The 144,179-nt window shown below is 42.4% G+C and overlaps 1 protein-coding gene across 1 annotated transcript; it reads right to left on the reverse strand.

The window, feature by feature from the left end:
• Positions 1 to 44,868: 44,868 nt before the first annotated feature.
• On the reverse strand, positions 44,869 to 115,788 carry cntn3b (contactin 3b). The gene is made up of 23 exons (XM_053867763.1): positions 115,454 to 115,788; positions 103,989 to 104,124; positions 96,319 to 96,454; positions 85,638 to 85,813; positions 78,191 to 78,289; positions 74,585 to 74,788; positions 72,426 to 72,528; positions 71,394 to 71,578; positions 70,828 to 70,964; positions 68,588 to 68,717; positions 66,699 to 66,849; positions 64,522 to 64,649; positions 62,237 to 62,412; positions 55,741 to 55,858; positions 54,842 to 55,000; positions 54,615 to 54,764; positions 53,356 to 53,426; positions 52,755 to 52,989; positions 51,952 to 52,061; positions 49,697 to 49,883; positions 49,017 to 49,129; positions 48,783 to 48,948; positions 44,869 to 48,370 (listed from the first exon to the last, which is right to left on the reverse strand). Exons 2-23 carry the CDS (start codon positions 104,041 to 104,043, stop codon positions 48,279 to 48,281), a joined length of 3,081 nt encoding a protein of 1,026 aa, XP_053723738.1. The 5' UTR covers positions 104,044 to 104,124; positions 115,454 to 115,788; the 3' UTR covers positions 44,869 to 48,278.
• Positions 115,789 to 144,179: the final 28,391 nt, after the last annotated feature.

The following is a 144,179-nucleotide window of genomic DNA, read 5'->3' on the forward strand; positions in this document are numbered from 1 at the left end:
CAAGCGGTTATTTCAGAGAACCCGGGCAAAAATCCACCACTCCAAATCAAGAGGTCTTTGTTATGAAGTATTCCAGGTTGGCACACGAGCAGAACAGGTGGATTTGATCTCTTGGAATGCCTTTTATTTCCAGCTATAACAGCAGTTGCGCAAAAAAAAATAAATAATCTCCAGGGTTAAGGGATTCTCACCACTTCAAAGTTGTGTTTTTTTTGTTTAGCAGGTTGTTTTATTAGAACATTTATATATACACATGTATTTTTTTAAGACTAACCTACCGTTCTTATTCTCTCGCAGCACAACCTCCATAGACCAAACCTCCATAGTCATAATTTTGTAGTCACTGGTTGCCAAGTATTGAAAGGATGGGTCTTTTCTTTTTGTGAGTGTAAAAGCAGAACTCTTGTTGATGCCCAGACTCATGATACTTTGTCACCAAACAGCTTGAAAAGTATCCTGAATCAACCACTGTGATCTATTTTCTACCTATTTTACACTTGCGATGCCCCAAATACCGACCCATGGTTAACCCTAACCAACCTCTGCCTTTCTTTAAGGTGTTGCCGTGCCCACGGCATCAGAACATGAAGCAGTCGATGGAACATGAGCTTCAATTGAAAGTGTAATGCATCAATATGCCACAAGGACGACTGACGTCTGTGTCACTCTGGGATGCAAAAGTCCTCCTGCAAATATTTGCTGTTTTTGTGAGTCAGAATGTGTTACTTTTCCTGTGCACCACACCACGCCCTAGTCATCACTTACTTGTAGTGAGCCAACATTTTAAGAGAACTTCTGTTTTAGTTTATATTGTATTTAGATTGATTAAGCATGTTTTTCTTCTTCTTCTTATTTTTTCCATTTCACGTTTTATTGACATCTTTCAAATAGTTGCCTGGTATTGTATTAATAAAATGTTCTTTTCTGGCTGCACTTGCATCTGACATTTATCCCTAATTCAGGCACACTTTTATAGGTTTGCTGCATCATGACCAAGGGTTTTATTCTTTATTATGGCTGCAATTGCACGACACTCATCCGGAGAAGCTTGTTGTGTCTCTCTGAGGAATGAACACAATTACGTCAGATATTGTTTGCGTCCTGTCCAACTTCATAATGCAGCAATCAGAAAACCATTTCAATGTTGATACCTCATCTTTTCAATTCTCCCTCTGTGGAATTTGGTTTTTATCATCGCTAACAAAAATCCTTTTAAATTGCGTGAATCTTTCACCCCGGCACTCGAAACGTCAAAGATGGAGTGGCATCACTCGCTCGATGATGAAGGTATTTATATGCCCTTTATATGAGCTGCATTACAGCGTTTCGCAGAAGTGCTTCGGCAGCTTTTCGCAGCTTCCTCTGCTCACCTGTTTGTCGCCTTTGAGAACGCGGCAGCCATGATAAACTACGGGTTGTCAGGAGGGGTCAGCTCTGGTGTAATGCTACGCTAATTAAAACGTGTCTACGTATTAGGCTGGACAGTGTTTGACAGTAATCCCTCGCAGACAATCAAATCCGCGAACAAGCACCATTTGTAGGTGACAGTCATGGATTAGCCGCAGCTTTTCAGTTTAACCTCTTTATGCCTGAGCACCATCATCCATCATTCGAACACGATTTGCGTCCGCTAAAGCACAACACTGTGAAATAGCCCCATGAATATTAGCATCATGCCACATTGACAGCTTTATATCACATTTGTTATATCAATCATCATATTATTCAACGTAAAAATCCACTCAATTGTTTAAAAAAGTACACAAAACCTTAGTTACGCTGTCGATTACCCATAGTGCACCAGTGGAGGATTTAACATTTCTCACTACCAAATATTTTTTTCAGGCAGGAGCAACAGCCTACATCAAACCACTTTAAAATCCTTATAACATTCATGCATAAAATGCAAAAAAACAGCACCGCACCGATTATATTGTGTAGTATCTTACCTCAGACAGCTACAATCATATTCCTTACTGCTGCTGTTAAGTTGTGCAGTGTTTGTAGCCGTACATTTCTTGTCTGTCCCCAGCTGTTACAGACCTCCTGTTTCTTGTTGCTCTTCACATGGCAGGATAGTCAGCTTGTCCGTCTATTTTTATTTTTTTATTTGTTGATTTTTTATTTTCTTTTTTATAATAAATGTTATTTATCTTGAATAACAATTTCATCCACACAAACTGGCCTCTTGCTACACATTTATTTATTAATATTTTTGTTACAAATGGTCAGTGACTATGTGTGGAAACTTTTCATGAGTCCATTTCATATTTGTTTGACATCAGTCATGCGGACACCGACTGAATTTATGTTTTCAGCGTGTGGTTTGTCCGTACAAAAGCACATGCAACATATACAAAATGATTTACAAAGTAAAAATGGTTCTCTCTGACTTGTTCCAAAAGTATGGGCAAAATATTTTCACTTATTTATTATTATTATTATTTGTCACCTGTGCTGCTGTAACTGTCATAAGTGGGACCTGTCATTATTATATGTCACCTCCGTTCTCATGTTGAATAAAACGTATTATGGTTCAGAAGAAACAGCCTGCACATAACCTTGCCTATTGCAGTTGAGTTTTTTTTTGCCTGAACTATCTCATTTACTCTCATTTACTTTTACTAAATAATACAGTTTTTGTGGCGCTCAAGCTTGTGATGTTCACTTCAAACCCGCCCTATAGCGACCCAGGAAACTCTCATTGCATTGTCCTCAACTCTTTGCTCCTGTTTTAAATTCTCTCTGCAATAGAAGTAAATCAAAGTCTTCCCTAAACCGTGCACACTGTTTAGTATGTGCCAACAAGTTTATTACTCTGGGTTGCGACGTTGACACTTTGATGAAGGAATGTCCCTGTTGAGGACACTCAGTCCTGAATATGTGGGGGTGATGATAATCTGCTAGACAGACGACACTATATCTGTCTGTGTGTGTTCCAGCTTGTGAGATCCCACCATGAATTTGAAGATTTCATGTACTTGAACCAGGACTGGCCATTTCTTGACAGTGATGAAATGAACGTGGCAGCCGTGATGGTCAAATGATCAACATGGCACCACAAATTCAGGCCAGATATTGTCTATACCAATGATATTTTATAATGCAAGGTCACACTTTGTATTCTCCTTGGTGATCTGACTGCACACTATGAAGGTAGGATGCTGTCTGGTATCTTCCAGTGGCGTCTGCTGTTCGACTGTAACACCATATAAACCCCACTCATCCTCACATTCAACTGTGACAGATGAACCTGCTGCTTGTTCTTTCCTTATTCAACCCGTTCTTTTTAAATAAGATATTTTTCTGAATTTTATTGAAAGCCAGCGTCGGCTCAACAGACACATGACAGTGTGACTTGGTCTAAACCTGCAGACCAGTTAAATAAAAATGCTGCTCAGTGCTGTGATTCAAAGAAATGGTGATGTGTTTAAATGATCGGAGGCTCAACTGAAAAACTGACAGGACAGTGAGAAGTGTGAAAACAAGCAGAGTGACGGAGGCCAGATGGAGCAGAAAAGGATTTTGTTCCGTCAAGCAGACTGGAGAAAATAAACTCTTTGAAGCACATATAGACATATGAGTTCTTGAAATTGGATTTTTGGTGTGAATGATAGGCTCTTGTGATCAACTGTTGAACATTATGTGGCCTAGTTTTCCCACCTTCAGACATTTTTCTACCTAAGATGGGTCACTGATAGTAGATCGGATTGTAATTTTGGGAATGGGAAGTCAATGCCTTTGACTTCTTTATGCACTTCTGGCACTGTTCCTATTCTATTTGGGCTTTGAGTGAGTGAAGATGTTTCATTAAGAGGGTGTAAAGGCCCATTTCCGACAAACGTTTCGTACGGATCCAGATACGGATGACGCTTTCTGTCCCTGCTTTGCAATATTTCTGCACATTCCCACAAAGCAGTACCACCGGAAACCGCGTTGGCAGCGTTGCTGTTTCCTACCTGATATGTAGCTCCAGTGCGGCACAAAGAAAACATAACAATGTCAGAAATTCTCCATTGTCCAGTCGCAATTTTTTAACAGCCTCGCCGTTTTCCTCTCTTGTGCAAGTGGTACATTATCATTACTTGGAGTTTGTTGTTGACTTTGAGCTGATCCCACGGTGGATATATTGGTGAACACCAATACCAATGCAAAGACCGCATGGAAGCATGTCCTTGGTGACGGTAACATAACTTGAAACGAACAGGTGCAATGTCATACGTCTACAGGAGATGTGAAAATAAAATCCACATGAAACAGAAGACCCAAGGTTTTGTCATTGTACTAGAGAATTGAGTACCACCAAATACCTTCTTTCACTTTACCTTCCTCCCATCATGTGTCCTTATATACTGCACATCACACTTGCACTAACAATGCATAACCTCCAACAGATCAACTGCAAACAGTCAACAGCCACTTCCGCTACACCTGCCATGAGTTCCAGACTCCATTGAGCTCAGTGCTCTACGTCCATGCCCTCCCAAAAGAAACACCAATAGCAAAGCAGCGGCTGCAATCATGGCTGTTCGCTCTGTATCTTCTCATCTCACTATACTACGCAACAGTGCTGGCAATTGCGTACAGTTGTGACGTTTCGGCCGCCCACTTTCGTCCACTTTTTCTCTTCCTACCTGCATCTTGGCTGACATCTTGTCATGTCATATTGACTTCAGTGTTCCACTAAATACAGCATCATTTACAGTATACAGGATTCAAGGCCGAGTCAATATTTTTCATGCGTCTGAGCAAATATATATATATATATATGCGCTGCAACGATTCTCTCTCTCTCGTTTCTCTCTCCTGTGCGTAACTCGGCTGCCCAATTGGCTCAGTGCATGCGCACATTTTGACCAATCACGAGCGTCTTTAAGAGGAAGCAGCTCTTAAACAACATCCAGCTGCAATAGTTCACTTCAAATAGCAGCTCTTCTAGTCGCTGTTCGCCCCATTGTCTATGTAGCGATGTTAGAAGCCTTGTAGTCTGGAAAGTGCGGTGATGTATTTACAATTCAGGATGAATTTTTGTTTGCTCAGCGTATATATTTTTGTGCGCTGAGATCATATCAGCTGTGCGCAATTGCGCACGCTCGCAGCTTAGAGGGAACATTGCTCCAGAGTAGCTTCCCTCCTTACACTTTCCCCTAAACACACGCAAATTCATTACACAAAAATAGATTATCAGACTCATTGCCTCATATTCGGTATGAATTCCGTCATTAGCCAATTCCGTGATTCCGTCCGCGATAGGGACCTGTTGTTGGGCGTGACTTGTGTGCAGTCAATGCTATGTAATTACCCGTGTCACTCCTGATGTACATAGACAGGCGTGTTTTTTGCAATTTTACGCTGTTTATTGGCGTCGACGTTGGGATGCGAGGACCTTTATAGCCAACTTCTTTATTTTCAGTGGTTTTCTGTCGCTTCTTATGTTGACATATCATTCAGTAGACAAGCTAAGGGAGCAACTCTCATTGCATTGTCCTCAACTCTTTGCTCCTGTTTTAAATTCCCTCTGCAATAGAAGTAAATCAAAGTCTTCCCTAAACCGTGCACACTGTTTAGTATGTGCCAACAAGTTCCCTCGTAAACGTGCACTGTTTATTACTCTCAATTGTGAGAGTTTTGTAGTAGTTTGTAGTTTGTAGAGAGTTTTTGAGTTTTCAGTTTTGCAATTTTACGCTGTTTATTGGCGTCGACGTTGGGATTCCAGGACCTTTATATATAACTCCTTTATTTTCAGTGGTTTTCTGTCGCTACTTCTGTTGACATATCAAGTTAAGTCAAGTTAAGGTGGCAACTCCAGCCATAATCTGAGAGGAGATGCGCCTGGCTGCTAAATATACCATCAATTGAGATCTGTGTGGCGTCTGAGGCAGTTGGATGATCAGCAACTTATTCAAGTCAAGATGAGGCTGTGTGGACTGAGAAGCCAAATTTAACTCCAAACAGTTGCAAAGATTTTGTGAGCTAACGCTGCAAAACATTATGTAGGACAAAAAAAAGAGGAGAATAATGCGGTAGCACACTAAGGAACTTCACATTTGCCTTGTAATTACAGTCAGAGGAACATGGCGTTCATCTTATCGACGCCAGTGTCAACTAATTAAACTGCTGCTTTTTTTCCCTTCAACTACAGCGAATCAAACTGGGACCTGAATGTGAATGATATCTAACAAGGGGAATAGATTCCCTCAATTACGGAGCCCTCCGGTCTTAAGGTGAGGTTAAAATATGTTGCGGACTCGCTCATAAATCCCAGTATTGATTTGAAGACAAAGGTCGGGGGATTCGATAACTATACCTCACTCTCCGTGCGCGGCAACATCAATTCTTTCACGGCCAATGATTAAAAGCCATTCAGCGTGTTGACCCACTGAGCTCAAAATATTGTTTCTGATGACAGCAGGTCTCCCAGCCACGTATGCAAATGTTCCCAGTTATTGAGTTGCCTCCACCGTGCCGTTGGAATTTAGACATCGGCTGTAAAAATCGACTGCGTAGGAACCTAAATATATAGCTGCACTGCAGAGAGTCTGTCACATGATTGACTGAAAAAAAGCGCAAACTTCGGAGGCATCATGGAAAAGTTTTCACATACTTCGACACTTATAAACCACAAACTTAATGTTTTAAGGATGATATACCAGCGTGGAAACAAAACTCCTCTACACCTTCAGTTCCATGTCGGCTGTGTTCAAAAAGCAAAGCAGAATAATGGAATCAGCTGTCAGTCGTCTTTCGCATGTGCGTCTGAAAGGAGAGATCAACTCGGATGGAATACACACTTCACACTGTTTCTCTGTGCATTACATTTTTATTTATTTATTTTTTGTTCCACAATATAAATCGGGGATTTATAAATCACAACCGTAAGTACAGAACACGACTGGCAGTAATTTGTAGCAAAAATTAAAGAGCGATATCACGGATAAATAATCCATAACGTGGCAGTTTGTTTCAGTCATGGCAGTTTGGCACGGTGCCATCATGTTTTATGGAGTCCAATATGCAATAAAAATGAACAAAGAACGCGAGAACAGGGGACAATATACCTCGGGATATCAAGCTGGCGTTGACTGGGCAGGTGACATTTGCCACTCTCGAATTGTAGATGACGTACCATGAAACAACCCTTTCGAAATGATGTGAAGATTCATTGCGGTTTCATTTAGTTGTTCCAGTCCATTTTACTACAGACAGTGCCATCTGGTGGCCTCTGAAAATCAGGGCACTGTTTCATGAGGCTTCATCAGTCTTTCAATACTGTGCCATGAAGCCTCATCTAGCATCACTAGTAAACATCAACCTTGTCACATCCTCGGGTCTGTACCTCTGCAGAGCTTACTGACAAACTGAATGTGTGATACTGGGGAGCGATGTGCAGTGCACTTGGGATCCAACTTACAGGAGGCAAGGTGCAGAGCAAGGTACAATATTGAATAATTCACAACAATAAAACCAGAACAGAAAGGGTCACCAAACCGGGAGAAGTCCTTAAACAAGAATAAGAGTCCGACAGAAAGAGCCACCGAATCGGGAGAATCAAACTAACTGAAATCTGTAAACAGAGAGAGAAAAATGAACAATGAACAGAAATAATAAATCACGGAACAAACCAGGAAACATGCAGAAAATGAGGAAGGAACAAAACACAAACTCAGGCACCAGGGTTTCCAGAAAGAGAAATGAGAACAAGTGAGGAGAGCCAATTTACCACGAGGAACAAATGAAGTCGATCTGGCATCTGTTGCTGGAGTCCAGGTGCTTAAGAGGTCTTGGCGCTGATGAGATGCCATAAACCAAGGGAAGAGGAAGAAATACAAGACAGAAGTGACTAAATAAAAGTGAATCATGACTGAAGAATCCATGACTTGGAAATTCTGTTTTGACTGGTCCGGTACAGAATTCCATCTGAATGAAATAGTGAACACTGAATAAACCCTTCTATTATCGGAGGAAAGCAAAGAGGTGGGACAGATCAGCACAGCTAACAGGCTTTATGGTTAGACAGAATGACACATCATTCCTGCTGGTAAATGGATAAAAATACAAATGTTTTGAAAATGCAGACAATAAATGCTCGTCGTGTCATATTAGCAAGAGTATAGCCTTTTCAAGTGTCAAGTGCAGCAAAGATTTATCATAAAGCCTTTTACTTTGTAAGTGATGTTTACTCTGGAGGTCTGCTGGAGGAACCAGGCAATAACTGCAAATGCAGTTTTAGATTCCGAGTACATAAACAGAAAGCCTGAGAGGTTCAAATTGGATTGGGTTAATACTTGAGCTTTGAGCTATTTGAAAGGTCTAACCTTGTTTCCGTCTGCCAACCAAAATACAGTGTACGCAACTTTTATGCATTTATTCTCAATAAAAGCTCAGAAGTTTTTTTTGGTTTCAGAAATGCTATTGGGAAACAGGGGAAGGTTCGCCTGATGCACACATGGGCTGTAAGTGTATTTTATCCCCTATATCCGCAAAGGAAACATCACTTCTGCGTCGCCTGTCTTGCGGCAGAATCCGACATTTTCAGTCTACAGGGATATAACGTCAAATGTGTGTACTTGTCAGGTGGTCAGAATAATCCAAAGCAGTTTTTTGTTCCTGATCTTCTCTTTCTGTTTGTGTGTTTAGCGACACGCTCTTTTCATCTTATGTGTTGTTTGTGTCGTGTCTGACAAGGGGTAGCGCTGTGACCTCTGAAGTCCATCTGGTTCAACTGTAAATATTTTAACTGTCAATAGGACTGCCACGCTGACATCTGTAAATTGGTATCGTCATGACTCTCAACACAACTGATACTACATATATCCACCACGTATATAATGTCATGAGATCATCTTCACTCTTCCGGAGGAGTTGACACTGCTGTGTTCACATCTGTGGTGCAGCAGAAGTTCACTCAATCGCTCGAAATCCACAAAATCAGAGCAATATTTTGGACATTTTTTAAAAGAATCATGTCCGACTTCAAGAGCTGACTGACATTCAAAGTCTATAAATGACGGCTTAGTTTGATAATTTACCGTACCAGATGCACTTTACTGTAGAGTGATCTCCTTCCAAGAACAACATCAACTCTTGACCAGTACAGTAACAGCAAGCCACAAAGAATAGAAGCGTATCCTATTGAAGCAACACTACAGCACCACAGATTTGGTGTGAAAGCACAGATTGACTGACGTTGATTCTATTTTTCACGTGACAAAACCACATCAGGTGCGAGACCTGGGTTCAGCAATAATCTGGTTGTACGGTCAAGGACATTGATTTGAAAAGTACAGTGGTACCTCGGAGTTCGAACAAAAATTTTGAGATTTTTTTGCTTTGGATTTAAAATGAAAATCCAGAACTTGAATGCCCCCGAAAAAAGCTGGAAAAACCATAACGTGCACGGCCCGATCAGCTGACCCACGAGGCGCTTTGTTATTGTGTATAACGCAGCCTCTGTATGCAGACGTGTCCCGTTAGCTACATTTACTGACTGTTTTTTCTTCATATTGAGGTGTAAAACCTTTCCTGTCTCCGCACTGGACCGTGGTAGAGTGTCACAGGGGAGGTGCTCGCTCTCCACACCTCCACTCCAGGGTTTGATGTCCTGTTGTGGGCTGGAGCTGGGACAGGGATGAGGCGAGTCTGGGACAGAGCGTGACTTGGTTTATGACTTTGTCACAGCCAAACTGCACAGAAGCGCACATTCAGAGCTGGACACGCACCGGGCACCTCTTCACTTCTGGAGAGACGTCACTCACTCGGCAACCCCTCCCACATGCAGCGGCCACACACATAGAGGAACAGTGCACCTGCAGCAGACACTCTACATTCACTCCTACAAAAGACTATTTTAAGACGCATTACTTCTTTTTCCATTCATTTGTGGAGTGGATCAGTTGTGTTGACCCTGAAGGCAGTCACATTAGGTTTTCCGTGCACTTTTAATTTGTTCTGAATTTGATTTCAGCTTGGTGAAGCTAGTTATTAAAATGTCTTTGTGGGTCAGATTTGGCCCTCAGGCCTTAGGTTTGCAACTTATCCATCTTCACCTCAAGAATATATTTTTACAACACTGTTTTTACAAGTTTTAAGCAATGTGTGTTTGTACTGTTTGAAGAGGTAATACATATGAACAAGATATGTTCACACGCGGTGGAAACAGTGTTTTTCTTGAAGTTCTGCCAAGCCTTCTACCTCCTCTACACTGAGATCTTTATTCATTCAAAATGAGGGTTAAACATTCAGCGGTGATTGGGAATTACATTTGCATTGCTTAGTGTCAGCGGAGGTCAGGCCACTGGTTAAGAATGTATATTAAAGCAAACATTCACTGTCACTCGGGCACAAAACACATTCATACCAATGATGGAACATCAACAAAGCCCAAGTTAAACCGAGGAGAAATGAGCGTGGTGATAATGAACTCAATGATTCCATTACGTACAAATGTATTTTAGCCTCTGGCACTCCTGCTCCCGAATGGCAGTGTTTGCTGAACACTGCTCACGCAGTCTGAGGAAGACATCATGCACGCGGTTCACGACGGCGGAATCCAAATCACTGCGGCCATCCCTTGAATTTTAAGCAATTAGATGTTTCAATTTTTTATACTTATTTTACTTTAGGGTGAGGGTTTTGGTCATCTGGGAGGAGCTCGGGGTGAAGCCGCTGCTCCTCCACATCCAGAGGAACCAGTTGAGGTGGCTCGGGCATCTGATCCGGATGCCCCCTGGACGCCTCCCTGGGGAGGTGTTCCGGGCATGTCCTACCCGGAGGAGACCCCGGGGAAGACCCAGGACTCGCTGGAGAGATGATGTCTCCGGTCTGGCCTGGGAACGCCTTGGGATCCCGAGCTGGAGGAGGTTTGTGTGGATCAGGAAGTTTGGGCTTCCCTGCTCCGAATGCTGCCTCCGCGACCCGACCCCGGATAAGCAGCAGAAGAAGGTGAAGTCACATGTTTTTTAAAACTCGATGTAGGTGTATTACATCTTTTCAGTTTGTGACGTTTTATGACCTCAACATGTTCACGAATAAAACAATTATCCACGGAAAAAGATGGAATTCACACCCAAATCTCAAGTCTCCGTGAGGCCAGAATATAAGCCTAGTGCAATAACTTTGAAGCGCGTCTCAAGGCTGACTCTCATGTAGAGATTAATGTTCACTCATTAAATGGTCTGTGCTCATAAAATGAATTATTTAATGAGCTGTGTTCATAAAACGTATTAGATGTCATTAAATCAGATGTCTGCCAAAGCCAAAGTGAATTCCTCTTTTTGATCAGTTGTCTCGGATGGTAATGGGGTTTGAACAACGCATCAAAATCACATCGTCATTTTCGCGTCTCTGTCTTGAGATAAATGGAAACTGAAAATAATTGGGGACTTTGGCCACAGTTTTACTCCTTGTGTTCACTGGTGTCAGACTTTAGGACTTCATGATGTCCAGTGAACAAGCCCTTGAAGCAGTGTCCCTCACCCTGACTGGGGTTCAGAGCTTCCTACTATGCCTTGGTTTGGAACCAAACGTGCGTCTTCATGTTGCCTGATGTCCCTGCTATCCAACCTTGAATACGCTGAGGAAGATGGCTTATTGGCCCACTGACTAGTGACTCTGGTTTTTGAAAATGTGTGAAATTTCTATTAGATATAAACTGAAAAAGTATTTTGTTTCAAAGTATTTTCTGTACAAAACAGGTGCTCCCACTTGATGTCAGATAACAATAGGTATAGGCACTGAACAGTCAAAGCCTTTTTCAAATGCATTTTTAACTGATAAACCAGACAGTTCTTGACTTGCTGGAAAAGTCGTGTGAGAGTTGTGTTTATGTTTGAGCGCCAACAACGTCCCGCATTCTAGAACCAGGCTGGTGGAGGTTCTGAAAGTCAAGGCTGTTGTCCCCACTCTCCTCTGTGGGGCCGGGGAAGAACCGCCGTGTTTGCATTGACACCCTGGTTCCAGCCAGTCAGATCCAGTGCAATGGAAAAGCAACATAGAAAGTGAGAGAAAGCAAAGCTCGGAGTAACAGCTGTGTTGTCAAAGTGACAACAGTCATTCAGTTATCTGGAAAGAAACATTACACCAAACTTTTTTTTTATTTACCAGTAAACTGATCACTTATATTTCTTCATAAACAAAATCACGAGAAGTAGAAAAGACAAATCCCACTTCACACGTGATCTGCAGCTTAGTTACAGGAGCACTAGCTCCTTCCTGACTGGGAGAGTTTTATCTTCCATTATTCATGATTCATTTACGTACTGAGCTTTTTGGAAGAAACTATCAAAATGGATGTAATTTCAGATTAATCCAGTTCATTTTCTCTTCTGCCGGGCCAAATCTATTTCGCACAAGTGTGATTGGATTAAGATCTTAGATATTCATGAAGGCGTTCGGTCTTGTTGGCGACAGTTAAGCTTCCTGTAGAGCCTCGAAATTATTGGGGAAACATGCCCTCTATTATCGCTTGATCACTTTTGCGAGCAATAAATGTTGCTGTAAGCTGCTCACTTTTGCGATCCAAACTCTTATGCGTGAAAGGTTAAACACTCTTTTGTCTTTCATTTCATCACTGACTGTTGTCAGGTGGCATCGCAGAGGAACACAATGCGGCCTTCCCTCCTGGTGCGCCATGCCTTTGCTGTCTAATGCATAATTTGGTGCCTAATTCGACAGTCTTCGCTTCAGCCTGTGGTTTCTCAGTCAGCGGAGCGAGCTCAGCCTGGATTGCATTCTATTTTTATCTGAGTGCACATCTCTTGTTGATAGGTAATTGTTGAAACCCTTCTCCGCATCACGTCCTGGCGCGGCACGTTTCACATCACTTTGTTTCATCTCCTGTGACGCACTCGACGGAAAAAAAGAATGCAAAAAAAAAACAAAACAATTGTATCATTTAAAATATGAATTATGCATATACATAGTGGAACGGCGTCTTAAAATATGCTGCTTTGTTTAAAAATAGAAATGTAGCCTGCAGCTTAGAAAGCAGCAAGAATGATGTGTAATTGTCGTATTCGTGCGTGAGCCCAGGGTCAAGCGTTCACTCATATTTGTGCTCGGGATTTGTGAGAGAGAAATGAGCTACACGCCACGACATTTCAGTGGTTTATTGGAGGCAGATTTCTTGCTCCCATCTTGAGCATGGCAGACCAGCTGCCTCGGACTATCTCACCAATAGATCCCAGTACATGAGGACGAGGGGACTGTGTGTTAGACACACTCCTCTGCTGCAAGGGGGCGCGGCAAGGCCTGGCTCCTTTCCTCTTCACCTGTAGAAGTTCTCTGACATCTTAGACAGAATGTTTTCACTCCCATGGCGTCATATATTAACGTTGGCAAGTGAGTCCTATACTGACGCCGAAGGCAGCTGCATGTTGAGAAGCTTTTAACTGAAGCCCATGTTCCTGCTTCTGCAGCATGACTCCGTGCACAGTGCGTCACGTAAAAGAAAGACTGAGGTTGGGGTTCAGTTAGCCAAGGGATGGTGTGGCTTCCTTTCTGAGTCTAACTGGGTGTCAATTGCTTTTTAAAGCCTCTTTAATAGTTGAGCGTTTCAGTCACATGGACCTCAAAACGGCACAGCTGTTAAGGAGAACAGCCACTTTTGTTTAGCAAGTGACATCTTCTGAAGGTCTCCCTCACTGGGACAACAGAGAGTGCAGAGACTTTGCAGGACTTCGTGGACTGGTGGAGGAAAAAACACCTCCACATCAATGCAAATAAAAGCATGGAGCCTTGTGTTGAACCTCTGCAGGCGCCAACACTGGTGGTGAGGTTTCATGAAACAGTGTCCTGATTTTCAGAGGCCACCAGATGGCACTGTCTGCTGTGAAATGTTTGGACTTCAACAACTAATTCAATGAAACCTCACATTATTTCTAGAGCGCCATCAAGTGGCCTCTGGAAATTGAGACACTGTTTCATCAAACCTGAAAAACTGTTTCATGATACACCAATGACAGTACTGTACAATCTGCATCTGTGAACATCCTGGGTGCAGGCATCAAGAGGATGTCATCATACAAGTACCTGGGAGTTACCGTGAACCGTAAACTGGACCGGACCAAAAAAATCTGTTTTTCGTCTGAATAGTCTTCTGAGCTGGGCTCATCACAGCGAGTGGCTGTACAGACTGGTAAGGAGGACCAGCTCTGTCCTGGACCACGCTCCCAACGCAGTTTTATACTTCCATTGTTTTTCCAGTATTTTTTATTTCCCCATTCTGGGACAAATAAAGGGCTATCTAATCTTGTCTTTATTTTAGACCAGACCAGACCTCTTCACATCCACATGCACCGCATCCGCCGTCTTCTCTTTTCTCTTTTAACCTCGACCAACTCTGTCTCTCCTCGACATCTGTCCGACCCACTTGTCCCTCTACAAAGACTCACTTCAGATTTAGTCCTTTTTGGTCGCTCAGCATCCTCTTCACCTCCTCCTGACCTTCTCCGTACGTCTGGTATTCATCAGGTATGTCAACAAAAAATGCTGATGAAGGATATTTGGCCGAATAAAAAAGGTTTGTCACTAAGCTTCAGACATTTTTCCCTGCCAGAAGCCTAATTAGCAGCAGCCGAGGAAAGTGTGTTAATTGAGTCATGAAATTAATTTCTTGTTTGAGATCAAGCCATCAGTCTACTCTATTTACGTAAAGAAAGGTAGTGCAGACCTCAGCTGGTCCACCTCCAGGGACAAGGGCAGACTGCAGCGCATCGTACGCTCTGCTGAGAAGGTGAAGGGTTGCACCCTGCCTCCTCTTCAGGACCTTCAGGATTAAGAATTTCTTTTTTTTTTTACTGACAGAATTGCTGTTGATGTTCCTGTAGTTTATGTTTTGTATGTACTGGGAATGGACACGAGCAAAAGGCTGCATAACCGTACCATTCCATCGCTATCCATGTAAACTCATATAGTGTTGACCGCCTCCTGATGTCAAAGGCTTCGTGGTTGCCATGTTGAGCTTCAGTCACCAAACCCATGTCTTCGCTCTGGCATTATTCCAAGGTAGTCTGTGCCATGAGGTGACAATCTGTACCATCTCAACGTCATGTTCCATGAGGTGATTCTTTTGGCCTTGCACTGTCGACCAATTTCCTTGCTGATAATATATGACAGCCGAAGTCTGTGGTGGGACTCGAGCCAAGAGCCCGTGCGTTCTGTATGTCTCAGGTACTACACACTCTTTCCAGAGCATCAGTATTGAGATACAAGTGGCGCTTAAGCACTCAACTCGTCTGAGAAGACTGGTCGTATTGGGGTCTCTTTTGCTATGACTCCTAAATTGATCCCTGGCTATTAACCTTTCCATTTTTTTTTTCTTTTTTAACATTCGCGTTTGGAGTTCATTTCATTTTGTTTTCTTATATGCTTCCATCTGTTTCCTGTCTCAACCAAGGCTGCCACGGCTTCCATCTCTTCAATTCGCTGCCGTTGTGCACAACTACTGTTGACTTTTTATCGGATGGCTTCTTCTTCCATCAAATGACTTTGGGATGATTTATGAGTATATGAGGCAGTACAGATGACACATGACTGGAGGGCTGATGAAACAGTGTCCTAATTTTAAAGGCCACTAGACGGCGCTCTTGGTCTAGAAATGATGTGAGGTTTTACTGAATGAGTTGTTCACGTCCAATCACTTTACAACAGACAGCACCATCTGGTGGCCTCTGAACATCAAGACACTGTTTCATGAAACCTCATTGACGCATCACTACTGAGTACATAGAGGCCAAACACAGCACCAATTGTAATGCTATCACCCAGAAAGTATGTGTACTGATAAAGTTGCAACTTGCAGAACAGATGCACGGATATATATATATATATATATATATATATATATATATATATATATATATATATATATATATATATATATATATATATATATATATATATATAATAATTATATATAAATAATATATAATTATTATTATTATTGTTGTTGTTGTTGTTATTATTTATCTGATTATTTTTTATTTTGGACAGTTTTTGTTTTTGGAAACCCGAAGCCTCAGACCGAAATTTTGTTGCCATAATACAGTGATATGTTATTGTGCAATGACAATAAAGGAAGTCTAAGTCTATATAAAGTAAACATTAAAACAACTTGCAGAACAGATGCTCTAGTGATGAGTAGGTGAGGTTGAAGTTGTTGTTGTTTCATCAACCTGGCAATATTGTTTTATGATACCTCATGTGCTCACCACTAGTTGCTACCACTGCTAATCTCTTAGAGAGCAGCGGTGTGGTGTTTGCAGGGGTGTCTCACACACATTTATCAGCCCAGAGACCACTCATATCTCAAAAACCTTTATGAAACAAGCACTCACAAGTCAAGGTAGCGCTGCGTCATAGCCCTCAAAAGTACCATCATCATCGCTTTCAGAGCACAAACACTTTTTGTATGTTTGTGGTTGCAATGTCAACATGATCATTAGGCTTTTGAATTTTCATTTTTTGTCTCTTCGAGGACGTGTTTACGCTTTAAAGTGGACAAGAGCTAACACTCACGCAAACAACTTGCAGTCATACTTCACTTATTCAGAAGTTATTGGCTGCAAATAAAAACAGGTTCATGCAGGATGGTTTGGTTGAATTCACTAAACTTCTCAAACTTTGACTGAAGGACCAGCATGGTTTTCCATTCAGTCAGAAGATTTTTTTTGTGAAGGTTATGCAGGAACACCTGCGAAATCATACGCAAAATGTCTCCATAGACTGACAACAAGTCTAACAAAACTAACACGAGGAACTTTTCGTCAACTCTCTAGTCAGTCAAAATGGGCATTTCAGGGCTCACTACTATTGAGGTTATTGTCACTGTACTCTCTAGTAATGTTTGAAATACTGCAGAATCCAATTTCTCGAGAGCACAACAGATAAAGCCACGTCCTATCAATCTGCAATTCTCTCGCTGAAGCGCGATGCCATTATGTCTGGCTGTAATGAAATGGAAACCATCCGGTGTCAACTGCAGTCACTGAAAGGATGGGCTCCCCGTGCCACGCTCCCTTTGTTGAGTGTTTGATCTGCAAACAACAATTCGGTGTGTTGTGGCGTACCGCAAGCTGTGTTGCTCACACATCAAGTAGAGTGCTATTAGGGAACGCTTGGGGTGAGGAGGGAGTGATAGAGGTGGGGAATCGCTGTCTCTGGACAAAGTCTCTTTGCGCAGCAGGAAATGTGCTGAGTGAGCGCTTCTGATAGACAAGCCGTGTCCGTATTTAGAGCTCAGCAAGGTACAGAAACCCTATATGACAGCAGCAGTGTTTGCCAAAGGGAAAGGCTGCAGCTAAGCAAATAGACAAGCTTAGTCTACAGAAATCAGGAAGGAGGCAATCGGTGCGGCTGCGAAAGGATATTAAACATTTAAAGTTGTAAACAAAGCATTTTTGATTTAGCTTTTTCATCACACCCATTCCGAAAAGACCTGTTTACCACCAGTTATAACCTTGGGCAATACATTGTGAAATTCTCCGCTCAGAACGTGCACTTCATTACTGGCTCATGACTGAAATGCCTGACATGCAGATTCAAGGCTACGAGCAGTCAAATGCCGACCAAAGATTTCACTGACAGAAGCCTCATCGCTTTATCAAATGTTGTTTGCTCTTGCCAAACTCAAGGCCAAATGAGTCCTGTCATTTTACCTGGCCGACAAAAGCTTTATGTTGACTCAAAATTCAGTTTGATGTGATGTGAACCGAAAAGTTGGATGCTGGAGGATTGGATGGTGTGTGGATGTGCTACTGCAGACTCGCATTGTGAGGTGGAACTGGACTTGAGTGCCGTTCCGTTGGCGACTCAGACAGTGCTTAACAATTTGTGAATGAGTTTAACAACTGTGAATTAGGGGTTGAAAGGTTCCTATGATCATTGTTGTTTCTGGAATTAAGTGGTTTCACCCCATATTGGAATTATTCAGTGTAGAAAAGTGTCCAGGCAGAATAACCACTTGATATTGGGGAACAGGGGCGGTTTGCAGCCGAGTGTGAAGCGGCCGGGATGAGGATCAGCACCTCCAAGTCTGAGGCCATGGTTCTCGACTGGAATAAGGTGGTTTGCTCTCTCTGGGTCGGTGGAGAGTTCTTGCCCCAAGTGGTGGAGTTTAAGTATCTCGAGGTCTTGTTCTGGAGTGAGGGAAAAGGGGAGCGTGAGATTGATAGACGGGTTGGTGCAGCGGCAGCAGTGATGCGGTTGCTATATCGGACCGTCGTGGTGAAGAGGGAGTTGAGTCACAAGACGAAGCTCTCGATTTACCGATCTATCTACTTTCCCACCCTCAGCTATGGTCACGAGCTTTGCGTCATGACCGAAAGGATGAGATCGCGGATACAAGCGGCTGAGATGAGTTTCCTCCGCAGGGTGGCTGGGCGCACCCTTAGAGATAGGGTGAGGAGTTCGGTCATCCGGGAGGAGCTCGGGGTGGAGCCGCTGCTCCTCCACATCGAGAGGAACCAGCTGAGGTGGCTCGGGCATCTGACCCAGATGCCCCCTGGACGCCTCCCTGCGGAGGTGTTCCGGGCATGTCCTACCAGGAGGAGACCCCGGGGAAGACCCAGGACTCGCTGGAGAGATGATGTCTCCGGTCTGGCCTGGGAACGCCTCGGGATCCCCCGGGAGGAGCTGGAGGAGGTTTGTGCGGATCAGGAAGTTTGGGCTTCCTTGCTCCGAATGCTGCCTCCACGACCCGACCCCGGATAAGCGGCAGAAGAAGGTGGAAGATATTGGGGAACACATATTAAAAACAGTTAAAACTTGGAAATTAGGGTCTTGTATCGAGTGGGGACTGTTCCAAGGTGTAACCCAGTTAGCCTTGTTAGCAATACTTTGTAATGATTTATTACTGGCAAAAATAAGCTGTGAATACGCAAATGAATAAGTGGTTTATTTGGGGTAATAAATGTGACCAAAAACTTGAGTGTACAGTAGCAAGAGTAAAACTTCTTTCTTGCCCCTGTGTCTCTGATGCTCTGATCATCCTGTCTATTTGTAAATGTCATCAGCAGGATGATGCGTTGATGGCATGTTTTATTGTTGGTGTTCAACTTCACTGGGAACCGAAGGATGTTCATATATAAGAACAATTGTGACATCCTATTTTTTGTCCATTCTTTGAGCATAAGTTTGACACAACAGTGTTGAGAATAAGTGAGGTTTACGGCTGCAGCATATTGTATTTCCGGGGAGAGCCACAGTCAATTTGACCATACTGCCCTCACTCAAACATCTTTTGACTTGCATTTCGGCATGAAAAGTGAATTTAATGCAGTCTTTGAAGTCGGACTCAAACAGAAGTACAATTCAGCTGAGCACTGTGTATCTCTTTTTTTTCCCTAGGTTTTGCATATAACCTTGAAAATATTGAGTGGCACAAGGAAACTGGACATTAGACACAAAGTCCCCAAATGTCCTCTTGCTGCACTATTACTTGCTTTTTCACTCTGGTTAAAACGGAAAGAATCAAGATGTTTCAGCAAAATCAAAGTGGTGGAAAGAACCATATCATTCAAGCCTGTTAAATAATCATCCTGAAGAAAGATCAACCAGCACTTTTGCAACGGAACTCATCTAAAAGGTTCTGGCTGTCGATGAGAGCATTTTGAAAAAAAAAACCCAAAAAACGATAATCCACACCGAGCAGAAAGAGGGTTTGATCAGGAGGTTCTGAAAAGCCACTTCACTGATTTCCGGGACTCAATTATGGTGAACATGACTTGGATTACTGGTGAACCAATCAAAGGGAACTGATTCCTAGAAAGACACAGTTGTTACAACATCCTTTCTCCCAAACTTTTGCAGCGCGAAGATACAAATTTTACATCATCTGAGTTTGTTCTGTTTCTGAGTCTGTTTGATCATCTGAGCCCTCCAGGTGAATGAGGGCAAGTAGAAGCACCAATAGCAGGAGGGAGTAAATATCATCAGACCGAGTCACACACTTTCTTTTTTGCACCCATATACACACTTACAGGCTTTTGGGGAAAGTTTTCTTTTGTGTTCCCGAATGTGGTGAAAGGGTTTGCCCTTTATCTAGCACCTCATAAAAGCCATGTGCAAAAGAGGCAGAAAAGTGTGGCGTCCAAACCGCCAATAACGGAAACATGGCAAGCTCTAAATGCCACTGTCGATGAGCAAACCACCATTTTATCCACATAAAGATAGAAAGAGGCAATGATAACTTCCTGGAAATGAAGGTGGAGACACACACTTTCCTCCCTGTGGAGTTGACAGTTCAATTCAGGATGGCAAAGTGGTAAACTCCGTAAGAGGCGTAACTTGCCCGCTGGCGCATCACCGCAGGAAGTTGAATGAGTAATTAATGTACTTACACTTTTTGACTTTTTTTGTTAGGCCTGAACAGCAAAACAACTCAAATGTCCTGAGTTTCTATCTGGCTGTGCTCCAGATATTGTATTGCGGACTCAGGTTTTGCATTAGTTTGTCTGAACCAGTTTCATCGCTGCATCTCTCTCTCTCTCTCTCTCTCTATATATATATATATATATATATATAGAGAGAGAGAGAGAGAGACACGTGGCAGCGAGGATGATAACAACAACAACAAACATGGAGGAATCCCTGAACAAAAGCAAACAAAAGCATCTGTTTGCTTTTGTTCAGGGATGTTTTTTGCTACAAGGTTTTCACTATTCTGAATGTGCTTGAAATTCTTATAAAATTGAAATTCTTATACAAATATTTTCAAGACATTAAAAGAGCTTTAGTTTAAATACGGTGACATAAAAACTTGAATATAGCCACCATCGCGATTTATTGTGCTATTGTGAAACTGATGCAAAATAAACAATATTGTGTTGTTTTAACGTATGTATGGGTCCATCATTTGATTCAGTAACATACCAAATTCATTCAAATTGAAAAATGTGGGGTGCAAACAAAGAGATATTTCTTTGTTTCTAAAAGTAGCCGGCTATGTCTAAACATGATGTTGTCGTGATGTTGAGGAGATGTAGTCGATCAGAGAGACAGTGCATGACACTCTCTCTGACGGCGTGTCCACAAGTCGCACCGTGTCCAGAGGGACCGCTTATTGGGAATGTAAAAAAGGTGCGGCAGTGGTGTTCGCGGTCCCACCTTAATGACGATGATGCCCAGCCATCATCGCTCCAACTTGAAGGATGAGGAAGAGATCAGAAGATCAGAATAATGTAAGCTTTGTTAGAGTTATGTGAGTCACCATGGCCGCTGCCTGGTGATGTCATCTGAATATCTTTATCTCAAACCTCTTTTAAGCTACAGACTATTGAGAGAGTGTCGTCATTTCACTGAAAAAAAAAAAAAGGAGGGAAAAAAAAATCTCTGGCGCCTAAAGGGTTCCTTGACAGGACTCAGGAAATGAAGCTGACAATCTGTCTCGGAAAAGAAAGACATTAAAAAGGGGCAGAAACTGTTCTCTTACGATCCTTCAATCTAAACCGAAATCGAAAAGTTGTTGAGTGTTTCATGTGGGTTTGAAATAAATGTCTTCTGCTTCAATCTGATGCTTCCCTCACAGACTGTTTCTGGTTAGAATGCGAGAATAGATATGGCATCACTTCTGAATCACGGCCATTGAGGAAGATGATGAAGCTGGTCAGGCAGTTCTGAGGGGCCAGGACTGAATGACAAAATGCAAATATGCACATGGTGTCAGCAGAATTTGTCTGTTAATATTTGTGACCGCTATCAACCTATGCATCTTGATATAGCGCCACCTATTCCCACCCTCGACTCTCCTCCTTCTCTTTCTCCTCCTATGGCTCTTGTCATGGCTTGTCAAGGAATTCGAACCCAGTAGCTGAATTGGTGCAGGTTTACAGATGACTCCGGAGAGTGAGAGTAGTCTTAGCAATTCATTACAATACATAATGTAAAGACAAAAGACAAACAGGACCGATGAACCAAGGATGTCAACACCAAAACGCGGGGCAGGGTGGAATCTGACACAGAAAACAGGCGAATAAGATTTAGCCTGACTAAGGGGGACATCGGAAAACGCACTCAGGTTGCTCACGAGGCCCAAATAAGTAAAAACGCACACACACGAGGAGAAAACAGAAACGATGAGTTTTAAAAAAAACACTCACACGAACTAGCAGCAAGAAGTGATGAACACAAAACGGAGGAACCAGAGTAACTAAGGAGGCAGCTGAGAAAAACGTCACGCGCAGAATTTAGATAACAGGAGCACGAGAGAAACGACAGTCGAAGGAGTTTACTGTGAGGCCGTGAAGCAACCACCTGGCGACACAATCTGGAACCGAGGTGTTGAAATCCATGCAAGCTTCATTAGCAAATGAGTCCCAAACATGTCGCTCGGAAAGCTGGAGAAAAACAAGGAAACAGAAACACGGAACTGAACAGGCAATGAGAAAATAAAAGCATGAGAGAAAAGCGTAACATAACAGCTATCGCTTTCAACACCGTGTCTAACAGGTGTTGAATGCCCATCCCATGTCTTGCTTTGTTCATCATTTCACCCTCACACTATATTATATAGTTTTCAAATCCAATGTTATAGTATGCGCGCAACCTTTAACCTTAATGCTAAGAGCTTAGCTTGTTGGTTGGTAGCAATTATTCATGCTTTCAGCAAATGCCACTCGGCATCGCAAAAACACATCTTCAAAAACATGGGGGCAGCTCTGCTGATGGTGAAGCAAAGGAAAAGGAAAAAAAGACCACAACAATATAAGTTGGGTGGGAGGTGAAAACCGTCAGGGAGGCAGAAGCGGAAGCAGTTGAGATTTCAATCAGGTGTGGAGGGCAGGAGGGCACCCCAGCAGGATCAGGAGTGGAACGGAGTTGGCGCTGGCAGGAGTGAAACTCTGGTTGCAGGTGAAGCCAGGTGAGCACAAAATTCACAGAAGAAAAGGGCAAAGCACCATACAAACACACCCCCGAGATGAAATAGAGATTCTGGCTATGAGGAAAGAGCAGGAACAACAAGTATCTGACGGATGGATGAGCTACAGGATTGGACAACGGCTGGCACAGACTTTCCTTCCAGCAGAAATGTTATATAGGTTATATCCATAATTGCTTGGAAATAAATATCGAATACCTGTAGGCTACACCTCCTGTAACTCATTCAGATACTGAGAAGTGAATATTGTTTTTATTATTTCAAACAAGGATGGGCGATTTCAATTATGCCGTTTCGAAAATTGGATTTTGAGCTCGTGCCAGAGCTCATTTCTGTCGACAGCTGAAAACACAAGCACAATTCAAGCAGTGGTGAAAAAGAACAGTAAAATATACATTAGCTAAAATGCTGAATTTGCATACGTCGGCTACAACTGCATTCCTTACATGTACTGTTTGATGAATAAGCAATAAAACGCAAGGCGTTCGCGGAATAAATTGTGTTTCTTTGCCATCAACATCGTGCAGATTTAACATTCTATCATCATTTGTGTGAATTGCTGAATATTATTTGGATTTGTGAATGAGCTTCGGTGAGAGGAATGAATAACCAAACGTTTCCCTTTTTTCTGTTAAAGCATCATTGCCTTCGCATCAACAGCAAAAGTTCATGTTCACCCTGCTTTTATACTATCGTGAGGAAAATGATTCTTGCAAGAAAACTTCAGTCTTCTTGATGTCAGAAGACAAAATGTCCCAGACAATGAGAACAAAGATGATTGACAGAGCTGCTCCGTGACGCTTAATGTGTATTAGCAAATTACATGTCACGGACCGCGTGTTCACATCTAATTTTACTCTGTCTGCGCAGTTACGACACTCGTGCGAATGAGAAAATTAGAACATGACAAAGTAGCGTCATGCTATCACATGGAATTGAGCATATGATGTTATCCAAAACAATTTAAAGGAGCTGGGATTCTCTGGTTTTAGGAATCCATTTATGGCGGATAATAAACTGTGATGCAAGGTTTCATGACGCAGTACTGAAGGGTTTAAATGAGGCTTCATGAAACAGCTTCTGCAGATTTTCAGGGGCCACAAGATGGCGCTGTCTGCTGTAATTTTTTTTTGACTGGAACAACTAATTCCACCATCTAGTGGCCAGTGAAAATTAAGACACGGTTTCATCAATCCTGCAATACTGTTTCATGATACCTCATCGACCCATCGCTGCTGTGTTTTTTTTTTTAACCACATTTTGTGTGTCAGTGGAGTTAATGTGCAACTGCCACATTTGCACTTATATTGGGCTGGTTTTCTTGAACACAAACTGTTGGGGAACAGTGGTCTGTCTTCAGTGCCCAGACTGGAGCACCTCTGAGAGAAATCCTGTCTAATGTCTGAAGGGAAAACATAAACAATCACACGCCAGGATCATTGCCATCATCCAGCCATGGAGGAACACAGTTGCCATGAGAGAATGTCTTGGAGAACACGACCAATCCACCCATGGAAACCAATGAGCCCACATGAGAGCCCACACCTGTTGCCTCACCAAAGATGACTCACAACCTCCGGCGCATATTGACGCGCTGGTGATCTAACCAGCTGCTATAAAGTTCCAAATTCTAAACCTGGCAATAAGCAACACACCCAACACTGACTGGTATATCTGGGTGTCTTTTATTCTCGTCCCACACAACTTCAATCCGGCGAGTCATTCACTTTAGCTAAAATAGCATTCACAGCAGCGATGTCAGAATAGGTTAGAGCACTGGCATGGATGTAACGTGTCCATACAGCAAACCAAAGTACCAGCAATATGATTGACACGAGTGTTCCCTGACTGGGCACCTGGAGTGATTAGTATTTTGACTTTTATGGAGGAGCTATTTGAGTTCAAGTCTATTTTCAAACATTTAAAAGTCCTTACTTGGTTATTTATTTATGTGACGTGGCGGCAAAATGATTCATGAGGAAACATGAATTGCTTATAATTCCGAAACGGAGGAGGATAAAACAAAATCTGCTCCATCAAGTCAGAGAGAAGTCCGATCCGGAGATGTTGTGACAGCCTGTCTTTCCTCAGCTCTGCATCAGTCTAAATAATTTATTGGAGTTACATGTTTCCGGGCGTGAAGTGTCTGTGTGACCATGGAAGGGATCAGGTTCAGCTCAAGGCGAGTGCATCTTGTGTCAGTAGATAATAGCTGCAGCGTCAAAAAAAAAAAGCTTTACATCCTTCACCTCGCCTCGCCCACACAGGACAAAAAAAAAGAAAGAAAAAACTTGAAATTCTAAAATCCCTCCTCGCACATGCCTCCATCTTGTCATGGTTAATTCAAGATTTCACAGGACTAACTGACAGCAATTAAATAACACTCAATATTTATGTGCAGAGCATGCAGACCTCTAAAATCGCACGGCGTTGGAAAAGATGATGAGTGAAAACACTGCGGGGGCTTGCTATCGGAGTAATCTCGCATCAGAGAAAAGGCTTATCATCCAAAGATGGATTTTGACTCAAACTGGCTTTAATTTCATAACCTGTGAGGTGACGTTTCATTTCATGATGCAGACCTGAACGATATTGAAAAGTGAAATTTCGCTGGGATCAGGTCGGCGCCCATGTGCACCTCCGATGGTCCCTTCCTGCCTGGGATGATTCATTTGCCCCCCCCACGACATGACCAGTAAATCCAGTCCTAACAAACCTGAGTCCTCTGGCTCCGTCCCACTCTGCACCTGAAGGAGGATGCTCCACAGCCCAGTGAAACAGTAAAAGCTTGCAACTCAGAGAGAGGGTGGATTTCAAAAGAATGTGAAATGAATGACAAAATATAGATGCAAATAACAGGAAAATATAGGATGCTATTTGTGGTATTTTCAGGTATGCTGTGGAGGTATTGCTAGGCTCAGAGAGAGGGTGGCAGAAGTGTCACTTCTTCCAACCTTTCCAGCTAAATCGATCGGTTTTATGGTTCTGCATACTGTTATATTACAGTACTTCTGTTCGGTTAAATACTCGCGGCTTGAGCACCTATATAGTGTCTCATCGCATCATGAAAACAGGGAGGAATTCGATTACATTCATTCAGATTCTGGAAAAAGGGCTCATGTAACTGTTACTAGTATAAGTAGTGATGGGTAGATGAGGTTTCAAGACACACTACTGAAAGGTTGATGAGGTTTCATGAAACAGTGTCCTGATTTTCAGAGGCCACCAGATGGCGCTGAGGGCGGTAAAACGTTTGGATTTGAACAACTAATGTAATGACACATCATTTCTAAACCAAGAGCAAGTGGCCTCTGAAAATTAGGACACTGTTTCATCAACCCTGCAGTACTGTCTCATGACACCTCATCTACCCATCGCTGAGCCTTCTCCAAATTTCACACCAACATCCTGGTAGGATTAAATAGGTGAGTGGTGCACAAAGGCGCTGCAATCTACCGCACTGGTTGTCATTTTTAGCCGAGGACAGTCACAGAGATGTCAATCTTCTGCAAGAGTAATGAAGACACTGAGGTTCTCATTGCGATGACTGGAAAGGATGAGATGAGAAATGAGTAAATGGGAGGGATGGCTCATATGGACAGCCAGATTGAACCAATTGGTCAAAGAACGTTGGGGATGGAGACAATACTTTGCTCCAGGAAATTGTGATGACGGAATAGCAACTAACACAATTTCAAGCAATGGTATACACTTATATATACTTTACACACATACAGTGGTACCTCGGTTCTCGACCACAATCCGTTCCAGTGTGTGCTGCAGGTGCGCTGTTCGTCTATGTGTGTGGCCGCTGCATGTGGGAGGGGTTGCCGAGTGAGTGAGGTCTCTCCAGAAGTGAAGAGGTGCCCGGTGCGTGTCCAGCTCTGAATGTGCGCTTCTGTGCAGTTTGGCTGTGACAAAGTCATAAACCAAGTCACGCTCTGTCCCAGACTCGCCTCATCCCTGTCCCAGCTCCAGCCCACAACAGGACATCAAACCCTGGAGTGGAGGTGTGGAGAGCGAGCACCTCCCCTGTGACACTCTACCAGGGTCCAGTGTGGAGACAAGAAAGGTTTAACACTACAATATGAAGAAAAAACAGTCAGTAAATGTAGCTAACGGGACACGTCTGCATACAGAGGCTGCGTTATACACAATAACAAAGCGCCTCGTGGGTCAGCTGATCGGAAATCTCGAATGTTTGTTCAAACTCTGATTTGTTTGAATTCCGGTACGTCCGAAAACCAAGGTTCCACCAGGTATATATAGGTATATATATATATATATATATATATATATATATATATATATTGAAATACTTTATCGCTTGCTAAATCATTACAGCCTGGAACTTTTAGACAAAAGATTGCCTGCAGTTTTTTTACAAGCTATTTTGGAAATTTTTCCCATCACGCTATTCCAGAACCATAAAGGATTGCAACTTTCAGTGCAATTTTCTCAAAAACCGATGGCTAAATCTGACATTTTTGGAAGAGGAAGAGAACAAATGGGAGGATTTGCTGCAGTTTTGGAGGCATCGTCTCCAAGGAAGACGAAGGAATGCAATTTGACAAAAACATTTAATGTGAAAGATTAAAGCATTTGTCACTTGCTCATCTTTATCACTCAACAGCATCAACCCGTGAATTCCACTGACCTTGGCACCAGTTAATGAGGCGAGAGGCCAGACGGGATGATGAGAGCGCTGCAGGAAGGGGATGCTGCGATGTTGAAAAGTGCGTTTTCTTCTTCAATTAGTGTCTTCAGATGTTAGAAGTCATGACCATTAAATAATTATTCGGGAGTCACATTCAAATGTTGTAGCATATTCTGCTTGTATTGTCGTCGCTTTTTTCATTTTCACCCCATTCGTCTTAATAATTCACTCTGTTGTGGGATAATTTTATTTTCTGAAAATTGATTCCATGAATAATGCATCTTGATCTGTTTATCACATCATACCACCTCAGAAAATAATTCCAGTCAATGATGGAGGCATATATACATTTTAATGCTCGGCTGTTTATAAACACAGCGAGCCAGAAAAGTAAAATCGATGACTTAAATAAGATGAGTCCAGCGAAGATCTGCATGGACACACTGCAATGTAGTGAGGGTGAAACATGATAGATTCAGCAACAGCACGTGTGATGTGTGTGGGTGGGTGTGTGTTAACCTCAGACAACGCGCCAACAATGGAGACAGCTCTTTCTGAGTAATCGGATTAGCTGGCTGCGAGTGTGCAACAGGATAGTCGTCTCCGTTACGGTGCGCGATGCATATGCTCCTCGCAGATTCAAAGTTCCGCTTTTGATTCTGGTCAAAACCGCTATTCCATGTTTTGACAACAGCAAAAGAAGCACGTGTTTTGTATTGCTTCATTTTACTTTTCATTTAAACGCACCTGCCTGCAGAGAACTTTCTCATCTTACGGTGGGTTGCGGTGGCGGATCATTTCTCAGTACGTCTGTGTGTGACAGATGGAAGGTGTTGGAGATGGAAGCTGGCATCAGTGCGTGCATGTGTGTGTGTGTGTGGGCATGTGAACTTGGCACTGGATGATAAAAGTAAAAAAGAAAAGCGTCTCAGTTCTATTGTCTTCCGGAGATTGTACATCAGAGTTCAGCTCGGGTAGCTTATTCCTCAGCTCCGTGATACCGTGGCTCTATCCAAAGGAAGGATTAGCCAGAATGGTGGAGCAGGATTTGGCCCGTTTTTCTTTTTTTTTCTTTTCAATGGAGGGGCTCCATATTCCTTACAGTATTTTCTTGGGTTTTAAGGAACGGATCTCAATGTCAAGATGGTGATTTGACCGATTTCCAATACAGATGATTTTGTCTTACTTTCCAGGAGCCCTTTCTCTCCCTGAGCATTCATGGGAAACACTTTCCCTTTCATGATGCATCTAATGGAGATATTGATGTAATGTGACGCCACTTCTGAAATTACCATATATATTAGGACGAGAGTTGTACGTCTTCAGTTCAATCTGCCTTTGCTTCTTCTGTCCTTAAATCTGTATTTTTCTACGCTTTAAACACTGATCACGAAAGCAAAGAGGCTTCCGACTGGATTAGTTTTACAGTTGGGGCATCGGGAAACGTCACTTTATTGGGGGAGGTTGGGTGGTTTTCCCTGGTTGCGATACAACCTCAGGTGGGAAGGATCACACACCGTTGATAATCTATGAGAATGGACGTCTGAACCAGTCAGTCCTACAGACCACAGTGAATAGTAGTGCTAGAGATCGCATCAATGGTAGTTAGAGATCACTTCGGTACCAATGTTGTACTTGATGTTGTACATCAACAGAATTTGTATCACATGTCACAGCAATCATTTTAGTTGTGCTGGAGTAGCAGCAGCAGCTTAAATTGATGTCCTTTTGTGTCTATTCTGAAATGCAGATAAATCTCATGGTATAAAACAACAGAATTTAGCCAGAAATATGCTGAATCTAGACACATTTATTGCCTGTCAAATTGCGCTGGAATAGTATTGTCATTTTCCATTACTGACTTGTATAATTCAGCTCGATCCTAGCTATATATATATATATATATATATATATATATATATATATATACCATAACTGTCCCTGAATAATCGAACTAGATCAATATGCAGTTAAAAACACGAAATGAATCCCAAAAGTAGCGTACTGAGTATTTTATTTTAATAGTACCTACTCTGACACATTCATCATCGGATAAAAAAATATTTGCAAATAATCATGATGCAGAAATATATTCAGAATATATATATATATATATATATATATATATATATATATATATATATATATATATATATATATATTCAGAAATAAGTTCTCAGTTTTTTCTCAACTAAACACATGATACACTGTTGTCGTGTACTGTTTACGAACAAAGTAAAGACAAAGACACGCAGCTTGTGTCTAATAATAAACAAACACTTTGAGATGATGATTGACCTGCAAAGTCCTCTTGTTTCCATACAAGTTTCTCGCGATGATCCGTCCTGATACATCAGCGTTTCAGCCCTACGACGTCAGCAATTTGTAGCTACCCACATCGCTATTGAATTTCTTAGCTTGTCTGACTTCTGCTTATCTACCACACGCTGCATCAAGTGTAGTCTGGCGAAAGCACCGAGCGCTAGTGTTTGTGTGGGTGATTGCCGACTGCGATGGCGTGTCTCACATTTAAATGATAATTGAGACTAGAAGTACGACAGTGATAAGTGCAGTGGTTACAAATAACTTCAGTTTTATCAACGCTGTCGTCCAGAAGGCGTTTGAAACGAAGACTTTCTTATGCAAGCCTGCTGTCACTGTCACCTCCCATTCTTCCCTCTCACTTCTGTGAGCGGCAGAGGTTAATATTCAATTTATGAATGTTGAATTTAGTGCTTGTTTCCCCTCCACAGTTGGGCCTCTTTTTACCTGCATATCCAACATAAATAATGTTTGTTAACTGGCATGAAGGCAGCGTCCAAGTGGTGGAAAGCTGCTGAGTCCAGCATGGCTGAGACTAGACAGAGTCTGAATGCTGTTGATTCAGAAATGATTCCAAGACCGTGGAAATGTGGTTCCGAATTCACTCTTGAGTCTGGTCTCAAACACTGTTTCTATATTATTTCTGTTATGACTACAGGGTCAGGGAGGGCGTGACTAGGGCTGTCCAAGTCTGTGGCCCCTGGGACCTGAAGAGAAGACATACGTTTGTTCTATAACTACAAGATCAGAGTTGATTCTCAACATCCGAGCCTATGATGGGTCACCGGTTCACCTGTTGGAGTTATTACCTCGGCCAAGGAGGTTTTGTCTTCGCCACCCATCCTCACTCCCATGGCGTGATATATTGGTATGAGGAAAGTAGACTTTTGCGTCCAATACCGACGCTGAAGGCAGCCTTCAGCTTCGCATATTGACGCATTCAATTTTCAATTGAAGCACGTCCCGCCTTCCGCGGCAAATCCTGATTTATATTGGAAAGACATCATGGGAATCTCCAGGGACTTGCCCCTATGCTTCTCACGACTGTATGGACGAGTCTCTGCAGTCCTAACACACTTCACTGAGATGCTTCTCCATTGTCACATTTACGGGCAGAATACCATGGTAAAATTATTAAACCGTATCATAGTAATATTGCTTTCACATTTAAAAGAAGGAACTATATGCTCGGAAACAATATATCACTGCTCAAGAGCATAAGCTGCAGTGAAGCTCGTGCTTCCACCGCTTGTTTCATGTTCCAGCATTGGTGATGCATGAAAGCTGCAGCGTGGTGCGTCTGAGGGGGATCTGCAGGGAAACCTTTGGGATGGGATTAATAGGAGAGAAGGGTCTGCTGATGCATGCGCTTATTTCTTTGGCTCTTCATAATTCACATTGTCAGCTGAAGAGTCAGAGCGGCGCGACAACCCGGAGCTGTCTCTCATCATCACACACAGTCAAGAGCCTGTCAGAGCAGATGAAGCCACCGGCTCACCACTGTCGAGGAACATCGAGCCGTAATTCACAATCTCCTGCCCCGACAGGCCTCACTATAAATCCAGGTCCTGCTGCAGAACCTCTATGATCTGATCAAGAAAGCACCACTTGGAACTGCTGTGAAAAAGAAGAGCCGGGAATGACCCCGCATGTCTTCCAGTTGTATTGAGTTAGCGCCAGTAATTGGTGCGGCTTTACGTAGCTGTTCACTATGTGCCAGCGCATAAATTCCAACACTGTAAAAATGAAGACGTTCCTCTTCATGGTTTATTCATGTCGCAGATAGGTATGACTCATATAATAACTTCTCCTCTGCAATTTTATGACGAAATGAAAGTCTGAGGGTTTTTTGCCGGGGATTAAATTAGTGGAATGATACGCACCATCACACCGCAGTGTCCTCTGCCCAGAGCCTGGAGAGCCTCATGAGTCCGAGCAGCCCTGCGAAGCAGTGTCTGACGACAGTTATCCACAGTTGCAGCCAGATATCTGCGCGGATAAACGCATCCCGGCAGACGCAGAGTTTGAGCGTCTTATGATGAAGTAATTCCGACGAGGAAAGGTTCAGTCGAACACTATCAGGATTCAGAATCCACATCTGCGTTTGAGACCCCTAATTGAGTTATAATGAAGCAGCAGGCATGTTTGACTCGGCCCAGGGATTTCTGTTGCCTGGCGTCACGGTGTCATAACCACATGATTGGCATCTCGGTCTACAGGAAACCTCAGGGAGGGAATGACTCACTATGATCCATGTCAGGGGAAGGCTGTATTTCAAACTGACAAAAACAAAAGAGGTCTAAATTGTGGCCAAAGGCACTTACTTTAAAGTGAATGAGTGACCATGTATAAGACTGTTAGAGACAAGCTGCTTGTTCGCAGCTCAATTTCAGAAATCAGAATCTTTTTTTTTTTTGCCATGGACAGTGGGGAGCCCACCAACTAGGAAAGTACTTCGGAATAAAGTGCTGTCAACAAAATAAAATAAAATAAAATAAAATTCAACAGTCTGACGGCCGAGGGGAAAAAGCTGTTCCTTTGACGGGAGGTTCTGGTCTGGATGGACCGTAGCCTCCTGCCAGAGGGAAGAGGAACAAACAGCCCATGTCCAGGGTGAGAAGGGTCGGCTCTGATCCCACCTGCGCGTCTCTGGGTCCTTGAGGCATACAGGTCCTGAAGAGGTGGCAGGCTGCAACCCATCACCTTCTCAGCAGAACGTACGATGCGCTGCAGTCTGCTCTTCTCCCTGGAGGTGGCGCTGTTGTACCAGATGGTGATAGAGGAGGTGAGGATGGACTGGATGATGGCCGTGTCGAACACCACTACCAACTTTGTCGTAGTTTTCGTAGCTGCCGCAAGAAGAACATTCTCTGCTGGGCCTTCCTGATGAGGGACCTGATGGTCGGCTCCCATTTGAGGTCCTCAGTGATGGTGGTTCCTCTGACGTTTTGTCATGAGGATGTCATGCCTGGTGGTGGGTAGATGAGGTATCATGAAACAGTGTCCTAATTTTCAGAGGCCACTAGGCAGCGCTGTAGGATTGGGAATGATGTGAGGTTTCATTGAATTTGTTGTTAGAGTCCAAACATTATACTATAGCAGACAGTTCCATCTGGTGGCCTCTGAAAATGAAGACACTGTTGTCCTGAAACATCATCAACCCTTCAATACTGTGTCATGAAACCTCATCTACCCTTACACTGCTCGTGCCCTACAGGCAACTATTGTTCTCTCCAAATGTTTTTTATTTATTTATTGAAATCAAAATAATGATTGACTCATTAAACATCATTTTCAAGTTCCAGTGTTGGCTTCTGATTTACAATAAGCATATCCATATAGTGGAGTGGGCAGCCGCCCAAGAGATTGAGAAACGCAAAATATTATAATATCAATAATATCAAATGTAATATCAACATAATCTGTGTCAACATGTTCTTTTCAACACCCCTACATGGAACAAGGGTTGTTTCCTTTCACCCGATCTTTCAGTCTGAGACACCTACACACATACACACACAGTAACACAAGTCAAGTCTGCAAACAAACTCTACCCACGTATTAATCTGTGACTGCAACACATGGAGAACGCATGATGATTGATTTCTTCAGCGCTCGCGACCGTACACATCGCCATTTAAACAAAAAGCCTCTTTACCATTTCTGCTCACTCCGGTCCTCACTGTCAAAGTGAATGAGGGAACATGATTTCTGACGCCATCTATTGTGGCCTGCTGCCTCACTATATAAATCAGCCCAGCGTTTCACGCATCTCTTGATTTTACAACATGAATACAGATAATACTGCAGCACCGGCTTTAAATACACAATGAGTCTGATGGGTTTAAGGTCTCAACAGAGCTCATTATGATGACAGATTTCACAACTCCTCCCTTGTTAAGTATATATCGGCTCCAAAAGCAGCTTTCGTTTTTTTTTTTTTTTTAACAGCTCCCGACCGTGAGATCCTTAAGTGGATACTGCTGACATGGGAAATAAAATCACAAAAACATTGGCCGTCTTTGAAAGTTGACATCATTTTTATGGTTACATTTGATCGTAAAATCAAAGTATTAACTTTACAAGCCAGAGGTTGCCACCAAAACTCCGGTGGAAAACAACAAGGAAGTGCATACACACTATTACCATCAGGATCAACAAAAAATATCCCCACGCACACATTCATTGAAAGCTTAAAGGCTTTCTGCACTAAATTTTCGGTTGTTGTGTGGTCGATTATCAGCAACAGGATTTATAAATTATAATACATATATATAATTTTTCAGTAAAGTCATGTTGAACACTAATGTGGTGCGGGTCTGGGATACTGTTTTGCATCTGGCACTTTGAATTTTCACTTGTTTTAGGTAGCCGTTTCACGTAGCTTGACGAACAACGGGACTCTTCTATATTTCTGTTGCCATAATCTGCACACTCCCATTCATAACTTCATCACTCTTCACATACTCTGCATGTAGAACTCCATGTAAACTACACAAAGATTCTACAGTTGCCTCAAATGGTGAAAGTCACCTTCTTATTTTATGTTTTTATACTGTTATCTTTTAAAAAAACTGCGTTATTTGCTTGGAAATATGAAAAGAAAATGACAACAACAAAAATTAAGTCAGTGACAAGAGATCTCTATATGAACTATATACATAGCGTTATTTTCATATTCTTTCATTTGTTTTGGCTTTTCACACCAGATATCCAGTCTCCTCCACTTTAACCAGAGAGAAGATAGAAAGTAAAACTGTGGCATGTGACTTGTTTTTTTTAACATGAAATGCTATTGACTGAACAGCTGACAAGAAGTTTTGCCTGTCAGTGTGCTGACAGTGAGTTAAGGTTTTCATTAGAAAAACATTTTCTCACTGAAATAAATAAACAAAATAAATTGAAAAAAAACTACCGTTTTGTTGTGAGATGAGTGGAAAACAATGATTTATGTTCTGCCCTGTCATACATTCACTGTCTTCTATATAAATTCTCTGCCTTGTTGCTCGGATACTCTGCAAGATTAATCAGATTAAGTTTATTATTTTAGCTTTTAGCATAATTCTGTCTGTAGAAAATGTTTCATGGTAGAGGGAAAACTGCGAAGCGTGAAAAAAAACATCCATCACTGTCTTCATCATCGCAGAGCGGCTGTGAGTGTGGGATTTACACCATGCAACGCTGCATTGCTAAAAACATGAACATGTAAAAAAGAAAAAAATGTAAAATGTTGACCTGTAAAACATTTACAGTTTGTCCATGAGCGGTTCTTTACTTATTACAATTTAAATGAATTTATTGACCAGATTTCTGTCGTATTCTTCGACTTAGACTTTCTATATTGTCATTGCACAAAAACATATCACTGTATTATGGCAACGAAATTTCGGTATGAGGCCGGTTTCCAAAAACTAAAACTAAAACTATATGTCCATTGTTATTATTATTATTCGCATGTTCGCATGTCATCACAGTTTTATAGTTCTCTACGTGTCCAATAAAGTTAAATGAGGAAGCAACTACTAATGCTATTGTCAGTCACTTTTATTGCTGAAGATTGTGGAAATACCTCAATTCCTCTGGACTTGCCCTTCATATGCAGCATCGCCTCCGACCTCCCGTGACCTCGGAACCGGAGGATGAATGACCGCGTTCATGATTTGACTCAACTGGTGACGGCATGACTTGCTAGTATTCAGATGGACTTGACAGTGATGACTTGAGTGCAGCGATGAGAGGAGCGGGAGAGACAACTTTGAGGTGGGAGGGACAACGTGCGGATGTGGGAGAAATCAGAGGCAGACTGAGGGAGAGAAAGGGATCACAGAGAATGATGAGGCTTAAACCAAGTAGGTAGCAGTTCTAAGTCAGAAGAGATGATCTGCACTGCAGAGAAAGAAAGAAATACTTCTCCATTTTACTCTTTATGCCTCTCATCTTTCTCTCTTGAGCTCCCTTTTGACTGGTTGAGAGGAGCGTTCCCTGAGTCTGTTCTGACAGGGCTGGTGTCACAGAGAATCAGTCCATCCTTCAACAGTTTACTGGAGCTGCAGTCTCCAGAAGTACAACACACTATAGGCGAGCGTGTATTAAAAACCCTCTCACTAAAACAGATCCACATATGATGCAACTAATATGAAAAACTAAATAAATACCCTGAGGGGCAGAGCGAGTGAGCTGGCTCAAAAGTAAAACAAGGCACCATAAAACTACTATATATATATGACTTATGTAATTGTTTGACTTTATGCCTTTTCACTTTTTGTTATTATTTTGCGAGTTTTGAGAGGAGAGTGCGCCGTCACAGACTTGCTACTGACCAGACCATAGAGCGAAGGACACTAGTGGAGTTGCTCAGATGGATGGTTTAAACTGCTTTACTACTTCCCCACTAGTTTGCCACAAGTGCTGCTCAAACGTTCGGTCCAAGTCTGCAGTGAATTGAATCTTTGTCGTTCCATGTTAGCTCCAGTTTCCAGCTTTTGTGGCTTTGGCCCTTACTTTTGACTGACTGTTTGCTGACCTGATGGGTTGCCACACGTCCTGCTGGTGCATGGCAGCACCAAGATAGAGGTCAAAGCCTTCAACATGTCCTTAGCTGAATGCTCCAAATGCAGTGACCCGACGCATCACCCATTCAGAAAAGCTTGGGTGCAAAGTGCGTACAGATGGGCCAGTAACTTAAAGCATAGAGGCATTTTAATATGAAGGCCAAACAGCTGGCAACTAATGCCCTTGTGACTTGTCATCTTTGCCTGCTGCACTTTGTGTGCATCGAACCTCTGGTATTGAATCGCCCGCCGATATCCTCAAGGATACCACAACGTCACACTGCTATACCAGATGTGACTTGCAGAACTAGAACCAGTCACTGAAAAGAAGCATCAAAGAAAAATGGTCATATTTGAATGCAGTAAAGCGGCAGTGGGAGCGACTCATTGAGGCATCTAGCTTGGGACCAGTATATGAAATAGACTCGGCTCATAACTTGGCAGTCAAGAAGAGCATTGTGGAATATTTGATGAAAAAAAATATATATATAATATATACATTGATGTTAGGAAAGTGGACTTTTACATCACTAGTCTTCCTCCTGGCTTGTTGACTCAGTAGGCTTTCAAGCACATGCTCTGCCTCTTCTTCTCCATTCCATTTTTCTTTGTCCTTGTCAAGTCATGACATTCACTGTGTCACATTCCCTGCTGCCCAGTACAACATGAGCCATTTGCTGCCAGCCTCAGAGCTGCTCCACCAGGGTAGGCCAGGGTTCACTGCTAATATAAAGGTCAGTTTAGTTGTACTCGTACGGGGGTTTGAAAAAACATCAGTCGCCACCTCAGATTTTGGTCGGACACCTCTCAGAACCTTTAGAGAGAGTCCACATCTGTGATGGTGTTTATTGGACCATAGTATGGCTGGATTTGTTGGTCGGTCTTCAGAAGCGCAAAATCCCCAACGCATTTTATTGGCAATGTTTACAACGTGCCAAAAGTTTACACCCGCAAAATTGTCAATTACAGGCAAGCATTCCGGACAGCGCAGTGTCAAAACGATAGGCGGAAAATGGGAAGTACTAAATTTAAGTCAAACATCTCATTTCATTCCCTTAAAAATCAATCATCATTGCACCGAGTTTCAGCCGAGAAGCCTGACTTTTCTTTAAATGGGCTCATTACCGAGCTGCTCTCCAGGGATTTCAGCACTAAATCTCCTCACCTGCTCCCCATTTTACCCTGTGGCCCTCACTTATTCTGGACCCAGAGAATTTTGCACTATGCAGGGCAATTTGCAAAGAAACTTCTTTTTTATTCTGCGCTTCAACACTAGTCACAGTAGACCACACATTACAAACATAGACATATAATGTTTTACGTTTACGTCTCAGTTGTAGTTCGAGGCATGAACATGGAAATACATACACGATGAGGACCTCAGCAAAGTGTAGTTCATGGGGAAAACAGGTCAGATGCACACACTCAAGTCAAAGACAAGTTTGGAACAGACGTTTTCGTTTTCACTGGCTGTTGTTCTTGCGTAGATACAAAGTGCAAACGCTGCATCGAGCATCACCCCGTCTCCGTTTCTTCTGAGAGGCCTGATATGTGTATGGTTTTTAGTGGACTTTTAGATGGAAGAAAACATGCCAGCAAACACTCATATAGAAGCTATGATGCATTTCCTGGATCAAGAGTAGAGGAGAAGGAGCTCCTGATCTTCATGCCTACTGCTTCCATTCCCTACTATCATAACTGAAGGCTAAAGGTTGAAGTCCAATGAAGCGACAACCTAAGTTTATGCAGAGGACGCTTTTGAAGAAAGCCATGTCATTCATGTAATATAATGCAATATAATCCATGTTGGTTAATGTGACTGTTGATACAATTCTGCCAAGCATCAAAATGTGTTGTTTTTTTCTGGTAAATCAACAATTCTTTTTTTTTCATTCCAGCTTGGCAGAAGAATGTTTTTGGACTAAAGTTCATCGCGAGGTTGCCAGTGGAATCACTGGAGTAAATAAGTAGAGGCTGCATAAGCGAGAGTCCATTTGTGTTTCATTGCTGGGAGCTTAAATGATTTTAACCTATGCCACCAGAAAGTCTAAAACGAATCGTGTCCCTGGCAGAAAAAAGACCAAGCTCGGCATATTACATGCCCCATCATCATGTCACTGATAGCATCGGATTAAATTGAATTATGTGGCATCGCTGGCCAGAGCTGGCAGACTTCAGCGCACTTTGATAGCAGTATCGATGAAAGCCTGTGAGGAAACAGGGTTTCTGTTCCTCTGTGTAAAAATAGTCCACCAATCTTCTACAAAGATTTTAAAGATGAAGCCATTTTGGTGCGAGTGATAAAGGGGTGTCAGTAGCCGAAACTGAAATGAAAAAGAGAAAAGCTGCTTCTCTGTTAAAGAACTGGGCAAGTCAGTTTAAAGGAGGATTTTCATGGCAAGATAATAAAAAGAAAAGAATGAGTAAATTAAGCCACACGAGAGTGGAGCAGTGTAAAGTAGTGTTGTAGTTGAGGCCTCCAAAACTGAGATTGAGAAGAAACAGTAGAGACCAAAGCATGTTAGTCCAAGACCAAGCCTTTGAGGTGTCTTGGTCTCAATATTTAAAGAAGTTACACAAGTTAGAGAACAAATTACTAGATTAAATATTCCACTGAAAGCATTTTGGTTCTTCATTTATTAAAAATCTAACAAAAAAAACTCTTTTGCAGTCAGAAATAAATGTGTGTAGGTATAAGACAAAAATACTTACGTTATGCTGCACATTCATCTTGGTCTCGGGCCCTGAAAATCTTGGTCATGGACTCAATCTTTCAGGTGAGGACATATATAACACACAAAGACCCTATCATCTATTGTGATGAGCCTTTGCTATTTTATTTTATTTTATCATATTTTTTGACAGCACTTTATTCCAAAGCACTTTATGAATATATATGAGGCCATGGTTCTCAACCGGAATGAGGTGGTTTGCTCTCTCCAGGTCAGTGGAGAGTTCTTGCCCCAAGTGGTGGAATGGATGCGGTCGCTGTATTGAACCGTTGTGGTGAAGAGGGAGCTGAGTCACAAGGCGAAGCTCTCGATTTATCAATCGATCTACGTTCCCACCCTCACCTATGGTCACAAGCTTTGGGTAATGACTGAAAGGATGAGATCGCGGACACAAGCGGCTGAGATGAGTTTCCTCCGCAGGGTGGCTGGGCGCACCTTTAGAGATAGGGTGAGGAGTTCGGCCATCCGGGAGGAGCTCGGGGTGGATCCGCTGCTCCTCCACATCGAGAGGAACCAGCTGAGGTGGCTCGGGCATCTGATCCGGATGCCCCCTGGACGCCTCCCTGGGGAGGTGTTCCGGGCATGTCCTACCGGGAGGAGACCCCGGGGAAGACCCAGGACTCGCTGGAGAGACTATGCCTCCGGTCTGGCCTGGGAACGCCTTGGGGAGGTTTGTGCAGACCGGGAAGTTTGGGCTTCCTTGCTCTGAATGCTGCCTCCGCGACCTGACTTCGCCTAAGCATATATATATATATATATATATATATATATATATATATATATATATATATATATATATATATATATATATATATATATATATATATAATATAATATTATTTAACTTGATAGAATTGAGAGAATATAATGTGAATGGTAAGTAATAATAATAATAATAATAATAATGTTATTAGGAAATAATGTCTCACATTATTAGATCAACTTACATCATGCTGTTTATAGAAGTGAACGTCTTCCACAAGTGATGGTGTGAGGTCATGGGAAGGTCATCTGTCAGGACTCCAGAAGAGAAAGCACTCGAGACATTACTGTACGTGTTCTTTCAAAGCGAACACAGACAGTGAGGAACGTTTCCCTCCTACTCGTCCTCGCTTGTTTCGTGTATATGCAGACAATTAAAGTCAAAATGATGATTCATTCCCCAGCTTTCCTTCGATGAAACTTTGTGCGGGAAAGGAATAAAAAAGAAAAAAAAGGCGACTAATTAGCGAGCACTGATAGAGCATCTGCTACACACTGCTCAGAGACAATGGTGAGGAAAAGTGCTGACGAGAAATTAAACGCTGAAGAAAAACCTACAAGAGAGTGTTTGTGCCGGCATTGAAACTTGCCTGGGATTACGTGATTCGTTTTTCATTGTCTGTTAAGGTCAGTTTTGGGTGAGAAATGCGAGGCCAACCCTTGACTGTGGTGAGGACAACATCATGCATGTGTCACAGAAAGTGGTCTGTTCAGTGATAAAACAATGTTTGCATGGAAACACTTTGATTTATTGTATTTACGGCGACGTACCACACATACTGTTCATTCAAATACCTTTATCAAGCATCATGCTGAGTATCGGTATCGGCCTCATGCTGCTTTTTGGATGACATGGTTTAGTGAGGTCTTATTTGCGCTTGACTCTATTGAAGCATCTACGCATCAACTCAGACGGCAGTTTTCTGCGTCAACATTGGAGTGAGACTGAGCGCAGCAATAAGTAAATCAGACAGACAGGTCACATGGAGAAGTTTGGAGATCATTTGGGAGGACAGAAGGTTTGCACAGCAAGGACGCATGTTGGAGCAGCGTTTTTCAACTGGTGTGCCGTGGCACACTGGTGTGGAAATGATCCACCGCGCCTCATCTCATCTGGAGATGGAGGTGGGCGATAGGGTGACGCTAAATAGTCAACCATCTGCTGTTGTTCCTTCTCACTCACTGCAAAAAAAGCCAGTCAAATGTGCAGCTTCGGGATGTTTCTAAACCGTGACAACACAACTGAATGATGGGTTGTTCCTTGGCCGACCCGCGACTGACCAACAGAGCTACAGAGGACGTGACGTCTCCCTTCAAAACTTGGACACTTGGAGTGTCAAAGTTTGCTTCGTGGTTTAAAAGATGAACGTTTAAAAGTAGATGCAAATTCAACAAGAAATAACAAAAGTAGAAGCAAATAAATGCGCTCCAAAATGTAAAGAGAGAAAGAATCATTGTTGTTATGAAGCAAGCTGAGGAAAAGAATGTTAGATGTGTCTGGAAATCCCCCAAACTTGAAAACAATCATGCAAAAGACACTATGATGAAATCTTCACCTTCACCTTCGTCTGCCGTTATCTGGAGGCAGCATTCGGAGCAGGGAAGCCCAAACTTCCCGGTCCGCACAAACCTCCTCCTGCTCATCCCTGGGGATCCCGAGGCGTTCCCAGGCCAGACCGGAGACATCATCTCTCCAGCGAGTCCTGGGTCTCCTCCCGGTAGGACATGCGACCGCATCACTCACTCGTCTATCAATCTAAACTCCACCACTTGGGGCAAGAACTCTCCACCGACCCGGAGAGAGCAAACCACCTTATATCGGTCGAGAACCATGGCCTCAGACTTGGAGGTGCTGATCCTCATCACGGCCGCTTCATGGCGCAGCCGGGATAAGTCAAAGGGTTGGGGCTCGAATATAAGCGCCTGGTGGTCGGGCCTCCGCCCATGAGGCTCGGCCGGGCATAGCCCGAAAAAATGACATGGGCCGTCTCTCCTCTTTGTACCGGAGTCATAGGGGTCCGGTGCAAAGAGTACGAGGTGGCAGTCGGGGGCGGGGGACCTGACGACTTGGTTCGTGTGAAGCGGCCGGGATTGTGATGAAATCGAAACAGTTATTTAAAATAAATTAAAATAAACCATGATGTATTTTTGCCCAGACCTTTCTGAAGACATTTTCACAACATTTTCTACAATTTCTTCCGACAAATAACATGCGTGTCAGGTGGTTCAATGAACCAAGTGTGCCGTGGCAAAAAAAAATTCAACAACACTGTATCAGAGATTGAGACGCCAAGTAAAAGTGGAAGGAGGATTTAATGAGGTCCATGGATGTGGTTGATAAGAGTCGCATGAGAGTAGAGGGGATGATCAAGAGATGTAAAGGAAGCTTGTTTCTTTGAAGCAATGGGGGTGAAGTGCCGGGCAGTGTGATCCAAATGATTGTGTGAAGTATTTCAAACAATCTCATTTTGTCGTATTTGAGGCTTTTAAAGGGTCTAACTGTCACGGGTCAAGGACGTGGAGCGGGACCCAAGCGCAGGTGGTGATAGGCACAGGAGGCAGGAGCGAGTTAGAAATGATTTTTATGTTAAACAACAAAACCATAACGAAGCGTCACCGAACCGGGAGAAACAAAAGCAAACTCTGAAAGTGCAAACGGAGTAATTAAAACTAGCAGAAGTCCATAAACATGAGTAAAAAGTCCAAACAGAAAACGTCACAGAACCGGGAGAAACAAACTAACTCAAATCTGAAAACGGAGAGACGATAAGCACAATGAACAGAGATAGTGACAAAAGAAAACAGGAAGAAACAGAACGCTAACTCAGGCACCAGGGTTTGAGACAGAACAAACCAGGAGAGCCAAGTGAACGAGGAGTTACCACAGGGAACACGGGAGAGCGTCACAGAAACTAGAGAAGCGTTCACAGGGCACAATGAGGCAAACTCAAGGAAACAAAGAAGTCGATCTGGTACACGTTGCTGGAGTCCAGGTGTTTTTGTACTTAGGTGGTCAGGGGTTGATCGGCTCCAGCCGTGTGCCAAAGAAACAGGAAGAACGGAGGGAGAAAACAAAACCAGGACTCACGTGACAAAATAAGAGCAGAGTCATGACACTAACGTTGGATAGTGAGCATGAGAAGACGGCGACGAAAGGCAGCAGAGTCTAATAAATCTCATCGCGTGTAAAAGAATGACTTCACATTGACCAGCCTTGATACCGGGAGCAGTGTTTATCCCTTGTGAGGATGAAAACAGATGAACCTCCCTCTAGCAGTCATTGTCAGAAAAGGCGGTGAGACGTGAAGCCACCTTAAGTTTTCATCCATTTCCCATTAAGACCAGACAAGAGGGAGCTCAACATGTTAGGTAGATTCCAACCAGATTGAAATCGCAGGTCAGTTTGCAGTTAACTAACACCTGATCCGTGTTTGACTTAAAGAGGGATTTCAGTCCGATCCGAGAAAACATCCTTTCTCCTGTAATCCGTTGGCTGTGTGGGGCTAATGATGGGTAAAATGCACGGCGCGGAAGCCAGAGCAAAGCTGTTCTTTGATGGAGCTGGTGATTATATTCTGAAAAACTCTTTGTTCTACAAACTGGCATAATCCTGTTTGGATCGCACGAGGAAGACCCTGCTGCTCGCGTCTGCGCGGATCGTCTGAGCAGATGAGCCGTCTGCAGTTCCTGATTTTTGACCTAGACACCTCTGGTTCATGAGTCCATCTGATGGTGCGTCTCATTTACACATCACACTTGGGCTCGGTGTGTAGAAAAGCCTTGAAAATGAATGGTTGAATTATTCAACACGTGGGTTGACAGCTCTATATGTCCGGAGTGTTGCCTTTAATTATATTTATACGTTCACTTCGATTCGCAAATCCATTCTGCATTTCTCATGGATCGTATCACGTCACAACTATAATGATTTTGCTCTTGACAATACATTGGTCGACAGCCTCAATCAGACTGCGGGTGGCGCTGTTGTTGTGGAACTCGCTCGCACTACACACTGTATGTTCTCCCCGTGCTTCTGCCCTGTGATTGGTTAGCGGCCTGTCCAGGGTGTCCCCCGCCTGTCGCCATAAGTACCTGGGATAGGCTGCAGTAGAGAGTAGATGAGGTTTCACGACACAGTATTGAAGGATTGATGAGGTTTCATGAAACAGTGTCCAGATTTTCAGAGGCCACCAGGTGGCACGGTCTGCTGTAAAATGTTTAGACCCGAACAGCTAATCCAAGGAAACCTAGAGCGCCATCAAGTGGCGTCCGAAAATAAGGACACCGTTTCATCAACCCCGCAATACTGTTTCATGATGCCTTATCTGCCCCTCACTAGTTGCAGCCCACTGCGTTAGCTCTTCGCTCCTTCAACATTGACATGTAAGTGAACATTTGTTTGAAAGACAAAAGTTTAGGCGCAAGATATGTCTGGTTGTTGTCAGAACCGGTTTTCTAACAGTGGACTTCAGTTTTGTTGGGCACATTCCCTGACACAGGAGGAGTGTCATGACACGTTTGTCATCCAACAGGGAAGGTTTTTGCAGATAAAACTTCATGCTCTTCTGTAGGCTCCATCATCACTGTCTACAAACTCGGAATATAAAAATCTATATTTAGAAAATCCATAAGTCCCGATGAACCCACAGAAATGTCCGTTACGGACGAGATGAGGTTTCATGAAACCTCATGAAGAGTCTTGATTTTCAGAGGCCACCAGATACGGCTGCCTTCTGTAAGATGTTTGGACCGGAACAACTAATTAAATGAAACCAAGAGCGCCATCAAGTGGCCTCTGTTTCATCAACCCTGCAATACTGTTTCATGATACCTCATCTAACCGTCACTTCTGTTTACAAACAAACCAATGAGCAGTCGATAAAACAAAACTTACCGGCATGTCGTAGTTGGAAATGATCTAAAACACGAGTCGATCATCTCAAGGAATGAAAAGACAACGGGCTGGTATAAGCAATTTTATTAAGTTACGGTTTTAGAAAAAAAGAATCTCAACACAAACTCACAAACAATGATTAACATGCACGATTTTAGTATACAAGACGAAACAGTTACTTTTCAATATGAAAACGTCTTTCTACAGGTCAGTATCTCACAGAGATCATTGATTAATACATCAGTATTAAGGTCGCGAGGACACACTATATAAAAGCAGTAAGTTCGTCTTGGATGGCCATGTTGGAAAAATATACGCAAGCTATTTACACGGCACCACGTTCCATTCTCACGACACTGAGCACTCACAAAATAAAGCGACACTTCTATCAATCAAAACATCTTTTTCATCAACTCAAAGGAAAAGCAGGATTTCTTTTTATCGACAAACGTGTGAAGAAAACATGTTTCATGTGTTTAGCGTGTTGTGATTTCCACAGCATCTGTGTTTCATGACAAATTTCCAGCATCAATACACTGACTTCTAACACCACTGTGGACTTTATAGCGAAGAATGAAGCCAAGTTTCTCATATTAAAATGTGTATTTCAGTCACCAGTAGAGATCTGAGCATTTAATGAACTCACTTTTCCGCAGGTGTTAAATTAAAACGGTCCTTTTTCTTCACACATGAGGTGAATCTCATTCCACTGCAGAGGTTGTGAATAGACTGCGTGTTGAATCTTGATTTTATTTTCAAGCTGTCAAGAGCATTTGCAAATTGAAAAAAAAAAAAAAAAAAAAAACTTCAATATGTGTGACTCAATAGAGGCGTTGCTAATTTGTGAAAAGTTAAAACACAACGTGACACATCTTTTCATCGTTGTTTGTGAAGAAGTGGGCTGAAGTACAACATGACAACAAGCGCCAGTTGAACTACTTTTCGGAGGCGCGCGGCGGCCGTGATGCGGAAAATACAAGCCTAACAAGCAGATTTGAAGCGACACTGAAATATCAATCGATTCAGACCATTAAATAAATAAGATTTCACAATCAAAATGCTATTACCGTCTAAAATAAACACAAAAGGTGAAGCGGTGCTTATCGCTCAATAAGGACAGAAAAAACAAAAAAACATTTTCCCATTGGCTGGACTTTAGCAGTCTCACCAGCAACCACAAGAGCTTTATGAAACCAGTCAAGGAGCAGATAGCACAGCCTGATTATGTCAGCTGTTTAGATTTTTAAGAGTCCTCTGAGATCTGCACACCTGTTCAGACCAACAAGAGAGGACACGCAGTCACCTTGCATCAATTCCTTGTGCTTTCATTTGACTTTGAGGGGTGGCGGGGGTGTGTGTGTGTGTGTGGGGGGGGGGGTGCGGAGGGAGCAGCCTGTGTGCAAAACCACTGACAACGTCATCCTTCGAGCGAATGACACTGCCCCCATGTTGAGCAAAGGCACAGTAAATGTGTTGCAGTGCAGCCCCATCCTTCACGGAACACCATCGTCGAGACCCCTGGTCATCCGCTTTTACCCGGCTGCCATTTGACAGACTCTTCCACTTGGTTAAAAAGTGTGAAAAATGGCTCCCCCCGGCTGCAGCGCGAGGCTCTTTTGTGATTGTTCAGTCTGCTGTGAGTCGACTACACGACGGGGATCTGGAGGTGACATGACAGTCCTTCTCAATAAAGGCTTATTCACCATCATTAATTGCCCGTGAATTATACAACAAATGAAATCATACATTTATTACACCACAGACCACTTGGACCCACCGGATTTATTAATACACAGCGGCTTTCATAAAGCTTCCTACCCCTTTTTGTCTTTCCTTATACAGTGGAACCTCGGTTTTCAAACCTCCCAGACTTCGAACCAATCGGAGTTTGAACAAAAATTTCGGGATTTTTTTTGTTCAGATTTCGAACGAAAATCCAGAACTCGAACATGACGCGTGCGGACCGATCAGCTGACCCACGACGCGCTTTGTTATTGTGTATAACGCAGCCTCTGTATGCAGACGTGTCCCGTTAGCTACATTTACTGACTGTATTTTCTTCATATTGAGGTGTAAAACCTTTCCTGTCTCCGCACTGGACCGTGGTAGAGTGTCACAGGGGAGGTGCTCGCTCTCCACACCTCCACTCCAGGGTTTGATGTCCTGTTGTGGGCTGGAGCTGGGACAGGGATGAGGCGAGTCTGGGACAGAGCGTGACTTGGTTTATGACTTTGTCACAGCCAAACTGCACAGAAGCGCACATTCAGAGCTGGACACGCACCGGGCACCTCTTCACTTCTGGAGAGACGTCACTCACTCGGCAACCCCTCCCACATGCAGCGGCCACACACATAGAGGAACAGCGCACCTGCAGCAGACACTCTACATTCACTCCTACAAAAGACTATTTTAAGGCTTGGAACGCATTATTTCTTTTTTCCATTCATTGTAATGGGAAAAATCGATTCAGATTTCGAACAATTCGCTTCTTGAATAGCCGTCTGGAACGGATTGTGGTCGAGAACCGAGGTGCCACTGTATTAGAAATGTGATCAATATACTACTCGCCAATACTAATCTTTCTCTACATCCTCTCTTGCTTGTTAAAGGAACATATTAGCAAATTAAAGGTTTTGCCGAATGTCGAGGGAAAAGCTCTAGTGAAGGCACTATAATCCTGTAGTTGGTTGTGCATTGGGCAGGCTGGTCATCTTGCATGTATTGTACACGTAACATGATCTACGTATATAGCACAGGGGTCGTCTAAATGCAGAGAAGGTGCAGGCCTCGTGGGATCTGCCTGACACAGAACCTCTGCATGTCTCCTCTTGGCAATCAGAGCCGATTTTTCTCTGGAGAGGCTGAGAATGCTGAGTGCGATGGGCATTTATTATTTAGGGGCTTGAGATAGAGAACAAAATGCCAAGCTCTTTCACGGTGTTGTAGAGGAAGCCTGAAGCGCTGACGCCTCTCCACAGGGTCTAATTGTATTTTAGTACGTCGGGAAAAATCGGTTTGAGGCACAGTTCAAATCCATGTATAATGTGCGTCTAGACAAAAAAAAAAAAAAAGGCGAGTTCGCCACGACCGAATCGGAACCAATCTGCACCCCGTAAAAAAGGAGCCTTTCATTTTTGGGAAAAAATAAAATAAAATGATGAAACATAGGATGGCAGCAAATTTGGTATTGTCACGATAAAGGGATTTTAAGGCAGCAGTATCCCCAGAAGGTACTCGACATGTCGACATCATAACCTGTCAAATAAAAAGTGACGCGCAGTATGTCGGCAGAAACACTGACGGTAAATCATGCACACAGTTCGTTTCCATCCAAATTTGTGGTGTGGTCCCTTAAAAGAGTTTGGCAGGGTACTGTTTTTTTTTTTTTTTTGCCTTCGCCCAGGCCTTCTGCTGTTCCCAAGGAGGGTCAACATCAGACGTGATGACCGAAGAGCAGAGCAGGAGGGAGAGCGCTTCGGATGGGCCATCACCAGACGAAACACAGGAGTAAATAGATGAGGACTGCAGAGAGGTGCAGTGAGCTCAGGCGGCTTGCTCCTGATCCCCTCGCTCCCATGCCTGCAACCAACACAGCCAGTCAAACACAGCACACTCTCCCGTGCTATCGTCCAAATTTATGAGCTGCCGTCATAAATCAAATGCACACAAATACTGCATTTCATTACCAGATATACCGAGAAGTCCCTATAACAAACGGCACCATCGTGTAGTCAGAGTGAAGGCAGCGGAGAACTGGTGCAAGCCAGTCAGCGAGGAATTATAGCCCCATGGCAGAGATGGATGACACTGTACACGCATTTCTAAAAAGGTCACTTTTCTCACACTCACAATAAGTCCATTACACATGCTCAGGGAGGGACGCGCCCAAGCTAAATTAAATGTTCACTTTGAATTATTGAACCCTCCTCTTGTGTTTTGCCTGTGACCAAATTGGATCGGAGCTGTGGCGTGAAGGGAAGAGTCTGCTTACTGAGTTTGTGGATGTCGATGGGCTCGCTGCCCGCACCTTCCCCGCCCTCACTCATGGCCTTGATCTGGATGAAATAGTTGTCATTGGTGGACAGACTGAGCTCCGTGGTGGTTTTGTCGGTCCGCACGGTGTGGACATCGCCGTAGCGATGTCGCTTCAGCAGCACCTGATGGCGCACAAAGTGTCAACCTTGGACTGAAGAATAGGAGAGATTTACAGTGAATCGTAACCCACCAAATACCCGGTGACCTTTGACTCCGTCTCCATGGCTACGACAGGATCCCAGTGAATCTTGAGAGTGGAGCCTATCAGGGTCCATTGTATGTTGAGAGGGGGGCGGTCTGGAGCTGGAAAAAGATCCCCAAGGAGGAGTTCACAAAAGCGTTCCATATTAATAATAATAATGCAGCATGCTTTAAAGAGAACAGCTCAGGCTGACAACTCCTGTTTTGATGTAAGACACTTGGAATGAATTGACATGACGGCTCATGCTGTTTTGAAACAACCCCAGGCTTTACAAAACGCTTTTTCTTTTTTACTGTAGAATCAAATTCTGGCACTGTTTCGGGTGCCCTTGATGGTCAATTATGGCAGGGTAAAAGTGATACAGGCAGAAGGGAATAAACTCTTTGATCTTCTCTGGAAACGGCAGAATGCTACAGTACTTTTTTTTTCTAACTCCCTTGTTTGAAATCCCTCAAGAATGCAGCCTCTCAACGCGTCTTGTTCTCTTTCTACTTGTCATCTCACACACCTGCAATCACTCCAGCTTCATTCTTCTCAGCCAGTTTTTTTTAAGACATTTTATTCGAGCAAGGACGGAAGTATCGAACCGTCCGTTTGTGGAAACGCTGAATGAGTGAGAATGACAAAGATGTTTGTTGTTCTTTCTGCGTGAAGGGGCTTTTACTCACGTGATTTCTTTGTCGTGATGTTGATCGGCGCTGACTGCGGTCCGGGCCCGGCGGTATTGATGGCAGCCACTGAGAGGTAGAATGCTGTGTTTGCCTTCAGCCCTGTGATGTTCACCAACGTGAAGTTTCTGGAAACCCGCACTTTGCCAACAGTGTCAGGCTTGGTGTCGTCTTCCCAGTAAACAATCTGTTCAAGATGAGCAAGACATCAAAGAGGCATTTTATTACCTCTGGCTGAAGTACCCACACTTTCTAGACTTACAAAGATGACTATCTCATTGTAATCCACCCACGCTTTTAAAACATGAACCATTTGGACAGGGATGCAAATCTTTTTCCTCTTGCTAAAAAAGTGCTTCATTCTTCTATTACTGAAGAAAAAAAGTCACCCTTTCAGAAAGTGAGCCACAGTGTATTTTGGTGTATGACTGGCCAGATTTTCTTCTCCTTCTCGCACCCCGGAGGCAGCACCTTTCGTTGAACATAACAGCATTTGAACAGCTCCTCTGTCATGATGTGCTTTTATTTTGTCGGTACATTTCCTGTTTTCTCCCCACTACGTCCTTCTGAGCTTGATCTACTAATGGAACACACCTGTGACTGATCCTACAATCAACTTCACCTGCTTATCTGCCCTGTTGTCCCAGTGCTGTGCGCCAGATGGTCATCGCACATGGCTCTTTCGTGGTTATTCCCGGTCTGTTTTCCATTCGTGTTTACGTCTGGTCTTTGAGCTTTTAAAGTTTAATTTATATTTGAGTCACTTCCACTCTGCCACATGTCTTCTGTTTTCTTTCTCTGTGTTTCCACCACAGGCATATTTTGTGTGCTCTGTATTTCTCCCTCCTCCCTGTGAGTTTTTGACCACCATGTAACTTGTTTTTTTTACTGGACTATTTATCGGCACAGTCGTGAGTCTGTCATGTATTCCATGTGCATGCACTTGGTCTCCATATCAGCGTGTGATTGTGTTTGTGTTCTGATTCTTGTTTGTTCAGTTTCCAGATTTCTTCCGCCGTGTTTTACTCCCGGTTTGGTGACGCTCTCGGTTCTTCCTTCTGTCCTGTGCTATTTCGTGAATGAATAAATTGTTAACTTGTATTCTCATTGAGTCTTTTTGCGATTGCTTACTACTTGCACTTTCTGTGCAAGTTCACACGTCCCCTGACATCCTCGACCTTGTTTTGCGACAATGTCGGGTTTTTTTTTTTTCAGGCTTGAAAAAATGGACATTTCTATAGTCTGTTCAGGCAAGATGGCTTACAAGGTCAAAGCACTACAGCAAGGTTGTGTATGACACTTCATTAATCACATCACCTCAGCAAAATAAGTGAATGCATTAAACAAGGAAATTGTAAAATTTCACAAGCAGATCCACAATCGCAGCGTACAACTGAAGCCTTCTTGTGTGGTTACAGAATTAAGTTCTGTTTTGAGGTAATAAGCCATATACAGTGGTGCCTCGGTTTTCGAACGTCCTGGGATTCGAACAAATCGGAGTTCAAGCAAAAAATCAGAGATTTCTTAGCTTCGGATTTCGAACGAAAATCCAGAACCTGAACGCCCCGAAAAAAGCCAGAACCGATCAGCTGACCCACGAAGCGCTTTGTTATTGTGTATAACGCAGCCTCTGTATGCAGACGTGTCCCGTTAGCTACATTTACTGACAGTTTTTTCTTCATACTGAGGTGTAAAACCTTTCCTGTCTCCACACTGGACCGTGGTAGAGTGTCACAGGGGAGGTGCTCGCTCTCCACATCTCCACTCCAGGGTTTGATGTCCTGTTGTGGGCTGGAGCTGGGACAGGGATGAGGCGAGTCTGGGACAGAGCGTGACTTGGTTTATGACTTTGTCACAGCCAAACTGCACAGAAGCGCACATTCAGAGCTGGACACGCACCGGGCACCTCTTCACTTCTGGAGAGACCTCACTCACTCGGCAACCCCTCCCACATGCAGCGGCCACACACAGAGGAACAGCGCACCTGCAGCAGACACTCTACATTCACTCCTACAAAAGACTATTTTAAGGCTTGGAACGCATTAGTTCTTTTTCCATTCATTGTAATGGGAAAAATCGATTCGATTTCTAACAATTCACTTCTCCGTCTGGAACGGATTGTGGTCAAGAACCGAGGTACCACTGTACATATATATATATAAAAATATAAAGAAGGAACAGCACAAGCATAAGGCAAAAAAACAACAACACTCGAATATTGCAAGGTGGGAAAAAGTCAGTGAGTCATAACATACCTCGTAGCCAAGCACTCGTTCAGGGATGGCTGGCAGAGCTTCCCAGATCACTTCAATTTGTGTTGCAGACACACTTCTGGCCCTAACCCTCTTCGGAGCTACACTGGGGACTAAAGAAACAAAGCACTCGTGAGAAATCCAAAGATCTGCTATCAAACACACTTACAGCGGCGAAAGAAAGGTGCAAAATAGAGCTGTGGTTTCAGGTAAAGGCTATTTCCTCTGTTCGTTTTTAATGGAATCTGTGACTGACACAGTGGGACGACTATCTAGCCGGCAAATTCAATTAACAGTCCATGACCCTGACAACACAGTATTGTAAGTCTCTGAAAGAGTTTCTTGTAATCCGCCGGCGAGATAACCAATATTCAGATGTACTGAGGTGAAAGACGTACAAGCAATGTGGAAATCTATACTGGCGTTGCTAGTTCTGTTCAGTTGGCCATTAGAAGTTAAATCCGGACCTGGGCAAAGTGTGGCCCTGGAGGCATGGCCCTGGTGACCAGTTTTTGTTTTTCGGACCTCAGAAGGTAGGTCAAGCAATTAAGATTCATTTACTTTATTATTCAATTACCGTAATATATTTTACCCTAATATACTTCTAATATATTAATATAAAATATATTTCGGAAGACAAAGTAACGTCACATTTCGATATTCCGAATTTTTTTTCCTTCGTCTTCTCAGTGAAATGGCGAATTGGATCACATTTTTTTTGAAAAACTAAAACCATCAAATCTGCGAAAAAGTAATTCCATAAGGAAATAAAGTCTGATAAGCTCCGTTCTGCAAAAGCTCCATACCTTCCTCTGCTGAGTACACGGTAGCTATGGAGCTGAAGGGCCCCTCCCCACGGTTGTTGTAAGCTCCCACTTTGACATCAAAGGGTGAGAAGGGCGTTACTGAGTCATTCTTGTAGACGTAGCGCGTCACACCCGGCGTGGACATGACAGCTCGCGTCCACATGACTTTTCCCTTCCGTCTGAATGCGATGATGTAACCAAAGCCTTCTCCGTTCTGCAGTTCCTCTGGCACAGGCTGGGAGCAAAACACAGAACTACAGTGATATTAAAAAGCATACAGACAGGGGAACGGACAGATCCGCCTCTGAGATGATCCCCCAACAGTCGTGACTAAACAAAGCTTTTCTCTTTAGTGCTGCAGATTCACCTTTTTTTTTAACCTCGTCTTCTTACAGAGTCATTGTGAGTAAAGTGCAGGGCTCATCAAAGGATGTGCACTCTGTCCCTGCATTTGGTGGGATGGATGGCACTTGGAAGCAGAGCCAGAGGAGAGATCTCCCTTTTTAATGTGGGTCATAAAATTGCTCAGTTCAATTCTGCACAATTAAGCAGGCCATTACTCGGCGAAAGAACGAACAGTAAAATGTGACAGATGACTTACCTCCCATGTTATCACTAATTCAGACTTGGTGCCGCCTCCACCTCCGACATCAGTAGGAGCTGCGTCGGGAACTGTGAAGGGAAAACCCAAAGGGGGGCAATTACGAAACACTTTCCAAAGCTCAACGACAACACTCCATGCTACTCATGGTCTCATGACAAAGCTACCTGCTGCTGATACTGTCATCCATTTTACACTTCATAAAATCTGTCACACTGCGCTAAAGCAAACATCTCAGGGGGGAGTGGATAACTAAGATTGCCCAAATGTCACAGTGAATAAACAGGAAGCCTTGGTGTTTCATGTGTTTTGCAATCAATTCAGCTTGGGCCAAAACACTTTGTGCGCCGCGATGTGATGACAAAACTGATGGCCTAGGTGGAGGAGCGTCCATGCGCATCCTCGTAGTATCTTTCAGTCGATGGAGCATTCCGTTTAATATGTCATTTCAGCAAATGATGCGAAAAAAAAAGACATTTACATCTGACAGTGATCTCTCATGTGGGGTAGCCTGTGACCGGCGGGGAATGTGATGATAGTTTCCATTCTCTGGGTAAACTGAAACATGTATTCTTATTTGGGTACCATTCAGAATTTTGGAGAGGGCAGGGATCTCCCCCTGCAGGACAGAGGGCCCCTACGCTGGGGACACTGACCCCGGCAGCGTTTACTGCTGTTGTAGTGAAGTGACTCACAAAGTCAGTGCTCCCTCATCGTCTGTTGAGCATGACTCTGTCTTTTAACTGGTCCTCAAAGGGTCGGGGTGGTGCAGGTTTTCGTTCCATCCAAAGAAGCACATGCGTTTTAACCAATAAGGTATCAACTGAAACAGAGACCCAATTGGTGACGCTGTATCTACAACATGGGTTGAAACAAAAAACTGCACCACCCTTTGAGAACTTGTTTGGAAACTGCTGAGGGAGACTGCTTGTACAGTACAGGTCTCCTGTACCTCCAGAGTTGCACAGTTGTAAAAAAAAAAAAAAAAAAAGTTTCTGGAGTGTTGGAAACTGGCGTACCCAAAGGAAACCCATGCAAGAGAACATACACCCTGTTCACATCCAACTCAGGGCTCCCTCGACCTGGAAGAGAACGTTGGCCCATTTTGCTGAAAGGCATCAACCACCAAAATATTTTATTTTCCCAACAGTTTTTCCACACATTTTTACCATGTGAAACTCAACACCTCACTCTATTTGCCTCCCTCTGTTCTAAACTTTGACTCTATGTGTCAAGGGTATCTGCGTTACAGTACATACTTGCATCCTCTGTCCTGGTCTTGGCTGAGGGCGGACTGGGTTCCCCGAGGCCCACATTATTACGGGCCACTACTCTGAACTCGAACTCCACCCACGCGTTCAGACCGACCACTGTAGCTGTCAACAAGTTCCCATTCACGACCTCTGGGACTGTAAAGGAGAAGCAAGATCTTTACAGACACGGCAGAAAGAAAATCTTGAAAAAAAAAAACGGCGCAAAAAGCAACCTGTGTCGACAGCTTGCCATCCAACGGTGAAAGGCGTTCTCCCCTGGATGATGTAACCTGTAATGGGACTGCCGTTGTCTCTTCCAGGAGTCCACGAGAGCTGCGCCGTGCTGTCTGTGATCTCCTCCACTGTTACTTTGTCAGGAGGCCCTGGTGGACCTAAATCAATGGCACAATGAGCCTAGTGAGCTTCCTTCCAATCCCAGCGACTCTCCTCAGACCATCACACTGCCTTTAATGAAGAGTTCAGCCTTGTGCGTGCATGTGGGGACTCCTTATTCTCCACCTCGCCGCTGACTGATCACAGGCACTCGAAACTAGATATTGGATATGATCATTCATGAGGCAAGGGACAAGCGGGGTGGCGGGGGGGAGAAACAAAGCCATGGATTTGCTCGGGTTGTGCGGTGGTTGCATAGCTACATTATTCAAATGTTTTCCATGATATATTGCGGATGTAAAATGACCCAATTATAGTCATTTTCCATGACAAACGCCGCTTTCTCGTAGCACCTGGGACAGCTATTACAGCTTGGTCAGGGCGTGAATACCGATGTAAGTCACCGGAGATAAGGCAGAACTCAGGGGTGGTTGATATATGAAGTATGCATCAACAAACTAACCTCAGCTGAGCCGCTAGAAGCATGTGCCTGCGTGTTGTGTTACACTCCAGCAGCACATATATAATGTAAACACAAGCTGTCATAACTCTGACAGAAGCAGCATCAATTGCTGTTTTTCTTCAATGTACATTGCAGGAAGCCTCAGGGATTCTTTGTATTCTCGGCTGTCAGACCTCCCCATGTCTCCCGCAGATGCTTTCCCTCACAGCGGAGAGCCGCATAGATGCAGCACTTTTTCTTTCACTCCGGACTAGTGAAGAATAAAACAATGGATACCTTTGACCACCAGGATGGCAGACGTGGACAGGGTCTCCACATCTGTGTCGATGAGGCACACGTACTTCCCCCCGTGGTTCAGCTGGATGTTACGGACCATTAGATCCCCCGATATAGTCTGAACAAGATCAGACATTTCACGTTAGAAAAAGGCAAGAAAAAAAATCAACCATGTACTTTGGTTTTATCATCCTGCTCTTGTCTGTTTTAACATTTCATAAAAATCTTCCAGAGGCCGTTGAGTTCCGCATATGTACTCTGGACAAATAAAGCTCTTGGCTGTCCTTCAAGTCGTAACCCCAACATCCCGCCCCCACTCTGCCACAAACAGCTACAAGCTAGGTGCAGCAGAAAAACAAACACAGACTGGTTAATTGGCACGATGGGGCTAATTACACTGTCATTACACAAGCATAGGAAAGTATGAGAGCGAGACACAAATATTGTGTAACAGAAGAGGAACCCATGTTAGAGGTCATGAGGCAACAAATATAGTTGACTTTATATAAGAACACATTGTCCAGCTGTATTAAACTCATCCACAATATAATGCGATTTCCCTTTTGTGTGTTTTGTCGTATTTAAATCCTGATATCTGTAGGCTGAAGTGGCGAACCATTGCTTTTCATTGAGAAGAAGTCTCTCTCAATCATTTAGCAGAGATCAAATTCTATATTCAAACTCTATATATTTCCCTCTTTGAAAATCTTGTTGGAAACAGTGGACACTTCACAGATCAAATCCCACTGACGCCAGTAAAATGAAGCATTGTTAAAATAGTGACAGAATGATGACTGAATTTTTTTATGTGGACTGAGGATATGTGAGGGCGACACCATACTAACCTTTGTGTCAAAATGTTGGAATTGCTTGAAAAATTGAAGCCACTGTTTCATGAAGCTTCATAAGCTTATGATGGTTACACATGTTTTCAGCACCGTGAAAACACGTGTAACCATTAAAACAATACCAAGAAGAAAATAAATCAGTTGATGTGTTAAGGCAAAACAGACTATGCATGAATCGCTCACATTAGCTAAAGATAGCAGCGACTTTTTAGGGGTCTATAAGAGTAAAATATAAATCAAGCTAAAGCATATGTCGAATGAAATATCCTTAAATGCACTGTGAGGTCCGAAAAAAATGGAAACTAGGTGAAGATGACCGACAAAGTTCCAGTATTGAAATTTATTTGAGAAACCTGAGGCTATGTTCTGTTGAAAAAAACATGAATAACCATCTCACTGGCCATATATAACCTTTCAGTTGAGCACATGGGAGAGAGACAAGTCAGCTCGGGCAGCATGACAGCCGCGCAACACAGCCCTATACACCATAGGAGACGGTACCAAATGAACAATAGCCTCCATGCATCTGCCTCCCTGTCAGTCAGTGAGAAATCAGAACGATCTAAAAATGTGTTCTTTGATTCGCGCGGCCATCTGCGGTCACCTATGTTAATGTTCTGCCTTACGAGTCTGAGAGCTCATGAGGTGTGTTCCCTTGAGAGTCGCCCCTCGAACAAGCCTGTCACAAAACATGTCAGTCAGTGAGAAGCAGCGCGTTGCTTTAGAAGGGAATCACCGGGGACTGACCCAGGTGAGGCTCGCCGCAGTCACTGCACCTTTCATCAGCCCTGGCGCGGAGTGATCAGAGATCCTCTCAGCAGAAACCGGACATGAACGACTGGCTCTCAGAGGGACCTGACAAGAGCAGAGCCAAGTCAAACTGCATCGCGCTCACTACTCCTGCTCTCTCTTGCACTCCTCTCTTTGCTTTTCGCGGCAGCCAAAGAGTCTTATTCACACGGTGTCATCAGCCACCTGGCGAACCCCATCGTGCGCCGTGAGAATGGAGGGCTCTGCTTTGGCAGGAAGGAAGTGATGAGGCAGATTTGCTTTCATTAAGGAAATGAATTCATCCGAAGCTGTTGAGCAGAGAGGTGGTAATCTCTCTGGACAGGGGAAGCAGGTTCTAGGAAAACTATATCTCATTATAGCTCGGCGCTCATTAATAATTGTCCTTTGTAGGTAGATACGAGGGCACGGGCGGCGGAATGTTGTGCCACATCCGCTGATCCTGCAAAAGGAGCAAAACCCCACACAGGAATAAACCCAGATGGCAGGTTTCTTTCTTGAACCATCATGGTTTTGCCCTCACCATTTACACGTTGCTACATGTTTTAACCCTGCAAGTAGAGCCGGGGATTAAAATTTCCAGAAGCTTTCTTGGAAACCAGAGACGACTCTGACTCATGTAAGTCCATCAAATATTAGAATAAAACCAGGGCCAGACGTTGCACTGGAATAAAAACCCTAGAACACAAACCTGATCCGTGTAAATATCATGGATATTGCTGTCAAATTATTTTGGCTTGACTTGTGTTCTCCCTGTTCTGTCTCAGTGAGAAGCACAATAATGACACACACCTGGAGCCACTCAACAATCAACAGCTCTCTGGTTCTGCTATGTGCCGCAACGTACAGGCGCTGATTTTTGTTATTTCTGCTCTCGCTACCGTACTGTTTTCCTTTTTCTTGGTGCGTGCTCACTTGTGGGTCATGCTGTATCTCTGTGCTTTGAACTCCCACCCTTCTCCGGTTTCTTTCTTCGTTCAGCCTTGTGCAAGTTGGATCACCACATACTCAGCATCTGTCGGACTTTTTTCTGTTTCATGCCAGACTTCTGACTGCCGCGATTTCTTCAGTTCTGTTTCATAACTTATAACTCATAACCCCCTACACTCTGAGCGTGTTGACCGCCATGTCTTCCAGTCATTCCTTGTTCCCTATCCTTTTGTTTTCTTCCATAATATGATCCTTAACTCAGTTCATGTGTTCTACTGCTATTTCAATTGCAGTTTTCTTCAATCCACACATCCTCACTCCGATGGCGTAATAAATGAATGTTGGAAAAGTGGACTTCTCCGTCCTATGCATCCGCTTCAAGTGGTTCCTCAGTAAAGCCATACAGGATCTGACTGGATTCATTCAAGAGTCAGTTAGAAATCTTTGAATATCTGAATATCCCAAACAGATGATTCTTTTTTTTTGGACTCACTTTCTAAGTACACTTTGTTCCTGTTCCTCATTGTTCCAGTTACATGGTAGTTATAAAAAATACTCATAATATATTGTGAAATATAAATGTTGCATTATATTGACGTAAAACATATGAGACTTAAATAAATCCCGTCAAAATGTTCAACTTATGACTCCTCGCGTCTACGTCAGGTAGTTCATTACCTTTTATTCAATATAATATTTCTGAATAATTTTCTTATAATTATTTGTTCATGACATAGTTCACTATATACAAAGGTGTTGCATCTATTTTCCTCCAGTTACTGTGGCACCTCTTAGTGGTCCAAATCCTGTCAGCAGTCTGAGTCTTTTCTCACAATGTCTTCATTAGGTCTTACTCTATGAATATCTTCATCACTGCCACTCGCGCCTGTCTCTTCGCTGCGAGTCAGTCCCCAAAAGGCAACTCACGCCCCAGCTGGGCTTCGGTAGATTTGGACTGTTACTGCAGCAAAGTAACCATGTTGTGACATTTTTTTTCCAGTGTCAGTGCCACTTGTCTCATCCTCTCCTTATGGAATTGGGGTAAGCAATCATGCTGGATAAAGATCTTTGCCTGTTCATCCAACACTTTATCCGCCTCGGGCTGCCCTCAGACGTGGCCCCCTCTTCGTGGTCTCCTCCTGAACTGTGACGCTGATGGCATGAATCAGCACTGCTTTTTGTGTCCCTTCATTTCGCCAAGGATATTCGCAATAAAATGTGTCATATTTTATCAGATTGCAATCTCTCTGACGAAAAATACATTCCTATGTTCTTCGCTGACGCCTTCATTCTGGCAACTGTTATCGCAGCTTCATCAAACTTTCCAACATCAGGAGGTTCCACAGCTGTCATGTTCTTCAGTACAGTAGTGCAGGTGTCTTTCTGACGTTCAGATGATGCAAACGGAAGCAACCGACTTCTGCCAAGTTTGCCATGTTTTCTTCTTGTTCTTTTCCTTTCAGCTTCTCCCTTCACGGTCTCCACAGCGGATCATCCTCCTCCATCTCACCCTGTCCTCTGCTTCCTCTTCTCTCAAACCTACAAACCTCATGTCCTCCTTCACCACCTCCATCAATCTCCTCTTTGACCTTCCTCTCCACCTTCTACCTGGCAGTTCCGACCTCAACATCTTCCTACCAATGTACTGGCTCTCTCTCTCTCCTCTGTACATGTCCAAACCATCTCCATCTCGCCTCTCTGACTTGGTCTCCTACACACCTGAGCACATGTGCTGTCCCTCTGATCCTCTCCATCCTGCTCACTCCCAGAGAGAAGCTCAGCATCTTCATCTCTGCTACCTCCAGCTCTGCCTCCTGACTTTTCCTCAGTGCCACTGTTTCCAAACCATACAACATCGCTGGCCTCACCACCCTTTGGACACTTTCCCTTTCATCCTTGCCGACACACTTGTGTCATACATCACACCCGACACTTTTTGCCATGTCTATACAACCTTAGAAGGAAGGTGTTTCCCCCAGAGTTTTTCACTTATTGGCTTATTAAATGCAGGTTATCTGGAAGATCCCAATGTGCAGACTGAAACAAAATGTAATCTAAGTGTATAACAGCCATTTGCTGGGTGGAAACACACCCTGGAGACGTCAGTCCACCTGGACAAGTCACTATAATATCAGCAGTAATCTGTTCATGGCTAAATGTTCAACCTTCCACATATGAGTGACAGTGATCACAAAAACTGTCACCCGGTGATAAATGACACGCGAGAGAAGCCCGAGATATGCAAGAAGTCATTTCCTCTTGACAAGCGCTGAACATTGAATTGTCTTCCCCCTTCATCAGACGGAACAAATATTTAACAAAGAGCTACATGTCATTTCTTTTCTTCTTCTTTCTTCCCATAGCACAAGGATTTCAGATGAGCACACGAGCAGTGGCCGTGATGAACGCCAGTCAGCTCATTACTTGAGTCATTCTGGGCAGGAGATTTATAAATAAATATGCAAATGGAATTATTGTAGAGGGAAGTGATAAGAAAACGCTGTCCCTTGAGGTACGGAAATTAGAAATGAAAGGCTTGAACGGTGTAACGCCTTTATTCATCAGTATGCATTCGTGTGACTGGAAAGGCAGTTTAGACCTAAAGATTTCTGACCCATGGGAGCAACAGTTAACAGTTAGAAATCACGACATTAGAGCATAGAGAGAGAGATTCCTTTTTTCATCTCATTGTTGCACAATGCGGCGGGTTGGTTTGGAGTGGGTTTATCTTATGACTGTTGTCGATCTTGTGGCGACTGCAGTTTGGGTGGCTATCGAAGGCGATAGAAATAAAGTCCAAATTGTGATGGCCTGTCACGGGAGCTACCTTTTTCCTGAACCGAGGCTCTCAGGGGGTGATTCAGGGGTCAGAACCCATCAGAAGCGGTCTACGGAAGGAAAAGCAGCGAGCCAGTGACAGGGCCGTGACTCATTGTTACATCACAGTTTGTTGCTGTGAGGCTCCACAGCTACACACCATTCAGGCTGCACACGCTGACCTCGTCCGCTGCTGAATGGGGAAGTGAACTTGAGAACTGCTGCGAGAGCCGACGACAAAAGACTGAGGAAGCACAGTCAACTCCACCGACTCGTCTTTCCTCAAAAAGGACTTTTCTGTCACGCGGTCAGGTTGGCCCTCTGAATTAATGTTGTCAATATTTGCATGCGACATCACATGCAGAAGACAACACCACTGCCTCATTTATGATGCAAGAGCCTCATTATGTAAATGTTAATATAGTTTCTTGCTGTCTGTTTATAACCACAGCTTCCTTGTTATCTCAAAACTCTAGTACAACTGGATAGAAATAATGATCATGTTCTTATGCTTGAACTTCTGTCGTGACATTAAAAAGACAGAGATAGGAAGCAAGGCGAGTGAGCTCCCTCCACCTTCATTTGTCTTGTCCATCCTTTCGAGTCACACAAATCTACTTCCTGTTCTTCTCCAGCTTTTCCTTACCTCTACGATAATGTTCGTCTCACATGTCCACCGTCTCTCCTCTCCAGATGTCAAAACAGCTTGGCCCGCCTGTCTCCGTCTCCATGCTAATCCCTCCAATATACACTTTTCTTATCAGGCCATTTTGCAGTTACTGGCAGTGGCCTCTTCTATCATCATGTCTCTTTGTCTCCAAACCAGAGGATTTGCACATACATTTCACTCGCCCATTTGAACATGTCCTACTGTTTCCCGTCTCAAAACATAAACAGTATAAGGCCAAATTGTAACATAACTAGGCGCCTCATTTTGCTGTTCCGTGCTGGCCTGAATAAAGTGACGCCTTTTTCTCAGTTGCTGTCCAAATGGCAACCCTTGCACCACTGGGGTATTATCGGTGCCACGGCAGAGCATACCCTCGCACACAACTCAGTATGGCCCAATTAATCCCGAAATAGCCAGAAAGGAGCTGAGCGAGATGACTCACCCCGCCCACTCTCTCGAAATGATCGCTGTCTCTTTGGAAGTCGATGAGCTGGCCGTTGAATGCCCACGAGAAGGAGACATCCAGAGCTGGATCTGAGGCAATCTGGCAGGGTAAGACAATGCTCTCACCAACGATAATCTCCATGTTAGTAGGCCTCATGGTGATTCTGGTGGGATCTGGCAAGACAACAGAGGACAGCGAGCGCATGTTAATATAGCTCCTCCGTGAGAACCTTCAGCAACCTCTGACCCCTCCACATTCGTGACTAAACTGAGTCGCCTTCATCATGAATCTTGTGCATGTGGAGCAACTTATTTTAATAAGCACTTAAAGTCCAAGAATATCCATTAGTAGCATTTAATGGCATCTCCGCTTCGCACTTTACGCTCCCCGATCAAATTGGAGCGGATTACGGAGATGAGATCACCATTCCCGCTGGTGACAGCGGTGGATCTCTGGGCGCCTTTAAGAGTATTTCGAGAAAGTCAGGGTAATTAAATTCTATTAGATTAAGTATTTCAGCCGAATAAAAGCTCATGAGAAACTTGGTGAGATTATAAATGCACACACAACGGAACGGTAAACTGCACACCAATTATTAGAGCATAATCAATGTAAACAAACCATTCTAACCGTATTTTATTTATCTGTGAACAGTGCGATCACAAACAGGCACTTCACCACTTAACAACGCAATACAATCTACCTCCTTATGCTCTTAAAGTTAACTGGTCTACAGCTTGGATACTGTGTTATTAAGTAAACCAGAATGAGTTTCTAACTGTGCATAATGGTACATTTGTATTATTTCTAATGGCGGGCCCAACTCCACCTACACTTCACGATAGGCAGTGCTGGAAATAAACTCATTAAAAACGTATAAAGCAGTAATGTAAAACTCAATGACTGGCAATATCAAAGGGGCAAAGGCAACAGTGAGTTTCGGTCTTCATAGGCTCTTCTCCAGAGTAATCTAGCAGTTTCTGTGTCAGTTTCTTGCAAACTGATTTATTTATTTATGTTATGCAGGTTTTTCATTTCCTTCGTGAGTGAGTTCTACATTCTCACTCGCACTATTCGAGTGTACATTTGTCTCAGTGTGGTTGTAAGTTCCCTCTTCTTCTCTGCTCCTCCTCATCATGAGTCTGAACAGTCTTTGTCGATGATGCGGTTGAAGGCTCTAAACATGACCCGCAGTGTTTGTCTCTCTATTAGCTCAGGTAACTTGTCGTTTTAGCAATCTGCCTTATACATTATTCTAATAGCCCTCTTCTGTAGCCGAAGCAGTGGGAGCATCATAATAGAGTACAGTGTTCTCAACGCTCTCTCATTCAAGAAGTATTTGAACTGGTTCACTGCCTACCACTGTCTTGATATATATGTGATGAATTAATCTCAATTAATCGCAGTTTAATCGTATGAGAATATTTGCCATAAGAATCCACATTTTTCAATTTCAATGAATTTGGTATATTACTGAATCAAATGATGGAACCATACATACATTTAAACAACAGAATATTGTTTATTTTGCATGAGTTTGACAGTAGCACAATAAATCACGATGGTGTCTATAGTCAAGTTTTTATATCACCTTATTTAAACTAAATCGCTTTTAATGTCTTGAAAATATTTGTTAAAGAATTTCAATTTTATACAAATTTCAAACTCCTGCACTCTAAATTAAAAATAAAAAATCTATCTATCTATATGTATATATATATATATATATATATATATATATATATATATATATTCTGCCGTTGGTTATGTGCTGTTTCCATGTGAGCCAGAATTTTTAGAAACTTATTCCATTAATTGTCAAACACAAGTTACTCTCGACATTTCGCTTACAAAATACTTTTTTTTTTCCACATTTTAGGGACAGTCTATTTGTGTCTTCTTTTTCTGTATTCTCAATTCGTGCTTTCAGGTTTGTTCCGACACTTTGCATATTCAGATCATTTACCCCCCAGAGTTATTTCAAAGCTATGTATTTGTTTCGTTGTTTGCAACAATCCTGTCATGATATGAAAAAACAAAAACAAAAAAAAACAACTACATATGAACTGTGATCTTGACATCACAAACACTGTTCTACATGAGCTCTGTCAAATGCTCCCTTTAGTGCTTCAATGCTAAATTAATTATTCATGCTAGCATTCAGTGTGCCTGTTTTTTTTTTTAAGTGCAAGGGTTGGACAGGGGTTTGAATTCAGGTCAACTCCCAGCAGTACTACTAGAAATTCCCTTCACTTCAAGAGGGAAAAAGTCAAATAAGCTACCTGTAATGATGAGCTTTCCAGTGGTGCTGGCCACTCCAAACTGATTCTTCGCGACACACGTGTAGCTGCCCGCGTCTTGTTTGGTTACATTGGCGATCTTGAGGGTTCCGTTGGAATACAGCGCTGTCCTGGGAAAGCAGAGAAGCAATAATGAGAAAACGTCTTTCTTCTTTTTATTTATTTATTTTCACTCTATTCCTCTGAGACGACTATTATTTATGCAAGCGTGGATAAACAACGGTGCAACTACATCCACATCTTTGAGGTCATTCAGCAGCAGGCAGCCTGATTCGACAACAGAACACAGCGGTAGGTACCTCGAAACATGCCACAAATAAGACTGTGATGACCACAAAAGGGAGTGATTTAAATCTCGTGCTTTCAATTACGTTGGTTCCACTGGCACGGCGACAATGATCAAGGGTTCAACGTCACAAACAAACAGGTGAACTTTTTAAAGACATAAGTTGAGCTGAGAATTTACGATAAGCATTGTTGGAAACCATCTTATTTTTTTTTCAGAGTGAGTGGGCAAGTAGTTATTTCTTTGACAGTGCGAGCCTTATTACTCGGTGTCTAAAGGGGGACTAACATCACAAGCTTTAATGTCTGGTATTTGGCTGAAATAATAAATATTTTGTTGGGCTGACTTCCTCTTATATAGGCTCAGCGTGATGCTGCTTTCTGACTGATGATCAGAGATCACAAACCCCTGCATGACAGAAAAGGATGTTACTTTTTTTCACTAGTTATTAGGCTGCTCTGTGCATGAGCGAACAAACAGCGGCATTTAAAATATTTATACCCTTTTTTTTCTCCTCGCTAATAAGCCATCGCTCGATGCCATAGGTATCTTTCTGTTAGCCGCAGTGTTGACCATCTGATGTGGTGATACGGGCCAGGAAGAATGGCACCAGTTAATGGCGTTTTTGTTGAGGTAATAACTGTAAGAAAAAAGCTATCAAAAGAACGGCAAAGCTTTGAAGATAAAGATGTAAAAGTTTTTCGTGTTGAACAACAACTGAAAGGAGGCTAAACAGAGCGTTGCTCATTAACGGCAGTGGCAATAGTTTCGGGGACCTTCGGCTGCTTCCAAAAGTTCCTTCAATTTAAATGAATGAAGAAAAAAAAAATGCCTCCTAGGATTTAATTTGCTTCCCTCTCTAGAAAGACTTGAAAGTGTGCAGTGGAAGGTCCCCTTAAATTAAGTCCTCTGTTTCTGCGTTCCCATTCATTCGCCATCAAATTCAATCTGCAGTTCCGTGAGTGTTGCGTTCGTCCAATTCTTCAACCCTCAAATGATTCCACTGTTTATACTGCTCTTCTTCAGAATTAACCATCTCTCTCTACACACTTTTGAGTGAACTTTGTCTCCTTTTGTCTCTTTTTGTCACCGGTAATAGACAACCAAATGCTGCTTTGGTGCCACCATCTGCACAGATCTAGTGCGGCACACCATAAAATAAAACACGGCCGTCACACTTATTCAACAGACATTTATATACCCCAAGTAAATAGCTCCTGTTCTGTTTTGACAAGATGCTCTTTTGTATTGTTTCCTTTCAAACCTTCAACTGAATAGAGTTAATTCAAGCAGTAAAAGCTGTTCCCTGACTACTCCAGGACGTCGGCATCCCCTTTCCGTCACGCCGATTGTCTCAAACTGCGACTCGATGCACATTTGAGTCCCAATCTATACCTTTCTTTTTCGCTACCTTCAGACTGAATTCCCAACTCTGTCATTTTCCCTTGTCCTCTGCCTTAAATGGTTCCTTCGACTTTTCAAAAGCTTTATTTCAGTGCCTGTGAGTGAGAAGTCAGACGGAAGGGGACAACAAACCGAACCACACACTCATGCGGAAAGCCTTGCTTCATTTGGTGTATTGTCTGCATGACTCGAGAGACTTCACAGCTTCTATAAAAAGTCTCCGCAGAACTCGCCTTGATAAAGTGCAACCTAATTGCCACTTGAAATGACAGGGGCAGCTTCTTTCACTGAACCCTTTAATATCTGTCCAAACAACAGCAAACTTTACCTACATTCACAATGGGACAAGAAGGTGATGTGAGTGCATGAAGTTGAAGAACTGCCATGCCTGCTCAAGTTTATGTCTCTCTGAACAAACATGCTCCTTCTGCGACCGGGAAAAATACCTTTCAGAATTGTGTCTTCTTACCTTTCACTCCTTTGCATGACCTCATTCCCTTTCTTCCAAAAGCTAATTGCTGGGGGTGAAGCTTGAGGCGTGCATTCCAAAGTGACTTCGCTGCCGGACCGAGCTTTTAGCAAAGCCCTTAATGGACTTCTGGAGAAACTGGGCGCTGAGGCTGTGTGTGCGAAGGTCCAGAGAAAAAGGGGTGAGATCACAAAATATGAGGGTGACCCAAACACAGACACACCACTCCTGTTAGCTGCTGTAAAATGCAACAAGGTTTTAAATCACGCCGGGAAAAAAAACGGACACACAAAAGTTGTTTTGCTCTTAGTCTCATCTATTAAAGACGGAGAATAAATGTTTGATAGTGACTTCAACACTGACAGGTCCACAGAGAGTTTGGACCCCACAGTTGCTGTTTAAACACCCCGGAATCTTTTCTGAGGCGTCCACAGACATTTGGAAAAAAGGCAGTGTATATATGTAAAGTAAAAGCACTTCCATCCGCACTTTTGGGAGATGGAATATAATATGATTCAGTTATATAACCCATATATATATATATATATATATATATATATATATATATATATATATATATGCGAAAACTACAGATTACTATGTGCACTGCCTTTTTCCAAATGTTTGTGGATGCCTCAGTGTATATATATATATATATATATATATATATATATATATATATATATATATATATATATATATATATATATGTATATTTCGTGAGGTTTCATGAAACAGTATTGAAGGGTTGATGCGGTTTCATGAAACAGTGTCCTGATTTTCAGAGGCCACCAGATGGCACTATTTCAATGAACCCTCACAGCATTTGTTAACCAAGACCGCCATCTTGTGGCCTCTGAAAATCAGGTCATTGTTTCATCAAACCTGATATCACTTCAACCAATTAGAATGGATCTGTTTCTGGAATTTGTAATTGGACAAAGGACTGTAATGGATAAAGGATGTAATGGATCTAGTCTGATACATCAATTTTCGGGGGTCAGAATATCCAGTAGCTCAAGTGTGATACTCCGTGCTGAACGAAAGGTATAGGTTGGTGGCATTTGTGTCAGTTCCGACAGTGAGTGCTCGCATACAATTCTCCTGGATTCAGAGTCTTATATATACAACCTTGCGTATATAGTACACATGCCGTTAATGGATAAGGGTATGTTGACACTTCCTACTGTATACATACTGTACATCAATACCAACAAAGCTACCGTCCTCGCGGAGAAAAACGTGTACAACATGGGCTCAGAAAAATCCGATGGTTGTAGAAGCAGCAGATTCCACGCCTGATGTCTGTCGAAATGAATCCAGATGTGACCATGAAAAATGCTTTTAGCATGGAGGACATGTCTTGTTTTTACATGCACTCTTGTGCGCGTCCTCTTAAAGCATGTGATTCACTTACTTTTCTTAGTTTGGTGTGAAGTCAAACAATCATATTATAATACAGCATATTCCGTGGGGTGTCCTGGTGCCAAAAAACATTTTCAAATTAAACCAGGCGACGCATGTGTAATTCTCTCCAGGAAGAAACCAACCATGCGTCTTTACATATATCAAATTGAGCGTCTTATCCAGTCAGTCATGTGGAGGTCATCAAAGCTTCGCAAATAAATCAATAGCCCACCGACATGAAAACGGATGCACGGCGCCGCAGACGTGTGTTTAGTTGTGTGGCAATCGATTTGGTGAAAGGACTGAATGTTAAATGAGACCATATCAAATCCATAATTTCAACTGCAGTGGCGACACAAACACCACGGTTAGTTGGCGTCTGTGGGAAAAGCAAAAGCGTTGGGCAGGTTTTAATCTAGGAAGGCGATCAAATGCTCCGACGGATAAACAGGGCAACAGCAGGGAGAGCAAAGCAGTCTTACCTAACACTATTAGTTGGGCGCTGGAATAAACAACGCCGTGTTTGTTTTCAGCCACACACTGATACATCCCTGAATCAGACAGGTCTAACGCCGTTACGGAGAGGGCCCCGTTTTCGATTTGCATCCGACTCTGTGGAGAAAAGAGACACATTTCTGCATAACCGTTGCGCTGGCAGTCTGATGTGTCCAAAGGCACAATAGCAATTACTGGTGCACCACGAGGCGACGAAGACACCCTGGAAGAAGTAAAATAGAAAAAAAATGAAAGCAGTTCTGTGGTTTCTGTGCAGTGCTACATCCAATTCTATTAAAAAATGAGATATCTACATGTATATATGAGCAGCAATTCAGATAATATAGACGCATCGACGGAGAAAATAAATCACGAATGGGGAATTAAAAAAACAAGCTGGACAAAAAGTGAAGAAATACTACAACCAAGAACAGAGCAAATGGAAAGTTCATCATTCCTAGTTCATCAAAAGAAGGTAATAGTGATGTAAAAATATGAACTTTACAGTGACAGTTTGAATAAGGGAAAAATCCAGAACAAGATGTTAAGGACTCTAAGACGTTACAAAGTTCTTTTAAGCTCAGGTGGTCGAACAAGAGGTTTCAAACGGCTTTTTGGTCTGAAGCCCACACAAAAGATTCTTTGAGAAAGATTCATGTTTTGGTGTTTCACCGCAGCCAACGCCGATTTGGCTTTGACTCGTTAGACCTCTTTTTAGTTCAGTGGAGCACAGGACTGAAAAGACTTTTCTTTCTCTTCCAATTGTGTGTCACAGAATCAACACGGGCAGCTGGAAGAACTGGAACATTGATATCACGACACCTGACCACTGACCTTCTAGAAGGCTCAGTGCCAGCATTTTGCCTGCACCTTCAGGACTGATGTTTTGGCGAGTTTTGATTCGGCGAGATGGTCCACGGATCGATCTGAGTTTGAGTCAACCCATTGAGTCAGGGCCTTTATTTGAGGAGTCTGCGTTCATTCACCAGTACCTCCCACAGTCTGAATGTGAACAGGGGTTCATCTCAAACATTAAGTGGGTGAGTCGTCATCGTGCTCCTTGCGATCGACTGGGAACCTGCGCTGACTTTCTCCATAAGCGATCACAAAACTCCGACATAAAACCCAAGACAGCCCATTGCCACCCATCCGTCCAATGTACTGAACTGCGGTCATCTCCTGGTGACTTCATTGGCAGGAGTCTTCATCTCCTTTCTTTCCGATCATTCCAGTTTTCGCTCTTTTTTTTCGGTGCAGGTGAGTATCCACAACTTACGCATCCCGGCACTTTATTATGATGCCTTTCAACTCAGAAATGTTTCATTTATTTACATTACCCCACGATGAGTCAGAGCAGAGGACAGCTGCAATCTCAAAGGGTTGCACAACCACATGATACTGTAGACTTCACTTTTCAACTCATATCTATTGTCTCTGTGTTCTGTTAAATGTTACAGAAAATGTTGAAAAAATGTCCCAGCAACAGTATTTTTACGTTTCAGTCAGTGGCTTGCTACAGGTAGAGTTTCAATATGCTTTTCTGCTGTAGGTAAAACAAGTAAGTTTACAGACTTTCTCCAGAAAATGTGTGAGCTTATGACAGATTCTGGTGTCGGTTCGTGCTACCACTCCAGAACAAAAAGGTGGGGTAACCTCAGTCCAATCTGTGTGCAGCTTGAACGTCCTCCCTGTGGGTTTCCTCCAAAAACACAGTCTGTGGTTAACAGAGTGCTCTGAAAATTGTCGGTGTGTGTGAATGGTTGTTTGTAGTGATGGATAGATGAGGTGTCATGAAACAGTATTGCAGACTTGAAGAAACAGTGCTGTAATTTTCAGAGGCCACTAAACGGTGCTATTGGTTTAGAAATAATGTGAGGTTTCATTGAATTAGTCCAAACATTTTAGAGCAGACAGCACCATCTGGTGGCCTCTGAAGATCAGGACACTGTTTCATGAAACCTCTTCATCCCATGGCTAGTTATGGCATCTCCTTCAGGGTGCTGCTTCTGGGTTCGGCTCCATACAAATTCATACAGCTTCCTCCGCCACAACTTGAGCATCCTCTCCGTTCTACGACAACGGAACATTTACTGCAGCTTGAAAATTAAAAGGTTTGGTGAGTTAGGCAATATTGAACAGGCAAGTGGATTCCTCAAGCTTTAGCCCCTGGTTTAATCTGTCACCTCTCCAACCCCTGAAGATACTGGAACCCAGAAGATTTCCTTACCCCAGGCACGAGCGGCTGGCCATCCTTCAGCCAGCTGTACGACGGTTTGGGTTTTCCATTGGCCTTGCATTCCCAGAAGAGATTTTCCTTGATGGACAGAGCCGTGTCGGCCATTGTCTGGAACCACTGAGGTTTAGCTTGGAATAAATGAGAGGATTACCTTTGTTTTAATTATTGAAGTGGCGGATTAGTCCAGAGTAATATCAGAAATCATAAAAGTTGTTCAGCAACTTGCAGCCTTGCATTAAATCTCCAAACTCCAAACTCAGCAAGTGGATTAAAAGAATAATGAGAGACACAGGTTGGTAAAAGTGTGAACACCGTTCTCAATGTGCCGTGGACCCTGTGAATGTATGTGGATATTTTGAATTCTGCAATCATTCAAAAATAATATTTATCTCAGTACTTTCAAATCCAGTGGCAAAACTCAGCGATGCAATTTCACGGCATCACATCTTCCGGATGCATATACATTTCCTCGCTGTGGAAATGTCTACTTACAGACACATATTAATTTCTGCCACTCTCTTCATCCACTCTCATGCAATTTGAAATGCTCCTCTCACCGTGGAATGAAATACGACCCCGTGCGGCATTTTTGCCTCGCCGATTCTCCGCCAGACATTCATACGTCCCCGCATCTTCTTGCTGGAAATTGGGAATTTCAAGAACCGCGTTGGAGCTTTTCATCTTGACCTTTTGGGGGAAGGGGACACCGCTGGTTCTCCTCCAGGTAATCTCTGGGACAGGACTGAAAAACAGAGGGATGACTTCCCATGTTTCTGACGCCACCATCATTATTTGTCATCATAAAAGCGCTCATTTGTCAAGCTCTACGGGAGCCGCTCATTTGTGACGCCGCTGAACAGTCTCCAGGGGGTTGACACAAAGTCATGTCAAGCCATGTTAGTCATGAACTCATGAATGACACTCCGATTTATGTCACGTTCAGCATAACCTCTACGAGGTTTTCGAAGCGCTGCATCTGCACAACACTTTTCTAAAAGCTGGAAATCCATTTAGTGCAGATACAATACTCACAAGAAATGCTTAGTGGATTGTCCATTACACCCAGGTGATGTCATGTTTTTCATGCATCTCATAGCATTGTATGTACAAGGAAAGACACGTTTGGAAAATCAGATGTTAGTATAATACACCACAATTTAAATAGATTAAACCAAACGTTTCCATTCACATATTATGCTTCTATCTTTTCTGGGAAGGGAAATGCTTTTAGTTTAAAATTCAATTCAATTCAAAGATGCATTCCTATTTATTACACTATTTTTTTTAGCACTAGATGCGTATCTATGGAAGATAAACTTGAAGCATGAGAATATCACACACTTGAGTCTGAGCACAACTGAAACTTGCCGTGCTGTGTGTCTCTCATAATGGACCCTAGCCACACATACTCAGCCGTATTTTAGTTCGAAGCGAGGCACATCCAGCGTGAAAATATTCATTGGCAATTACTACAAAATAACTGAATTTGAAGCGTCTTCAAAAACGTCTAGTCAATCCCATTACCTAAATTTAGCTCTCGTATATGACATAACCTGGATGGCAGAGATTGGTCACAGAGGTTGACTTACTTTCCCAGCGCGAAGCATTCCAATTTCACCAACGATTCCTTGGCTGCTGGAACCGAATCAGGGAAATGGACTTCTATTTTGGGTTCATATTCACCCATTGGACCTATGAACAGGAGAGACAGAAGATAATCACACTGAATGAGGAATGTGTGGCTCGCGTAATATTTAGATTAAGATTGAATATGTGTAACACACTCATTGAAGGAAGAACTTTCTGTCTTTCAACAAAGTCTTCAGTGTTTTATCTCTCTATTTATATTTTTTTCTGGTACAGTATATACACACACAATGTCGTAATTTGCTCAACAGAATGGAGGAAAACTAGACAAATATACAACAAACAATATACAGCAACGCGGCTAAAATATTTATTTATTTATTATTGAGCCTCATCGCACCATTAAAAATCACATGAAGGAGCTCCACCAACACAGGTGATCTCAACAGGTATCTGAGACGAGCGGCAGCAGCTGAGAGCTGCTGTGGTGGCGGAACTTCTACTGCGCACGGAAACTGTGCATTTGGAGCATATTAATGTAAATAATAGATTAGATTAGATGCGATGAGTTCACGATTCGAGTTCGGAACAATTGATTCATGAATCGGTCTCAATGCTGGAGAGGGTTGGAAGTGATCCTCATGCATTTTTACGGAGAAATCACTGACTTTTCTACGGCGCAGATAGTCCCACTGAACCCTCTGCTTATAGACCGGTGCTGCTTATCTATTCTCCTTCTTAAATTTAGTGAGTACGTCTTATACTAGTATATACAGTGGTACCTCGGTTTTTGAACGTCAAACAAAAATTTCGAGATTTTTTTGCTTCTGATTTCGAACGTAAATCCAGAAGTCGAACGCCCCCGGAAAAAGCCGGAAAAAACATAAGGTGTGTGGACCGATCAGCTGACCCACGACGTGCTTTGTTATTGTGTATAACGCAGCCTCTGTATGCAGACGTGTCCCGTTAGCTACATTTACTGACTGTTTTTTCTTCATACTGAGGTGTAAAACCTTTCCTGTCTCCACACTGGACCGTGGTAGAGTGTCACAGGGGAGGTGCTCGCTCTCCACACCTCCACTCCAGGGTTTGATGTCCTGTTGTGGGCTGGAGCTGGGACAGGGATGAGGCGGGTCTGGGACAGAGCGTGACTTGGTTTATGACTTTGTCACAGCCAAACTGCACAGAAGCGCACATTCAGAGCTGGACACGCACCGGGCACCTCTTCACTTCTGGAGAGACCTCACTCACTCGGCAACCCCTCCCACATGCAGCGGCCACACACATAGAGGAACAGCCACCTGCAGCAGACACTCTACATTCACTCCTACAAAAGACTATTTTAAGGCCTGGAACGCATTACTTATTTTTCCATTAATTGCAATGGGAAAAATCGATTCCGATTCCGAACAGTGCGCTTCTCGAACGGGGGTCTGGAGCGGATTGTGGTCGAGAACCGAGGCACCACTGCAGTTTGGAATTTACGGTACATTTTACGGTATATTTTTACCACTTAAATGAATGTAAATAGAATGACTCCCATCCAACCTTGGCTATCTTTCCTACCTTTTGTATCTTTAACACACAAATGCACAGAAAAACCTTCCTGCGTAATCCAGTCACGCTTCTTAGTAGCTTCCTTGGAAGCCGTACTGAGGGGTGATTTCACAGCCATATATTTGACATATAGGAGGTGTTTATGCTGGGCCAAGGGAGTGCATGCATGCTGCATGTACACAGTGACTGTTTAAAAGGTATGGTTCATATTTGTGCTTAAATCGTACTGAAAAAGTTACTATTGATTCTAGTGTTTTTACAGGCATGAAGGGCCATTTGGCGTCGCTCAGAATACAATAGAAATGTTTCATCTTTTTCTCATTAAGGGTGCTTGACCTGGATGTCCAGGGTCATACACTACTGGAGCCAATTTCATTTCATCACATTGGTTAAAAGGCAGGGGGCATCGTAGACTCGGCAGCTCGATGAGCCAATCCGCCTGACCCATTAACCTAATGTTTTTGGACAATGAAAGGAAAGCGCCTGGGGGAAATCAAACCAACACAGCGTGACCGATACGCAAACAGACTCACAGCCGTCAGTCACTACTCACATCACGCCTTTCTGTGAGAACAATTGGTAGTCAAGTGGAATATGATTTTACCGTCACTTCGGAGCACCAGAGGCGTCGGCAAGCTCAGCACCTTCTCTCTGGTGACGGTGTTGTTGACGACACAGGTGTAATTGCCCACATCTGAGGGCTCCACTTTAGCGATATACAGACTCCCAGTTTCTTGAGAGATGAACCGACGACTGTCTTGTTGAATGAAATTCGGATATTCGTTGAAGATCCAGGCAAAAGACAGTTCTAAAGAAAAAATGTTATAATAATTAGGTTGGTGTATCTGTTTTTGTTAGGTTTCTGTGGTGCAAAATACAATGACATGGCAAAATGTAATAACTATTAGCGCAGAAAAAAAGGGAGATGGAAGGAAGAGAAGCGAAACAAACAAGATTATAGCGCCTCAATGCCCTTCCGATGGCACATGGCCTCTATTCCAGGGGTATCCAAGTGACACGTCTCATGGATGGATAGATGGATGGAAGAATGGGTGGATAGATGATAGTAAAAATGGGTTGACATGTCTCCTCTCAAGGAGCTGGTCTACTATGAGAAAGGAGAGACCTGCCATGATGAATTACGATGTCATTTTGAAAAGTGCACACCGCACAGATTTGCAGTAGCCAGGAGATGCTGTGTGTAATCTACCACCTCGGAGGTGAGGATCTCCGAGTCAAAAGGTGTATGCGCCCACTGTCAATCATTTCCCACCGCCCCAGACGAGGCAAAATCTCTCAGATTTAGATCGGAGGAAACGTCCAAGCTGCGTGCAATGAAGCACGGACAAAGATCCCGCGGTCAAAACAAGCCTGGGCCACACAGCTGAGCTGCCGACATGGCCAATGATTTTCCCCAAAAAAGAAACATCTCGGGAGATTTGGACAAGGAATACACTGACTCGTAAAATACATTTCTTGTGTAAGATGTGGTTCAAATTTGAGGAAAAGTGAAAGTGTTGAACATATTTAAAGATACACGACTTCTTAAGGAACAAGGGGGAATAAGAGCAGAAAGGGAAAATGAACAGCATTCTCACGCTGTTTGCACTTTCATTCATTTCCAAAAATGTGGGAAACACAAAATAGCACAGCGGCCGCCGAAGCCAAGCGCGTATAAGCCTATGTCAGAGAGGAAAGCTGTCAAACTGTATTTCACACAGAGGACTCTGAACCATTATCCCACAGACCAGCTGTACAATGCACCACACTACCAACTGTTCTCTTGTGGAGGCAATTGCTTGTTCCAATGTGCAAGCTACTGTATACAGCAAGAGAGGGGGAGAGTGAGACAGCAGCTATTGTCCCCGTTTTTCTATTCCTGCAGAGGGCTGGAAACGGAACGTCTGCAAAATCCACTGTTCTTTTAAGATGTTTTTTTTTGATGCCTTGCTAATGTAGTTTGAGAGAAGAGCTGTTTCACAGTTAACTGGTATGTCATTTGTCTATCTGTATTCAAATTTAGCGACAAGTGAGGCTGTTGACTGTGAAGTGTGTTGAGACATGACGTGGAAAAGTGACAAGCAGATGTTTGAGGGAAAGACTGTAACATTTAAATGACTTCGTTTTGCGGAGTGTTTCGGTTGCATTATTATCGTGATCTAATAGAATGCCAAAGTTGGTGCACGTAGAGACAAGAGCCTTCCCCAGGTGGACAAGTATCTTCGGGTCATGTGAGGAAAAGGTGGAGGGTGAGAAAAACATGGAGCTGAGGGATATCTGAGGGAAGTCAAAGCACTTGATTCACACTGCTTCCCTCAATGTCTTTGCATGGTGACCAAAACACCAAATATGCAGATACAATATATCCATTTCCCCTGTACGGTGGCATAGAATCTCCCTTGGAAATACGATTGAGAGCGCAGCAATTCAGAAGAAACTCACAAAATCCTATGAGGATGCCTCCTGAAACCATCACTGGGAAGGTAGTGATGTCCAATTCAAAGCGCGGACCCAATAGAGACCATGCATCTTGGTCGTCCTGGCAACATTTCTTGCTCTGACAACTGCCCCCATGACCCAACCTCAAATTAGTCACGGAGATTGATGGCTGGATGGAGGACAAGGAAAGCAATGCTCATCCACTGTATGCCCAACCCATCCTCACTCCCGTGGCATAATACACATTGGTTGGAGGTGGAATTTTGCATCCCATACTGACAATAAAGGCTGCTTTTATCATTGCACCTTGAGACATGGGCTTTTGAGGGAGTAAAAAATGTTTTGACGTGCTTGATGTTTGGAAGCTCCCTTCACTAAATGACAGTACATTGGATGTCAGGTGTAATTTATCAGACCTTATGTGACTGAGGGGCTTCAGATAGCAACTGACCCTCTTTCTTTTACGTGACGCTCTGCCCGCAGCGTCAGGAGGTGCCGCGAAAGACGGAACATGCGCTTCAGTTGAAGACCGAATGCGTCAACAGCAACGCTGAAGGCTGCCTTTTGGCGTCACCACTGGACGTGAAAGTTTTCCCAACGTACTTTTATTACGCCATGGAAGTGAGGATGGCTTGGACTGAATGGAATGCAGGACAGGATTCTTGGGAGTGGTCAGTCGGATGCATGTATTACTATTACTATTACTGTTACTATGACTATTATTGGTGGGGAAAATAATTCTACACAACACGTCTTCGACTACCATTTCTTGTTTGTTGAGCAATCCCGGTGCATCTGCTTTAGCAGCAAAAACATGAGGATGTTTGCGTTCCAATTTGGCCGTGAAGCCAACACATTGCAAACAAACAGCATCTTTCAAGTGCAAAGGACCCGACACCATGAAGCATTCATTTCTATCTTTCCAGCGAGGTTGTAAATGTAAAGGTTGGCATTTGCAGAAGCCTTGACATTCTCACCTCACCATTCCTTCTTTCAAAGCAACTCGAATCATCTATAGTGATTCAAAACGATCAAGAAAATAAAAAAAAAAACGTGTTTTATGATGCAGCTACAAGTGGAATGCAAGTGATTCAAAACCAATTTCATGCAATGCAAGGGATTTCCTTTTATCTGGTAAAACATATGTGGTATTTTTCAATGTAACATATTAACAAGTCCCATGACAACTGAGTCTCAGGTGAGGGAACAAAAGAAGAACGATTTTAAATAAAAAAAAAGGCCTTCAAAAGACAGCAAGTACATGTCATGTCAGAATAAAGGCTCTTATCGGGCACTTATCTTAAACACTGTTCAAGGGTGGGACAATGCCTTTTGTATTCCCCTTCACAACAGGCACCACTGGAGTGACAGTGAAATGTCAATGGCATCTTTTTGACTTTGACACATTATTGCAGCTGGTAAAATAAGGGTTGAGTCGGGGCAGGAGTATTGGCTGCAGGGTGGCTGTCAAATCCGTACAGCAGTGTCTGATTCAGAGGCTTGGCTGGGTTGTTGCCATGCTGGATTATTCTGAGCTCAAACGCTCAAGATGAGAATGGTCAAAACAGCTCACTCTGGCCCAGGGCAGGCCAGGTCCCCCTGAATGTGGCTTCGGTCTGAGAGAGCAATGAGGCATAGCGTGGTGGGATGTTTTGTGAGCCAGGAAAATATGACGGCAACGTTAATGAGGTGTTTTTTAAGCCCAAGAACAGGCTAAACAAAACAATACAACTGTTGTTATACAGTTAAGATGAGTCAGAGACAAGCTTACCTCCAGAATGCGGAGGTGGTCCACACAACAACACCACTCCTTGTCCCTCTCGAACATTGACTGCACTCCTTACCGTCTGGGTTTTGAAGTTCTCAAGATCTGATGGATCATATGGACGCAGTTAGCATTTGTATCACGAGCAACACACTCAGACAAACTATATATCCGACACAACACCTGTTGAACAGCATTCAAATTTTAGTAGTGCATGTGTTAAACGTACATAATGCATCCAGGTTGACAACCTCCTTGGGTAAAAGCTTCTGTCAGGGCTGTGTTCTTGCATAAAACATAAGACAACTGGAACACGCGTTAGACATGCCGTGTAAACACATTTAAAAAAAACTGTCACCCTGAAAAGGCAACTACACGGTGGAAAGACGAGAAGTGGATGAAACACTTTTTCTTTATTTTATTTATTTAACTTCTTTTTTCTTTACTATAATGGACTGAACATTATGATAGAATCTTCTCACAAACAGCAAAGTTGTGTTTGTGTCCTTGAGAGAACTATTTCATTAGCAATGAATATGGCGTACCTTCTATTTGCGTATTTTATGGGCCGTTTGGACATATGCCTATTGAAAACCAGAGATCGGCTCTTTCGTGGTTAGCCGGAGTTTTGAGCGACACAGGTGCATGAAGCCACCTGGCACCATATGGCACCAAGGACGGCAGTAAAACAGTGTTACGCCACTGTGCCTCAGCTATTAAAATGATGGACACCAAAAACTCAGAAGCAATATTCCCATATTTTCACTCAGTATTTTCGACTGTACAAAAAATATTTGGGGTGTCTATGATCTCCAATAAAGACATATTTCAGGGCCAGATCCAATACCAGTATTAGTAATTCTGAAGACAATGATGAAGACCTATATTTGTTTTCTGTATGAAGATCTTCATGCTGTGGGCGGAGTAACACTCGCAGCAGACCAAGTAGTCGACCCCTATTTTGCACAACATAATTGCATGACCAGAAAAAAACTGTCATCCATCCTCAGTATAACATTTGTCACTGTGTCCACAGCCATCAGAACAAACATTGAGGCAACGTTCTCCATGACACTAATGTGTTTTCAGGCACGTTTGCTTGTTAACTGACCCCCAGTTGCGAGCATATTCAGACCCTGTTTCTCAGTACCATCAATTTATCTGGGGTGACCAGATGTCCTCTTTTTCCAGACATGTCCTTTTTTTAAACTATACAACATGTTGGAGTGGGATTTCAAACCCATCCAGGATTTTAATCCTCTTAATATTAAACAGATTTACATGTTAACTAGGTCTGGGTCGCTATGCTTTTGTCCCGATTCGATTTCACGCCGATACATGAGTGCTGGTTCGATTTACATTCAAATCAAACGTCGCATGCCACAGCAGAATCCTTCTTCTTCAGAACTAAGGCAGGTGCTGAATGTACCAGACTATCAAAGGTAGAAAGTAGCAAACATGACCAAGTTAGTCAGTCAGTGTAAATGGACGCAGGTTTTGTCTCTTGTGGTGTTGGGTTGTTCGCAATATTCCACTGTTTTCCAGAAGTGGACACACGTCAACGCAGGTGGTCAAAATTTTAAAAATAATGTAACACTGATTCTGGAGCGAAATATTGGTATTTAATATTGTCACAAAATGAATGAAATATATATGAATCTATTTTCAGTTGTTCACTATTTCAAGCTATAAATAAGTAAATATATGAACATGTATTTTATCTTCCCAGAACACCACACCATGTGTGATCGACCCGCATTACGTATTGGCTGAAGCTAAAATCCGAAGGATGTTTCAGAACCTCTTTTTCACCAAGACTGTGGCTTTCATTTCGTTATGTGGTGCGGCCAAAGACCACCATTTGAAGAGTAAATTGAGGGCGTCACTTCTTCGTGTGAAGGCTTTTAAAATATCCTCCAAATATGTTTGTGAAGTATTTCTTTGAAAGAGAGACATAAGGATGTTAAATTACGTTTTCCCTCTGCAGCCTTCAGCGATTCACCGAGGCACGTTTTTGATGCTCCATTTTGAGCAGTGGGACTTTAATAGGACATCATTGATCGTCCCGGGACGCCGACTGACAGCTTGCCATTCCTTCAATGGCAGCTGGTGCTCTGATGAAAAAGATAAATCGGACTCGGTGATGTTTACCCACCAGACGTTTGTACAAGGAAGTGATTAGGCTGCAATAGGTGGCGGTAGGGAAGCTCAATTCTTTGACTGAGCAAACACTGGCTCGCGCACATGACAAATGACAGTGTGCAGCGCCAGCAGCCATAAGTAACGTCATTATTAAATGTGGTGTAATCTTGCACTTAAAAGCATTAGCTTCCCCATCAATACTCTCAGCACAATCTCTCCCCTGCAAATGAATGAGCCGTTTCTGGCAGACAAAACCTAAACCTGGGATGATAAACCGCCCTCCGGCTTCATGACTGATGGAGGGAAGCTGCCGCAGTCCGCTCACTACTGTCTGCACCCTCTGGCGAACAGCCTAGAGAAAGCCTTCCAAACACAAACAAAAGAAAGTCAGTGTGACCGATAAGGGAAATTAGCAGACGGAAGATTATGGAGAGAAGTGGGACAGTGCGTTGGTGAGATTAATGAGCGGCTCACTGATGACCGCAGAGGAATCAAACAGTGCCAAGTCAAGGCGGGACACGGAGGAGGCCACAGGAGGAGACTGTTGACTTGAAACATCAACAGAGGCGCTGTCCTTCTGATCTCACCGGGCTGATTTACGGGACCCTTTTCTTCAAACGGAGCGTGTGATGAATAGATGCGAATCACTGAATACACAACCCCTCGACTTCTTGAGTTGTGGGCGGTGAATCACAGATCTATTCCAGTATTAATACGTGGACAATGTAAGAGACCAGATCACGCACAAAGGCTCAGCGGCGGGTGTGGGGATGCTGCAGCGCTGGAGGGCTTTCACTCTCTGTCTTGCCTGAGCTGAGGAATAATGGACCTCAGAAGACTAAACTGACCACACACTGTAGCTGAGAGAGCTAGAGGCCAAACTCAGCGTAGCTGCAGTGATTCCTTTGTAAGCAGAAACCTGTCTCTGCCTTATGAAATGAGCAACAGAGAAAGAAAGAAAGGACTCGCCTTGAAAATGGTGGTCTGAGGGCGGTTTCACAAGCCACCTGTCCCAGAATTCAACTTCCCGTTTTGTATGAAATATCAAATTTGTTATGCATTTGGATTTGAAATCCTCTTTTTGAGGGCAAATATTCAAAAGCACTTCGTAATAATTACTCTGAAGAACCACTTTGAGCTTCCCAATAAAGGAACTTTTGGACATCCACTTATTGTTGAATGGACAACCATTTCAAGTAGCAAATGCTGTCTCACAGGGTAGAAGTTGAAGGTACGAATCACAATTTACTATTATTTATATTCTATTGTTGGTGTAAAGTGGGCCACTTTTCATTCAGGAACAAAGCATTTTCGAGTCCATAATTCTTCTTTTTCTTTCAGCTTCTCCCTTCAGAGGTGGCCACAGCGGATCATCCTCCTCCATCTCACCCTGTCTTCTGCTTCCTCTTCTCTCAAACCTACAAACCTCATGTCCTCCTTCACCACCTCCATCAATCTCCTCTTTGACCTTCCTCTCCACCTTCTGCCTGGCAGTTCCAACCTCAACATCTTCATCTACCGATGTACTGGCTCTCTCTCTCTCCTCTGTACATGTCCAAACCATCTCCATCTAGCCTCTCTGACTTTGTCTCCTAAACACCTGACATCCTTGCCTCCACCCTTTTACTATTATTTACTGTAGTACATAAGCAGGAGGTTCATTGAGAGCCGTGTGAGTGCAAGAAAGGAAAAACAGCTGCAATTACGGTCCAACAAAAGAGACTTTTTATTTTCCTTGAGAAAGAAAATATCATGTATTTATGATATATTTTCTATTCATGAAAAAACCCCATCAGGAGTCGAAATAAAGGGACAGCAAATAATAAAGGTGCAATTACAATAATTTGTTGGGGAAACTCCTGTGTGACACAATGAAAAAAAAGAGTCCAAACGTGCACATTCACAACAGAGTAAATATATGGAATCACTGCAGGAGTGAAGCGAAATAAAACACATGAATAACAAATGAAAATATTCATGTACAGCTTTTCTTTGTGGGGATGAAAATGACTTCAAGCATAAGGGAAAGACCTGGTTAGTGTATGATCACCAGGTAAAATGATTTTTTATAACTCTACGACTGTATACATGGACACAGCAACAACTTTGGATTGAACAAACAGCACTTTGTTGTTTCCTCCAAGATGTGGTGAACATTTAAAGACGCGGTCTAGACAGTAGAGTTATTGATTTATTTCCCTTTTCTTCACTATATATTTGTCTAGACTTGAGAAGGCAGGATTTCAGAGTTATTACTTGCATAAATGATCCCATCAATCTTGCTTTTAGCAGTGTGGCTCTGACTTCCCCGAACTGAGTTATAGACAGGTTGATCGATGAGGCTGCTGGTCCTGTTGACACACGGGCAACATTTTTGTTTGCCATTAACTTTGTTGTTTGTCTCATTGTGTGATTATATTATGGATGGCAAATGCACTGAGACGTCAAAATGACCAAGAGATAACACAGAGTTATGGTCTTGTACCATGTCTCACGCTCACAACTCTGACCCGTCCCATTAGATCTCGGACGACCACAGACACATATACACACGTGTACACAAATGTTGTTTACCACTCAGTTATGACAGTGGAATCAAATTTTCAGACCCTGAAATAAGCGATTTATATTGCTCACTTAGAAGGCAGTAACTTTTATTTCTTAGCACGATCATAGTGACGGCTACTTGTCGTTGAAAAATGAGTTTCTCCAACATATGCCACACCCTTTTTTTACACCAAACCAGCACTGAAATGGTCGCTGACGTCCAAGGAAAAATCCGCAAGTAGGCTTCCATTCATTTATAAATCTATAAGTGTAAATCAAAGGTTGCAGCGCAAGGACATTAACCCCCATCAGAAACCTCCCCTCCCTTGCGCGCTTAAATATTATGGCCATGAATCACTGGATTGGAAATAGTCAGGTTGGAGTGTAGTTATCTCTGGGAAGTAGTCATTACAGTCTGGCAATGTGAAGCTTTTGATGATTCCTTTCCTTCATAAAATATTGATCAAAATTATAGTTAACATTCTTTCTTCTCTAATTTGTTCCTTTCTTCCGCCTGGTGTGTGGGCACGATAAAATGTAATAAGTTTGACACAATCGGCGGCGGCCGTGAAGTTATTTCACAATCTTTATTCCAGAGTGCGGTCCTTCAGTTTAAGTGGTCTCCACCCGATTTAGGAGTCATGTTGTCGGCTCTGTTCTTGATAAATTGTGTTTGAGAAACAACGCTTGATGGACTGATTTTTTAAAGTGATTTACTTTATGAAACTGAAAAAAACATTTGTCATTTAAACTAGGCATCTTAATCCAGCTGCTGCATATAGTTTTATGGAAGGAAAGAATGTTAATTCTCAATACAATATGATGTTCCCTTCTCTTAACACTATATGCTTTAATATACATTTTGGTTTACTGAGTCCATTGGTCACTTTAAAACCCCACCCACCCGGGAGCAAATCCGGTCATATTGTCGGTTCGTGCTTCGGTCCACAGAGATCCAGCATTCTCAAACGCTAATCTCGATACCTTTTGAAACCAGGTCTCACAGTGGATAAGTCTGAAAACACCCGATACGTGTCTCTATGTGGACATATCCGATAGTCTCTGAAAGCGTTTACGTGACCGCCCCACCTCTCTCACTACCATAAGGCTTCAACAGTCACTTCACAACAGCAACAATGGCGAATTACAGCATTGTACTTGTTCTGCAGCATATGTTCAACTTGCTGGAACTTTCAGCTGACCAACAGCTGTTGGATGCACCTCTGGTTGGACAACTAATAAATTCATGAATGGCGCTGCTGTGTACCACGAGTGACAAAGAATTTTCGCACAACCAGGACATCGCTAGTTGCTCTGTGCGAAGAACTTCGACAGCACATTGAAGGACATGCCACAAACTTGGGGGCACCCATCGACGTAAAGAAAAAGGAATAACTGCCGTAGTATTTGAGCAACGAGGAGATTGTATCAGCGTATACGTGTGGACACCAGAAACGGCTCCGTCTTTCCTGAGCACATTTTAGAAAACGGCACAGAAAATGATCCGATAAGAAAGTGTGTGGTTCCATGTGGACCGCATCCAAAGTGGGAAGAATGTGTCCTAAAAATGCAAGCATTCCCTTTGTTAATGGAGATATAAACATAAGTACTATCTTTGTTTAGGTCCATTTTGGGGAGTTTTTACCTCATTGTTGCATGACGTTTATTTTTATTTACAATCTTATTTCAATCTTCTTCCTCTTTTTCTGTGTAGACAGAGTGAACGCTGCTTTTGCACAATGCTGCCTCCCACAGTCTGAGCATTTAAGGTGTGTCCCTTTTCGACATACATTTTTAGCAAAACTAAAAACCAATTCCTTGTGAGGCGTCGGAAAGATCGGTATGTGCGGACCACATTGAAATGGCTCTGTAATGTTCTGTACGTACTGAGGTATCAAAACCAGACTGCTCCTCAGTCAGTCATAATATTAGTGGAGATTTGTGTCATATTTTTCCGTGTTTAAATATATATTAGTTATTCATTTAATTTCTCAATTAAAACCTTGCCATAAAGAACCGTAGGCATTTTCACCTTAGGGCATCATTGCACGGGGGGAGAGTATCGGCCAAGCAGAACGCATGACCTCCCTCTCTGTGCATTAGGCAGGACAATAAATGTCAAGGCGCTGTGCTCCACAGCCTGTCCTGAGATTCATTACGGGGCTCTACGGGTAATGGCAGTTCATCTCCTGAGAGGAAGCGAAAGGCTCTCTATCCTTAGGACATGATCAATAATCTGCTCGCTTGATCAAGACAGGAGATGTGTCTGCACCGTCCAGAAGTCGCAGCACTTTCCAACCGGGCCGCTTGACTGTCGTGAAGAATCCAGTGGCACAGAGAGCCCGTCGACGATTTCTGACACTTTCCCTTCCAGAGCAAGGAGATCACAGAGATACAAACAGTCTTTAGCCATGTTTGTGAGCGCGTCTCCTTTGGGGGCCGACGAACTGCTTGGCAAAATATGAGTCAGTCTGGACTCGGCATAGATTCTGTCAGACCTGGAACCACTAATGAGAATCAATGAGAGTTCAGAGACAGTTTCTCCCGCTGTGTTTGTTGTATTTGACATTTCATTAGATTTCCATTTACCCTCTCAAAGCTATTCCCAGACAATCTAAATGAGAAATCTGAATAGGAAAGCAAAGAAAGCCGGGGCCACACACTGACATGCTTATCAGGTGGAGATGGAGCAGATACCGGGCCGGATGTCAAACGTGTGTCAGGGATGAGCTAGATACCTGTTAGATACCGGAGAATTACTCACATGCAAATTGGAGAGTCACTTCCCGGCTGAGGACGGAGCCCCACGTGTTGGAGGCAGCGCACTGGTAAATCCCCACGTCTTGGTCCTTGTCCAGGTTGCTAATGATCAGGTTGCCTCCAGACAAGCGACGCCGGTAGTCAGTCCTCAGATCAATGAGTGTTCCGTTCAGTGACCATCTGGAGAAACGCAAACACAATCAAGAGCTGAGTCCCTTCGGAGATGCACACCCAGGGTATTTATCACAAGGATCAATATCATTGGTCCGCCCGTGTCGTAGAGCGAAGATGAAGCTATGAAATTCTGTGTCCATAACACATTGAGGGGGGATAAGCAGGAAGGCTGCACTTTGCTTACACAGAGGGGGAGCGAGGCTTTTTTTCATTTCTGCTCACCAAGGTCATTATAGTCAATGAAAACCAAAAAAAAAAAAGAAAAAGAAAACTAGAAATGTAAATCATTTTCGATCACAAATAAAAAGTTTTTCATAAAATGATAACCAACTGAAATTGCATGGTCTTTTTACAAAGCAAATCAAAGCAAAATCTAACAAAATTGTCATTCATTTTTGTCTTTATTCATTTTCATAAACAAGCATTTTTAGTTTAAGTTATTTTGGCTTGGCTGGTTTTACGACAGCCATCGGTCTGACCTGAAAACGCTGACACGCACAATGCATCATCTTTCCAAACAAAATGCTTTTTTTTACACGGTGTTGAGTTTTATTCCTGACCATTTTTGTGCCCTATTTCAATCTACAATCTTCTTCCAATACCCCGTACTAAAGAAAAAAAAAAGAAAAACAAAGAAGTAAGACTAAAACTAATTGAAACTAAACTAAAACAAAGCATTTAAAAAAAAATGAAACTGACCAACCGACTGTGAAAACTGTTTAAAACTAACTGACAAGACTGAAAAGACAAAAATTCAAACATAAATAAAAACAAAAAACACTGAATCGTCATGTGAGAATTACCTCGTGATATTCAACCAGGTGCTTAAAAAAAGACACCAATTTGTTGAAACCAAGGGGTTTACGGATCAGACATCAGCGTCTGCCCTTTGGATTTCACCCATTTCAACTGTTTTTTTTTTTTCCAGTGTCGTGTTCTTTGACAATGACAAAGAACAGTTACATTTGTGAACTCGCTCAAACCAGCGGAAGCACACGCCTGACCGGAGCTAACCCCACTGCACTGCAAGAGGCTTGGATGATATCATCTGAAAAGAAGACACAATTCCATCAGGGAATGGGGGCCATGATACTGAAGGAAGCCACTCACATAGTAGCATTACACCTGCCAACTTCCATCACATCCCACGGTAAGAAACACTGTCAGACCAGTGATGAAAAACGTGTGCAAAAATATATTTTCAACGAAGAGAACACAAACAAGTAGCACAGGAAGACAATTGCAAAAGTCAACAGAGAATGACTGTCACTCAAAGAATTCAGAGCGCAGGTAAAGAATGTGTATTGTCTGACAGAGAGAGAGAGAACACAAATGAAAAACACAAAAATAGGTTTCGGAAAGAGGAATCAATGTATTTTCTATCCGGGCGACAAAATAAAAGGCATTAATGATGCTCTGGAGTCACAGGCGGCCTTGTTCCACCCTGGTTTTCCGCCCGACAAACTCCAAAATGAGACGCCGCTTTTCATTTCTCCGTCATCATACATTGAACTGCCAATTACTCATATAGTGAACGCTTCGGCACTGTTGCTGCAAAAAGCTTCCTGACAAGCCTCACTTCTGAATATGTAGAAATGGCGTATATTCATTTTCACTGATTGTGTTTCGGGGATGCATCCGAACTATTGTGTGTGTCAACAAGGGGGATTATTGTATTTGCCAGAGGGCGGGGGGTTAAATGGGAAGGGTGTGAAGCGAGTCATTCTGCCAGCCGCCCAGCATGAGTGAACTTAATGGGCGAGAAGGCAGGCTGCCTGGCCGGATCACACACCCCCGGTGCAGACAGTTGGCTCGGCATTCTGCTGCGTGCACAACCAAGAGAACAGCACGAGCGGCGGGATGGCCGGCAAACTGTCACGCAGAATATTCAGCGTTGCCGACTTCATCGTCATGAAACCTGAATGAGCAAACAAGCGTGGTACGGAAGGGGGTTCCTTAAAAGTCGGGGGAATAACTAATCCCACTATTAATATTCCAATCGTCCACCACCATTACAAGACTGCTCGCGGCGCAGCAAAGGCTGACAGCAGAAGACTCGGCATGGAGATTAAAAAGGCGGCTCCGTCCTGGGATGTTTGCGAAATCCAATAAAGGTGGTACAGGAGGGTGCTGCTGTAGCTTTCATCCAAATTAGAGAACCTGGCTCACATCCATTAAGAAAAAAAAAAAAGCTCCTCAGTCTGAAAAAGAGATGTCACTCTTTTCTTCCTGTTTCTATGGAGCTTGACCAGAGTTACTCTCACCCACTGAGACCGAGTATGTTCCCTAACTGTTCTTCATACAGCCATGATGACATGAAAGGGACAAAAAAAATGTGACTCTTGTTGACTTGCTATTGTACGCAACATAATAGTGAACGACGCACATGGGAGAATCCATCCCTTCTTTATCCAACCCACTGAACAGCCCAGCGTTCAGTGATGGAAGAGTGTGGCGATAGTTAGTGTAGAGACAGGAACCATGAAACAGGGTTGCTGAGTGGCGCTCTTGGTTTTGAAATGATGTGAGGTTTGTTTGAATTAGTTGTTCTCCAAACGTTTTACAGCAGACAGCGCCATCTGGTGGCCTCTGAAAAGCAGGACACTGCCTCATGAAACCTCATCAACACTTCACCAGCGCAGTGCATGAAGGAGGACCACAAATTCTTAAAAAAAAAAAAAAAAATTATATATATATATATATATATATATATATATATATATATATATATATATATATATATATTCGACTAGCGAGCTAAGCAAAATATTTCATTAAACCTTTTTTTTTTTTTTTTTTTTTTTTTAACTGACATCAATCGGCAGGTCAAATTATTTTTCAATTAAACCCAATGTATAGAAAACCTTTCACTTGCCGCCAAAAGGCTTCTTCAAAAGATCTCAAGGGTACTTCATGAAATAATTTACATTGGCGGTTCTTTCCATGACAAACGCTTACTGAAGCATCATTGAGCCGAGAGTTAATTCGATAGCTTCAAAAAAAAACAGTGAATATAGAAGACAACATTATCATGAATATAAATCCTGTTTTCATGAATACTCCTGGTGAAGAGGAGGTTCAATAGAAGCCCATCAGTCACCTGGTTCGAATCCCTTCATGTCAACCCCCCGCACCATTCCCCAGCCATTTGCTTCCAAACTGCAGAGCAGAGGTCGCTGCAACCCAAGCTAAAATATATCTGCGCTAACAAGTCGGGCGAGCTTCCTGTAAGACGCCAGGGGAGAGAGGTCCCATTTACTGCGGCGTGCAGCAGCAGTGGACTGATCTGAGCATGCTCCCCACGAACTCTCCCCGACCTTGAGGTGCACATTAATTTTGCATGAAGACGAGTCATCAAACAGGCCGGGGATTGTACTGCGCCACTGGCTCACCTGGCTTTCACCAGACACCCACACGCAGCATGGTAATGCTAACACACATGCTTTATACACACACACACACACACACACACACACTCGCGTAAATAACCTCAGTCAGTACAGGCAAGTACCAGATTAGAGGTGGAGTTATATCATCAAGTGCTGACCAGGACACCCACTACAATTACATTTAGAGGGTATTACTGCATGTTTGTCGGATTTTAAACCTCAACCCGTGAGCCTGCGATGTTGTGACGTGCAGCTCATTCACGTCAAACATCTCTATATTATTTTCTTAAAGCATTTATCTTAGATAACTCAGACACACAGGAGCCCTATAGTATATATCTGCTGGAAAATCTCAACTGAAACGCTGAGTTCACTCAACAGGACGACTCTAAAATAAAAATATTCTCCTTTACAGACAGGCCTTCGAGCAGTTTGATCACACGCTTATTTTGGCTTTAATATTCTATGTATTATCAGGGTTTCTGCCACATATAAACATGAGAGGAAAAAAAAAAAGAGAGCAGCCACGCATTCAGAAAAATGGTCTCTTTTTAAAGATAAATATACAACAATGGAAATGCTGCAAATACAGAAAAAAATGGAAAAAGACGTGCTTGCCGGGGGTGGATTTGTCTCCACATATCCAAAAAGAAATTCCAACTCTTTGCTGTGAAAGTGGGTTTTGCAGAAAACAATTTTTGGGCCAGATATCATCTCACACATTGCAAACTGCTTGGACAGGACTCAGGACTGAAGTCAGTCAGAGAAGTCTCTCCTTCCCACCTACATGCAGCAACCAACCGACACCCAGACCGAGCCCTTTGGACCAAATCCAGCGGAAGGCTATTCATTGTGGAGTTGACAGTCCCATGGGAAGAAGCTGCTGATGAAGTGATGGGGTGGACGCAGCTACGATATGCAAGCCTGGCTGCTGAAACGAAGGAGCAGGTTGGAAAGCGTCCAGTCAAGGTGGGCTGCAGAGATTCAGACAAAGACAGTCGAGCTTCAAGCTTATCGCAGTAAGAAGCAGCTATTGCCTGTGGCTGAGGGGCGAGGGCACCGGATGAGTGTGGCACAGACTGAGGTCAGTCTGCATCAGTGCGTAATGTAGAGCTGAAATCACGAATGGAGAGAATCGATTTGGGGATAAATCTTGCCGTCGATTCCTTGTGTCACGTGACTGTTTTGCCGCCCAGAAAGTTCCATTTTTTGTTGTTTGTTTTAATTTGGGTTCAGCGCTGAGCAGAATTTCCCATTTGAAGCATTTTTAAAAATTTCCAGGAGGTCCTTACAATGTGAATTCCTTTTATTGTATCTACTTTCCTACAGCACGGTGTGAAGATCTGCTCCTCCAAAGTTGACATTTTGGGTCAGAAATTTTTCAATTCAAACCTGGAAATTATTGCTTTAACTTCATATATTTATTCATGTATTTGTTGTGTATTTAGTGGGCTGCAATGAAAGACCAAAACTTCACATGACCCACAACCACAACCCAGTCTAGGTGTATATAACCATGTAGTTACACAGTTTATACTGGCCGGCACCCAGACACTGACTAGACTCATTCATCTCCTCGGACTCATGTTAGCTGAGACCAGCCCATTTCTTTTTTTTTTTTTGTCTTTCTAATCACTATTGTGTCCTTGATCCTGCACTACAGCAGATTCATAGTAAACACAGTGACAGGTGAATTCATAAAACACCACGCGCAGCCCTGGAGTGTTGCTGCGGCGCAACACTGGACTATTTGTCAACTGGAGAACTGTCAGGATCCTCTTCCCTATATCTGCACTGTCAAGAGTGGGCGAGGTGGATGTGGAGCAGAGGTGCTGAAAACAACATCAAACGGGCAGGAAGCTGGATGGAGCGAAATGATGCTCTTAGTTCTTACAGTCAAATCAGTAGGAACAACAGAACAGTACGAATTTAAAAGGCACTATTGTAGTGAGCACAAATGGAATGAATTTGTCTTTGTGCGGCATCAAAAACGGCTGGAGGAAAACTTCAAGAAAGAAGAGTGAGATGTCAATGTATTCTCATCTGGCTCGCGCATCTGCTTTCTCACACCAACACACTACAGTTGGTGTGACAGGTGTGAGTCTGTGTCGGGAGGGAGAACCACGCTACTTCATTGTACAGTCAATAAAAAAAAGGAATACACAGAAGATGCTATCTCAGACAACGTCAGACACCGACATTAGCTGGAGCTGACCATCATGGATCCGATTTCAGGCTTCAAGCCTGGGATTTACAATCTGTCATGTGCTGCAATCCAGGGTTGACTTTTACTTTTGCTGGTACAAAAAACCCTCCAGTTCAACTCAGAGCTGCTCGAGAGGGGAAGTGAGACACAGTCACAAAATGAAACCACTCGGGCCGTGCCAAAAAAAAAAAAAAAACGATACTAAATAAATACTAAAGAATCCAGATTCCCATTGGCTACGGAGTCGATCAAAAATATCCCCAAAACTAAGGACATCCAACCAGCGCTATCTTCATTTATCGACATTTTGGGTGAGACCAAATGACTGGAGACACCACTGTATAACTGAGAGCAAGCACATTGGCAACACAAGAAATGCACACGCTCGTATTGCGAGGCATCACCTGGAGATCACAGACACACGGAACAGTCAGCTGCGCGCTGCTGTCCTTCATCCAACAGTGTGTCCCTGAGACAGCTGTGCCACGGCTTCACCAAGAGGGAACGGTTCCCAGTACAGGCTCTGTTCTCAGATTTTAAAAAGCAGCAATTATTATTTATTTTATTCATTTATTCATTTTATAAAGAGGCACTTTTTTTTTTGTTACTTAAGATGAACATGCTACTATTCTAGACGCTGTTTGGATGATGATGCTGTCAGTCTGGGTGCAATGTAGGACGCCCTGAACTGAAAAAAATGGGACGCCTGTTTTTTCTCAGCAGGATGCCCTAAATATCCGATCATTTGTGCCCTGTAATGTCACACTCATAGCGTGGTTTCCATGAAAAGGGTGTTTCCGCCCGATAATAGTGCAAAACATGATAGAAATTCGCCATTTTTGTCGACAGCTTCTTTTTTACAGTCAGGCTTTGACATTGCGTGGGGGAGGCGAACGGATCGGGGGCGAGGCATTGGACGCCCAGTTTCAAAATCCTAGCTAAAAGCCTGCTCATAAACTGCCTTCGAAAATGGACATTTCAAGAAGAAAAACTATTCATGGGTCGCTACAGGAACAATAGACGTTTGTTTTGTTTCGTTCATTGATCATATATAGTGTTTGGTGTCTCATAATATAAGGAAAGTTGACTGTGTTGCAGGTCACATTTAACAAACAGAAGTTGAAATACTGAAGACACAGCCAGACTCACCAACACTTTGTAGTATCCAGAGCACTTGAACAAACCGACACAGCAAGATGATGACTTTTTGCACGTGGCTTTTCTGTTCGAGAGCTGCCTCCTCCGATGATCTTTCCTCCACCTCTGCTCTCTGCTGAACTCGACTTGTTTTTACACTAAAATATCTCAGTAATTGTGGCGAATAATGATCACACTGCACAACCAATCAATAACAAAATTGGCTGCCAACACTTTTGACAAACAATTTCAATTGATTTTGTTGTTGCAGCCTATTTCGAACATAATGAAACAGGATATGACTAAGAGGCAACTACGATGAAACATGGTCAAAGAGAATTAGACAACATCAAATACATTAAAAGAAGGTAAACATGGAAGGATGACAATGTAAAAAAACGTGAACTTCGACCGTTTTCGGACCAAAAAGTCCACTTGTTTGAAGTCAGTTGGCATGAATGACATGTATGGAGTTCACTTCATTTGAAAATCTGACATGACAAAATGAAAAACCTAAACAAAAACCTGCAAAGACCAAATGAATCCGACATGACTGACATTCAAGAATGACTTTCACTCGGAGGGAAAGGCATCTAGCAGGCAACTTTTACGCCCACCCTTATCTTCCACCACACTATTTTGAGATTATTAAAGAAATGCATTTTTCTTCCGGCGGTATTTGGATTCATAGCGTCACTTCCTACTGAAGACAAGACGTGCTCAATATGGATAGACAAACATGTCCTGTTTGAGACTCAAGACTGGGAAGGATTTGTTGTAATATTAATAAACCTACATGATGCATTTGGTGGGCAAAAAAAAAAAAAAAAAATCTCGGGGTCATGATTTTGTTCAGGACGGTGAGGCATCTATAATTCACAAGCAGCCTCTGAAGACTCTGCAGGAGAGCGAGGGCTAGTCGTCGTGCACGGCTCAATCTCGGGTGATATTCCGCCAAAAAATATGAGGGTTTCTCATTAACCAGTGGAACTGAGCAAATTAAGGTCTCAATGTAATACGCTCTCGCTTGACACATCTAATTATGAAAGCGCAGTTCACTTGCAGGAGGCATTAGCCCTGGCATTGTTGAAGAAGTCCGCTGAAAGTCACCGCAACCACTTTCTACTGGCACTTTCCACAATCTGCTCGGGACGTTTTGAAGCCCTCATTTCAGTGTTGGTCGAACGAATTGCCAAGAATGTTCGCTTTGTATTCATCATCAGGACAAAACAGTCCTCTCCTTGCCCGAAGGGAAACATGTCAAGGATGATGAGTGTCAGGAAATGTGATGCAACCAAAATAAAGCTCCAATAAAAAAAGAAAAAAAAAAAAAAAAAGGAACCTCAAAGTGAATTTACAGGATGAAATCTTGTGTCCTTAAAAGCATTACCAGACATGCCAATCCACTGTTGCTGACACTAAACTGATTTTTTTTTTCTCTCGACTTTAAAACCCATTTCAAGAGCGTATGCATTATTTAGGGTCTTCAAGCGGCGGAATTGCTGATCTAAAAGACTATAGCTGCTGGAAAATATGCTTCTTAATGCTGAAAATAGAAGCCGCAGCTTAAAATGGAAATCATGTAAACTGGTGTTACAACTCACAGAGGAGGGAGAAGGAGCCAGTGGTGAACCCTCAACGAAAGAAGCCAAGCTTTTTAACGCAATAAGACGAACAGTGAAGTTATGAAAACACCTGGAATTATTTCCAATCTATATACAATTCAAATAACAACACATCACCATCTGCTCAAAAGCAACAGCAAATCGACAACACTTCCAGATCGTGCCTTTAAACCACGTCTCTTAGGTTCTCTTTTTGTGTGAATTTACTGAAACAACCCTTCTTTTATGTATCATCCTACACTGCTGAATAAATGGCTATAATTGAATAGCTGGCATTGTGTAATTCCTGGGCTTGGAAATGCATCTGTAGGTGTGTGTTTCACCTGCTGCAGTCTTCTGCGGAGAGTGCCAGAGCCGTTGGCTGATACTTTCCCGATTGTTTTCACTTTAACTTCTCGCCAAAACTAAACATTTACTTCATTAAAAAACAAAAAGACAACAGCTATGTTTGTTTATTTATCCTGAATTGCAGGGGTTTTCATTCTGACAGGATGAAAACAGCACTCTTTGTTGGTGAAAGTACATTATGTGCAATGAATTTACGATAAGAGAAGCCACAGTTGCATGTGCATATTAGCACAGAGTTAGTATCATGTCGGTCATCTGAACTAAATCTGACCTTTTCAATTACAACAATACAAAAAAAGGTAACACCTTAGATTGGAGAACACATCACAGTGTTCAGACTATTCCAGGGTAAAATTTAGTCAGTATTAACTGGACACTGATCAATATTTTACAGTCATTTATTACTGGTTAATGCTGTGAATACACATTTGAATAAGTACTTTATTTAGGGCGATGAATGTGATCTAAAAAAATCTGGTTCATTCTGTATTTTACGGCGAAAGCACTTGATAAAAACTTGATGGATGATGCACCAATGGACTTAGAATTAAATCCATTAAAACCATGCGGATGACGCAGACAGGTTGAGCTTCAAGTGATTCAAGGCAACAGTCCATAGTTATAAATAGCCAGTAAGAAAAACAATTTTTACTCTTCCAGCTCTGTTTTCCACGATAGAAAATGTTGCTTTCGCAAAGTTGTGCAAACGTGCACCTGCTAATCTATCGACACGAACATCAACAGAATCTGTGGTTTGTCAGCACAATTGAAAAACTGACTGAAAACCTTTTCACTTTCAAACTGATAAAAATGATTTTCACGGTAATTTGTCTTGTTTTTCAGAATGTTAATTGAGGTAATTTTAGTAACGTGAAGGTGGACACAATCATGACAGTTTTTCCCCTGTTTTTTTTTACAGAAAAATCAAAAATGAAAATGAAGAGATGGATAGTATGAGGACGGCTACAGATTGGAGCGAGATTTACTTTTAAAAAACTGCCATTTTTATTGTCGCCAATTCAGTAAACATCAAAACTTCCCATCTGCTTTGTTGTTTCTCTGTCGTTGCTGCGTTGTGTTCTATTATTTTTCTTTCTTTTTTCAAAAAATTCTGGCAGAAACCCTGAAAGCATATTTCTCTTTCAACACTGAATGCTTATGTTCATTAAAAATGAATTCATATTTCATTTCATATATTTGCATATGTGTCTTCAGTCTTCATGCAGGTTTTACGGCTTATTATTTTGATGACGCCACGCTTTGTTGTACACGTAGAAAAATAATTGCCTGCCGGACCGATAAACTGCATATGTAAGGCTTTTATTTCAAATGCATTGTGAGTGTGTAAAAGCATAGGTAGCCACAAGTACACAACAAAAAACAGCTCGACAATCTCATATTGAACAGACACATCACAGGAAACATAAGCATTCAACGAAAAGTCATCCGCAAGGTTATCTCTTTCTCTGCTGCTTGCTATGCATCCACACAGTGCTGACCAATACAATTGTACCGCCAAAAAAGAAGAAAAAAAAAAAGACTCCTGGCGCATGTTTTTTAAAATACCTGCGTGCAAATATCTTCATAAGTGACTTTGAATCATCCTTTTTTTTATGACTAACAGACGCTCAATGAGAATTCCCGGATTGCTCTTCAATTGGGGACGTTTCTTTTCATCGCAGACATGAGTCAGCGACACCCGTGACCTATTTCATTTGCAGGGAGGCTTTCAAAAAACCTACCGGTAATCAATTAGGCGGCAAATGATTCCTCCATGTGAAAGGCAGAGCGCCGTTTTGTGTTTACCTGTACTGCGGCGTCGGGATCCCTTCCGCCTCGCACATAATAGTGGCCCTCTGGTCCGGAGAGTTGATGGCTAAAATGAGGTCACTTGGCTCGGTCCTCAATCTCGGCCCTTGAAATATGACATCCTCTGTACAAGCTGCGAAGAGAAAGAGGTAGATGTAGCGCCAGACTGAAATATTAGCTTCTTGACCTCAGGAAGAAAATATTGGTAACGTTCAATAAATCATAAGCAGAGTGAGGGTGTTTTTTTTTTTTTTTTTTGGAACATACAGTGCGTGCATCTTTTTATGAAATATGTTTCCATGAGGCACATTAATATTTAAGGACTACCCCCCCGACATTGTGTGCAGCTTATTTACTTATCTTGCTGCGAGGAAAGTAAACCCCACTTATCTCCTGCCCCTAACTGCTGACATATTTGGTTTCACTGTACGACAAGACGCAGCAATTTTTAAAATGAGCCCGACACGGCGACATGCTGAATAGTAATGGAAAATAAAACACTGAGCTGGTTCTTATGAGTCTTTACTCCGATTGTGCAAATAGGGGCTGTTTCCCACGCAGCCAACTCTTTCCCACTTTATCTACATGATAAATCATCGAATCGTCGCTTGGATGCAAGAGATGATTTATTTTGCCGGGAAAAAAAAATGGAGAAATGCAAGCAATAGGTAGCAAAAGAGAGCATAATGTAAGGATCCGAGCTGAAACATTCATTTGATGCTGCCCAGTACTTGAATGACACTTTTTCACAGCACTGCCACACAGTATGACGGTGAAGAATCAGAAGAAAAGATCGACCACTAACCACAGCTTTTAGCCGCAATTCACTGACCCATGAACAAGACAAGGTGAACCCTCAGGCTCCTGGCGAGTCAGTGTAATGATAATAACACCACTACATCATTATAATTACCATCAGTTTTCGCTATTAATCACCACACATGGTAATTGCATTCCACATTTCCGTGAGCAATGCACAAGGCAAGTACTTCTATCTGACTCTTCTTCCGAAGAACATCTAAGCTTTTCTTTGGAAGACCACATGAGTTACTTTAAATCCTCTCGTATATTCCATGTTAGAGGTGTCAGGTCAAACACAACTCAAATGTGATGAATGATGTGTCAAGAACTAGCACCGGTGAAAAGGAAATAAGAATCATAATAGAAGGCTGCAAACCTCTTCCGGCTATTTAGATGTAAAATCTTTGGCAACGACACCAACTCTGGAGACAGAAGGCAATGGGATGTATTTTTGCTTCTGTCTTTCAATCTTCAAAGTGACTTCCATCACTAACTTTTGGACATTTATCCTCCACGGTAGTTTAGGTTCTTGGAGGCCATTTACTTGCAGAAGCTCAGTTAGTTTCTGAACCCTTTACACAAGAAGATGGCGGTCAGTTGAATCTCAACATTTGTGGACGTGCTTCAGTTCAACTTATGGGGTATTAGGATTTCATGGTAGGATCGAAAGGGAGCGCAACAAAGTGAATGTGAGTGACTCAGTTTATGAAGAGGAATATTCCCTCTCTGATGAAGACGTTGAGTCGTACAGTGAGAAAGAAAGTGATGCTTCTGCTACTCTTCACGGCACTTCGACTGCAAACAGCACGTCTCTAAAAGTTTTTTTCTTTTAAATGTACGATTTTCAAACTACAATCTTTAGGATTTTCAGAGATGTTTTTTTCAATGAAAATCAGACACTTCAAGGGTTAAACCTGGACAACAGTTTGAGGAACTAATGTCAGTTATATGCTGAAGGACTCACTGTGATATCAGTGAGTTAATCTGACTTACTAAAGGCCATGCGGGACATGATGACGTTGTACCTGTCTTTTACTGGACAAAAAAACAAACAAACATTTGATTCTATAAATGATGAGTGACTCTGTCCCTGCAAAGCGTCTTATATCAATATAATAAAATCCCGAGTGCCACAACATCCTAATCTACTCACCAAGTTTTGGCTGAAATACTTTAGTTCAATGTCACATCCACCTTTACCCTCACGTATTCTCCACTAGTTTAAGAACCTCAGTGGTTTATTATCGCCAAGATGCGACATTTGTCCTTTAAATTCTTCATCACGTTCACAGACAAGGTTAAGAAGGTGCAAGCCTGTATCATGCGGAGAGGGTTTGTGAAAACACCAAGTAAAAAGAGAGCCACAGCATTATGACAATATTCCAAGACAGTTTTTGTCACGACTCCACAATCATCTAGGGGAAGAAGACTGCGGGTTTGACTGCCAGTCTCCTCCTGACTACCATGGTGATGCAGGTAGTTCTGATTTGACTGATGCACTACGCAACAGTCCTCGATGTTTAGTGCTTTTATTTTGTTGTTCCCAGTTTGTGTGTTTTCCTGTTTCCTGTCCTGCTTGTCTCTCCTCCTCCAGCTTTGCAGGCAGGGACCAATTCCGCGATGAACCCTTCCTGACTTCAACAACTTGGTTCCAGACTGCGGTGGCAGATGGTTGCTTCATGTGTTCCGGTAAAATACTCCCTCATATTCTCATGTTTGTTGACATTGCTGGATTTGAAGTTTTCTTCCGCTTGGTTGTTTTTGCTGTGATTCTCAGGTGAGTGTTTGTTTACTCACATTTTTCTTTCTCCGGTTATTTCCACCACTGAGCGTTTTCTGTTCTTTGGCCCTCATGTGTTTCACCGAGTGCATTTTTGGTCTCCCCGTTTTTAGACAATGTCCTTGTTTTCTTCAATTATCGTTTTAGTTTTGGTTTGTTGTTTATGAAAGTACAGCGGCACCTTGGTTTTCGAGCATCCCGGAATTCGAACAAATCGGAGTTCGAAAAAAAATAATTTAGAGATTTTTTTGCTTCGGATCTCGAACGAAAATCCAGAACTCGAACGCCCCCGAAAAAAAGCCGGAAAAAACATAACGTGTGCGGACCGATCAGCTGACCCACAACGTGCTTTGTTATTGTGTATAACACAGCCTCTGTATGCAGACGTGTCCCGTTAGCTACATTTACTGGCTGTTTTTTCTTCATATTGATGTGTAAAACCTTTGCTGTCTCCGCACTGGACCGTGGTAGAGTGTCACAGGGGAGGTGCTCGCTCTCCACACCTCCACTCCAGGGTTTGATGTCCTGTTGTGGGCTGGAGCTGGGACAGGGATGAGGCCAGTCTGGGACAGAGCGTGACTTGGTTTATGACTTTGTCACAGCCAAACTGCACAGAAGCGCACATTCAGAGCTGGACACGCACCGGGCACCTCTTCACTTCTGGAGAGACGTCACTCACTCGGCAACCCCTCCCACATGCAGCGGCCACACACATAGAGGAACAGCCACCTGCAGCAGACACTCGACATTCACTCCTACAAAAGACTATTTTAAGGCTTGGAACGCATTATTGCTTTTTCCATTCATTGTAATGGGAAAAATCGATTCAGATTTCGAACAAATCGCTTCTCAAACCGCCATCTGGAACGGATTGTGGTTGAAAACCGAGGTACCACTGTATTGTAAACCTTGCTCTCCAACGATTTCACTGTAGCACTTGGGTCCGGTCCTGTGAGCCACCATGACACAGGCCCCTCAGTATCAATTTGGGAAAGCTAGTAAACATTATGTATACTAGACTTTACGGAGTAAAGTCCCAAAACAAGCAGGTAGGATACACAACTGTATGGTAGGATATAACTTTAAAGTGTTGTCACGTTGAGAATTGTGGTGTATTTCAGTAGAATCCCCTTGACTGTGTATTTGAATATGAATTTTGAATGGCCATATACTACTTATAATTGAAGCCATAAGGGTGTGCTCAACGTCGAGCAGCTTCAAAGGATGTGAAACAGTCTGCTACTAAATGAAAGCGGAGTCAACAGACGGCCTGAGTAGACCTAATTAATATCCCACTGCTAACAGATTGCGGCATGTGGCTAACAGTACAACATGTGGCTTGAACCAGTGGCAATACGTCAATAACACATAATTCATTAAGTGAGATTGATTCTTGAGACTTGGCTCTGACAGACGTGATTAAGGGAAATGACGGATTGAACGGCAAGACGTCAGTAAACTACTGGTGTGTGGCCAGGAAATGTGTCTCAACAGAGATCATGTGATGTTACAGCAAAGCAACCAGAGGATCTCGTCCGCCCGCAGCAATGAAGACGTGATCCCCTTTCTTAAATATATGGAACGCTGACTCATCACCTCGCCTTCACTTTCAATGTTAATGATCGTATAACTCAAAGTCCAAGTAAATGATGTGCTCAGCACGACGACGTCTTTCATTCCATACACTCCTTGGACACCTAATTTGCCATATTTCAATCGGATTCTTCTTTTTTTAGACTTGATTTCAAATGGCCCTATTCCACAGCGTTTGGAGGGGAGGTGGGGGGGAGGGCTTCGGACTACTGCTCCGTCTCGTTTGGCTATTACATGCAATAATATGCCTCACTCAAAGGTCAACCTCATCTGCACGACATGGGCTTGTTCGGTCTTTATAGTGTAACGCAAGAGAAATTGTCGTGTTCTGCTTTTTTGTTTTCACTTTGGTTTACTTCTCCACTTTATTCCTGAGCGCTTTACTAACATCACTCACCTGGAACGACTCATCTGATCAACACACCAGCTCTTTAGCCCCAGCGTTTCTAATGTGGGCGCCAGATCAACCAGCTGGTTCAGTAAATACCTCCCACCCTACTGACCTGCCTGCGTTCCTTCCTTCTTGCGACTTAATTCCTCCTGATTCATATTCTAGTTTTGTTATATTGTTTCTGTGAGCTAGTTCTATCTGTCAAGCTCTTTCTCTCTCTTCCAGTCTGCCTAAATTATTCATTGTTTTATAGCGTGAGAGTTCTAATGTCCACATTATCCATGTCCACTGTGTGTTTTTCTTGTGTGTATCTTGATTCTCGTGCGTTTTCTGTGTGCATCTTTCAGTGTTGCCCTGGCTTGGTCAGATTACATGATATCAGCATGATTTTGCGAGCCACACGTTCAAGTCATCGCATCAGATTTCGCATTTCGCAAACATTGACAGGGAGTGAGTCTTGAAATGTGACTGACTTTCATCATTAGCACCCTTTTACGACAGGGGTCACCACCATTTTAGCAACCACGTGATACTGCGAGGGCACTGTGTGACCCGAAGGACAACTATCACGTCAGTACACGCTTCTGAAATCACAATATATAATGGATAATAATTTACATTCCTCTCAAATACTTGTCTCATTGCTGAGTTTTGTTTACAATGGTGTAACAAAAAAGAAAAAAATTAAACATAATAAGATGGTTATTACATGAAAAATTACATTATTATATTTATTTGTTAAAGGTTTGTGTGCTACTCCCTTGGTCTCTGCATTGGTGAGCCCTGTTCTTCGACATCCCACTGAAAAATCTGTCTTGTCAGGCGCAAGACAAAAGTCTCACTCACCAACTGTCATGATGGAGATCATGAACGTGTCAAAGAAGTCCAGAGTGAAGGGAAGGTGCAGCCATGATAGTGAAACCAGATTTGTGGCAGCAATATCCTCATGTGCTGTAGTTGATTCATAGAGACTAACTTTCTATATGGTGGCGTCCTAAACCAATAACAACAATCGCAAACGTCATACAGATTGCGTAATCTGACCGAGCCAGCACGGAAACAACAGCACTCACTGATCAACGCTTTCGTAACAAAATGAAGAGCAGTGGAATATAGAAAAGAAACCAGGATGTGATCAGCAAAACACCCGTCCTCACTATAACATTTGTCTCAGTGGCAAGAACACACAGGCAGCAGGTTTTTTACTGCCATTGAAATTTGCGTCTACTTCCGGCACAGGACCCTCGACGCCACGAAGTCGTAATTCTGCCCCTCTGAAAGATTTAAACCTTTGTGCGCTGTGTTGACAAATCACTTGCTGTTTCAGCATGAGTAAACGAATGGTAAATCTCCCCGCTGCATTAACATATGCGGCCAGAATTTAACACAACTTTAACCTTACAAATGACAGATATTTACAGCAGAGTTGCCGAATCTGACCCATATCGAAATCTAATAAAGCTACAGCTTGCCAAAGGTGTTTGGTGATGATGTATGAGCCAACTAGCTGTAAATGCTTGTGGCTATAAGCAAAGCATTATTTCATGACTGTGTGACAACCTATTAAAGTCAATGTGTTGTGATCTGCTTTTATTTTGGTTTTATTTTGTACTCGCACTTCCACTCTCCTCTCTTGTTTTTTTTTTTTTTTTTCTCAAGCTTCACCTTCGACACAGAGCTGAACCTGATTCCTAATCACCCGCTGGAGGTGGCAGCCTCTATCAGAATCAGAATCACTTTATTTATGTGGCGGGAAATGCCTTTTACTACTGCTCAAAACAAAAGAGAAATGAAGAAACAGAGAAAAAGGGTAACATGGGTAACTCAACAAACATGCAAGATAAAAATAAAAATATTTTTTGGGGGGGGGGCGTTCAAGTTCTGGTCTTTCGTTCGAAATCCGAAGCAAAAAAAAATCTGGAAATTTTTGTTTGAACTCCGATTTTTTCAAATTCCAGGATGTTCGAAAACCGGGGTACCACTGTATGCTACAAAGAGCAATTTAAAAGAACCTAAAATACATACAAACATAAAGACATAATATATACTACTCGCACAAATAAGAGAAAAGAACCATCTAGACAGTATTAACTGTACATTCCAACTGGTTCCAGTCTCAGGTGCCAGACAGACGGCCAAGTTTCCAGACTGGTAAAATTAGAGATTGCTCCCTTGTTACTTGGGCTCATGTGTTGTACTGACATCCACTTTTGATTTCCAGATTTGTGGCCACTTGATGATTGTTTTTCACCCAATTTTGGCGGAAGTTTTGAATTTTGGACCTTCTGAGACATTTGGACTCCTGATATTTAGTGATTGTGTTTTGTGGACTATTGTTGGACAATCACAAATTCTTGAATTAAAGTGCTGAACTGTTGCTGGAGCTGACTTGTTGCTCCCTCAGCACTTTTCACTTGGGTTCCACACTGCTCAGAAACCCCTCACACACAATGCAAAAATCTCTTTTTGTTGCCGTAAAATGTGGATGAAAGAAAACGTATTTCGTGCACTGATATTCGACGGCATTACACTTCATGAAAATGTTGGAAGATAACTTTCACTCGCTCTTTGAATAGAGGGTTGTAATTATGGTATAGTTACCGTGCCGCTCTTCCTTGGATCCCAAGTGGCCACAAGGGTCGAAAAAGACACGACAGCGAGTGGATTGTGCTAAAATGCAGGTCTGGATTCATTAGATGGCTCCCGATAATGATCTGGACAGGCCATAAACACAAATGGGATTGGACTCCCAGTTGTCACCGAGTGTGTGCGCAGGAGGACACTGCTGTAGGGAACAGTGAAGGACGCCTGCTGTCCGTGGGATGTCAGCAGATTAACCAGAGTGACTTTTTCATGCTTTTCCGAGGTTATTTACAACGGCAGCCGTCGTCCTCCTCAACAAGCAACAACGGCGTGTTTGATGAATGCAGTCCTTGCTAAGAACAAAATGCTATTAATAGACTCGGAGAAACGCTCACAGGTAACACGAAGCAGCAGCAACGCTACGATAATATGCATTAACAAAAACAACAGAGGTGTCGTTCCAAGTATGACAACAGGCAGGAATGTCTCTCAAATATAATAAGTGTTAAAATATCTTACCTGCAAGGCATCCGGTGATTGATAGCAGAACTATTTGTTTCCATGGAAACGTCATCTTTCGTTGCCAAGGGCTAATTAGACTCTCATCCAATCGGGTGTGAACGGAAGCTGCTCCCTTGAATGCAGGTCCTTTACGCTGCGGAGAAAGTAGTACTGTGATGAAAATGTGGTCCGTACAACCATGAACAGCGTATGCTTGGATGAACACAGCAGCGCATTCGTGAGAGAATCGTAAAGGACGAAACCAGCTGAGGAAAAGTGTCACACACGGAAGCGGCTAAATGGTTATGTGCGCTTCTCCCCCGTCCCACCTAACAAGCTCAATTCAGCAGCTTTTAAAAAGTATTGAGGTGAAAAAAGATTGACCTCAAAAATACTTCCCCCCCATTTGACTATTAATAGCAGCAGGCAGACGGCGTGCACCACCACAAAATGCCGCTTCGCTTTTTGGTTTGGTGGTCAACTGAATGTGACCAAGTTTCTCTGCAGCACACTTACAATACGCACGATGAAAGACTTAAAACGCACCGTGTTAGATTGAAATGCTCAGAAAACGTGAGACGGTGAGGACCACGAAATTCTGACGCCTCTGAAATGCATTCTCGACCTGCAGAGCAGCACTCAGTCGTGGAGGAGAAGGCATTCGTCTCAAAGCATTTTAGTCTTCAATATTGACTGGCAATTGTTTGGACTTTGAAGGTCCAGGTTTGGAATGAATCTTGGTTGAAACTGCTGCTAAAAGTACAACCTAACAGTGGAGTTTCTCTGTGCTCCCTGTGGTTCCAGGGTGCTTTTCTTTGGATCGATTTTACAGTTACGTTGCTCTTACGCAACTGTTTTGTTTCCATCACACCTCATTCCTTGATGATCGTGAACAGTCCTCCACAGCTGATGATTTACCGGACCAAAAAATGAAAAAAGTGAGATGAATCCTTAATAATAATTTTAAATTAGGTTAGGTAGATATTATTAAAAATAAAAAAAGAAGATGATGTCACAGGCATATTTGCTGCTGCACTTACGTGGACCACTCTCATCGATCTGATCTGGATGAAGATGCATCATGTAGATTTGGGAATGAAGTGACCCGATTCAGTTCAGAATTCATTCATTCGAATCGAGAGGGGTGGATTATGTCAGTCGTTGATTGGGTCGCCGTCCATGTGCAGACCCGATCCGATCTTCTCTTCCTAGCTGGTCTGATTCTTCTGACTCTCTGTCACACGACCAGTAAATGAATCCTCATCAAACATGAGTCCTGTCCACCCCTGCCACAACAACACAGCTGGCTCTGTCAACCAGCAGCGACTAGCAGCAACGGGTGAACATTAATATAAAAATAATGCGGAACAAATGTTTGGAACAAAATAGAGGTACGAATAGCTAGAGTAATGGAATCTGGAATTGTTGCTACTTAGCATGCGGCGGTTTGTTCGCAAATGGATTCAGGAAGTAATGTGGAGGAGTCACTTTGTCTATGCTTGGAGCTAGCTGTGCTAGCGTAGTTCGGGCCAGACTGATAGCATGCTCACCAGCATGCACATCTGGATCGCATCTCGTAACAGAATACATTCATTTTGATAGAGGAAAAAGTGTCCTTGTAAATGCAGCTCCCCTGACTACTCTCTGGGATCCGATCCGGATACAGGCTACACGCTGTTTGAACAATGGGCCGTTTGCCGAATCCCAAACGGAGGTGGTAGAGCGTAGCAAAATGAAGTTAATATACAAATCCGAGGCATATACATCCAGATCTGGGCAAAATACGACGGATTCCAGTCGTGACTGAAACACATTTGAGCACGCCAACATAGCGCGGTTAGTTCGAGCAGTTAATCCCAGACATTTCGGCTGAAAACTACTGACGACAAATAGGTATTTACGTCTGCACTGGAAGCACTCGGCATTGAACGCATATTTATTGAGAACTGTTTTTATTCGCACAACAATTTGGAAAGTGTTTTGGAATAAAGTGCTGACAGAAAAAATAAAATAAAATAAAATAAAATAAAATAAAACAAAAAAAACAACAAAGGCTGTTCACGAATTCAACAGTCTGATGGCTGAGGGGAGGAAGCTGTTCCTGTGACGGGAGGTTCTGGTCTGGATGGACTGTAGCCTCCTGCCAGAGGAAGAGGAACAAACAGTCCATGTCCAGGGTGAGAAGGGTCGGCTCTGATCCCACCTGCACGTCTCTGGGTCCTGGAGGCATACAGGTCCTGAAGAGGTGGCAGGGTGCAACCCATCACCTTCTCAGCAGAACGTACGATGCGCTGCAGTCTGCTCTTGTCCCTGGAGGTGGCACAGTGCTTGCGAAAGCTCACGCAAACATGACATTTTGAAGAGGGCAAGAAAGAATGATTTCAAGTGAAGACAGAAATCCCACGTTCCGTGTTGTGAGGGGAAACCTCCCCGGCAGTTCCAGCAACTGCTTCCCTGATTCAATGGACCAAAATACTGGAATTCATTAGCAAGTGAGTTAGCGCTTGAGCTCTCACTGCTTCTCACTTTCAATACGGCTGATTCGCAGAGAGTCACTGCCAGATGATTCTGTTCTTCCACTCTGTAGAATAGATTGGTTTCGATCAGAGGGAGATACATTGTCTTAAGGAGGTTTTACAAAGCGAATTAGGTTGAGCAATAGGAGAAGACTCCAAATCTGGAGTGAAGAGGGCTCACTCCTGGATTTACAGTAAGATTAGGTTTTACGTTTTTCGGGACGCTCCTCAGGCTCTCTGTTACAATTAGCCGTCAGCTAAATGTTACACACAAACGCGATGCAAATCAGCAGCTTTGCGTTTGCATGACCTGCAAATTCAAATGAGCAGTGGCAGTGTTTTCACCTCTAGCTCAGGGTGATGGTGACCTTCACGAAATCCAGCTTCATCCAATTACCCGCTAAAAAGATCTCCACATGCCGTTACGACCGTCACTGGTGGGAATGTTTATCTAATTGGCCTCGGTTTTTAGCCGCACCACCGCTAACAAACAATGTCGTGGAGGATTCATTTGAGGAAGTGACTACGAAGAAAAGAGAGCACCACGCACTGTGAAGGTAATCGACTCATATTCCGTGAGCACTTAAATGAGAAAACGTTATCGCCATAGACAATATAATAGAATGGATTTTTTAGTCTATTCGTTCTGGCGCATCTCAATAATGTAAACAAGGCTAATCCCCACAAATATTTTTAAGGAAGGTGTTCCTACCTCACCTGGTGCACCACGTTCAGATGACTGTATAGCAGAAACCAAATGAGAGCCACATCTTGAGGGTGGTGACTAAAAAAATGAGTATAGTTTTCTTCATTTTAAGGGAGTTTTTTTCTTCTTTTTTTTGAGTAAGCCATCCACGCCCAAGATAAATGAGAGAGGTCATAAAACCATTGGCAGCCCCATGGTAACAGTTTGTTCTCCAGCTAGACCTTGACCAAAAGACACATGAACAGTGAGAAATATTAGAGGTTTGAATCAGCAACTATGAAGGAACAAAGTCCAGAGGATGGATTTATGTCTTGAGTTCTGTCCTGTAAAACCACCCCGCCTCCTTGTCATAACTGAAACAACTTCCTGAGCCTGCACATACAGTACGTACTGCTTAAACCATCATCTTTCAAAGTGCAGCAGAAATAGCTTCATGTTGCCTCTGATGGATGAGGGGAATCAATCCAGGAGGCTACAACCACCCACCTATGGAACCTTATTTCAAGAGCTCGCCTCAGTGATCTAGTCCTTTCGATCACCCAATGAGGTCACGGTCGTTTGTGAGAAAAGGAATGAAGATCGATGAAAAAAAAAAAGATATTTTTTTGTCTCCTTTTTTATTATATATATATATATATATATATATATATATATATATATATATATATATATATATATATATATATATATATATATATACCAAAGTCATTCAAATTGAAAATAAAAATATAGAAATATAATTCTTATAACATTAAAGTGCTATATATATATATATATATATATATATATATATATATATATATATATATATATATATATATATATATATATATATATATATATTAGCGAAACTAATGATGGACCCATACATAGATTGAAACAACAAAATATTGTTTATTTTGCATCAGTTTGACAATAGCACAACAAATCACGATGGTGTCTATATTCACGTTTTTATATCACCTTATTTAAACTAAAGCTCTTTTAATGTCTTGAAAATATTTGTATGAGAATTTCAATTTTATAAGAATTTCAAGTACATTAAATGTAGTGGAAACCCTGGCCATTGTGTCGTGAAAAACATCCCTGAACAAAAGCAAATAGATGCATTTATTTGCTTTTGTTCAGGGATTCCTCCATGTTTGTTGTTGTTGTTATCATCCTAGCTGTGACGTGTCTTGTGCATCAGTGTGATCAGTAGACCAGGAACTCATGCGCTTACTTTCATTTCAATTCAGTCACTCTCCGAGCCACACACACGGTCAAGATGACATATTCACCAGGATCCCCTTTTTCTTTGCCTCAATTGCTCAGTTGCAAATGTCAAGAAGGGTCAAAACCATGAAAACTTGCGGTCATCTGCTCTTATATAAAAAAAAAAAAAATGCTTTTGCAAAAGACTTCTTGAACAATAATATCACTGTTATTACACTGATATTCTGAAATTGCTTCGACAGAAACAGGAAGTGACACTGTATTATTAACCTTATTAAAATGCCCCAAATGGTTTACGCACAGCAGTCATTAGCCTAAGCGAAAAAAAAATAAATAAAACTTCCACAGAAGAAAAAAATCCACAGACAGCATTAAGTCACACATGTCAGACGGACAGACACTTGACTATTACAGCACTGCGCTGCATTAGGTCCAATGATCTATCAACTTAATGATTGTGAGGAGTCGCTCTGTTGAAGGTCACAACCAGTGGCTTCAAGACAGTAATTGTGGTATCAGTGGCACCGGAAGGGCTTAGCTCCAGCTCTGACCTACATCACAGTAAGTGGAAACTGATACGCCTTTCAGGATTAAGAATTCAACCCAGCCCTCCTTCTTACGACGCAACACCGTTGTGTGGATTAACCCATCGCCGTCATCGGGATTATTAAACAGACCTCAATTCCTTGTTTCCCCATTGTGGGGCTGCAGCTGTGCGTTGACATCAATGCGAAACCATCTTTGCCAAATGTGAGCCAGTGTGGAGATCCATCACAGAGCGATTCAGGTTCAGTCCCGGCACAGGACGTTGTTCCTCATCAGGTGTGACTGAAGGCACGGCAGGAGTGGATTTAGCCCTGTTTTTTAAACGTTTTTCCATTCAAAAAACCCATCACAGTGGATGACAACTTTTGAATTTCGACCGAAGGAGGCGCCATGTTTTCAGTCTGAGAGCTGAATTAACTGCCTTCTACTTTCTGGAGGATCCAGCCTCTTCAGCCCATCAGTTGAAATAGCTTCACGATACTTAGAGGAAAATCTCCTAAAAGACTTTGCTTGCACATTGGGTGATGCAGAGTTCATGATGTGCTATCACACTGGAAAAGGAGGGGGTGTTTGTTTTTAGCCACAGCTTTCTTTGTCACTCCGCAATACCCCGAGTTCTCTTCCCATTCAGCCAAGAATTTTAATAGACAGTGTGTTTTGGTTTGAAAGTGATGAGCCTACTTGCATGAAAAGCCTTGTTTCTTTCCGACGACAATGAAATGGAATGAGTTAAGTTGATTTGATGAATGCAAATGTGAATGCAGTATTTTTGTATCAGCTGCCTGGACTTGCCATCACACGTAGCAATGCGGGTTTTTGCTCTCACATTTCACATCAGGACTGTAGGGCACAGCGCCTGCTTTGGCTTCCCGGCTCTTTGAATCATACGATAAGACTTTATTAATCCTCTTAAGAGGATTGGTTGTTAGCGCTGGTGTTATCTGGAAAGAGAAAAATCCAAGATGATACGTAGAAGAGGTTTACCCCTGTTGATGACTCTGCGTGAGTCTTTCAAAGAGCGTCAGTGAAGGTGCAGCTCACCAGTGGAATCCATTAGAAAACTGTGTGCTCAACGACGTAGCATGCATTTATCAGTACACCTCTGGCTATAAGCACATCCCCTTTAAGATGGTTACATCTTCTTCCTGTTGAAAACTGTTGCATGTTCACATGCCACCTCGATGGTGTTAGCAGATTCTCCTGTTTGGTCAGAAAAAAATGCCACCTTGTGGATAAATGTTTATTCCAGCATTGCTATAGTTATAATCGATTATACATCTTGCAATATAAGTCAGTTTTTTTCTTCACATGTTTCCATTCTCAGGCCGCTGTTAATCCCATATCATTGCCCTTTTCAACATTCCTGTGGTCCATGTCGTGGAAGCAATACATTTTTTGTTGTTTTAAGAAATTGTTCATGATGTTTCACGAGCATTATTATTGTTATTTTCAAATTCATATTTGCTGCTTCAGACAGACGAAGAACGCAGACGGGGAAAGGGCACAAACTGTGTAGGTCAACCGCGATAGCAAATTTTGCTGGTTGATTATTGATGTCTGGGAAGTCAGTTTTACGTTACGCATGTTGACAGATAGGTGTTTCAGTGGAGAAATTGCAGAAGATGTCACATAGATGTCATATAGATCGATGGATCGATAGATAGATAGATATAGCGCCATACTCTCCTCTTCACTGACGTTGAAGTCACAGTGGCTGAAACGTGTGGTTGTTTCCAGAGTTGAAGGAGCACCATCCCACAGCTAACACTAACCACGACCCCCTGCAAAACATGTGCTTCAACTGAAAGCTTTTGGCGTCAGCATAGGTTGCAAAAGTCGCTCTTTTCCAAGTCAATATATTACAACGTAAGACTGGGGAAGTGTTGACGGTCCCAAAAATGATTGCTGAAAAACATTATTGTCACCCAATTGAACCACTCATGCAATGATAACACATCACAATCATGCAAGTATGACCTTTCAAATGCAGTAGACTTCAAGTTATGTCTGTTTCAGGCGGGGCGTGAAAGTTGCCTATTTTGTTGCCATCACAAATTCCACAAACTGCCTCATCCATGTGGCTGGACTCACCTTGCTCATTAGGTCCCCACACTGGGGCTGAGGCCATATTTATTTCCTCTATTTCATGTTCTCACTGCGGCCTGAACTGTGAGTGTAAGCATGCAAGACAGCTGAGATGACTGGCAGGTGAGTTCACTCGCCTCGGAACAAACCCGCTCAGGGCACCTGAGACTGGGGGCACGGAGTAAAACCTCTTGTCAGTCACACAAGCTCTGTGTCTTTGTGGGTGGAGGCAGCGCCACAAGCTTGCACACACACGTACAGCAGTTTGGAGACAAGGAAAATAAACACGAATGACTCATGGCATTTAATCGAGGTGGGCAAAATGATACAAGTTCATTTGCGTTATTGTTGGAATATCATCAATGCCGGACTGGATGAACTCTGGATGGAGTTTTTAATATTCACAGAATATTTACCAAGCCATTTTTCTTCACTGTACACTGCTGGCCCTGGATAACACCAGGTGATCTGAGCATCAAGCACCTTTTCTGAAGATTCCACAGGAGATCAGTACCAAAAAAAACCCCAGGCTTGGGCCTCTTTTTGTCCACTGCTTATCGACGTCATGTGCGACAAGACTGGCCGACACATAATTGAGATGATATCAGTTTTAATTCATCTAATCATTGCAGAGGTTTGATAGTGGTCAGAATTATTTCCATTCATTCATCATCCTCCTAAAAGATAAAAAAATAAGCTCAATTCGAACCATAATTTACACCAAACAACGCATTGGAAACGGGAAGTATAAGCCATTCAGGATCTCAGAAGTTCCCTGTTTGGCCGCACGTTTTTTTCTGACTGTGTTGGTAACGTTGCTGACCACCGCGATCGATATGAAGTTTTGAAGCTGCCCACAATTTCTTGTTTTCAATGGCGCTTGAGCGAGCAAGGCAGCTAGCTGCAAACCTTCAGCATCCCATCATCTGTCTGCACCCTCAACATCCTGCAGATTCTGGAATGTCATTCTGATTTTATTTTTGGCCCCAATTCAGTCAACCACACTCACGGAGCCACACACACCGTTTCTGAGTCACTCTCTTCTTCGACAGCCTATTGTCAAGTAATGTATTGAAGGCTGGCGGTCAAGATGACATATTCACCAGGAGCGCCTCTTTTCTTCGCCTCAGTTGCTCAGTTGCAAATGTCAAGACGGGTCAAAACCATGTCCAAATAAACGTTACCTTCAGAAAATCTTCACCGCATGGATCACCAAAACGTAGAAAAGGCATAAAAAGGTAGCATTTTACTCACATCATAACTGCATAATGCTTTCTGGTTAAAAAATTGAATTCAATTTAAAACAACACAGACAAACCAATATATATATATATATATATATATATATATATATATATATATATATATATATATATATATATATATAGAGAGAGAGAGAGAGAGAGAGAGAGAGAGAGAGAGAGAGAGAGAGATAGACATAGATAGATATAATATTATTTCCCAATGATGGACTGCTACGAATAAAAACATACTTTTGTTTTCAGCCAACAGGGGTCATTCAGTGAGACAGGCAGAGCCGGAGAAACTCACAAAAGCTCCCAGGAGACTTTTGTTTGTCACATTGCCACTGCATCACAGAAGTGTACATAAGAGTGATTCATGGACAGGCAGTGAGCTTCTTTTTTTTTCTTTTTTTTTTTAATAGCACGATTCAAAAATTATGGTTTTGCATAGGTATGACAATATTTCCTTCATTTAATAGTGAATTCCATGTGAACACAATAAGAATTTACAGGTTTTTTGAGAAAGTCATGCTCAGTTCCGACACCTGCTGCGTCATGTCGGATGTATTTCTCACTACTCTGCCATATCAGTCATTTCTGGGTCGTGAATGCAACGCACATTCAAATACTACATTACATTTTCAATTGAAGATGAGTGTTTTCTGGAGAGAGCTCTCCAGATAGATTGTATCTGATAACATCACGTGTGTGTGATGAAGTTCATTTCTCCTTAAAGCAGAGCGTTGCCACAACAAAACGTGCGTTTCTCTGTTCTGATAAAAACGACCAACACACAATTGGATATGCAGCCGAGGATTATGATCCAGCGGATCAACCTCAGGCCCAAAGCACCTATAGATATTTGCAAACGTGCGATAAACACTGGACACAGGGAACAAAGCTTTGCCAAGACAATGGACTTCTCTCCTCTTGGCTCCCTCAACTGGAATGATGAGTGAAAGATTGCGCTGCCAAATGTAATGAGGCATCACACTTTCACCTCTGCAGAAGCTCAACCTAATGGAAGCCGTTGGTTGAACGCGTTCCAAAGTAAATGAGATGGTTTCTTGGTTAGTGCGGCCTTTGTTGGGCACATAATTGATAGGAGAGGTGGTTAAAGGTGCCTCCTCCCGCCGCCCTCCGCCCCAGAGAGCAGGGTAATAGCCAAAGAATCTAATGAGGGACTGAGGATTGGAGGCTGTTTGATTGTTTGCTCGCAAGATCTGCATTCAGATCACATCCGCCACATGGCGGCGTGCAAACAGAAGAGGCGTAGAGAAGTTCAAATCTGATTCTGGATCAGTCTACTTTCATTTATAAATTTGAAAACGATTTATAGTTTTTGTTTATTTTTTTCTTTTCAACCGCAATGAAACGATTCTGCAACAGGAGTCGGGGGGGATGAGGGTCGATGCCACAGGGATTGACGCCATCTGAATATACAGCTGCTCTCTGGTGTTGCCAATGAATCAATTGCGCACTTTTGCCTCTGAATTTATTTGGAATGAATGGAAGAAGCAGTTTGCTGTTTGATTTGAGCTGGTGAATGAGCGGTTGTTTGAGAAGCTGTTGCACAGAATTGGAAGAGGAAAACAGTCAGTAATTTCCTAGGCCCTTCTTCGCGACATAATATTACGCCACATTCAGATGTTTATTAAAAAGCATTTATCACTTGTTAGAAGTGAATGAATGAGTTGCTGGCGCCTCAGTTGTGCCTTCAAGCGCCCGATCGTGCGGAATTTATTGCCCGCAAAACTAGACTTTCTCCTCATCACGATCACACAGAGAAAAGATTCATAAAATCAGAGATTGTTGGGCTCCGTATTAGTAGATATGGACAGTAAATGAATTATTAAATGCAAGTTGAGGCTAAATATTTAATGCCCCTCTCTTTTAGGATTACATTGGACTTTATAAAACGGAGAACTGAATGAGTTTTTATTCCGGGTTTTTCCTATAAATGGATTTCTCGAACATAAAAGCCCTTGTGGTCTTTGGTTGTGTTAAAGTTGCAGTTGTCAGAACTCAAGTTTCTTATATTTCTAGGGTGGGTTTTCTGGCATATGGGCACAGCTATCTGCAGGCGGACCTCACACAGCTGTGAATTTTCAAATGAAAGCAAATCCCTGGAAGACCCTGGACGCCCCGAGTGACTGCCCCCCGTGTCAAACGCGGCTGCAGTCCTCAGCTGCTGCCTATCGCCGGGCAGGAAAGTAAGTGCACTTAAGCAGCGATCCATTTCTCATGCCCATCATCAGCCAGCCACATCCCCAGACCCTCATCCCAGATGCAGCCACAAAACGCATGACTGCGGGTCAAGGAGAAGGCACAAGGGAGACGCTCACACTTTCTTATTTCGGGGATAATTCCGCACAATCCATTTCACAGCCCTTCTCCTGGCAGCACGTTGGCCCTCACTTCCTCCTAAAGAAAATGGTGCTGTGCATGCAGCCAGGCTGGATATTACTCAATAATCTGCCGCACGTCTTCACAGACATCCCTCACCTCTCATTTGGCTTGTTTTCCTCCAAAAACACGCAGCACAAGATCTATAAATAAACATGAATGGCGGAGAGAGTGAACGTGATCCCTGGAGAATAGTGGGATACTTTGAAGATGCACCAGACGGAGTATATTTTCCCTCCTGCGTCTCCTTTTGTAGTCTGGGTGGGACGATAATAAGTGCTGTGTACCAATATTTGGATTTCCACAAGCATTGCCTTTGCACAGACACCGCGCTCCAGGCGTCTGTGAAATCCTGTGAGGATGTTTGGAATATTATTCACCATAAATATGAGGGTATATCAGTGGGAGGGCATGCAAATCTAATTGACTCGCGCCCTTTTTTTGCTGTGCTGGGACTGCAATTACCAATAAGTTAGAGGGGACTTGACGCGGTGACTCTGACCAGGGTACAGCACCATATGGACTTTGTCCTAGATGAAAGAAATGAGCCCCATCAGGGGGAATCCCAGTTGGACCATTTGAGCGTTGACTCCATCAGCATCACTGGACGCCTGTGACAGCCAGCAGCTCTCATGCTCTGACTCCTAATTTTATGCCATGTAAGATAGATGAGGACATGCCTCCAGAGGGTCGTTCGTCTTGAATTTGCAGCTCAAAACTTCACTTGCGTGTGGAGGGAATGGAGATCATAAATGTGGCACTTACTTGAGAAAGGATGCTGCTTCTTCCTCTTCATTAAACAAGTCGGATTGTAATTCCACTATCCGCGTGGTTTCAGGCTCTAGTGAGCTGGAAACATTCTTCACTGCAAGTGTCAGAGACCAAAAAAAAAAAAAAAAAAAGGCTTGATCTGCGCTCCGCGTGTGCGCTCTGCACTTTTACTCCGCGGGTCTCAAAAAGAAGAGCGGCGTAAATCCCCCGGATCTGAGACTCGAGCGGATGATGGTGACGGTGATGGAGCTCGCTGTTTGCCCCTCGTACTCCAGCGTCGGAAAGCAGCAGCAGCAGCGGCAGCGTGGCTGTCTCTCGGAGAGGAGACTCACAATGTGTGCATCCTCAGGCTGAACACGCTCTTTGTGCGCAGGAACAAGCGCCCACTGGTGACGCGTCAGAGCACAGTCCGCGGCTCTGTGCTGCTGCGGCACAGAGATGGAGAATTGCGCCACCAGCACACGGACACCTGCCTCTCTGCCAATCTCCAGCTCCGTCACAATTCTCGCTATTATTTGCTCATATTTATCCTGCGGTTAAGCTGGATTAAAAAGCCAGAACACTGCGATTACTCCGAAATTATTTTCACAGAAATATACGCAAGGCAAAGCAAAGAATCGCACAAAGCTAAAGAGATTCACTATTATTATTAATATTACTGCTGTCAGTCGATTAAAAAAAATAATCGAATTAATTACAGGATTTTGTCATGAATTAATCGAATTAATCGCATTTTTATGTCATATCTGCTCAAGGTCTCCTGAAAAAGAATTTGAGTTCTTGGATATATTAAAAAATTGTAATGCATGACTGATCAATTGAATACAGTAAGAAGAGAAGATTTGAAATCCATTTTATTTTATTGGTGAATTGTGCTTGATAAATGAAATCCAAAAGTAAAGGTCAAGCACATCCGCAAACCAGTTAGGCCAGGTGCATTATTCAACAATGTAAAACAAATACAGCAATACAGTTAAAGAAATAAAATAAATCTGTCTTCAAAAATGTAAAACAAATACAGCAATACAGTGAAATAAATAAAATAAATCTGTCTTCAAAAATGTAAAACAAATACAGCAATACAGTGAAATAAATAAAATAAATCTGTCTTCAAAAATGTAAAACAAATACAGCAATACAGTGAAATAAATAAAATAAATATGTCTTTAAAATATAAAACAAATACAGCAATACAGTGAAATAAATCAAATAAATCTGTCTTCAAAAATGTAAAACAAATACAGCAATACATGAAATAAATCAAATAAATCTGTCTTAAAAAATGTAAAACAAACAGCAATACAGTTAAATAAATACAATAAGGCTGTTTTCAAAAATGCAATACAAATACAGCGATTCAGTTGAATAAAATTCTGAAATAAAATAAGGCTGTCTCAAATAGGCACTTAAGCTCAATGTAGCAATTCAAAAATGAATAATAGAAGTATAACACGCCTCTAAATGAGGCAAAATGAAGAACCGTTGAGACTCATAATTCATTGTGTTACATTTTATAACAGCACTAATTGTTATTATTATTATTATTATTATTAAAGTGATTCATGTAGTCAAAGGTTGCTGGACCCAAAGAGCACTTTCATTTGATAGAGTGAAGAAGCCTTTCGGAATAAAGGTGAAACCTTCTCGTGATCCAAACCCCGGTCCAGTTGCCTTATTTAGATTCTCAAAATATTGATCTCCTTTCAGATAAGTAGGAGCAAGCCAGTGGAAGAGGAAGAGCTACTAGATTTGATCGGACATTTAATTCAAGTGATCATTGATTATCCAGGTGCCTCTGTCATTCTTTATAACGTCATCCGCTCCTTTTCCCTCAGAACTATGATTCAGAGCAGTAACAGCTCGTGTCTGTGCCATATTTGAATCGGAAAATCAACCTGTCACACCTCTCAAATTCACCCGAAATGCAAGGTAGTAAATGCTTGCTTAACCTGAACAAATCTGAGAGAACGATAGGTGGAGAGTTCTATTGGTTTGAGTCTCCCATGACTTCAATATGCATTTATTCCTTGTCCTCTGCTGAGCGCGCGGAGCACGCCGATCCTTCAGACGGCGTCCAGCCGAGACAGGCCATCAGTCCAGAGATGGAGCGAGACAGACAGCTGCTCACCCAAGAAACGGAATCAGTCATTAGGCGCCAGCATCTTGATCGAGAAACCTTTCCATGAAGCCTGACACACTGATCGTGAATTCTAACTAGACTTTCACCCAGCAGCTCATTCCGCCCAACAACAACCGCACAACCCAGTGGAAACTGCGTGCGCTAGGCAGCGGTGGGTGGATGAGTTGTCATGACACAGTTTTGCAGTGTCCTCATTTTCTTCGGCCACTAGATGGGGCTGGTGGCTTGGACTTGATGTGAAGGTGCATTTTACATTTTACAGCGGACAGTGCCATCTGGTGGCCTCCGAAAGTCGGCACACTGTTTCATGAAACCTCGTCCACCCATCACTATCGTGTAAAATAAATAGTTAGAAGGCGGTACTCTTGACCTGTTGGCCTTCAAGCTTCAAGCAAATTGCAATTCTTTAAAGCAACATGCATGAAGCTCTCCATCAATATGTCTTTCAGATTTCAACCATGTCCCATTTCTGAAAAACTAGACGTTGTCATTTGAGTTGGACCTTCCTGAAGCTGTATAGGAATCCATTCATTCTTCAATTCTGCTAGTTTTTATCCGAGGTACCCATCATCATACTGCATACATAGAGGTAGTGATGGGTAGTATCATGACACAGTCGTGCAGGGTTGACGAATCGGAGTCCTATTTTTCAGAGGCCACTAGATGGCGCTCTTGTTTTAGAAATGATGTGAGGTTTTAATGAAAAACATTTCACAGCAGACAGTGCCATCTGGTGGCCTCTGAAAATCAGGACGCTGCATCATGAAACCTCAACAACTCTTCAATACTGTGTCATGAAGCCTCATCTACCGTCACTACATAGAAGTACATTTAACTACCTTTTATTCTGAATGAAGCCCAATAGAATTCACATCATATGTGTGACCTATTTTGAGGGACTGTTGTCTCTCTCTGCCGCACATCCACCACTTCATCTGTGCAGTGTGACTAGATGATCGAGTGAATATGCACAGGCTGACAGGTACTGCCTTTCCGTCTTTAAGTATGCTGCCAACTAATTTCACATTTTTATTGTTTTTATGATGCAAGCATGTGAAAGCTGTCTAACTTTGGATGATTTTTGTCTTCCAGCTCTTTCCAAGGTTTTACATATGAACCTCAGCTGTGAAGGGTTTCATTTATTTTTCAGTTCCATGGGGAAAAAAACTCCAATCTCCAGGCAAAAATACAGACACACTGATGAATGCCTTTTAGATAGTGTGTAGTCGATTCATGTTATGGAGGAAGATGCGTTTGGTGAGATAATGATTCATATCAATGCCACATGATGAAAAACAAAATCATGAAATATGAAATGTGGGGGTTTTAGTTGACAGTGATGCGTTTTATTCATAAAAATAAATGTGTGTTTCTGAGATCAGTTGCTATGAAATATTAACAGGAAGGTTTGTTTTTTTTTTTTTTACTTTCATGTATGTGTAGTGCATAACTTGTGTCAGATGGGATCCAACGCAAAATGGTTTTGAACAGATTCTCAGATATTATTTCTCACATTTGAAAGAAGGAAGTCGCCAGCATCACTGCAGGACCTCTGATACACAAACACGATACGTTGTGCATATAGATTTGAGCCATTATTTGGGAGTCAGGTTATGAAAACTGACCAATATTTCCTCCCAGTGCGGGAATCGCATGTCTTTTCACAAGGGACTGCGTTTGTATTCTTATACTGCTTTGAAGTCGGGGTAAGGTGGGTGTACTGAGGCTGCATCACTGGCTCATATTTAGACATGTCATAAATACATCTAATGGGCTGAACACAAAAAGTAGTGTCCAGAAAGTAGTCATTAGTGCGCTTTTAAACAGCTTCCCAGACACCTTTATCCCAGATACACTGCTTTATTTTGGCAGACTCGCTGCACAGAACAGCTCTGTGTCCCAACACAGCAGGTTTCGCTTTAGGAAGAGGCTGTGATGTGCTTGAAGTGTCAGCTGCAATGTAACGTGCGCATCTCCTCGAGGCGTACAAGTCCCAGGAAGATTGAAAAGGGCAAGTACATGCAATCTCTTCACATTGGAGACACTTGCAGTGCAGTGGAGGAAGCGAGGACATACCCATCCACTAGAACGGTGAGCCTCAAACTTTTCAGAGCGATAAGCCCCTCGGAAAATATTTTTCCAACCAAGTACCAACACGACGCATCGACATATATTTGTGAGGGGAAAAAACATTCTCTAACATAAATCCTCCTGGTTCTAAAACAATCTAACCACAAATATGCATGTAAATAAACACCTTGTATTTTTGAAAAGAGAACATAAACAGAGCTTGTTGCTGTTGATGTTTACATACGAGGAGGCACAGTTGGAGCCTACTGGCCCGTGTGGATTGACAAATTCAAATTCTTCATTGAATGGACTGGTAACACTGGTATCAGAGAACACATGTCCACACAGAGAGCGATCTGCAATTCAAACCGTGTCGCTGCTGCTCACACAGCCCGGCTCGGAAAGGTGCCTGTGTGTGTGTGTATATATAAAGGCTCATGTACCTCCTGCAGTGCCTTCAAGTCCCCTCAGGGATACGAGCAGCCCGTTTGAGAACCTCCAGGGCTGGAAGCTTAGCAAGGTGCATTCTTCTTCATTAGCAGAGGGAACAATATGTTTTTAAAACCAAGAACGTTCACTGGAGTCAAAGAAAACAATGTCAAATGAAGGACCCATTTTGATGCCACAGTCACATGTAAGGTCATCTGTTTTAGTCCTGTGACTGTAGTCCTTTTTCTGTAAAATTATTTTTATGCTAGTTTTGAATGGAACATGGCACGAAAACAAGTGAATTTATGAAAACAGGGAAGGGAAGTTCAATGCATGCATGACTGTTTGGGGACCGTCGAGCCAAAATGTAGATGAAAAACTCTGAAGTGACGCCCTTGGTTCTTTCATCTGTTAATTTGTGCTATTGCATGGATTAATAAATTGTTTAATCTTGTTCTCGTGGTTGGTCTCTGTGCTGCTGGTCACCACTTGTACTTAGGTTCTGTGCACTCGTGGTCCGTGACAATAAAGTGTATGGGAAAACACGAAATTACACCACCCTATTCACACTTAGATCGACTGCTTTGTCGATATTTTTTTTGGCATTTTATGCAAAGATTCTCCTTTATAAAGATGTTTTTTTTTCACTATATGGGGATGGAAAACTAGTAACGTATTTTTGCATTTAAAATGCCAAATGTGGTTTTGTGCTGACCCTTTGAGGGCCACAAAAGGGCAGGTAAAGTGCTGCATCTGGCCCAGGCGGCCCTTCAAACCTTCCAAAATCCACTGACATCGGTTTCCTGGTCCAATAACATTTCCTGAGAGGATTGCTATGTATGCACTAGTGATGGGTAGATGAGGTATCATGAAACAGTATTGCAGGGATTATGAAACTGTGCCCTATTTTTCAGAGACCACTAGATGAGAATGAGATGAGGTTTCATTGAATTAGTTCAAGTCCAAAAATTTTTACAGTAGACATCTGGTGGCCTCTGAAAATTAGGACACTGTTTCATGAAACCTAATCCTTCAAGTGTGTGTCATGAAACCTCATCTACCCATCACTAGTGGTGAGTAACATCCATTAAAATATAGTCAATATGGAGTTTTGTCCTGGGTAGCATGAAAAGAAACTGTCAAATAAACTACGGTGGCGCTTTATTGCAACAGACACTTCACTATAAACAAGTACAAGTCCATCTCACCAATCTCCACGTCGTTCCTTGTGGGTTCTTTTGAAAGCATCATAACAGTGGAATCTGTTGCCACAGTTTTGTAGCTAGTCATATGAGCAGTGCCTCGTATGTATCTTTCAACTCAGAGTATGGTCTCGAATCAATGTAAGATTTGGCATGTGCTTAAGTTTCTGAGTCTGTTGTGGTGGAGTGAGCACTAGCCTGTAACGTTTATGCCGACAGGAAATGGCAATGTAGACCTCTTAGTGCTGTCTAAAGTAAAAGGGTCTTCAGGTCTGAAATAGTTCTGTCCACACTGGTGCTGTTTCTGAACGTCATTTCAACCGAGAATCCAATCCGTTATCCAACAACAACAACAAAAAAAACTGTCGCGGCAAGTCCTCTCAACATGTTTGCAAACCACCTCGCTGCTTTCGTCAAAACGTCAGGATGAAAAACAAATCCCAATCCTCCCCGATTCTTTCATTAGGCTTCATGAAACTCTCGGGTTGCTCAGCCTAATCAACACAAGGGAAGAAGTAAAGTTGAAATCAGACACATGAACCTCATTATCCTTCAATCGTTCCAAAAATAGAACCGACACTTCAAGCCACTTTATCCCCGACGATCTCGCGGATGGCACTTAACTGAGCGACTCTTATCTCGTCACAGAAAAAAGGGAACACGACACTTTTTTTTTAAAAAGAAAAAAAAATGCTGTGCCAGCGATTCTTCAAGTTTGGTGGGAGACACACCATCGACCAAACTACATATAGAAGAACGGGATGCATCGCCCCTAAATCTCCCTATCGCTGGACTGACAACTGGCGTTGGCTTTATCCGCTGCAATCTGTTAGATTGACATAAATATTAAACTGATGAGGATATGAATATTTAATGTTTCTGGGCAGAGGAGAACTCAGGGGGGGTTTCAGAGAATGATGGGAAATGTAGCGGAGGTGAAATGTTATTAATTAAGGTCACTGTGTGTCTTATTAGTTGCAGGGAGGATGGGGGCGGTGATAGAATTGTGATAGATGACAGTTGCGGTCAGCGGAGAAGCAACACCAAGACGGGAGCTATTTCTGCTCATGAGCTTTGCTGCAGTGGAATATTTGATTTCTGCCAGCAAGACACCAACCAAACCTCTCCTATTCTACTTTGTCTCTCGGTTGAGCCGGTGAAAGAGGTAGTCTTGGTGTTCAGAGCGTTGAAGGTTGTGTTTACGGCTTCAATATGTCATTGTTTTCAGGGTTCTTTTTGTACTAGAGTTGTATTCAGAATGTCGGTCTCACTGGTCAGATCAATTCTTCCTTCATATAAGGCAGTGATTCTTAAGCGTAGGGACGAGGTCCATGCTTGGGTCATGAGCTCCTCCTCGGGAGTCGCTAGAAGTTTTTGGTTTTGTGTCTGTAAGACGTACTCTTGCCATATATGGTGGCAGTAGTGTGCCATTGAATTGACTCGACAGCTGAAAATTGTCAACTATCATCTCAAACTCTACTCATCCCCAGTATGCACTGTTCTGCAGAACCACCAGATTCAGGAACAGTTTCGTTCCTGGTGCTGCCAAGTTGCTTAACATTGGACAGTAGCTGCAATACTGTCTATTGGTTTATATTTAGTATATATCATCTGATAAGTATTTATCTGATATTTATTCAGTTTTGGACATATAGTTTTTGTTTTTGGAAACCGGAGGCCTCAGACCGAAATTTCGTTGCCATGATATATTGATATGTTTATGTGCAATGACAATAAAGAAAGTCGAAGTCGAAGTCTAACTATGGAGAAGTTCTTGAAAAGAAAAATGATAGTTATTGCGCCCCCTTTAAATACGGTTCATGAAAGCAGTTTTATTGTATTGTATTGTATCGTTGATACTTTCATTCACACTTCTTTAGTTTATATTTTGAAAAATATATATATTCTTATTTCACCATATATACATTGTCTTAATTTTACTCACGGCGTACACTTTTTCCCAATTCTCAACAGTTTGGATCAACTGTATTTTTTTCTGTTTTTCTTCAGTAAATTTGGTGAATATTACTTGCACCTGGTTCTGCTGCTGGTTAGACTTTTCGATGACTAATGTCTTAGCAATGATCACATGGTTTCATGTCATTTTGCATGGCTTTGGCTTATTCACGTGTAACCTTAAGATTAAATATGGTTATTGAATACAATTGAAATGAAGCGTAAAGAATCAGTTCTATTACTTGAATGGGCCACGGGTCCATTTGCTCTGGAAAAGTTGGGCCCTGAGATCCAAAAAGGTTAAGAACCCTTGGAATAAGATACATCCGTACACTCACACCCCAGTCCAACAACCTCATGTCTGTTTACCATGACTGCTGTCAGCTTGTCATTTTGTTTTCCCAAAATAAACCTACCGAGTCAAAGTTGTATGGGGCTCCCCCTGGGCTGTAAGGGAACTGGGATTGACCTGAGTCCTGAATGACTCGCCACAGTGAGTCAACCAGACTTTGCACCATGGTCTACCAAGGCATCCATCGTGGCCAAATTGACTGGCGGAAATGAGGAGAGGATGGAGGAGCCATGGTTTCACAAGCTCCACACTGTGGAAGGCTCCACATGCTGAGAAAGCAGGGGAATGTGCTCTCAGCTCTGACTCTAAAGAGCAGCTAGTTGAAAAGGAAAGAAGGGATCCTAGGGCAGGCTGCAGGGGCTGGTGACAGGAATTCCCCGGTGCGGCATTGATGGCTCGAGATGTTCTGGAGTTTAAGGAGAGAAACACAGGGGGATGATGGCTTCATGCTGGCATCCTGTACTCATTCTGAAATGCACGGTCACAGGGGCGTCTGGCAGAAATGTTAAGCAGGTGGACCTGCACTCCAAACTATACATCAGCAACCCTCAAATGCAGAGATGTGGGTTGCTTACTTTTATGATGTAATTTATTATATATTTTTTTAAGTAAATACATCATAAGTTCTTGTCAACAATTACTAGAGAACATACTTTGTGGTATTTATTTTTGCCATTTCATCATGTAGACACTATTTTTTTCCTTTAACAAACCTTAACATCACTTGTTTTAAAGATTTATGACCCCAAAATTGACGTTTTGATTGGTGTTATTTTAGATTTCTCCTTGGTTTCCGCCAGGGTTTGCAGGCCTGGCGCTCTCTCTTGTTGGTAGAGAGCAGCGAGGCACGACTGAAGTCAATCCGGCGATCGCCACCTCCGCTCTCGCCCGCTTCAGTCTCCTCCACCTTGCCAATCTCATGCTCGCAAAGTATGCATCCGAAATGAAACTAAAATAAATGAAACTTTCAGTGGGTTTGACCTTCAAGTCTAATCATATTCCGTGACGATGAGAAATCAGAAAAACACATTTCAAAACACGGCGAAAAGAAAAGGTTGGAGCCAGATATTTTTATTTATTATTGAAATCATGACTAGGAATATGCTTTTTGTATCAAACTATCAGCAGAAACACATTGAATCAAAAGCATTAATGACAGAGTTAATACAGTACAAGGTTGTGTAACCAATACTCTCCTCTTTTGCATGTATTAGTGAAATCTAACTCGCCACTAAACACCTTTTTTTATCCATCAAGTGCAGGTTAATTCGACATACTGCCATGTTCTGTCGTGTTTTTGTTGTGTACTTCCTTCACCAATGGCTTGCACCCAGTTCTCATCAGCTACTTCACACTTCTCTAAAACAAGCGTTAAAGCTGTGCGTGACAGATCAACTTGTTTTTTTTCTTTTAATTCTCTCCTGTATTCCTGTTTGTTTTTTGTTATGATCTGTGTTTTGGGCCCATCCCATCGCTAGAGTCACCCTGACCTCTGGGCCCATGACTGCACACAAGGTCAGTAGATGCCACAGAAGCTGGACCAGGTGCTTGAAATTGAAATTGAAAGCCTTAACCATTAACACGCAACGCTGAAGGCTGCCTTTTGCTTCAGTACGGGACGCAAAAGTCCACCTTCCCAATGTCAAACTACGACGCCGTGGGAGTGCGGATGGGTTCCCAGTCTGCCCGTCTTGCTGATACATTCTTGATCAACAGTCCGAGTTGTCCGAGTCAATCTGTTTGCTACAGGCACATTTTTAGCAAGATAAACACTAAAACAAAAAAATGCAAAGAGCTTATAATTTCAAGGCAGATCTCAGGAATACAGGTACAAAAGCTATGTGCAAAAGAAGCCCACAAAGGTGCTTCACTATTCGCTATTGTCCCACTATCAAAGCACCTCAGAGGGCTTCACGCACCCAGAGAATGTGGGTTACTCTACGTAACTCCACTAACTCGATATAGCTTTTTCTTTCTTTCTTTTTTTTTTTTTTAACCCAAAATAGAGTTTTTTCTTTGACAAGCTGTTAGTCTTCAAAGTCACTTGCTGTTACCAAGCCATTGCACTTTTTTTTTTTAGCAAGATAAACACTAAAACAAAAACATGTATAACTCCAAAGAGCTTATAATTTCAAGGCAGATCTCAGGAATACAGGTACAAAAGCTATGTGCAAAAGAAGCCCACAAAGGTGCTTCACTATTCGCTATTGTCCCACTATCAAAGCACCTTAGAGGAGAATGTGGGTTACTGTACGTAACTCCACTAACTCGATTAAGCCAATCGTGTTTTTTCTCTGACACGCTGTTCGTCTTCAAAGTCACTAGTTGTCACCAAGCCATTGGTAATAACCGAAGCACGTGGAAGTTGTTTTATTGCATTGATTTAATGTACAATGTGTTTCATAGTGCTGTCTTGACGCAGTCACAAATCTTTCATATGAAGCCTGAACACCACTGAAATGGCATCACCTCCTCGGCGGAGGCGACTGGTGGCGGTCAAGGCAGAGGTGGCATACGTTTGAAGTTCAAACTGTATACGAAGGTCTCGGCCGCTCATCTCACTCCCCTAATTCATCATGACATTTGGCTACATTAAACACATCATGCTTGATTTTAAGGTCTACTTATAAGTCATTTAGCGTCCTCGTTCAAAACGGCACTTTGTCACGAACAAAAGGAAAACAGCTTTAAAACATGACTGCTGGCGCAATGAAACAAAGGCCTCCTGGCAAATGACTTGTTATTGGATTACCTCCTTCATGAATAATGGTGTCCTACCTGCATGTTTTTGTTTGTCCAGCTGCTCAGACGTCGCCTCTTGTCAGGCTTCTCAGCGGGCTGCGGATTCATTCACTTATCTGTCCCTAAGAGGGAATGTGGAATCCATGTAATTGTGTCTTTTGTGTTTTCGTCTCCCCGTGTTTGGAGAACCAGACCACCGTCCCAGGCTCAACACACCATGGACCCTCGCTGGGTTAATTGTTGTCACCTGAAGAGTGATCGAGTGCACCACGCTGCAGTGACTCTAAATCGACGAAATGGCAACGCAACACATTAGTCCCTGTGACTTATTATGATGCTTAGAATGACAACTCACGCTTTTTATGAGGGCTGAAAGTTTACAGTAACAAAACAAATGACCGTAAATTCCGGATTATAGAGCACACCAGAGTATTAACCGCTAAATTTAAGAAGGAAAATAGCTCTTGATACATACAAACAGAGGTCAGTGGTGACGCATCACTTCTGAACTGCTTTTGAAACAAACTGTCAATGTTCTGAACATGAATCATCGACTCCTCGCATCTTTCACTTATACACTGCCTGGACAAAAAAAAACATCGCCACCAAAAAAGAGAGTCATACACTCTAATATTCTGTTGGACCGCCTTTAGCTTTGGTTACAGCACGCATTCGCTGTGGCGTTGTTTCGATACGCTTCTGCCGTGTCACCAGATTTATTTCCATCCAGTGTTGCATGAATTTTTCACCAAGATCTTGCATTGATGATGGTAGAGTCTGAGCCTTCTCCAGCACATCCCAAAGATTCTCAATGAGGTTCAGGTCTGGACTCTGTGGTGTGTCTCATGCTTCCTGAACCAGTCTTTCACAATTTTGAGCCCGATGAATCCTGGCATTGTCATCTTGGAATATGCCAGTGCCATCAGGGAAGAGAAAATCCATTGATGGAATGACCTGGTCATTCAGTATATTCAGGTGGTCAGCTGACCTCATTCTCTGAGCACGTCATGTTCCTGAACCTAGACCTGACTGCAGCAACCCCACATCCAGGATCCAGGTGGCGACTTTATTTTTGGCCAGGCAGTGTATTAAAGCACTCAAAATATCTTGCTTTAAGGTCAATAAAACACCTGTGATTTCATCAGTTTGATGTCACGAGGATCAGTATTTTGGTGGAATGACGCTCTTAGCCTGTAAAAAAATCTGTGTAATCGTAGTTCAGACCTCCAGAAAAAAGTAGCCAATTCCAACACATGTTACATGTTGAATGACGATGGACAAGAGGACAGAAGCACGGAACTGTCATCCTGTGCACTTAATTCTGCAAGAAGTTCACGCATCACTGCAGCACGTCTTCTTCATTCTGATATCTAATATTTAAACATGGTTCATCTCGACCAAACCACCTCAATTGAGCCACACATAGTTTTTATATTTTTCATTTCCTTGTCAGACATTTCTTACCACCTTAAACATTTTGAGATAAAGAATATAAAAAACATGAAGTGCTTGAGCTAAATAATATTCACGGACATAGTTGAGAACTTGGGTGAGAAGTCCTGCTTTCATACAGAGTGATGTACAATGATGATGCTGAGGGTCATGAAAATGAATGAATTCATTCATGAAAAAAAATGTTTTGTATGAATGTCTGATAATCACAGTTTAAATAAAAACAGTTTTGTGGCACATCTGTAGCAGGAACGTGATGAAGAAGAGGCTTGGACCTCGGATGTTGCGAATGATAGCCAGACAGCAGCTGGCAGAGTTGTGGAGGCTCAAGTGAGGAGTACAGTGCTGGATCCAGTCAGTGAACATGAGAGTGAGACCAGCGTCTGACTTAGGACACAAACTATATAGTTGGATAAACTATGGCAGAAATCATCAATGTGGATCTGACTTCTTCCACCGTGTTTCCGGTGTGAGCAGGCATTGACTTGTAGGGTCGGCCCTCCATTTTGAAGACATTTTAACTAACATTTTAAACAAATGCATTTTACCAGTAGATGGTCAACCCTGCAATACTGATACTGATGATGTGAGGTTTCGTTGAATAAGTTGTCTTATGTCTTAACATTTTACAGCAGACAGCACCATCTGGTGGCCTCTGAAAATCAGGACACTGTTTCATGAAACCTCATCTACCCATCTGTAGCAAATACTCACACACATCTGCGACTGAATTACCAGCAACTTAACCTGTACAATACACATATAAAATATAAAGTGCAAATCACAGAATTTACACTTTCATATCCTAAGCAGCGCACAAAAAAAAGACCTTTCTGTTGTTATCGGCAGCCAAACCCCCACATTTCAGTCTCTGCAACAGTCTTTCCTCAACCTCCGCTACATATACACAAACTTACTGTGCTACAAAACAATCACATGGCGCAACAAATCCATGACAAAGTTTTTTTGAACATCTATTAGAATCCGATTCCCCACTATTGACAGAATCAAAGCTTTGGAGGGATGACAACAGAAATAAATATTCAAATTTTGCCTAAATAAATCAATGGATCCAATCGCTATGGATCTCTGGGTCTGACATTCTTGGTAATCTGAAATATACAAGTTGTGAAGAACGTCATAAAATAGATAGTGAATGATACTTCACTCCCAATAAAGCCACTATCACCACACAAAACATTCTCCACAATATGCCCTTGAAGGTCCCATCATGAGGCATGTGTTTTGAGCAAGCATCCTGTAATATATATATATATATATATATATATATATATATATATATATATATATATATATATATATATATATATATATATATATAATGTGTATCTTCACTGTGTGTTCACTGAGTGTATCTATCTATCTGTCTGTCTGTTTGTCTCTCTATCTGTCTATCTGTCTGTCTATCTATCTATCTATCTATCTATCTATCTATCTATCTATCTATCTATCTATCTATCTGTCTGTCTGTCTGTCTGTCTGTCTGTCTGTCTGTCCATCCTCTATCTATCTATCTATCTATCTGTCTGTCTGTCTGTCTCTCTATCTGTCTATCTATCTATCTATCTATCTATCTGTCTGTCTATCTATCTATCTATCTATCTATCTATCTATCTATCTATCTATCTATCTATCTATCTGTCTGTCTGTCTGTCTGTCTATCCATCCTCTATCTATCTATCTATCTATCTATCTATCTATCTATCTATCTATCTATCCATCCTCTAACTATCTATCTATCTATCCATCTATCCATCCTCTATCTATCTATCTATCTATCTATCTATCTATCCATCCTCGATCTATCTATCTATCTATCTATCTATACAGTGTGTGCATCTTCACTGAACGTGAAATGTCTCACCAGACACTGAAAAGAGTTGCTTTTTTCTAAGTCCTCATTGATATTGTCAGCCTCCCGCGAGGACTGCCACATTTTCATGCGAGCGTGAGGCCTTCGAGTGTCCCTGTCGCTGCGTGGAAAGTTACCAAGCTTGTGCTCTGGCAAAATTCTTACCAAGCTGCTGCCAATCAGCTCCGGATCACGAATAACCCCCTGCGGTGCGAGCCCTCGGATTTCATTGCAGACTTCACCTAATTTTAGATTGTATGCCAGGCCAAACTTGTTTCTCCTTTTTTTTTTCCTACGAGCTTGGGTGCCAGATCTCTGAATCGGTTTCAGAGCTCCCCTCAGGATTAACTGTGCACTCAGCCGTGATCATTCGCTGTTCCAGCTTACATCAACTTTCCACCTTGTTGCGTTGGTTAGCTTTTTAATATCCAAACACATGGGCTGAGTATTGTTTCGGGATTTGCTCTCAAACTTGGACCTGGCACACTTAATACCCAGACTCCTCGCTCAAAAGGCAAGACAGTCAGACAGAATTAAATTTGGAAGAATCCTCAAAGGTTTGCCCGGCAGCCAGAGTCTGCGCCATCAGCCTCCGAGTTGTGACAGTATAAATGACTAAGAATTACTTAGTCAGAACACCAATATTTACCGCTCCCCCCGCCCCCCAAAAAAAACATGCGGAATGGAGATCATTTTAATTGATTCAGCATCTGTTTTGCAGCTCAATTTACAATCGAATACTTTCAGTTCAGTACATATTTAGCGCTTAGAGTAGTGGAAGAGTAAGTCACACCAAAGAAATCTCAAGAAATGGCTGGGACTGTTTCATTCTCACACCTAAGGTGTCACATTTTCAAGTGGACTTTGTGTCATATGTTGACGCTGAAGACAGAATTCCATGTTGAGAGCTTCCACTTCCATGTGACGTTAAATATAGAGGGTAGGCTGTATATATATATATATATATATATATATATATATATATATATATATATATATATATATATATATATATATATATATATATATATATATATAAAACCAACTTTAGAGTGACTCAACCCGAACATCCGTCTTCCGTTAATATGAGGCGCTACCCACACGGTGCGGAAGTGAACATGCTTTAACTGAATGTCTCATGTGTCAACATGCAAGATAGATATGTCACTCTGAGGTACGGACATCCAGTTAAGAACATACTCTGTTTGCATTCAGGGGATCAGAGACGCTGCGCTTTAAAAGACAAATCATGACGGAGTAGGATCAGGATGTACATCAAGACAAGATTATGTGTCCACTTTAAAAAGGTAAAATATAACAGCAGTCGCTGTTTTATGTGCAGGTGCTTTAATGTCTGATTGTGACTCCTTGTCATAATACTGTAGTGTGACCTCCATTCACATTTCAGTGTGAAGATGGGGAGAGTAAGAGGGTTACTTCCATGTATTTTCTGTAGAAATAAAGAGGATAATAACAGTGATCATAATAATAAGCCAACTCCGATCCATCGTATCCCAGTTGGGAGAATATAAATAAATCCAAAGCCTCGTCGACAAGACGGTACACAATAGTAAAGCTCTCAAACTGTCAGCGATGAATGTTGTAAGCAGAACGATAGCACTGGCAATATCAGGAAGAGTAAGTCGCACCAAAGAAATCACAAGAAATGGCTGGCACTGTTTCATTCTCAGACCTAAGGTGTCACATTTTCAAGTGGACGCTGAAGACAGATGTTGAGAGCTTCCACTCCCACTTCCTTGTGACGTTAAAATGAGAGAGGTTATATATATATATGTATATATATATATATATATATATATATATATATATATATGAAGGTGTAGGATCAGGATGTACATCAAGACAATATTATGTGTCCACTTTAAAAAGTGTGTATGTTTAAGAGTTGCATGGTAAAATATAACAGCAGTCTCTTCAAATGTCTGTTTTATGTGACATGGCATCCTGAGTGCTTTGATGTATGGCTGCACTAGTCCACACAGAGTCACGTGATATTAGTCTTCCGGAATTTATCACTCCTGCAACATGCTGTGTGATTTCTACCTACCTCTACTGCAGGACACTTACTGTCTTTGCGGTGGAAAACACCCATCAGTAAAGAGTCCCAGACTGACTCATATCCCTTTTGTGTATTGAATGGTTTAGTCGACTGAAGGGTATAAACGGATAAACCTCATACGTGAATGGGTCAGAGGTGTGGGAGGAAGTCGTGTCGAGCCATTTGCAATGGCTGCTGAGTTTTATCTGGAGCTTAAAATAAAATGAAATAGTATGTATTTGTCTGTAGGAGACAAATGTTATGACTGAGGAAACATGGCCAGCATTTTTCCGAGTGCGCCCGCAGCATATTACCCAGACTAAATTTGTGTTCCTGACTGCTGCAGAAGCTCTGTGGTTGATTAGGGCTGCTGCACTAAATTGGGGGACTTCTCACCGAGCCATATGCTGGCATAAATTCATGCAAATCAGCTGCAAATGGGCTGAGACGAAAGGGCCGACAAACATCCAGCTACTTCTCCTGAACGAACTCAACCCACTTGCAAGGAAGATTCAATGGAGTGTATATAATCACAAAAGGGCTGTTGTTGCTTTGCACTGTCTCGCTCTTTTCATCCTCTTCAGCAGAACTTGCGCTCATGAAAAAGACTCCGTAGGAGAAACACGGAGAAGAGAAAGCGGGAACTTCACCTGCAGCTCCTTCCCGGTGAGATCAGCAGCTTTGACTTTGTTTTTTTTTTTTTTTTTTTCTCGTCTTTTTTTCCAAATCGCAGTCTTGGCAGGAACGGGCTGCAGCTCTTCCTTGTTGTTCCTGCCAGTTCTCTAAACTCGTGGGTAAAGCAGCATCACCCAGTGAGAATAAGGCATTCGTTTTTATTGGTGCACTTAAGGTTTGCCGCGAGGGAAAAAAAAAAAAGATGTGAGCAGTGGGTATCATCGCAGTGAAAATTTGTCAAAAGGTCAAAAAAGTGGATTCCTTACTTTTCAAAGAAATGTTGCTGGAAGAGAGAGAGAGTGGTGCAAAGCTGCATGGTGTCTCGTGTCAACAGCAGGAGAGAAAACATGTAACAGGTACAGTATGGAGGACAGGTTTGGCTTACACATCCAACAGCATCCTTGGCTGTCTGTTGAAGACACCTTCCTGGTCTTGGTCTACCTGGTATTGTTGCGTTGTTCATCAGATATGTGCCCAACGAATGACTTCAGAATTCACACTTCAGAATCTGCTACATTTTCATGATATAACTATGATGAACAGTGTCTGGTTTCATGATAAAAGGCATAGTTCTCTTTGATGTCAGAATCAGAAAACTTTTTTTATCCCGAGGTAACATGCTGTTAGTAACATGCTGTGTACACAACATATCACAATAAATCACAATATGATTTCTAGATCAGTCCGTGTGGGGAAAAAAATGGATAAATACAGCCCCAAATAGTGAAAATAAAAGGCCCTCAATATATAAATCAATTAGTTTTTTTAAAGAATATTCTCTTTTCAATAAAAAAACTTATAAAAGCAAGAAATAACAAACCAAATTGAAATCAAATGACCAGGGAAAGCTGGAAAGATTGTCATCCAGATACACTTTGGTGCTGCACAGAAGGGACAGAGGGTTTAATTCATCTTATTTGTGGGTCCAAAAAATATCAGAGAAATATTTTACCTTGACAAGTGTGGTAAATGAGAACATGTAGAGGATAGGTTTGATGAGGGAGCTTGATCAATAGTAAGCCAAGGCCCATTTATGTTCAATGTTCCATACTGATCCGGACACAGATGGAGCCTTCTGTCGGTGCGTGTTTCCACAGAGCTTACGGATACGGACCAAATGGACGCAACCACTGCCGCCTACAATGCTGCCTACGCTTCCTCTTTTGCGCAAGAGGTACATTATCAATACTTCTTCCAGAGTCGCCATGTAGGTTTTGGAGTTTGTTATTGTCATAAATGTTTGACTCTGGGCTGCTCCCCCTGGTGGCCAATGTAAAAATTCCGCTTGTCATTTTGCTTCCCACAAACTTGAATGAGGTCACTGGACGTCTAAATGGTAAAGTCACAAAGACGATAAATATCAGAACCACTTGCCCTGAAACGTCTTGCAGCAATACTCAGGTGGAGCGTTCAGCCACTACTGCAGCTGTTTGTTTTTGGTTCTTCGTCTTGATCTGATCTCACAACCAAGATTCAGTTATTGAGTGTCAGTTATTCAGCAGCTTGTTGAATGGAGCCATTCACATCTCCCTGCTGTGAGAAAAGTGGACAGCGCTGTCCAGGGTACATACTACTGACTAGTCATGGGGAGATTTCGTGTCATGAAACAGTTTCACAGGGTTGATGCGACTTTCAGAAGAAATGATGTGAGGCTTCATTGAATTAGTTGTTCAAGTCCAAATATTTTACTGCAGACAGCGCCATCTGGTGGCCTCTGACAACCAGGACACTGTTTCATGAAACCTCATCATCGTATCACTAACACAGACGCCTGACACTTCAGAGTCGTCGAGGCAAACACAGAGAGCTCTGGTGAAAAGGAGGGACACACAAACTCAACCATGCGATGAGACTGCGGCGCTAGCCTTCAACCCTTCATGGTTTAAGCGCTTTAAATTATCATACAGAGTTCACAACACTTTGCGATGAGAGAAAGCTGACCGAAAGGCAAGTGGTTCAACTTGAAGTGCGCAACACCAGTAAAACCAGGCTACATGGGTTATTTGCTGAGGGCGCATCAGCACAACAGATGTACAGTTCAGGGTTTGTCGAGATTCAGAAAAACACATATAATCAGACTAATAAAAATAATACATCAGCATTGAAGGGAAGGGGCTAAAGTCAGAGGACGATCTCAGGGGTCATCTCAAGCACATGGAGCGCAAAATAATATTGATAATAAGTAAGTTCTGTTCAATTAATACTGTTGCTGACAAACAATAGTGCAATGCACTGTATGTGTTTAAAGCCGACTACGGTCCAATTGAGAGGTTCAGACGTCGTCCTTTAGTTGTTTAAAGCTGCTGTTCAGAATTAAATACAGCTTGAAACTTACTTTTACACTTTCGCAGTTCTTCGGGAAGTTTATAAAGATTACTGCAACACAGAGCTGTACGTATTATACCTTTTTGTATTGTGTATTGTTTTCTTATCAACATATAATGTCAACATGAAAATACCTACTGTACGTCTTTTTGGTGGTTCTAACTAGCTGGCTATGAAATTTTTTTTTTTTTAATGTAGGTTTTTATCATGATCCGCTTTTATTTTGTTCCCTTGACGCGTGTTTCTGTTTCTCTCTCCTTCCTTCCTGTTTGTGGCACACGGCTGGAGCCAATCACCTGTGAAAAAGAACACCTGGACTCCAGCAACGTGTGCCAGATCGACTCGATTCCTGTGGTAAAGTGGCTCTCCTCGTTCGTTCGTCCTCTCTCTACGCTTTAGTTTGGTCATTTTTTACTACTCTCTTTGAAACCCTGATGCCCGAGTTTGTGTTTTATTCCTTCCTCTGTTTCTGCGTGTTTCCTGGTTTGTTGTGTGATTTTACACTTTCTGTTTGGACTCTTCTTCGTGCCCGTGGACTTCTCCCGGTTTGATGCTCTAATTTTGGACAATTTACACTTCACCTTGTTTCTCCCGGGTTCGGTGACTCTTTCTGTTCTGCTTTTATTGTTTAATGATTAAATATTGTACCTTGTTCCACTCCTTGCCTCCTGTAAGTTTTCTCATCACTGCACTTGGGTCCCACTCCGTGTCTTGACTCTTAACAGGTTTTTAGCAATTCAACACTCAGTAATTATTTGGAAAAAAAAAAAAAAAGTGCATGGTTTGGGTTGTAGCCTTGATCGGACACGTAACTGACAGGTTACTCACAAATGCTTCATCTTGACTTGTAAACATGACTGAAAGTAGGTTGTTCCGTCAGTTGTGTTTGACCCAAGTCGGAGTTTACCTCTCTTTATTGGCGTCACACGCATAGCAATGATGAACCTCACAACTTCTGACGTTAAGTAGCTCAGTAGCAAGTCAGTGAAAACCTTTATTTATGAGTAAAGTCAATCAATGTATTCCGACTTCATTATGTGTGTTAAATCAAAACAACATGATGTAGTTAATATCCAAGTCCAAATTGCAAGAGAGCGAGTCCAGACTTTGGGATAAATACAGCCGTATCTCCATAGCCTGTTTAGACCTGCACTGACTTGGACCATGCCTTTAAATCCCCCCAGGCAGTTGGAATATGAATTATTCTCATTGCACACTCATTATTATTTTATCACAGGATGCTGTAATATGACATCGGTGAGAGGCCACTAATTATATCAAAATACTTTTCAGGCTTGTCGATGTGGTATAGTATCAGCAATGAGTGTATGAATTCATAACTAAACTGGAGAATGTTTATACAAAGGTTTCATAATGAACCGTTTCTGTGGGAGAAACACACAACATTTTCAGAACCAAACATCAAATTCATGTGATGGCTTGTGTTCTGTACTCGTCTGCTGGGAGTGAATTCTGTATGTGTGTCTATGCCAAATGGTCGACATGTTTACCTTAAAACGTTGTTGAAATCGCTGACGCGATGAGTCAACACCATCGCTATATTGGCCGAAGTAGTGGAGTAACGCCATTTCTAAGAGAAAACTCGCAAGTTGCAGAATAAAACGTACTTTGTTTTTGCAGAAGATGTGCTGATCTGTTTTCGCTTTCTGTTTTTTTTGCATTGCAAGATCTGCCAAGAAGCTAATGTATGTGTCAGACTGACAAGTGTTTGAAGTGCAGTACTGAGAGACCACCCCCCCACCAAAAAAAGAAGTCCAGTTCGATCTAGTTTTACATTTTTATCAGTGTATAATATTCATGAAATTGAGCCATGCTTTAGATCAGACCAAAATTCATTGGCAGCAATATCGCTAATGCTCCTCTAATCTGCTGCCATTTCCTTAATCCCAGGAATCTCGCTAAAGAAAACTCAGAATTAGACGAAAGTGGGGGTTCCTGAAGCAGGTTTGTGTTTCCCTTATGGACCACTAGTAACACACGACACCTCTGCTGCATATGTTATTAGATCACATTAACATCTTCTTGAGGAGATGCGACTTCTGTGTTCTCTCCCGTGGTCCAGCAGTAGTTCATGTAGGCGCAGATGAGCAGGTCCAATCCAGAACAGTTCCACACGTTAATGTTTGACTTTGAGAACGCTGGTTAAACCTGACTTTATTAGACATAATATCAAAACACGACAAACTGAGGTTGCATCACTTGTGTTTGCAGATGATGTGTTACTGATAATTCATCAGTTTGTAACTGACTCTGTGACTCTGTAATGTCATTGGTTCAACACGCTTGGTTCTGAACAAACCAAATTTCAACTGCCACGACTTAGTGATAAATAAGGGAGATGAACTCAAGATAAGAGCAGGAAAACCTGGCTTCCTAAAAAGAGCTGAGTCTGCATTAAAACATGTGACTTCAGGAGGTGCGTCGTAAAGATATCACGCTGCTGCTGCACTTTGATGGTTCCCAGGGAAGCCGAGCGGAGACCACTGCAAACCCAGCGGGCGAGAAAGATCATGTTTCTTCCTCAGCTTTCGAAGTCATTGGAGATGGTTGAAGGGGCAAGAGGACTGAAGTCTTTCGTCCTTGGTTTTGAGTGTGAATGTGGCACAGGGTTAGAGCCTGTTCAGTCAATAAGCCGCACGTACTGGTGACACTCTGAAGCAGCGGCAGAAGAGGAAGAAGCTGTGGGAAAAAAATACAGTGCAAAAAGCAACAGTGGTGTTCAAAGTTGTGCTATAAACAATAGTCATTATCACTACTTGAATGATGAGGAAGATTATTTAGCAGTGCATTAGAAGAACATCCGTAGGAGTATGTCATTCGCTTAGACTGCCGCCTGGTGACGTCATGATGCGCACAAATCAGATGAGTCAACTTACTCCCACCCCAAACTGTACAACATGCTACAACCTTCAGAAATAGTGGCATCAAAGTTGAATATTTCATCTCAAGTCTCAGCAAACATCGAAACTTGGATCCTGGATGTGTCGACAAACTCATCGAGGATTTTCACACATCCAATGTGCGAACAACTTCTGAAACCACCATGGCGTAATATCAATGTAAACCTTTATGCCACTCTTGATGCTCGCAAGTTTCGTCTGTTAATTCCTTTCCATCTGATTGACTCTTTTAACCAATGCCTTGCGTGATGTCTTCAGAAGGATGAGATCCCAGTCGAGAGGGAGAGAGAGTCAGCTGTCAGCTGATACAGACAACACTACTTTGTGCATGTCAATCTGCAAGCGAAAGCGAACATGCCAAACTGTAACGGCTATTTATAAAACATTTCTAAGACCATAATAAAAATGTTCTGTTCACAAGAGCTTGCTGTTCAAGTAACAAGTCAAGCATATGTAAAACAAATCCCTGTGGGAAACGCAGATCGTGTTCACTTTATTTGAATTTCCGACTTTCAATTTCTATATCCAGTCGCTCGCTCCAGGCATTACACTCCCACGTTACACAGGGACACGAACATCCATCCACACAGTCTGGGTTGAATCCAGCCTGTCTTGTAAGACACTGCATAATCTCTTTTTCGCTAAAGGAAAGTGTTCTATGATTATACACCATGCCATTTAAAAGGCAGCAGGTTTTCAAATGTCTGCTGGAGAAAAAAAAAGGGAAATGACAGGAATTCCACAACATCTTGAAGGGGGCGTTGTTGTGTGAGACTTTTTTAGGATGTGATAAAAGTCAAATTAATCGATTCCTTTCGGAGGGAAAAATGAGCATCAGTAAACATGGCAAAATTCAAACAGAATAAAACTGTACGGAAAGGTTATTCTGAGGAGGAGTGCGGATGGCGATATGGGACTCAAGCAATCCCCTGCTGCGGTTTTAAGAAGCCCCACGAGAAATTGGAAAAATGTCCACAGCATGGTAGAAGAAATAATGCTGGTGGACCTGACTGTAAATATCATTATGTCCCTGGTTGTGTACGCTGGTCCAGAAACAGCTTGTGACAGAGACGTCCTGAAGTGAAAGCTCCAACTGACTGAACAAGCATGCACTAATGTAGAAAATCCTTTCATTGAAGAACTATCCTCAACATGTTTAAATCGCTTTTCATTGTACAATCTTCACATCGGAAGATTGGAGAAACCTGGCCCTCTTGAAACCTGCACCCACACTTTCATGTGTCGGTTTGAGATCCTAATCTAAACAAACAAAAAGCGCGATTTTTGGCCCATTTTTGAAAACATTTTTTGGGGAGTATCCGGTCAACTTTTGGCTCAACTGCGCACCTTGCATCGTGTAGTATACCTGGGAGAGCGAGAAGCACTTAACACCTCACAGCCACCTTCGGATCAAAGCCTGTTTGAAATCCTGTTCGAGTCGTGAGCCCTTTTACCTAAACCTGTCATCAGTGGTGGGCCGTGCATTTTACACAGAGTCAAGTACATACCCCCCATATATATATATATATATATATATATATATATATATATATATATATATATATATATATATATATATATATCAGAAAGACTCCAACCAGACGGCCACAGTTTGCCGACAGCGGCACAAGAAACATGTCAGAGTGGAATCACGCTGCTGCGCCAGTGCACCCCAGTATTAACATGTTAAACGTGAACAAAATAAATACCTCAAACGTTTGCACTCACCAAGCACTAAGCCTGCGGTGGCGCCCGGATTGTAAGTGGCGAACTTTCTCCGCCTGGTTATCTCGCCGGTGTCGATGCCGGGGAAATGCAGGGGCGGAGCACAGTGTGATACACGCTGGAATGTCACCAAGCATCTGTGGTTTCATTGCTCTGAAGCTAGTTTGCCCATAAATATCCTCACATGTTTAAGCCACAGGCTTCAGAGAGCAAGAAAAGATACGCAGTTAGTCCAGAAATGACGGTATGAGTATCCAATCACAGGACGCGTACAAGTCACTTTCAACGTGAGGCCCGCTAGAAGGCCTCGCCGTCCCCAACTTGTGATCTCATTGGCTATCGCTTCTATCGATCAACTATCTGTCCGTTCACAATGAGGTGAACGGTGAAAACCCTAACCAGGAAAAACAACACTGGGATGTACTATGACATGAGTATGATTATTATATATACTATATATGATATATTTTGGGAAAATACATTCAAAATGAAATTCACTTTTGTCATAAATATGCTCATGAATTCTGGTTATGTTAGGCCAGCAGAGAAGGCCTTGCTGGCCCTCATGCTCCGCCACTGCCTGTCTGCATACGCGCAAACATTACGATACAGATACAGAAGCAATGTGTCACAAAACCCGAAAGAGAGAGAATGGGACAAGTGAGTAAGCGTAAATTATCAATTAATGTAGTGTTGCCAGTTTTGCGCAGGTGGGCGTGTGTGAATGCGAGGGGCGTGCCACAGCGAGAGAGTGTGGAAGAGCAGCACCAAAACTTGTGTGAAACAGAATAAACTTCGTCGAACAAGCAGAGACCCGGAGATTTTGTGTTAGAAAGCATACTGTTACCAGCGCGAGTCACACACCCGGAGGTTCCTTACCACGGTTCGGAACTCATCAAGCGGGTCCGGTAACAGTAGTAACAATGATACCAACAATGAAACAAAGACAGATGAGAAGGAAGAACCAAAACAAGAACAGAAACCTCAGCCGAGTAAAACAGAGGAGATCAAGAGAGGTCAACTTTACCAGGCGCTTGGACAATCTGACACCAAAGACTGGAACCAGGAAGCTTACGAAAGGTGAGCTGATGGTTATCGGTTCCTTTACTGGTCATTATGTGTCAAGTATAAGAAAATACAACAACAAAAAAGCACATGCAAAACAGAACATGACAAAATGGGCAGTTTAGCAATTGCTTCTTACCTCCAGTTCTCCTTGGAGAACTGACAAACCGTACTCCAGGGTTTCCGCTTCATGTAAAAGACCGCGCCACACCACCACAACAACAATGAAAGTCGCCATGATTTGAGCATGATGATCTCGAAAGATGAAATTTCACATGATCATACTGTACAGCATATGTTGAGACAAAGTGGAAACATGAAATCAAGCAGAAAACATGGTTCATGGAGCTATATATTCTATATATATCATTGTGGTTTTCAGTGTTTTTGTAGTGGAAATATCCCGATAGAAACATACTACTACATACTCAATGACAGGAATACGTGCCCCACCAAAATAAAGTTGTACATCCCGCCTGGACACATGAGGAGACGTACCAGGTGAAGACACAGTGGACTGAGATTCACTTCTCACCATTAGAAACTCGTGTATTTATTGTCATCAATTCAATGAATGGCAGCTTCTGGATTCAGTACTGGTTACTGATTCTTCCACCTCTATTTCTTCTTCTTTTATGTTGCAGTTCCAGATCCAAGATACTGACATTTCATCCATGGACATATACAGTACAAACGTCGTATAGTGTGAGCACTCACATCGTGTCTAGCATCCAGATCTGCTCACTTCTACAATATAAGCAGCAGCAGAAAAATCCATGCAGTGTAAGGTCAATGTTTTTACAGACTACATAGATACAGGAAATATTTGATAAATTATGAGGCTTTTTCACACATTTTAGGGCAACTTCCTTTCAATTCCTTAGGATTCTTATGTGGTCTGACACTGGATGGTTTGCAGCAACCCTCGACACTGTGTGTCTTACAGAGATGAAGCTCCCAAAGACCACAGCTTATCCAGACTGCACTACGGACAATTTCCGACAGGCTTGTCAAACTCACACAAGGGACATAAATATTAAACACAGTCTGGCACTCCTTTAGCAGGAGGTAATTAATGAAGGCTAATTCAGCACGAAGCATATCTGCGGTTCACCATCAACTCATGACACTGGGGACCCTCTGGTCCTTCCACTCCTTCGCCATCCAACTTTTCAATTTCCACATTAATTGTTTACAATCACCGCTAAGTCTGAACCCTCTCATCTTCGTGGGTCAGGAGATTCACATTTTTGGAATGCAAAAAGTTGAGTTTTAAATTTGAAGGCAGGTTTTGTGTTTGTTTTGATGTACGTTTAAGAAGTTAAATTCTCATGTCCTTGCCTTCGATTCAGGGAACACAAGGAACTGATGCCATTGCCATTGTGACTTTACTCTCTATAAACAAAACACAATAATCACCGCAAAGGTACAAAAACTTGGATTTATATCGCATAAAAATGTTTGGCATGGAATTTGTTACTATTCATTTAGATGCATACACTGACAGATAAGTTCACAGGAACGGAAGTTGGCTGATTTCAAAATACATACACACAACTCTTCAAGTCCAAAAGACAGAAAAATATGAAATATTAATGCCGAAGTTTACATAACACTTTAATCGTTAACTTCGGAAAGTCGAGTGTTCCATCTGGACAGAACTCTCACCGAACATATTGTACTTTAACAAAGCCAAAAAAAAGAAAAAAAACAATGTCCATACACTCGGGGGGAGTTTGTATTTCTCAGCGCTTAAGAATAAGTATAATGTGAATGGATTTACGCTTGTTATTTTTTTCCGACTGCATGTTTGTTTTTGACCTCATTTAAAGTCGTACGGGGAGGACTTGCAGCGGTTGGGTTTAAATCGCAACCTGTGGGTTGAATAAAATAAAAACTTAATGTTCCACAACTGTTAGGCTTCTCGTGAACTGTGCATGACCTGAAGTTACGTTGCGCCGCTATTGAGGCAGAAACTTCTGCGCTGTCCTTAAATCAAAGGCTGCATCCTTGTTAAAGACTGAAGAAGTGGGCTGGGGGGGAGTGAGGGATCGTAAAGATGGAGAGGAAATGTGATCAAATTAGAATCTCCGAAGCACCTTGAAGATGTCTGTGATGTGGAGCTCACTTCAGGCACAGTTTTAAAGACAATTAGTCAAGAAGAGGTTATGAAAAAAAAGCTCAGTTTGATGAACAATGATGAAAAGTTATTCCCTCCCGGGTCAAATATACTTTTGCTATACTGTCTCTCGGTGAGATGTTATCAGAAATTAACTTGGACTTTAAAGTTTTACAGTATCTGTGTTTGAAGTTTCAATTACTGTGAGCATCCAAATAACAAAATAGTTAAACAAATCATTCTTTTGTTTTCAACTACTGAGAAACTGTGAGAAAGGCCATGTACATTTGTTCTTCAGAATTGGAAAGAATAAAACTACATACTTTATATAACTGTTTATTACCCAACATGCTGGTGAAATAAGTGTCAGTTTGGCGACTACCTTCTTGGTAAGGTTTTTCTTGTCTCTACGTTTGAAGTCCTACCGCACATACGGAATGAGTCTTGACACGTCACTTCCGGCCAAATTTCTCTCTCCACGTCACTCATTTTATCTTCAGTAAACCTCTCGACTTCTTGTTCAAAACTTAAACCTCAATCACATCAAGTATTCAAATGTATAATTTAGGCAACAAGTATTTAAACTACTGTATTTATACCCGTTTTTAGGCAGTGAAACATGTTCCGCTTACATGGTTAGTTTAGTAAACCTGTGCATTTGGAGTCATTATTTTAAAATGAGTCGAAAGTGAAGTGGCTTGGTCATCTGGGACCAATTTGGAGATGTGCTGCAGTCTCTCGATTCCCTGTGTTACAACTTGACAAAAGAAGATACTGTATTCCCAAAAGGAAACAGCCTGAGGATAAGCCCCTATATTTAAAGTATATCTGGTATGAGCAAGATCTATTTTTCAACATATCTTCCTTCGCCTTGTTTTGTGAGTTGCTCACAAAGTCAAAGTTTTGAAAAAGTGCTCCAGCGTTGAATTTTGCTGCGTATGAAAGTACTTAAATGGATCTCCAAACTTGATCAAGCACCTATTCACATACATATAATTGAAAACATCTACAATTCCAATGAAGCATCCTTTTGAATTGTAAGGAAGTGCTGATGCTACCCAGCAATTTTTTTTTTTGTTTTTTTGGGGGGGGAATGAGGGGTATAAATAGTGTATGAAGTGAGTGCCTCCCGGTAATTACACGTGCCTTTTCTCAATATACACTGATATTCAGGGACGTTCGCAATTACAACGCACAACTGATGGTGGCATTCATCTCAATCTGCCAGGAAGGAAGGATCATGAGGACATTAATTGGTGAGATCCACTCTGCTCTGAGCCCAGCAGGCAGCTGGGAGGCCATCATTTCCATGGCTGTAAATGAGCACAGCTGTTCGCTACCTGCAAAGTTTCTTACTTTGCTGAAATTTCTTGCTTTGGTTGCATGGCACAAACCGCAGCCGGCGCAACTGTGTCATTTCCCCCATTCATCCCGTTTGATAGACAAGTGAGGTCTCATTCATTCATTCCATTTCAACCCCCCCTTGCATTTGAGTGGCTGTCACAGGAACTAAAGAGAAGATTTTGCTGTCAGAAATAAAATATTACAAGAATCACAACCCATCTGTTAAGTCACAAACTTGCCCTCGGGCTTGTGCGCTGCTTTCTGTAAGCTG

This window comes from Synchiropus splendidus, chromosome 6 (genome assembly GCF_027744825.2).
Source record: "Synchiropus splendidus isolate RoL2022-P1 chromosome 6, RoL_Sspl_1.0, whole genome shotgun sequence".
Lineage (NCBI taxonomy): Eukaryota > Metazoa > Chordata > Actinopteri > Syngnathiformes > Callionymidae > Synchiropus > Synchiropus splendidus.

Bases quoted from the DNA above. Each gene is read 5' to 3' on its own strand.
- cntn3b (XM_053867763.1), bottom strand. From the start codon at position 104,043: ATGACGTTTCCATGGAAACAAATAGTTCTGCTATCAATCACCGGATGC. The intron at 78,290-85,637 runs GTGAGTAATTCT...ATGATCCATCAG, and splicing joins AGTGACTCTCCAATTTGCAT to ATCTTGAGAACTTCAAAACC. The intron at 48,949-49,016 runs GTGGGTTACGAT...GTGCGCCATCAG, and splicing joins CAAAGGTCACCGGGTATTTG to GTGCTGCTGAAGCGACATCG.